Source organism: Notechis scutatus, chromosome 15, assembly GCF_049901735.1.
Source record: "Notechis scutatus isolate UNSWTSFEM ecotype Mainland chromosome 15, rNotScu1.2, whole genome shotgun sequence".
In the NCBI taxonomy this organism is placed as follows: domain Eukaryota; kingdom Metazoa; phylum Chordata; class Lepidosauria; order Squamata; family Elapidae; genus Notechis; species Notechis scutatus.
In genome coordinates, this window is record NC_142023.1 from 7,718,431 (window position 1) to 7,859,076 (window position 140,646).

At 45.3% G+C, this 140,646-nt stretch overlaps 4 protein-coding genes and 1 long non-coding RNA gene across 9 annotated transcripts in view; 4 read left to right on the forward strand and 1 right to left on the reverse strand.

Annotated features, from left to right (window-relative positions):
• Positions 1–5,513: 5,513 nt before the first annotated feature.
• GPR107 (G protein-coupled receptor 107) lies at positions 5,514–25,268 on the forward strand. 2 transcript variants are annotated; one of them, XM_026688764.2, is made up of 18 exons: positions 5,514–5,663; positions 9,759–9,878; positions 10,116–10,166; positions 10,505–10,593; positions 11,238–11,335; positions 12,121–12,161; positions 12,759–12,815; positions 13,961–14,062; positions 14,812–14,945; positions 15,306–15,381; positions 16,180–16,253; positions 16,890–17,007; positions 18,041–18,171; positions 18,396–18,439; positions 20,651–20,703; positions 22,028–22,111; positions 22,364–22,485; positions 24,352–25,268. In XM_026688764.2, exons 1-18 carry the CDS (start codon positions 5,535–5,537, stop codon positions 24,446–24,448), a joined length of 1,620 nt encoding a protein of 539 aa, XP_026544549.1. In that variant the 5' UTR covers positions 5,514–5,534; the 3' UTR covers positions 24,449–25,268. The 2 variants fall into 2 exon arrangements, with proteins under 2 accessions (XP_026544549.1, XP_026544550.1); XM_026688765.2 differs by having other exon boundaries at positions 20,654–20,703.
• A 1,141-nt stretch (positions 25,269–26,409) lies between these two features.
• Positions 26,410–28,930, reverse strand: LOC148129470 (uncharacterized). The gene is made up of 2 exons (XR_015745409.1): positions 26,845–28,930; positions 26,410–26,727 (listed from the first exon to the last, which is right to left on the reverse strand). It is a non-coding gene; the product is annotated as an uncharacterized LOC148129470 (long non-coding RNA).
• A 3,519-nt stretch (positions 28,931–32,449) lies between these two features.
• NCS1 (neuronal calcium sensor 1) lies at positions 32,450–53,605 on the forward strand. Of its 2 annotated transcripts, XM_026688766.2 has the most exons (9): positions 32,450–32,538; positions 37,566–37,690; positions 47,867–47,891; positions 48,213–48,351; positions 49,363–49,441; positions 49,704–49,792; positions 50,734–50,811; positions 51,981–52,098; positions 53,136–53,605. In XM_026688766.2, the coding sequence occupies exons 2-8, from the start codon at positions 37,627–37,629 to the stop codon at positions 52,077–52,079; spliced, it is 573 nt and encodes a 190-aa protein (XP_026544551.1). In that variant the 5' UTR covers positions 32,450–32,538; positions 37,566–37,626; the 3' UTR covers positions 52,080–52,098; positions 53,136–53,605. The 2 variants fall into 2 exon arrangements, with proteins under 2 accessions (XP_026544551.1, XP_026544552.1); XM_026688767.2 differs by lacking the exon at positions 32,450–32,538 and having other exon boundaries at positions 36,975–37,690.
• A 1,310-nt stretch (positions 53,606–54,915) lies between these two features.
• ASS1 (argininosuccinate synthase 1) lies at positions 54,916–98,249 on the forward strand. The gene is made up of 15 exons (XM_087944276.1): positions 54,916–55,242; positions 57,837–57,949; positions 59,312–59,380; positions 59,633–59,821; positions 62,629–62,685; positions 64,169–64,243; positions 67,384–67,454; positions 67,655–67,685; positions 76,117–76,207; positions 79,980–80,064; positions 80,874–80,938; positions 83,548–83,679; positions 92,387–92,543; positions 96,958–97,023; positions 97,999–98,249. The coding sequence occupies exons 2-15, from the start codon at positions 57,842–57,844 to the stop codon at positions 98,048–98,050; spliced, it is 1,248 nt and encodes a 415-aa protein (XP_087800402.1). The 5' UTR covers positions 54,916–55,242; positions 57,837–57,841; the 3' UTR covers positions 98,051–98,249.
• A 20,983-nt stretch (positions 98,250–119,232) lies between these two features.
• FUBP3 (far upstream element binding protein 3) overlaps positions 119,233–140,646 on the forward strand; it is a 33,911-nt gene continuing 12,497 nt past the window's right edge. Inside the window, exons 1-12 of one of the 3 annotated variants that reach the window (XM_087943864.1) lie at positions 119,233–119,330; positions 125,443–125,548; positions 129,867–129,925; positions 130,445–130,478; positions 131,975–132,024; positions 132,818–132,889; positions 133,567–133,624; positions 137,168–137,330; positions 138,395–138,493; positions 139,318–139,419; positions 139,832–139,934; positions 140,216–140,316. In XM_087943864.1, coding sequence (XP_087799990.1) covers positions 132,012–132,024; positions 132,818–132,889; positions 133,567–133,624; positions 137,168–137,330; positions 138,395–138,493; positions 139,318–139,419; positions 139,832–139,934; positions 140,216–140,316 — 711 coding nt within the window. In that variant the 5' untranslated portion in view covers positions 119,233–119,330; positions 125,443–125,548; positions 129,867–129,925; positions 130,445–130,478; positions 131,975–132,011. The remainder of the gene's footprint in view (positions 119,331–125,442; positions 125,549–129,866; positions 129,926–130,444; positions 130,479–131,974; positions 132,025–132,817; positions 132,890–133,566; positions 133,625–137,167; positions 137,331–138,394; positions 138,494–139,317; positions 139,420–139,831; positions 139,935–140,215; positions 140,317–140,646) is intronic. The other 2 variants (XM_087943862.1, XM_087943863.1) reach the window with 2 other exon arrangements.

Consider the following 140,646-nt stretch of genomic DNA (forward strand, 5'->3'; position numbering starts at 1 on the left):
TGATTAGTTTTCACCCCTTGCTTCTTGTCCTGCCTTCTGAAGGTGCTTTGGAGAATAGCTTGACTCCCTCTTCTTTGGGGCAGCCCTCAAATACTGGAATGCTGCTATCATGTCCCCCCTAGTCCTTTTTTTATCTAGACTTTAGAACAGCTGCTAAACTCTTCTGGTTGTAACCCAAGGACTCCCTGAACTTGGTAGGAAGGTAGCTGGGAACCTTGCGCTCTTGAAGGCTTTCCACCTCAACGGGTTGCACAGCCGCCATCCCAATTGGCAGAACAGAAGGGCTCTGGGAGATCATCTAACCCAGCCCCCCTGCAGGTCCACACAGTAGTCTTGTGTGAGGGTACGGTTTGGCCAATCCCACCAGGACAACAGCGAAGGAGAACAATGTGTGTGTGTGTGTTGTGCATGAAAACAACCATTGTTCTTTGTCAGAGCCACTGCGAGACCTCCGGTCAACAAGAATGCAGTGAAAACGCCCAAATGTCTTGCGGATGATCGCAGTTGTGAAGGTGCCGTAGGGCAGGATCGGAATTAAAATCTCTAAAATACATCTTATTCGGTATGTGTGTGTGTGTGTGTGTGTGTGTGTGTTACATCTGCGTTTTGGAGACCCAGTCAAAACACCAGACTAGAAGGTAAGAAAATGTGAGTTCTAGTCCCGCCTTAGCCATGAAAGCTGGCCAATCATCAGGAGTCAGGAAATTCTAGTCTCACCTTTAGCATGAAAGACAGCTGGGTGACTTTGGGCCAATCACCAGGAGACTGGGAGTTCTAGTCCCGCCTAAGGCATGAAAGCTGGTTGGGTAACCTTGCACCAATCATTAGGAGACTGGGAGTTCTAGTCCCGCCTTAGGCATGAAAGACAGCTGGGTGACTTTGGGCCAATCACCAGGATACAGTGAGTTCTAGTCCCCTCTTAGCCATGAAAGCTGGTTGGCTAATCTTGGGCCAATCACCAGGAGACTGAGAGTTCTAGTCCAGCTTTAGGCATGAAAGCTGGTTGGGTAACCTCTGGCCAATGATCAGACGATAATGAATTCAAGTCCCGCCTTTGATATGCAAAATCAGCTGGGTGACTTTGGGCCACTCCCTCTCTCTCAGTCCAACCCACCTCACAGGGTTGTTGTGGGGAAAATAGGAGGAAGGAGGAGTATTTGTGTGTGTGTGTGTTTGCCGCCTTGAGTTATTTGCAAAAAGCAATGAAAAGGCAGGATATGAATAAATAAATGACAATACCCATATTCCCCCTCTCTCCCGAAGAAAAAGCTGCCTTCTCATGGCAGAAACTCCCTACTGAGTAACCGTGGCGAAGGCCTGCCCCGAGTTCAAATCATGCACCCCCGAACCGAAGCATTTTTCCTTCTCCTTCCTGCCTCTTCCTCTTTGTCAATGTTTAGATGGCGAGCTGTTTGGGACCCAGTGTAAACAAGCCGTGGATTTTCATAAGAAGCCCTCAACTTAACAATGTAGTGACCATTCAAAGTGAACAATGGCCCTGAAAAGAAGGGACCCGCCACCGGTTCTCGCACTTATAACAGTCACAGCTTCTTCCTGATCGTGCAAGTCTCATTGCCCGTTTTTTTTTGGTCGAGAAACGGATAGTAAAAATAAAATGCAGCAAGTAAAGTTTTTTTTTTTTAAAAAAAAACAACAAAATTCGATGGATGTTAATTATGAGACAGCGGAAGGAACGAAATTTTTGCATATTTTGGCCTTGGTGGTCAAGGATCAGCCCGATTTTAGAAGACCTGAGTCATTTTTGCATAGAAACTATTTTAAATACACCGAGAAAAGCAGAATTTGCTTTTTAAAAGCACGAGAGAACAGACCATAAGAAAACTGGCTGCTGCATTTGACGTGAGCAAGGCGATCCAATTCCTAGTTTCAGCTTGCAGGTGGTCCCTGACATATAGCAATAGCACTTAGACTTATATACTGCTTCACGGTGCTTTACAGCCCTCTCTAAGTTGTTTACAGAGTCAGTCTCTTGCCCCCAACAACCATCTGGGCTCTCATTTTACCGACCATGGAACGATGAAAGGCTGAGTCAGTCTTGAGCTGGTCAGGATCGAACTGCTGGCAGTGGGCAGAGTCAGCCTGCAATACTGCATTCTAACCACTGCACCACCATGGAAGGGAGGAGAGGAGAGAGGACAGGAGAGGAAAGGAAAAGCACTTAGACTTATATACTGCTTTCCAGTGCTCCACAACCCTCTCTAAGTGGTTTACAGAGTCAGCCTCTTGCCCCCAACAATTTGGGTCCTCATTTTACCCACCTCGGAAGGACGGAAGGCTGAGTCAACCTTCAGCGTGGTGGGATTCGACCTGCCAAATAGCAGTAGGAGTAGCTTGCAGTATAACTGAGTCCCAAATTTCCACTGCTAAATGAGATAGCTCTTAAGGGAGTTTCACCCCATTCTATGACCTTTCTTGCCACAGTTATTAAGTGAATCACTGCAGTTGTTAAGTTAGTAACCTCGTTGTTCAGTGAATCTGGTTTCCGCATTGACTCTGCTTGTCAGAAGATCGCACAAGGGGATCTCGTGACTTGTCATAAATATGAATCAGATGCCAAACATCTGAATTTTGATCATGTGACCACAGGAATGCCACCAGGGCTGTGTGAACAATGGTCTAAGTCAAAAATTTTTCCAGCGCTATTGTAATTTTGAATGGTCACTAAATGAACCATTATAAATCAAGCACTTTAATCAAAAGACTTTGATTATTTAAACAGAAAGACTTCGATGCTGCTCGTCTTACACACAACACATCCCCAGCCATAATGAAGCACGAAAGAAACAATAATACCAACAGCTATCAAAACTCATCAAGGATCACTTGCCACATTCAAGCACGTTCAAAGGAAAAACAACAACAACTACACATCTTTTTATGTTTCACGAAACTTTTCAGGCGGCTTTACAGAGCAAAAAAAAAAAAAGTTGAATTATGATGATCAGCTCGGTGCATTATATTAATAAACTAAACCAAGGTTAAGCCAAGCATGATTTATCTTAACATTGAACAAGGTCAGTTTTTAGAGTCCTACATTAAGACAATTCATTTTTCAATTGGTTTGTAGAATCGTTTGAATAATTAAGCAAGCAGCTTAATCATTACAACAGGAAGTCAAAGTAATGATTCTTAAATTAAATGCGTACTGAAATCTGGCAAAGAAATGTATTCACGCAACATCTAGTGGTGAAAGGGAGAACACCAGTCAATTTCACCCTGTGAGACACACACACACACACACAGACACACATATACTTCATTGCTACATTAATCTGTCTGTTTATATTTATGTCTGCAGTGTTGTCAGGTTTCAACAGGATGTTCAAAGCAAAATATTTTCTGAATCTGGCCACGAGATTAGCAACAGCAGTTGGAAAAACAGATTTTAGCCATCAAATAGGCTGGTAAAAAAACAACCCCAAATTATAACATTGGCACCACCAGAGGAATATATTACAAATATAGATTCTGCCTAATTAAACTTTTCCCCCCCCTATCAGTTATCAACTCGGGACAATCTCATCCTGCTTAAAAAGAAGATTGTATAAGTTGCCAAATTAGACAGAATGTAGTACGAAAAAGGATTGTAAACCTTTTTGTAAATTTCAGGAGTCTTCGGGCTTGTTCAAACTACTTCCGGACTTAATCTTTAACTCCTGATAAGCAAAGATATCTCTGAATATGTAAGGATCCTCAACACTTACTGTTTATAGAAGCTGAAGTAAATCCCCCTCTCTGGTATGTGTGATATTATGCAGGAAATTCAAACATGGGGTGGATTTAATATGGTGAGCCAACCTTTCTTTCCTTACACCTTCACTGAATGTACACATATTGGCTGAGAGAAGAACCAAGAGAAACCAGAATAACAATTAAAACTAGATTCAAGTAAGAAAATGCAGGAAGAAATATGGATATTGTCCTTGAACATAAATGGGTTGAATTCACCTCAAAAAAGGAAAAAAACCTTTCAACAAACTTAATAAAATGAATGTGAATATAATAGGGCTCCAAGAAGTACACAAAACAGCACAAATATCTATTGAACTACCCCAAATTGGGGGATGTGTTTACATAATTAGTGCAAAATAAAACAAGAGATGGAGAGACTAACTTTAGAAATCAAAGATAAGGGTTAGACAGGATATTATGAAGTCTAGAGTAAAATGTATTAATGGCTGGAGTCAAGGAAAAAGAAGGAAAGGGTTGACGCTTTATAGAAATAAAAGTTAAAGTTTTGTATACCAAAGAGAATGGAATATAATGGACAAATATGAGATGATACGAATACATGAGTATAAAAGACAGTTGTAGATATGTATATAATTGTAGATAAATGTAAACAGAAATAATATGCAGCTAGCACTATACTAATAACATAAGGGAAAAAGGAAATTAATAGTTATGTGTATCTCTATACTTGTATGGCCAAAATGATGCCCAAGAAAGTCGCACTATGTTCGATTGTTTTTAATGTTTATTCAATAAAATTTATTTTTTTAAAAAACATGTTGGCTGGACTACCGAAGGGTTGGGTAGAGATGAAGGCAGGGGCAGGTGAGTCTATACCTCCTGCCTTTGCAGGTTGTCTTTGTGTGTATATATATATTTATTATGTATGAAGGCTTTGAGCCTGTTTTGTGGTAGCAGAATTATTGTGAGGCTGGGTTTTGTATCTGGGATGAACACAGAGACTAAGCCATGGCTTTATCAACCATATCTTTGGCGAGTGGGTTAATCCCTATCGTGGTGGTTTATGTTATGCTTGTGGGGAAGATAAGTAAGAATATCAAGTACACACACACCATGCATACACACAAACATATACAAAAAAAACCAAACACAAATACAAGTTGGCTATATACATTTGACTGCTGATACATGTGTGTGTGTGTGTGTGTGTGTATATGTATGTATATATATTAAGTTTGTGTGAGTAAATATAAATATACTGTATATTTAGAACATAGAACAATATATAGGACTCTGTGTGTGTGTGTATGAAGTTATATAAAATATATGAGTGTATGTTCACATATATACACATACTGTGTACTTGATATATATGCATAAAGTTGAATATATAAATGTAGTGTGCATGTATATACTTACAGCAGTGTGTGTATGTGGATAGATGATAGATGAGATAGATAAATTAGACTGATTAGATAGATACAGATGATAGATAGATAAGATAGATTAGATAGATAAAAACACTCATAACCAATGAAATGTGGCTTCAGGATGCGGTGTGACAGGGTGCAGCACCCTTGGGAGACAGCAGAGGGCGCCCTTTGAGACACCCGCCTTCCCTCCATGCGCGAAGAAAGCAGCGGCCGCTAGTTGAGACGTCACCCTTCTCTCTCCCGGCCTCTCTATGGTCCGCCCGCTTTCGCTTTCCCCTCACCGGAAGTCCCGCGACGCTCCTGCCGGCGCCGCCAGAGAGGGGGGGCGGCCGGTGACCTTTAACCCCGGAAGAGGGCGGGCGGGGCGATGTTGTTGCTGGAGTGAAGATGGCGTCGGGAGGGAGCGGCGGCGGCGGCGGCGGTTCCGGTTTCCCCTGCCGGCTCCTCCTGGCCTTCCTGGCCGGGCTGCTCTCCGGGGGCCCCGCGCAGGCCCGGCTCCACCATCTCACCCTCAGGGTAGGCGGCCGAGGAGGCGGACGGGGCGGACGGGCAGGCGCCGAGACACGCGGAGGGCCTTATCCCCGCCCCACCCGGAGCCTCCAGCCCTCAGATACTCCCCGTTCCTGCAGCCCCATCATCCCCAGCCTGGAACCCCATTAGGCTGGTACACCCCAGAACCATCGTCCTTGGCTGGGTTGCTTTAGGAGTTTTCTACCCCAAACACCATCATCCCCAGCCCCTTCTTACACCCCGTCCCCATCATCCCCAGCTGAGTACCATGAGGCTGGTACACCACAGTCCCATCATCCCTGGCTGGGTTGCTTTAGCACTTTCCTCCCCTAAAAGCCATCATCCCCAGCCTGGAATCCATTCAGTCCCATCGTACTTCGCTAGGTTCCTTTTTAGGACACTTGTATCCCAACAACCATCCTCCCCAGCTGAGTTCCTTCAGGATGGTACCTTCCAGTCCCATCATCTCCAGCTTGGAATCCTTTAGCGGTTTTGCACCCCAGTCCCATCGCTCTTGGCTGGATTCCTTTAAGACTGTTGTACCCCCCCAACACCCCCATCATCCCCAGCCTGGGATCTCTTAAGGCTATTACCCTCCACTCTCACTACCCCAGGCCCCATCTCTTTAGGCTGGTACATCCTAGACCCATCATCCTCATCTTGGATCCCTGTTCAACCTGCACGTGTTGAATCGGCCCGCTTTAAACGCATTCTTTAAAAGTCAGCTTTTTTGGCACGGGTCCACGGAAGGCGTCATGTCTTAAAATTACTACTTGGAGTGTCTTTCGAGTAAAATGTCTAGCAAGACTCTACAAGTGGTGGCAAATGCATAAGTGGAAATATTCAGGATGATCCTTTTGCTTGTTCATGCTACATTTTATCTATATCTGTCACCATCCTCCTCCTTCAACGACCCTGTAATCCCTTGCGTCGGGGTGGAGTCTGGGCAACTGAATAGAGCCAAGAGTTGACTGGCCAGATGCCTTTCCTGTCGCTGATGCAGAGTTATATTCAGCAGATGTATTCTCATTGTGCCCAGAGAAATATCTGCCTCTACCTCGGATCGAACTCACAGCCTCCTGATTGTGAACCGAGAGCTCCACCTCTAAGCGCACCGCACCACTCACATTTGTGTATATTTGTGACACTGCTTAATTTTAAGTGGGTTTTTAAAATTTCTAGCTCGGAATGACGTTGATCTGTTACTATTTTGATCTGTTACTACTAGGTTGTTTCATGTTGAACTGTTTTTGAAATCTTCGAATTGTAAGAAGTTTAACTAGGCAATGGCTTTCCTTTATCCTCGGATACAAGTTGCCTTCATAACTGCAATTCTCAGAAAATATATCTCATTTCCTGAAAGAACAGTAAGCACCGTATTAAGGTGGTTTATTTTAATGCACCAGTGACCGTGCTTACAATATAGCTTTCTTTTCAGCTACTGAGGCTTAACATTGCAATTGAAAATACAATTTATTCTCTTTAAATTTTTTTGTTCAGAACATCCAGTTAACATCAGCTAGAACTCTTAATCTCGTAATATATCACTTCAGCATTTGATATTGTTGCTGGGGGGGTGGGGGGTGGGGTGGGAGGAAATATGTTGGTGTGTCACCATATTTTATTGTGATGAGTTGACAGTATTGTGAAATGTTCCTTTGCTGAACCAAACCAACTACTACTACTTCTTTTGGCAGTAAACTAAAAAAAAAAAAAAGTTGGAATTTTGCAGATATCTTGTACTCTAATTTTGCAATGATTCTTGGTTTTGATAGGAATATAAAAGTTGATTTTGTTCCGTACGTTGTGAGAATTGGTCTGCCAGAAAGATCTTATGAATGCCCTAGAAAGCTGTCAGCCTTCCTAGATAAACCTGATGGAAAATGCAAGCAGAGCAACTAATTCTAATTTATTCTAAAGCTACCTTAACAAAATCTTGCAGGTCTGAAAGTACAAATCTCCCATTGTCTCTTTTACAGTCTGTTAGGGAGATCCCTTTCTGAGTTTCTTTCTTTGTCCTTTATGCAGCTCTGGGCTATTCCCTCTTCTCTGACGGTTCTCAAAAGCTATATTAATAGAATCTTGCAAGTCTGAAAGTACAAATCTCCCACCATCTCTTTTTCAGCCTGAAAAGCTAAGGAGATTCCTTTCTGAATTTCTTTCTCTGCCTGTTATGCAGCTCTGGGCTATTCCTTCTTTTATCTGATTATTCCCTAATTTATTTGATCATTTTCCTCCTCCCGCTTCCTAAGGTTGTTCCCATGTTCTACTGCCGAAGCAGTACTGCACCTAATTTACTCCGTGTTGCTTCCTCAGCATCTTCATCACAGACCTTTGTGAATAAATATGAAGAGAATCCGATTGCACTTCGGATAGTTAGGAATATATATATTCCGTGGGGAGCTTAGTCTGGATTCCCAGGAGGAAGGAGGGGCTGCCTTTCAGAAGGCCCAAGCGTCAGACAAACTTAGATGGCTTGGTTGGGAGGAAGAGAGTTCAGACAGCTCCCCCCTAGCAATTCTTAGAGAGTGTATTTATAGTGACGCAAATACTTGCTTTAGTTTGGCAAGATTTTTGCCTGGAGGTGAGGAACGAATGAAGGAAAACGCTCAGAAATCATTCTACATGTCCTCCTTGGTTCTTGCAGCCTGACATAACTGCAGTCATAAGCGAAAAAGATTCCTGCTGAATCAGGACAGCCATTCAGCGCCTCTTCGTATTACAGTTAATTGTCAGGTGCAAATTAACCAGGAACATTTTTTTGGCTTCAAAGCAACATTATTGTTGCAACCTAGATACTACAATTTAATCAACTAACGGTCAGGGCTAAATTGGCGCTAGATAAAGGTCAACGGGATTCATAGCCGTCCGGATCCTTGGGTCTCTTGTGCAGCGACTCCAAACTGATGACACATTTAACTCCACTGTCCAGTTCACCCTGCTCATTTCCTACAATACCAGTAGTGCTCGACTTAAAACAGTTTGTTAACAATTGTTCCGAGTTGCAACAGGCACGTCTTTTGAGGATCTCCCTTACGTGGACATTGTGTTTGAAGGACTCTGGAAGGCAACCTTGAGGCCATTCAGGTCGTTCTGGGTGTTCAACTAGCGTTGGCACTCATAAAGATGAGTGGAGGATTGTCGTAGCTCTGTCTCTGTGGTCTCTCTTCTCCGTAATCAGATCACTTGGAAGCCCCACCAGAATTTCGACTTTGTGGAATGCGTCTCTGGTGAGGGACCACGTTCTCCAAACCCTGCCAGATGGAGGCTCATCAGGGGTCTCATCCTCCTGGCAGATCTTAGGAGATTTGTGTCATTGTACGAGTAGGTGATTAGTGAGTCTAATTATAACACAGATGGTTAGAGGGCAGCCAAGCCAGTGACTTTCAACCGTGATTAGGAACCCTTTTTTTGTTTCTCTCCCCTGCGTACCGTAACCTCCATCTTTCGTGATCTTCTCAAAACAAACAAGCAAAAAACCAACTGACATTGCACCCAGGACAATAAAGGCACGAGTGTTTATTTGGCTTTGAATGCTACCGTAAATGTGGGCCAGTTGCCAGTCGCCCAAAATATAATCATGTGATCGGGGAGGGGGTGGGGGCAGCTGTCAGAAGTTCAAATCTGGGTTGTAAGTAAACCCTGGGAAGGTCCATTTGTAATTCTGAATTGTCACTAAGCGACTGGCCATAACTAGAGAACTACCTGCATTTGGCAATTAGCTACTGCTTCATAGGCTTCCCATAGTTCCACAAAGAAGAAGAAAGGGAAGGGGGGGAGAAGGAGAAAAAGAGGAGGAGGAAGAAGAGGAGGAGGAGGAGGAAAAGGAGAGGAGGAGGAGGTTACTGTGGGAGGTTCTTGGTGGTCTCTGAGCCTGGTGGTTTTCATGCAGACATTGCATTACCCAAATAGGTAATATCATCAAGCCCTCCTTCCTTCTAGCCCTGATGATGTTACCCAGCTTGGTAATGAAACGTCGGCAAGGAAACCTCCAAGCTCAGGGACCACCAAGGACTCCAAACATTCAATGGGGCTGTTTTGCTGACACCCGCTTCCATCTATGGCCCCCTATAAACAGAAATTCCGTTTCCTCTGCTCCAGGATGATCTGAGGCAGAAAGTCCACCTCAACACATTTGGCTTCTTCCGGAATGGGTTCATGAGAGTCACCGTCAACAGCCTCTCGGTCCAATCCGTGGGGGAGAGTGACAAAGACATTCAGGTAAGTCCCTTTTTGGCCCGACGTCCGTCACGCAACTGTGGTTGAGTGTAGAAGGAGGACATTCACATTTGAACTCACTCCCCCCAAGAGTGGCTGGTCTTCAGAAGAAATAGGCCTGCTTCCTTGGCACGTCGGATTTTAAATCAGTTCTATCCTTGCATCTGTCGCTTTTTTCAAAACCTGCAGGCAGCCTCGAATATTAACCCTTCGTTAAAAATATATATATGTTTTTTTCAGGTGGGCTTCAGCTTAGATCGAACACAGAACGATGGATTTCCCACTTACCTGGTAAGAAAGTCCTACCTGGATATTCAGCTGCTCTGAAACTCTTTGAATTGGGTAATGCCGTGCATTTTGGACAAATATTGTCAAATCTAGTTGTCACGCAAACTAAAACTTGTTCTCGGTTGCCTTGTGATTCGTTACCTTTTCCAGGCACAACAGAGGGCCACACATTAGTTACAAGGTAGTGGTTATAAGTCGAGGATCGTACCGAGACCAGCTGACTTTAAAAGCCGTTTGGATGCTGTTTAATTAAAGGGGTTCATCCTCATCCTATAAGTATCTCTTTGCTTCCCCCCCCACACCGCCTTTTTTTTTCTTTTTTCTTTTGTTTTTTTTGACAGAACGAAAAAGTGGATTACTGCATCTTGAATCAAAAGCCAAGCCATGAAGTCTTGGCCATCATTCTGCTCCTGGATTTCTCAGAGAAGCTGTAAGGAATCTTGGGGAACTGGGGATGGCTGGGGAATACTGGGAGTTGCAATCTACACATCTTTAAAGTTGCCAAGGTTGAGAAACATGTAGAAAGCTCTGTTTTTAATGTTTGCTGAGCCTCAAAAGCAATGCAGCCAAGACAGCTTAAAGTCGTCTTTTAAAAACTATCTATCTTATCTATCTATCTATCTATCTATCTATCTATCTATCTATTTCATCTATCTATCTCTATATCTAATAACTATATCTCATCTATCTCTATCTCATCTCTCTATTTCTTCTCTCTATTTCATCTCTCTCTCTGTCTCTGTTTCTTTCTCTCTATCTGAGGATAGAGAATATCCCAGTCATTTTAATGAGATGCCTAAAAGGAAAGATTTTGAAAGATTGCTCAAGTTAATTTGAGAATTAAAGCATGCCAGAGTCGTTTGTTCTCCTGGACGAATTGAATCTATTTAAGGAGTGTAATTAAAACAAAAAGATCAATAAGTCAACGTCTCATTTTGGTGCATGTAGACGCAAACTAAATTGGAAGAAATGACTCTGTGACATTGGGGTCATCCGATGCTCTTGTTCTTTTGTTCTTTTGTTTTGGCCTCTCAATCAGCATTCAACTCAAACTTTGTCCTTTCTCGCCTGCAGGGTCAAAGTCAAGTTCGAAAACAAAACTCCACAGTTGCCTGACATTATCTTCAGCGAATCCCAAGCAACTGGTCCTCCAGGAATTACCGAGAAATCTGGTAAGTTCTTTCCCAACATGGCACTTCCTTTGCGACATGAAATTTAAGAATTCTTATATAAGAAATAATTAAGAGAAGCCAAGAATTCACCCAGTGCTGGTATAGAGCTGTCTGTGGTTGATTCTCCGTCATTGTCCTGAAGGATCACAATATTGATTCAACCAACACAATAGACGTACACACTTTAAACCCCAAAATACACTAAGGCAGAAGGTTTTCCACCCCAAGGATAAAACATCCAGACACCCGATCTGTAGAGTTTCTCAGTCATCCAGGTCATAGTTGTCCCAAAGGTGCTTTTTGAATGGTGTGGGAGTAGGAATGGATTTCCAGAGGGAAAAAAAATTGCAGACTACAGGACTCAGGAGCACTACTCAGGTGACCCTGAGGACCTAGGTAAATCTCCCAAGTCCTTCAACAACCCTTTAAAAGGATGCAAAAGACCAGTTCTGTCTGCAAGGAATATAAATCCTTCCATTCCCCACTATCCTGTCAGAGCTGAAGAAGGAAAAAACAAGAAAGTCCAGTTGCCTCCTGAAAAAAAGTACTTTTAGGGTACCCAGACAAGTTGAGGGACGTGGTGTATATGCAGTACAACGCAGTGAGACATGTACAACTTCAGCCACGAAAGGAACTGTTGCCATTCGAGGGCTACCTGTAATTAAGTCTGAAGGTCATGTAGATGTGTCCTTCTGCATACAGGCCAGTTGGATGATCTAAAGTACCCATTTCCCGCCCTCCCTTGTTCGAATCGTGTTCTGATTTTGCTTGTCTTCACCTTTTAGAACCAAAGCAGGTGCCTAAGGACAACACGACGGAAGTCCAGGTAAGCAGCAGCTCGATTCTCAACGGAAGAGCTAATGTTCTTTCTCCATCCTGTTGCGTGCGATGCTCAGCCTGCTGGCTGGGGAATTCTGGGAGTTTGAAGTCCACGCGTCTTCAGGCTGCCAGCCTGGAGCAACACTGACATGGAGGCTGTCATCAGTTTGAAGAAAGCTTTTGAAAGCTTTTTTTTTTTTTTACTTCATTGCCTGCCTCTTACCAACCCCAATCTCTGGCAGTTTATTGTCGGGGAGTCACCAAGGATTAAACTAGGTTATCTATCCGTGTTCTGGTGCTTTGGAGAATAGCTTGACTCCCTCTTCTTCGGGGCAGCCCCTCAAATATTGGAAGATTGCTATCATGTCACCCCCTAGTCCTTCTTTTCATGAAACTAGACGTACCCAACTCCTGCGACCCATTCTTCGTAGGTTTTAGCCTCTGGTCCTTTAATCATCTTTGTTCTTCTTTTCTGCACTCTTTCCAGAACCTCAACACCTTTTTTTATAATATGGGTGACCAGAATTTATACCTGTTGCTTCCGATCTGATTTGGCATAGCCACAAAACTTCATATATAAATATATATATATTTTGTCCACCAGGTGCCTGCTGTGAGAACACACCCAATGCAAAGCGGGAACAATAGTTTTTCATTCCAGGTAGGTGCTTTTTGTCCTTACCATTCCTTATGAAACCTGAGCAGGCCTTGGCTTGGTTTGAAATGGCCAGGGTGTGTGTGTGTTGTGTTTTGTGTGTGTGCGTGCACATTTTTTATTAGTTTATTAGATTTGTATTGTTGCCTATTCGCCATGGCCATCCACTCATGCAAGGGGGCTGAACTGCCTACCATTTCCTCAAAGAGGAAAATGAAATAAATTTTTAAATTTGGCCCTGCCTGTTTGCAGGTTGAAAAACAACATCGGCTTCCTGCCAGCCAAAAGATTCCCTGACTTGTCTCTTAAATCCTGTTCTTCCGTTATTTGGCTCTGCTCATATAAGTTGTTGGATTCCTGTTTCTTTTTGCCTTTTATTTTGCTGTTCGGATGGTCCTTCGCTTACGACCGTTAATGGAGCCCGGAATTTCTGTCTTATGCCATGACGGTTGTAAGTTGAGGCTCCCACTGGACTGATTCCTTTTTCTGACTTTTGTTGTTGTTAAGGAATCCCTGCCACTGTTAAGCTAGTAACACAGGTTGTTACTAACTGTATTTGTTTTGTGTTGCTGTGCGTTTATTGTAGAGGGATTTTATTGGTTGCGTTCATCTGCCTTTGTGGCAGTTGCGAAGACACCAGGAGGGCAAGATAGTTTTTTTCAGTTAAACGAAATATTACAGCTGAAACGTTTTTCAGTGGTGTTTGCTGAGCCTTATAAAAAAAAAATGTCACCAATGAAATAATGAATAGAGATCAACTACGCTATCCAGGCGCATCCAGAATTCCTCTCATTTTGCTTTGAAAGCAGAATGGAGACAGCTTTGCAATAGAATAGATGAAAATATTTGAGAGGTAAATAATATCAGCAGAATGCCATCCTGGATATTTATTGGGTATGTAATTTCTAAAGCCACCCAGAGTCACTTGATTGAGTCGGGTGGCTGTAGAAAGTGAATGAATGAATGAATATATAAATTGTATATATTGCTGTGCACAGCCACCCCAAAGTTATCTGGTAAAGTAATTTGTAGTGAAACCTGCAACAAAGAAAAACAGTAAAAAAAAAAACATAGCCAATAAAGCACCTTAATTCGCAATCTGTGCAAAATCTGGCCAAAGTCATCCCTTCTTCTTTCGGTGTGCTTTTCAGTTCAGCATCAATTCAAAAGAACAAGAAGGACTTTATAGTCTTTATTTCCACAAGTGCATACTGGGAAACGTGCAGATTGAACAAGTCCCCTTCAGCTTGGACGTAAGTTGCTTTTCTTCTTTCTCTTTTCCTTCCAAGGGTCAGGAATTGAATTACTCGTGGGCGTTTCATTGTTCCCAGATGAAACTCCTTATCAAAAGTCTGTCTATCTATTTGCATCTATATCTCTCATTTCATTTGTCTGTCTGTCTATCCATATATATGTCTGTCTGTCTGTCTGTCTCTTATTCCATCCATCCGTTGATGGCTGACAGACATTATATAAAACGTCTTACAAAACATCAGAACGATAAATAAGGGTCTTAAATTAAAAAAAAAAAGAAGAATTAAAATGAAACCAAGCAGGATTGTGAGACAGAGAAATCTCGTTGACTTGCATTAACCCTAACCCGTTCACACAACCTCAGTGTTTCTACCAAGGAGCAAATTGGCTGCGAATTGCGTGGGAGGGAAACGGTCCCCAAGGTCCAGAAGATACAGAAGCAGATGAGAGACACAAACTGAAAAGCAGCCATTTGTCCAGGATGGCCTAGGGTCTCCTGCTTGAGCAGGGGGTTGGACTAGAAGACCTCCGAGGTCCCACCCAGCTCTATTCTTCTACGATATCTTCTTGAAAAAGGACCGTAGAGTTCCAGCCTGCTGCTCGGAGAAGGGCATTTTCCTGTCCTTGGAGGAATGGATCCTTACCTGAAGCAGCCTCCCAGCCAGGGTTCCATAAGATGCTTGTCGTCTTCTCCCCTTTGACCTTCAAACAGCTTCCAGCTTTCTGGTGACCCCTGTTCTGCTTGCAGATTGCCATCACCGAGCATAATCCAAACAGCTACCTCTCCGCCGGAGAAATCCCGCTTCCCAAACTCTACATTTCCATGGCGTTTTTCTTCTTTGTGGCCGGGGTCGTGTGGGTCCACACCCTTCGGAAGCTCAGGTAAAACATGTAGGATCTCCTGCTTGGGCGGGGGTGGGGAGGGTTGGACAAGATGACCTCCAAGGTGTCCCTTCCAACCGTGTTGTTCGGTCAATCTGTGTGAACCGGTTTCCCCAAGGGGGATTTTCAAAGAAAGCTTCACTTGGAGCCCATCGGTCAATCTCTCTTAGGAATCGCAGCCGAAGATTCCCAGGCAGATACTCCTCTCGCTGTAGGAGAAACAAGGGAGATCAGATTTCCTTTGCAAAGCAAGGCAGTCGTAAAGCCTGAATTTTGATCACGTGACCATGAAAATACTGCAATGGTTGTAATACCTAAACACGTTTATTGACTTTTCAGGTGTCCCGTTTTGTCTTGCAGGGCTGACGTTTTTAAGATCCATTGGTTAATGGCTTTGCTTCCTTTCACCAAATCCCTTTCTTTAGTCTTCCATGCGGTAAGTTGCTCCTGGATTCCCTTGTTCCTGTGCCGCAGGGAGAAAGAATCGTTTATAATCATTGGGCTGGAAGGGACTTTGGATGTCCGCCAGTCCAGCCCTCTGAAGAGTTTGCCTGTTCCAGAGATTGAGGCCAAACAAGACTGTTTTTCTACAGATAGTGCTTAACTTGCCAATGATTTGGACTGTCATCTCTTTCACCTCTGACAATCAGCCGGACTGACTTCCAGGAATTGCTGTAAAACATCTGCAGATTACTTGGCTGTCTTGCCTTACTTCGTTCCAGTTGCTTTACTTAGCCGCAGTATGTTTTACACTAAAACCTGGATTATTCTGACTTCCATTCCGTAGATTTTGAGTGGAAGAAGCAACATTTTGCTTCAGAATTCACCCTCTTCCCTCCCAAACAGTAATCCAAATTTAATTAAACAGTCTGGACCATTAACATCATTTGTATAATTACATACTTAACATTTTTATATCCTTTGGTCAGTTTACACAAATGACACTTAACAGCATACATTTGGATTTAGCGGACATTTGGATTTAGCAGACATTTGGATTTAGTGGACCTTTGGATTTAACAGACACCCCCTTTTTACCCAATTGTCAGCCAAATCGAAGCTTTATTTGTATTGGATTTTATTTACATGTTAATTTGTTTCTTCTTTTTAGAATCTTATTAGAATGGAAGGCTATTGTAACAAAACTTGATAGGAATACTTAAAAAGTTTAATGGCTGTATATCAACCTTTGCACTTACTCCTGCTCTCTCTCTCTATTTTTTTTTGCCCCCAGATCGATTACCACTATATCTCCACACAGGGCTACCCCATCGAGGGCTGGGCTGTGGTCTATTATATCACACACCTGTAAGTCTCTGGAGTTTGGTTGTAGATTTAAACCAATCTAGTATGGGTTAATGGCAGCTGTGATATCTTAGATGGCATGTGGCAAGACAAACCGTGTTGCAGTTTTAAAATGGTTTCGTCTTTGATGAGATTTCAGCATGAAGGTTACCAGAAACTTATGAGATTGTTATCAGTTGGAGAGGCAGCCTTGTGGACATCTGTTGTGAAGTTAGATTTGTATCTGTCATTAGATTGGCATTTCTGCTCTCTCTCCTCCTGGTTCTTTCACAACAATCCTTGAAGGTAGGCTGGGCCAAGAGAGAAAGAACAACTGGTAAAAGTCACCCAGGAAGCTTTGGACTTCTCCCTGTATTTTTAGCTCTCTTATAAATGTTTAAAAATCAGGATTTCCAAACCTGGAGTTGCAAAGCATTGTGCCACCGTTCCTGCCCCCAGAATAGTACCTAAGATTCCTTTAAAATATGATTTATTGTTATTATTTTGCATTTGAGCCATGTGCTCTGCTTTTAGGAGATGATTGTCACCGGAGTGTTATCTCTTGTCCTTTTTGAACTGTTTTTGCTTGAGGGCTGCTTGGGAATTGCCGGATGCGTCAGTCAACCTGTCGCCGTTTGTGTCTGTTGTGTTTTTAACCAGGTTAAAAGGAGCCCTGCTGTTCATCACCATAGCTCTCATTGGCACAGGCTGGGCTTTTATTAAGCACATCCTCTCCGATAAGGACAAGAAGATTTTCATGATTGTCATCCCGTTGCAGGTGAGACGGGCCAGGAAGTTCTCGGCTGGGTTTGTTGTAAACAGGTGTCATGCCTCTGGTGGAGACTGACTCTGAGGGAGAGGAGGAACAGCCGATAGGGGGTGGAAATGTGGCTCCGGAGGTTGTGGAGGAGGCTGGGGAAGGGCAGAGGCCAGCTGGGCAGTCAGGGGAGAACCCAGGCCCATCCCCTCTCCATCCTAGGGCATGCAGGGAGGAGAGGATAAGGGAGAGAAGTGGTCTACTGGGGAGGAGAGGGCCTTGATCCTCTTCATGGGCTGCAGCTGTGACAACTGGATAAGAGGATGGACATGCATACGGGCCAGTGCTGGAAACAAAGCGTGGAAATATCTCTAGTTTATTGTTCCTCTCTGAGTTTGGCGTCCTTCCCAGTGTGTGTTCTGTTATCTGTGGACGTCTTCAAGCCCTTATCTTGCCTGGTTTGTGTTGGTTTTTTACTCTTTATAATTCAAACGGCATTTCCTCCTTCTTGTAACTGCTTGTGTGGGAGTTTTTTTGTCTCCAGTCAAGGATATTTGGAGCTTGGAATCAAAGTGAAGGAATAAAAGGGGCTTCACCTGTTTTTTGTGACTGTGTTTAGTTTGTATCCCACCCTGGGTCATCACAGCAGCGTCCCAATTTGTGCATGACGTTGGTTGCAGGGTTGCCTATTCTCTTCTGCAACTCATACTGTGCAGCCAGCTCCCCGGAGGACCCGTGACTGGGAAGGCAGGAAATATAGATGGCCCTTGACTGAATGACCGCCCCCGAGCCCAAAACCTCCGTCGCTCAGCAAGGCGTTAAACTCGTTTAACTACTGAATCCCTTAGCGATGGATGTTCCAGTTCCAATTATGGTTGTAAATCCAAAGTGTGTGTGTGTGTGTGTTAGACAAAGTGTATCCACGGAGGATTTTGTCCTGGGATAAAGTGATTTCAAGTCTCATCTATGAAACAGCCCTAGACCTACCCAATGTTGCTTCCGGCCTTTTGTCTACAATCAGTTGTCAGATTCGCCCCGTTTCCCCCTTTCCCAGGTCTTGGCAAACGTGGCCTTCATCATCATGGAATCCACAGAAGAAGGCACCACGGAATACGGGCTGTGGCGAGAGATCCTGTTCTTGGTGGATCTCCTTTGCTGCGGGGCCATCCTGTTCCCCGTGGTATGGTGAGTTTGCAGGAACTAAGGCCACTGCTTTGGGGAAGAGCTAAAAAACCCGGCCAACTTCCCTCAGCGAGATACATTTATTTATGCCCCATCTCGATTAAACCCCAAAGAGGCGGCGGCGGGGGGCTTCTACGTAGATCCACCATCTTTTCTAGGCCTCAGTGGGCTCGAAGGATCCCGCCCAGGGATCTACCATTTAATTCGCTGGTCGTTCTCTCTCCTAGGTTGATCCGACACTTACAGGAAGCTTCTGCCACCGATGGGAAAGGCAAGTGATTGATCCCCCAATTGGGGGCTGTTTCAGGTATTGTCGAGGTTCCGCCAGATTTCTGCAGCCGGAGGTTCCAAGCAACTCCTTTCCTACCAGTATCGGTGAACTGGGTTTTTTCACCCCCAATTTATTGGAGCCACTCCCTATCCATGAGTTACTTTCTTGGCTCTGTAAGGGATCCCTCGTCATCTTGAGTGAGCCAAGGCCTCTTGCAAGGACCCAAATATTTGAATTGCTTTATTGATTTAGGCTCCAAGACACCCCCAAAATTAGCAGGTATTCACTTCACCTTTCCTTCCTTCTGTCCCTCCCTCTTTTTCCTTCCTTTTTTTTCTTCCCTTCCTCTTTCCTTCTTTTCACTTCTCCTTCCTTCTTTCCTCTTCACTTCTCCTTCCTCCTTCCTTCTCCCTCCCTCCCTCCCTTTCCTTTCCTTTCCTTCCTTCCTTTCTTTCATCTTCATTCCTTCCTTTCCTTTCCTTCCTTCCTTCCTTCCTTCCTTCCTTCCTTCCTTCCTTCCTTCCTTCCTTCCTTCCTTCCTTCCTTCCTTCCTTCCTTCCTTCCTTCCTTCCCTTCTCCCTTCCTCCCTCCCTCCCTTTTAATGACTAAGACCAACATCCTTCAGCTGGTTGATCTTTCTTTTGAAACAGCCGTCCAGTGCCATCTTAGTGGCCATCTCACTGAAATCTAAATCCTATTTTGATTTCAATTAAGCTTCAGCTGGGGAGGGATAAGACCGTTTTCTCCACTCCCTGATTCTCCAGATGCCTTGGCTATAATCATCACTCTATATTAATTGCAGGTAATTAAGACTCTTACAGGCAGCTTCACAGAGCCGGTTGCTCTGTTCCTAGAAACACCCAGGCATTCAGGTAGTCCTTGAGTTACAACCATTTGTTTAGTGACTGAAGCTACAACGGCACTGAAGTGAATGGCTGTTTTTCACACAACCGTTGCCGCATTCCCCATTCAACAGGCATCTGGCATGTACTTATGACTGTTGCAGTGTCCCTGGGGATCCCATGTTCCCTTTTTGCGACCATCTGTCAAGCCAATGGGGAAGCCCGATCCGCTTAACAACCATGGCCAAAGGGCCATCTAGTGGGGCACAACGCCTCAAGCAGCTTTCTGACTTAACAACGGAAGTGTTGCTCTTGATTGTGGCCGTAAGTCGAGGACTACCTGTTGTAGGGGGTTGACGACTGACCGAGTGATGGTCTTCAAAACTGGGGGAAAGTTAGCACGTCCCTTTCTGAGGATTTGAGCAAGGGAAGCCCAACCTCAGAGAAATCGTTCCATTTTTCCAACCTTCCCTTGCTTTGAGGAGATGCTGTGCAGGCTAGTTGTCCGTGTGTCAACTCATAAAATATTTCTAAGGTCTTTTTAGGTCTTTTGCCAACAGAAAGGAAGGGTGGGGGGGGGAAGCAGTGGGCAGCTTGCATTCCATAAATGTTTTTCAAAGATAGTTTCTAGGTGACTGAAGTTTCTGCCGTGCAAAATTCTAACTGGAGGGTATGATTGATGACTCTGAGCTATGGATGTGTCCCATTGGAGAATATGAATTAAACACCCAAGGGGTGAGGGGAAAACCAGGGTCCAGGGTGACAATGAATGATGTGTCTCAGAGTCGGCTACACCTAGGCAATGCTGGCATGTTTACTCCTAATAAATCTTTTAAGTTTTGGAAGTTGGGCTCGAGACTCATGATTTAAATGGGGGTAACTGCCAGAGCCCTGACACCGTGGATATTCTCAGCCTTCCCAAGTCGTGGTTGTCCCAAAGGTGCTTCTTCAAGGGGCCAGCTGGACTTCCTTCGCTTTTTCTGGTTGCTTTCTTGACCTTGATGGCTAAGAGATGTTGGCTGCCTCTCTTGTCACCCAGCCGAGTCCTAGAGACTCCGCCACCTTCGCCCTTGAAACTATCCAGGTGTGGATTTCTCAGGAGGAAAAAAAATAGGCAAACGTGAGCCAAAATCCATTCTTCCAGCTCTCCGAGACCTGGGAGAGAAACCAAGGTTATTTATAGATGCACAACAAAGCCTTGAATTTCAAACCGAGATGCCAGGTAAAGCGAGGCAGCTAAGGCCACCAGCCCTGAGCGCATAGGGTGCAAAGTTTTTGCTGCCTCGCCTTGCTCCAGTGCCCATTGGATAACAATGCAGGCAATCCTCGTCTGCCTCTTGATTCCCCTTATTTGTGTATTTTTTTCCAGCAGCTGCCATTAACTTAGCAAAATTGAAGCTCTTCAGACACTATTATGTCATGGTAAGGAGTTATGGGGGGGGAGCGTGGGATAGGAGGTGGAGGGGGGTGGTATCCCCCTTTTTTGGAGCAACCCAGATTCCTTCTTTAAATGGAAACCATCATTTCCTCCCCAGGGGATGATGGTTTTAAATGAAGGGTGTCCAACCTTGGCCACTGTCAAGCCTGTGGACTTCAACTCCCAGAATTCCGCAGCCGTCATTCCCCAGCCCCGTTGAGGAGACCCCTCATCCTAATCTAGCTCTCCTCTACTATATCCTGAAATGGCATGTAGCCCTTTCAGGTTGCCTATCCAGATGCTGCAGGAGGCTCATGCCTTAATGCTTACAACGATCCCCATATTTGCTTCCTGCCCCCCCTAAAAAGGAAGCAGCTCTAGAATTGGGGTCTCCTGATTGATTGAAGCAATGTTTTGTAGGCTTGATAACTTTCAGATGGTTGGACTGTTCTACTCTACTCTCTATTTTCTGTTCTTTCTATTCTATTCTATTCTATTCTATTCTATTCTATTCTATTCTATTCTATTCTACTTCTATTTCTCTATTCTCTCTATTCTATTTTCTATTCTTTTCTATTCTACTCTTCTCTCTCTCTATTCTCTACTCTTTATTGTCTCTATTTCTATTCTATTCTATTCTATTCTATTCTATTCTATTCTATTCTACTTCTATTTCTATCCTATTCTCTCTATTCTATTTTCTATTCTTTTCTATACTACTCTTCTCTCTATTCTCTATTCTACTCTACTCTTTATTGCCTCTATTTCTATTCTATTCTATATGCTATTCTATTCTCTATTATTCTCTACTATATTCTATTCTCTAGTCTATCCTCTATTCTACTCTATTTTCTATTCTAGTCAATACTGCTCTACTTTCTATTGTCTATTCTCCACTCCACTCACTCCTGTTTCGACACGACTTCAAACAAGAAAATCTTCTTTGAAGTCCACCTATCTGAAAGTTGGTAAGGTTGAGGGAGCCCCAGGTTGAAGAAGGGACCTTCCCAAAAGCGGTCCTCCTGCAGAAGTTGACGGGGTGGGTGGGTGGCATCTTCCCTTCCGTTTGGCCCGGCGAGAAGCGTCCTTTCACTTCCCGAGGAAGAAGGGTGAGGGATGATGGAAGAAGGCCCAAGGCCTTACTTCTCAACAGGTGGAATTTGAGATGGACCCACCTGACCACCAATGGACCTGGAAGTTTTGGGACAGGATAGTTCTAGGTCGACTTGCATTCTCTGGTGGGAACCAGAGTCTGTTCTGTCCTGTGCCACTGTCTGAGGACATATCTCCTCTTCTGGAACTAACTAACTATTCCCCCCCACCCTCCAGATCGTCTGTTACATTTACTTCACCCGCATCATCGCCATCCTCATCAAGATTGCAGTTCCATTCCAGTGGAAGTGGCTTTACCAGGTAGGTGGCCCCTTCCTCCTATATCCCTTTTAGCCTCCGTAGACATTTAGCTACGGTGGATCTATTGCAACAATTAATAGCTTTTGACCCCACCCTCTTTGCAAAACAGGTCAAAAAAAATTTTTTTTAACGGCAATTCATTTCGTGATCGTTTAATAAAAACGGCACCGAAAACGGGGACTTAACGATCGTCTCTCTCTCTCTCTCTCTCTCTTTCCCTCTGTCTCTGTCTCTGTCTCTCTGTTGTTGCAGCTGCTGCACGAAATGGCAACCCTGGTCTTCTTTGTCCTCACTGGCTATAAGTTCAGGCCGGCCTCCGACAACCCTTATCTGCAGCTTTCTCAGGAAGACGATAGTTTGGACATGGAATCTGTGTAAGTCACAGCCCTCTGGGATAGCCTTCCCTATCTGCAGTAATAAATTAGTTTGGCCGCACCTATCCTGGGGCGGTCGGAGCCCAAGGAGCCTGGGCCTGGGAGGTATGACCTGGGCAAAGTAGGGGTCAGTCCATACCATGCCTGATAACGCTGGATGATCAACAGAATTGCAGAATTGGGAGAAACTTGGGAGGTCTTTTAGTTCACCCCCCTGCTCAAATCAGGAGATCTTACACCATTCCAGTCAAGTGGTTGTCCAGTCTATTTTTGCAAAACCTCCAGGGATTTTAAATCATTTTTAAAATAGAGGTAAACTGGGTGCTATGAATTTGTCTGTTGGGAGAATAAAACCCTCAAGCTCTTAAAAAGGAAGCTGGAAATTCAAGGATTCCTCCATAGGACTCACCGTTCCTTTTCCCCAGAAACTGGGAAAAAAAAAGTGATCTTAAAAAGCAACTACACCACAAGGATAATCATTGGGAGCTCATAATGCAGTTTGTCTGAGGGTTTTATTTACATTTAAAGGATCTGAGTGGCATATTTCCCCCCTTTGAATATGCGCACCGCCTTAAAATGCTGCAGGCTACATTTTTAAAAAAAAAACCGTTTTGGCAGACACACAAAACAACTGATCATTTATATCAGAGTTGCAAATGAGGGTTGAGGCAGCCCAGTCTCCTGTTCAGGGCAGGAAGCCAAATGAAACAGCCAACCCCGAGAAATATCTGCGCAGACTTTTCTTGGAGATGTCCAAGAGAATCCAGGGAAGAGCTACGAAGATGACGAAGGATCCTGAGGCTAAATATTACGGAAGTAGGCAAGGAAGAGAGAAAAAATAAAGAGTGTCACATTCACGAACAAGCTCTCTGTCAAAATCAGCTGGCACCCCTGGCATTATTTTATTGGTATTATTTTATTTGGGATGGTGGTTCTCCTTTGAGCCCACCTTTGGATGCTTTACGACCAAGGAGATGTGAATTTTGTGGCAGCAGAGCTGAATTGCTGATGAGGAAGGGAGCAAGAAGGCGCTGAAGAGGTTAAGCCTCATGATGTGATGCTGAAAACTTAGCCAAAGGGGACTTCCTGATCGAAAATGCCAGACTGCAGACGTAATCATACCCTGGTTTGAACACCTTGGTTCACGGCAAACAGTTTGGGTTGCCATGAATGTAAAAAAGATGTTGAGACTCTGGAAAGAGTGCAGAGAGGAGCAGCAAAGACGATTAGGGGACTGGAGGATAAAACATACGAAGGACGGTTGCTGGAATTGGGTATTTTTAGTTTAATGAAAAGAAGGACTAGGGGAGACACGATAGCAGTGTTACAACCTCTCAGGGGCTGCCCCAAAGAAGAGGGAGTCAAGCTATTCTCCAAAGCGCCTGAGGGCAGGAAAAAGAAGCAACGGATGGAAATTAAGCAAGAAGAGAAGCGACCTAGAACTCAAGAGAAATTTCCTGACTGTGAAAAAAATCAATCAGTGGAATGGCTTCCCTGCAGAAGTTGTGAATACTCCCAACACTGGAAGTTTTCCAGAAGAGGCTGGACAGCCATTTGTCTGAAATGGTTATATCCGGCTTGAGCAGGGGGTTGGACTAGAAGACCTCCAAGGTCCCTCCCAACTCTGTGTTGTTCTATTCTCTCTTCATCATCTCTTTTCCTTCTCCTTGATCAAGCGCCACCGCTTCCTCCCCTCCCGCCATGCAGCCTGCAGCCACAGCTCACACACCGCTGCTAAGGCCTGAACTGATCTCTGTGCAGGCAGCTTCCGTCCCCCAGGCTCTGCTGGACAGCATGGCGGAAATATCCCCCTTGTCCCTGAGTAAATAAAACCCTTTTTTATTTTTATTTTTTTGTCCTTCCCAGGGTGACCACCTCGGGCGTGATGGAGGGTATGAAGAAAGTCAAGAAAACAGCCAACGGCTCAGCGGAGCCCCACGGCGAGAGAGAAAGTGCAGCGTGATGGACTTGGCCTCCTCCTCCTCCTCCTCCTCCTCTCCTTTCCTCCTCAGCACACACCTCTCTTCTTCTCCACACCCCACTTAGGACAAAGCAGCACTTTTTCCAGAGAACTGTAATTTATTGATCCTTGGCTTCCTTCCCTCGATGGCACAGAAGCAAAGAGACGACCTTCTCAGTGTAAAAAGAGGAAAAACACACACACACACGTTGGGCTTGGGCGGTGGTGGGTGGAGAGAAGGATAAAAATACAGCCAGGAAAAAAGAGAATCTAAAACACGGTTTTTGTTCCTCTGTCTTAAGGATTGGGCTTTTCTTCTGGTGCCTAAGAGAAAGGGGTTGAAGGACAGATAGTGGTGGCGGCTTTCTTTTTATTTTTTTTACTCCCCCTTCTCTCTTTCCTCCTCCCTTTCTTTCCTTCTCCTTCCCTCCCTCTCCCTCCTTCCCTCTCTCCATTTCAGTCTCCATCCTTCTCCCTCTCTCCCTCCCACTCCATGTCCCTGTCTCCCTCCCTCTCCTCCTTCCCACTGCATCCTCCTCTCTGCATTTCAGTCTCCGTCCTCTCCCTCTCTCCTCCCCTCTTTCTCCTCTCCCTCCCTCTCCCTGTCTCTCTCTCCCCCTCTTCCTCCTCTCTTTCCTCTCTGTCTCCATCCTCTCCCTCTTTCCTTCTCCCTCTCTCTCCCTCTTCCTCCTCTCCTCTGTCTCCAACCTCTCCCTCTTTCCTCCTCCCTCCTCCTCCCTCTCCCTTCCTCTTCCTCCTCTCCTCTCTGTCTCCATCCCCATTCCCCCTCCCTCTCTGTGTCCCTCCCTCTCCCCACCCCCCACCCCAAATCTCTCACGTGTGTTATTCGGAACATGAGCTCCGCTGGATTTCCGGATGGGGAGGTGGCGACTTTGAAACGCGATCAAGAGAGGTGCACATAGGAGGGTAGCGATCCGCTCCGCTTTCCAAACTGTAAAAATAGGGTGAACTGCTTGGGAAGTGACTGGAAAGCTTGTGTGTGTGTCCTTTTGGTGGCTGGCTTGGGTGCTCCGTGCTGCGTTGGATCCTTTTTCCCTTGGGTTTTTCTATCTTTTTTTATTTTCTTTTTCTTTTGGCTTCTTTCAGCTTTGATTGGAGCAGAGGGCGAGGGAGCCATTCCGGTTCTCATCCCGCCGAATCAGAAGCTGGTTTAATTTTTGAAATTGCTGCTTCTGTCCATTTCCGCAGCCCGGGTGAACACCTTCACTCGTTTGGCGGGGAATGTAGGCAAGAGCGCAAAAGTTTAAATAGTAAATTATTATTATTATTATTATTTCTTTCCATTTCTCTTTGTTACAAAGCAGGGAAGGGTTTGTAATCCGTGGGAAGAAAATGGCATTATAAAACTCTTAAAACAAGAGTTGCATAATTTACCAATCTCTGAAATTCCTGTCTTTATGCTCTGTAAAACTGTTGCATATTTTGGACTCTCAATTCCCAGTCTTGGAAAATGCACGAGAAACCCCCCCACACAAATCATGGTTTAAAAGCCGTCATGGTTAAGCCCAAACCGAATGCCTTCTCTCTTGGTTTGCTGTGTGAACCGAACTGTCAGCCATAAGGCATTTGGGAAGTCCCCTGGCCGTGTCTTCTGATAAATTAAGCAGAGCTGCTCAAGATGGCAAAATCTGAAGGTGTGTTGTGTTCTCTTTTTTTGTGGTGAGGGGGCGCTTCAGTTGATGGTTCCAACAGCCCACAGTGGAGATTTTGGATGGTTGGTTCTCCAAACCTAGATATTGCTGTGAGGTTGCAACTGCTTGGAGGTCACAGAAGATGAGGAGGAGCTACCCCAAGCTTAAGAGAGCCATTTTACTTTCTAGCGGAGATGAATGTTGGCTGGAAAGCAGGGTGGTTTTACAGCTCTTAGCAAGAAGGTAGACCTGAGTTGGATCTTTTCTGATCCCAGCAACTGAGTGAATCTACTGCTGACTGTGTATCTATCCCAGAGATCTAGGATCTAGCCATGGGGAAGGATATTATTTAAGATTTATTGCTAACCTTTCTTGTTAAGCTTTTGTTCCAAGTTAAGCTCTATTGCTCAACACATTAAGGTCTACTGCTAATCCTTTCTCTGTGTTAAATTCTATTGTTAAATTTTCTTGTTAAGCTCTATAGCTAAACCACTATGGCTAATGTTTCTTGTTCCATTTTATAGCTAACCATTCTCCTTAAGCACTATAGCTAATCCTCTTTTGTTAAGCGCTATAGCTAACTTGTTAAATCATGTGGCTTTTAGTTCTTAAGCTCTATAGCTAAGCCTTCTCCTTGTTAAACTCTATGACTGAGTCTTCTAAGCCCTATAGCTGAGCCTTCTCCTTGTTAAACTCTATGGCTGAGTCTTCTTCTAAGCCTTTCCTTTGTTAAGCTCTATAGCTAACTCCTCTTGTTAAGCTCTATAGCTAAATGTTCTTGTTAAGCTCTATAGCTAAATTTTCTTGCTAAGCTCTACAGCTAACTTTTCTCCTCCTTCAGATCTACGGCTAACTCTTCTTATTACTCTCCACTGCTGATCCTTCCCCTAGTTCTTGTTTCTCTCTTGGGCTGTGGCTGGAACTGGCACCTGGTAACGTCGTCTGTGGGGGACTAATAGACTCCTCAAACAACCACAACAGTCGGGAATAAATTTCAGGCGGCAGCCTTCTCTTTTGCGTAACTGTAAATCTGCAAGGCGCCCTCCCTGGCTCGCTGGCTCACGTAGCACACCCCGAGAAGTGTCTAGAATGCATACCTTGTATAGGACGTAATTATGCCACAAAATGTGCGTTGTTAAAAGCTGAAGGGAATCATGCGCCTTGGTCTGGATTTTGAACTGGATCTTGGCGGTATTACCTGCACGGCCAAAGTCCCAGTTCCTTTTGCACTGGGTGCACCGAAGTGGGTTTCAGACAACCTGTTAGCCCTCCATTAGTGACAATATTATTATTTTTTTTTGGGGGGAATTGGGGGGAATGTCTTTGCAGGCCGAGCAGCCCCCAAATGGTTTGCCCCGAGGAGGTAAAACTCCCGCTTAGCCTTTGAATAAATGTCCACCCGTCCTTCCAGCGGGCCTCTGGGAACCTCTAAATAGTAATTGTTCTCCGGCTCTTGTACCTGACACCCCTTTCCTCTCCTCCCCCCCCCAAAAAAGTTGCCTATTTGCTCCCTCTCAGCCCTTCCATTCCGCAATATCACCAACCTTCCCGGGGAGAACGTGCCTGCAAAAGAGGTTTGGTGCATTGCAGCATTTTCACGATGCAACCTGGTTTAAGGGAAGGAAATTGCTCCTCGCTCTATCTCTCCCCCACTCACCCACCCTCTTGCTTTCCCCCTAAGCAAGCAGGACAAAACTGAGATGGAAATCACTAACCAAGCCAGCGACTTTCCTGTCCCTGCCAAGACCAGCCCACAGGTGCCAGAGGTTTTTTTTGGGGTGTATTTCCCCCCCCCCCCCCCAATTTGGGCATTCCTTCATTTTGGAAACAGGCCAAAATATCCTGGAAGTCTCAGTGAGATGCGTGGATGTCAGGATGTGGGAAACTCTGGTTTGGGGTCTGGGAGAAGTCAAATCTTCCTCTCTGACTTTTTCATCGGCGATCCAAAATTCCAGAAAAAGAAGAGAGGGCTGTAAAGCACTATAAAGCGGTATATAAGTCTAAGTGCTGTTGCTATTACCTATAACCCATCGGCCTCTCCTAATCCGTTCCTCGCTGGAACAAGGCGGGTTCCAGGACTTTCCAAGCCAAAGTTTTGATTTATTATTGAGATGGGATCGAGAGTCACACCTGAACAGAGCCATGTTTTAATCAACTTGGGGGCAGTTTTACAATGGGTGGACTCCCAAGATTCCCCAACCAGAGGGGTGGAATTCTGGGAGTTGAAGTCCACTTGTGTCAGACTTTAAGATGGAGATTTTTTTTCCCTCCCCATTTTTCAAGTTTCCTTCCCACGGCAGGTTTCATATGCAGCGCCTCTTTTGCATTATTATTATTATTATTTTTCCTCCCAGTGGGTTCTTCATGCATTTTTTCTACTTCATTCCTGAAGATTTGCGTTATCGCACCTTAAAAAGTTTTAATCCAAGAAAACTCTTATTAAACAGCAAGAAGGACCCGTTCGGTCCTAGGGAAAACTTCCTGGTCCATCTGGGAATAAAGGTTTATTGTTTCTCTTCCTCTCTTGCCCGTTTCACTCCAAGGGAGGGTTAGGGTAAACACACACCACCCTCTTTTAAGACCTCAAAACCTCCCCATTTCTTTTCAAAGTACATTTGGTTTTTTTTAACGAGGACATTTAATTTAGGATCTCGGGGTGGGTGGGTTTGGTCCTTTTATAATTTCCCTTTTTTTAAAAAAAATAATATATATATATATATAAAATAACAGTATTTCTGTGATGGGGCTAATACCAATTGAGGGTTTTAATTTCTCTCTCTATAATGTGATTTTCCTGCTGTGGAACAGGTGTATAAATTAAAGAATTCATAACGAAGCATGTTTGGCCTCTTGATACTTGAATTCCCTCTTTTGCTTGGAGGTTGCGAAGTCTGTGGGTCCTTTTTCTTTCTTCCTAGGCAGAAATACTTAACTATTTCTGGTATTGTGGGTTATTCGAAAGAAGAGAAATGCGATGTGATCTCAGGAGGTTTGATTAAAATTGCATACAATTAGTTAACAACCGCAATTGACCCCCCCAAATTTAAATTATTATAAATTACTATATTAAGTGAGACATTTGTTAAGTAAATCACTGCTATTAAGTTACTAAGTTGTTTGGTGAATCTGGCTTCCTCCTTGACTTGATCACAAGGTTGCAAAAGGGGATCCCGGAACACGGCGACCGTTATAAGTACGAACCTAGTTGCCAAGCTTATGAATTTTGATCACATGGCTTTGGGGGAATGCTGCAGTGGTCATAAGGGTGAAACTTGGTCATAAGTCACTTTTCTCACTGATGTAACTTCGAATGGACACTGTGAAAGGAACCGTTGTACGTTTGATGACTGCATAACCGCCAAGAATAAAACAAAACAAAACTGGAGAGCAGGCTTAAGTTTTAGAAATAGGTTCAGGGGATTGGATGCTAAAACATAAAACGAACGGTTGGGTGAACTGGGTATATCTAGTATTAACAATGAGAAATGCTAGCGGTGACATGATTAGCTGCCTTATTGATTGATTTGATTTGTCAATTGCTTACAAGATAATGTTAACTTACTGCACCTCTGTATGGTTTGCCAATTGCACAGGGGCAGATGGGACAGCACTCCAGAGGGTTAATGTCATTGCCCAGAGGATCATTGGTTGCTCTGCCCTCTCTGGAAGAGCTTTATAGCTCCCACATCAGGGAGGTTGTGAAGAACCCACAAAGAAGTCCACACACCCCCTTCGCCATCAGCTGAGGTTAGGTGGCCATCTAGATGAGAAAAGTATTTCATCCTTCAACTGATGCAGGAAAAACTCTTTCCACTCACACCCACCCAAGTTGTGATGCTTCTGGATTGCCCACATCTTCCAAGTTCTCCCAAGCCAACCTGGCCCTTGCAAAAGTATCATCCGCCCCTTACAAGCAAGAGATCAGGAGATAAGAAATCCATCCATTATAGTCTTCTTCTCCTGAGAGAGAAGCCAGAACTGGTTAACTCAGCCCAAGGGTGAAGCATTGATTCCCTCCATTTGGATTCTTGCTATCCCTTCACGTCCTCCATTTCACATCACGCAAGGCCCACTGGAGACGAAGGCCACCGACGTCTCTTTCCTACAAGAACCCTTGCAAGAAAACCCCCTTGCAAGAAAACCCCCTTGCAGCGTTTCCCAAGCAGGCTCTCTCTTCCCTGCACATTTCATATCTTTTATTGATTTCATTCCCCTTCTTAAGTAACTCCAGGCGGAGAGCGAGCTAATACTCGAGTCACACCTGGCAGGGAAAGAACCCGCTAAACCCGCTATTCATTTAAAATAAAATAAAATAAATTTAAATTCATTTAAAATAAAAACCCACCGGGATGAGCCTAGCCCTGCTGCAGCGATCCAAGAACAGGGTGCCAAGGGGAATGCTGTCCCAATGGTGCTTTTTTCAAGAGGTCACTGGACTTTCGGTTTTCCCTGGAAGACCTTACGCTTCTCGTCCAAGAAGCTTCTTCTGTTCTGACTGGGGGAAGAATGGAAGGATTACTTATATGATCTGAGGAAGCTTCTTGGGATGAGAAGTGACGGGTGTTTTTTGGAAAAGCCAAAAAAACTCTTGGAAAAAAAATAAAAACCTTTGAGGCAACCATGACCTGGATGATTTGAGAATCCCCACGTTCACTAAAAGGATGCTGCCAATAGGCTTCCTGAACCCGGAGCCCGTTTGGCCATGGCTCATTCGGGAGGAATCTGATCCCAAGCGCCAGCCTGGCCTCGCCCACCCACCCACGCGCCCCTTTCAAGGAGCTGGCAGAGGGCGGGTCTCGTCCTTCCCTCCCTCCCTTCCCTCGCTTCTTCCCGGCGCCCGCCCCCATCACCTCCCCGGAGCCTATCCCGCCGCATCGGCTTCTGCAACTGGCGCCCGCAAGGTGACTAAGTAGCCAAAGCGCGTTTGGGGAGGTTCGGGACTCTCCCTTTGTTGGAGGTGGGAGCTAAGGGGGCCTTATCCTTGTGGGAGCCTGCGCGGATCGGCTCTTTAGGGTCCTCCTCCCCCCCGTCTCCAGCTCCACGTGGCCTCCTTTGCCCCCCCCCCCTCCTCCAGGCAAAATTAGGCTGCCTGCCTCTGCTCCCCACTCCCGCCGTCATCCGAGCGGCGCGTCTTCGCCTCGCCTTTGCCAAGAAGAATGACGCGCAAAAGCGCATCAACGGGAAATGGGGAAGGGAGGGAGGAGGGGAGTGGGGGGGAAGGGCTGGCTTTTTTAGCCTCCCCCCACGCCCCGAAGGGCAGCTGGATGAGTGCTGGGTGCTTGTTTCAACCGTGGTTGGTGGAATAAAGTCGTCTCAGGTCCAAGTGGGGGGTGGGAAAAGCTAGTTTGTGAGAAAAAGGAGGAGAGTGTCTCGTTTGGCTCCCGGCCGTGCCTTCGCATCCTCGGGACCCGGCCTCGGTTCAGCTTCTCCCGCGCAAGCTTGGTAGGATCGCCTTCGAGGCTGTTTTGGCCGTCTGGACGCGTGTTCAGAGGTCGTGGGAAGCCCTGGCGTGAAATCACTCCCGGAGTGAAAGCAAGGGGCGTTAGGCCTTGGGAACGCAGCCAGGTGGGTTGCAATTGAACGCAGCCAGGTCGGTTGCAATTGCCCTGAACCGAACCAGAGTCTGATCCAGGTTACAGAGACAAACTTGGCTAAATCCATAGCGGATCCCGTTTCTTGGCAGCTCTTAGGATTATTACTAGGATAAGGATAAAAATTGGAGGAGGAGGGAAAGTATTTTTTGGGAGGTAGTTCCAAACCCTCCTGGTTTCAGGAATCTGCCTCCGAAGTTTTCTCAGCAATACAGAAACGATTTGGATGGGTTTTCTTCTATTTTCTTTTTTTTATACATTGTCTAGTGGTCTCCTATTTGGGCATTAGCCAACTAAGTTTTTTTTTCTTCAGAATGAACCAAAGTTGACAAAAGTATTGTTATCTAACCAGAGGGTGAACAATAGGTTGTCCTTGACTTACAGCCGTTCATTTAGTCACCATTCGAACAGCACTAGGAAAAGTGACTTGGGACCCTTTGTAGTGTCGTCATGGTCACGTGATCAAAATTCAGAGGCTTGGCAACTGGCATGTACTTACGACAGTTGGGACGGGGGCAAGCCCTTCCACTGGCTTAATTGTTCTCCTTGTCAGGAAATTCGTTTTCTTCTCTCCTTGATGAGTTTCCACCCAAGTTTCTTGTCTTGCATTTAGGCGCTTTGGAAATAGTTTGAAACCCCCTCCCTTCTTCTTTATCCCCTTAGATAGAAGGACAGAATTCTAAATTCTATGCCTGGAGATTCAGAATGTAATGGTGGTAGTAATGGGTGACTGTAGTGTAAAAACTTCTGTTTTGTGTTGTCAGACTGCAGCGTCTCTCTGACCTTGGCCAGACTTGACAAAGCTAAACCAAGCTGTCTACTTCTTGGATGACAGACCAAGTGGAAATTGGTACGATATTTCTCCCTCCCCCTTTTTTTTTTTTTAGCCTCTTAAGAGGGTTAGAGATGAGAGTGATAAAATGTTTGCTCAGGCCTTGGAAAATGGGAAAAGGAGACCATCTTAACTCTGGTTGTGTTAAAAACAGACAGGAATGTTTGGGAGATGCTTTCACGGTTGCATTTCCTCCCTCTCTCCTCCTTTCTCTTTTGCCTTCCTTCCTTCCTACCCATCCACTTCCCTACCTACATGCAACTCTGGGGAAATTGGAATCATGAAGGCATCGTTGAATTCCCAGTCCATACAAACACAAAACCGTAGCTATGGGACACAGCTTCTACTTTCACATAATCATCCATTTCAAGGGCACCCCTTTCAAGATCAGATAAATAAATAGGCATGGCAGGGTTTCTGGAAATGCTACTGCACTATGTGTCACATGTTAAGATGGAAAGAAAAGAAAGAAAGATAACAGTTAACAGATAATCAGAGTTGGAAGGGACCTTATAGGTCATCTAGTCCAACCCCACACCCAAGTGGGAGACCCTACACCATTTCTGACAAATGGCAGTCCAATCTCTTCTTGAAAGTCTCAAATGATGAAGCTCCCACAACTTCCCAGGGCAACTTCTGTTCCACGGGTTGATTGTTCTCACTGTTAGAAAGTTTCTCCTTATTTCCAGGTTAAATCTCTCCTGGATCAGTTTCCATCCGTTGTTCCTTGTCTGGCCTTCGGGTGCTTTGGGAAATAGCTTGACCCCTTCCTCCTCTCTATGGCAGCCCCTCAAATACTGGAAGACTGCTATCCTGTCTCCCCTGGTCCTTCTCTCCACTAGACCAGCCAAGCCCAGTTCCTGCAACTGTTCATCGTATCTTTTAGCCTCCAGTCCCCTCATCATCCTGGTTGCTCTTCTCTGTACTTTTTCTAGAGTCTCAACATCCTTTTTATAGCGTGGTGACCAAAACTGGATGCAGTACTCTAGCTGTGGTCTTACTAAGGCTTTATGGAGTGGTATTAGTATCTCACTTGATCTCGATTGTATCCCTCTGTTACAATCAAGATCAAGTGAGGTACTAATACCACTCTATGAGATAGAAAAGGAAGGAATCAGGAAGGGTGGATGGGTGGAAGGAAGGAAGGAGAGGGAGGAAGGGAGGAGAGAAGGGAGGGAAGGACAATACTGAAGTGAAGGCAAGAAGGATGCTGAAATCAAGGAAGGAAGGGAAGGAGGAAAGGAAGGATCTCTCCAGCCATCTGCGACATCTCTTGCTGCCTCTTCCCCACTCCATTTAGCCCCGAGGAAAACCAGAGACAATCTACAGAAAAACAAACACTGCTATTTCCCTGGCCATCTTGCTACTAAATAAGTACAGAAACTTCACACTTCCTCCAGATGAATTTTACTGACACTCTCTCTTCCTTTGAAGGCATTTAAAAAGCAAACTCTTTTGAACAATCTGGTGGAAGAGTGGAGAGAAGCCTTTTGTTTCGTTTCATTATTTCATTTCATTTTTTCTTGGCATCCTTTCCTTACATAACATCTTGACCAAAATGTGGCCTCTTTCCTGGAGTCTTTACGGCCTCAACCCTGCTAATTTTGGACTAGAACCTGACATGCCATGGCAGAACAAGGATAATTTTAATCCATTGGGACAGGATTTGGCTTTTAAAGTCTTCATATTCGGAGGGCAGGATTGTCTCTTATCACATCCGTCATTCCTGGAAATGGATCAAAATAGGCAGAGGGCTTTTTAGTAGTCTAATCAGGTCTTCGGGCTCAAGGTCTCTGTGGCTCAGCCAACCTCCTTGGATTATTTTAATAGGCAAAATTAACCAAGTGGCTCTTGGCGGGACCTTCCCATGGCTGGAACGGTTGACCGGCCAAGGAGGCCGATCTCGGCTGCCCCTGAGGAGGTGGCGTCAAGCAGGGCACTGCTGCCTCTCTGCATTTCGGCAGTTCGATCCTCACCAGGTTCGAGGTTGACTTAGTCTTCCATCCTTCTGAGGTCGGTAAAGCGAGGACCCAGATTATGGGGGAGGGGCAAGAGGCTGATTCCGCAAACCGCTTAGAGAAGGCTGTGAAGTGGTATATATGTCTCAGTGCTATTGTCCAGAAGAACGGGAAACCAATATCTGAGGGGCTGCCCCCAAAGAAGAGGGAGTCAAGCTATTCTCCAAAGCACCTGAAGGCAGGACAAGAAGCAACGGATGGAAACTAACCAAGGAGAGAAGCAACCTAGAACTAAGGAGGAATTTCCTGACAGTGAAAAAAAATCAATTAGTGGAAGAACTTGCCTCCAGAAGTTGCGAATGCTCCAACACTGGAAGTTTTTAAGAAGAGATTAGACAACCATTTGTCTGAAGTGGTGTAGGGTTTCCTGCCTAAGCAGGGGGTTGGACTAGAAGACCTCCAAGGTCCCTTTCAACTCTTGTCATTCTAACTTTTTCTAACAAGGCTGATGCAGAGCTCTCCAAGGTCCTGATTTCGATAGGCTGTAACCCAGGGGTCTTCAAACTTGGCAGCTTTAGGACTTGTGGACTTCAGCTCCCAGAATCCTTCCTCCAGTCCATGTTAGTTCAGGAATTCTGGGAGTTGAAGTCCACAAGTTTAAATTTGCCAAGTTGGAAGACCCTTGATCTATCTATTCTATCTATCTATCTATCTATCTATCTATCTATCTATCTATCTATCTATCTATCTATCTATCTATCTATCTATCTATCTATCTATCTATCTTATCTATTCTACCTCTCTTTCTATCTATTCTTTCTCTCTTTATCTATTCTATCTATTCTATTCTATCTCTCACTCTTTCTATCTATTCTACCTCTCTTTATCGATTCCAGGGGCCTTCAAACTTGACAGCTTTAAGACTTGTGGACTTCCAACTCCCAGAATTCCTCCTCCAGTCCATGTTAGCTCAGGAATTCTGGGAGTTGAAGTCCACAAGTCTTAAAGCTGCCAAGTTTGAAGGCCCTTGCTGTAACCTCATGAGTTGAGATTTTAGTACAGGTAGTCCTTGACTTATAACCGTTCTAAGTTACGACGGCACTGAAAAAAGGGTCTTTTTCACACTTAACAACCGTTGTAATATCCCCAGGGTCACGTAATGAAAATTCAGTTGCTTGGCAACTGGCATGTACTTCTGACGGTTGCAGTGTTCCCCGGGGGTCACATGATCCCCTTTGGCGACCTTCTGACTGGCCGAGTCAATGGGGGGAGCCGGATTTGCTTCACAACCGTGCGACTAACAAACGGAGCGATTTGCTTAATGACCATGGCAAGGAAAATTGTCAACTGGGACAGAACTCAGTTTAAAAATGACTGTCTTGCTTAGCAACAGAAATTTGGGGCTCTGTTGTGGTCATAAGTGGAGGACTACCTGTATACCTTGCCATGCACTTATACCACAGTCTTTCCAGTTATGTACAATGACACAATCTTCTTGCCTCTAGGCAACCACATCAGTGCTTCCTGTGCTAGCACTGATGAGGTTCCCTAGCTGGGTCATGAAACGTCTGCAAGAAAACCACCAAGCTCAGAGAGCACCAAAAACTCCACAATCTTCCTCTTCTTCTTCCTCCTCCTCCTCTCCATAAACTCTTCCCTCCTAGCACTGATGACATTACCTAGGTGGGTCATGAAATGTCTGCAAGAAAACCACCAAGCTCAGAGAACACCAAGGACCCCACAATCTTCCTCCTTCTTTTCTTCTTCTTCTTCTTCTTCTTCTTCTTCTTCTTCTTCTTCTTCTTCTTCTTCTTCTTCTTCTTCTTCTTCTTCTTCTTCTTCTTCTTCTTCTTCTTCTTCTTCTTCTCCTTCTCTTTCTTCTTCTTCTTCTTCTCTTCTTCTTCTTCTTCTTCTTCTTCTTCTTCTTCTTCTCCTCCTCCTCCTCCTCCTCCTCCTCCTCCTCCTCCTCCTCCTCCTCCTCCTCCTCCAACCCTCTTCCCTCCTAGCATTGATGATGTTACCTAATTGGCCTCCAGCAAACAACCCAGCTTAGATTTCCTTTGATATTAAACAGGGAGCAAACCTTCCCTCGTCCTGAAGCTGTTACCTAGTTGGGCCACGCAACACCTGCAAGCTTCAGGGAGCCCCAAGCTTCAACCCCAAGGTGCAAAGACCCCTTTCCAAATCACTTGGCAAATCCTTTGCCGAGGGCTACCTGGCCAACCTTTTGTCATGCTCTCTCCCCTTTCCTCTCCCACCCCCCCCTTTCAAGGCCCGGATCGATCGAGGAGGGCACGGAAGAAACCCAGCCCGGAGAAGCAGACAAAAGGCAGCCAGCCCACCTACCCGCCCTCTTCTTGGGCTCCGTCCCTTATTGGTGCAAGATCCGAGCCGCGTCGTCGTGGACTACAGCAACCCAACGGCGGCAGCAGCAGCAGCGCCGCGGCTGAGCAGAGCCTGGGAGGGCAGGAAAGAGAGAGGAGGGCGTTTGTAACCAGGGACGACCGCAGCAACACTTGGCACGGCTCTGGGGAGGAGAGAGAAAGGGAAAGCTGAGCAGAGAGAGAGAGAGAGAGAGAGCAGGTTGGGGGGAAGAAAAAGGGAAGCAGAAAGAAATTCCATTCATTATTGGCCTCGTTGGCTTCTCCTTCCAGTCGTTGGGATTCTTCCTCTCTCTCTCTCTCTCTCTCTTCCTCCTCCTCCTGTTGTTTTCTTTTGGGGACGCAGAGAACGTCAGCTTTTCTTCTCCTCCTCCCAACCTCACCCAGCCCCGTTATGGAGCCGAGGGCTGCTTGTCATCTGCAGATGCTCCTCTGAAGACCCCCGAGAGACGCCCAAAGAAGGACTTGGTCGGGAAACCCACCCACCCACCTCCACTGGATTGCAGCTGGGGTCCCTCCCACCGTTTCCCCATCCTTTGCCCATCGCCCCCACCCCCCCCCCGCATTCCTCTCCTGCGGCTCGTAGGGGGGGGTTGCAGGGAGGCCGAGAGGGCCCCACTTGGAGGGCCAGGTTGGTCCCTCTCCCCCTGGACTTTGCTCCCCTCCATCCCCTCCCGGCAAGCTTCCTGTATGAGTCTTCCTCCAGCCCAGGAGAGTCGTGGGGTCCAGTTGATGCCTTGCTGAGCCCGGACGAGCCGTTCGCCACCATGGGCAAATCGAACAGCAAACTGAAGCCTGAAGTAGTGGAAGAGCTGACCAGGAAAACATACTGTAAGTTTCTTTCTTTCGCCTTCTCTTCTCCTGTTCCTCCTTCTTCTTCCCATGCCCATCCTTCCTTTTCCCCCTTTCCCTTTCTCTCTCCTCCTTCCTTCCTTCCTTCCTTCCTTCCTTCCTTCCTTCCTTCCTTCCTTCCTTCCTTCCTTCCTTCCTTCCTTCCTTCCTTCCTTCCTTCCTTCCCATAGCATATTATCCTTCCTTCCTTCCTTCCTTCCTCCTTCCTTCCTTCTCATACTATTATCTTCCTCCTTCCTTCTTTCTCACAGCATATTATCCTTCCTTTCTTCCTTCCTTCCTTCCTTCCTTCCTTCCTTCCTTCCTTCCTTCCTTCCTTCCTTCCTTCCCATAGCATATTATCCTTCCTTCCTTCCTTCCTTCCTCCTCCTTCCTTCTCATAGCATATTATCTTCCCTCCCTTCCTTCTTTCTCATAGCATATTATCCTTCCTTCCTTCCTTCCTTCCTTCCTTCCTTCCTTCCTTCCTTCCTTCCTTCCTTCCTTCCCTTCCTTCCTTCCTTCCTTCCTTCCTTCCTTCCCATTAGCATATTATCCTTCCTTCCTTCCTTCCTTCCTTCCTTCCTTCCTTCCTTCCTTCCTTCCTTCCTTCCTTCCTTCCTTCCTTCCTTCCTTCCTTCCTTCCTTCCTTCCTTCCCATAGCATATTATCCTTCCTTCCTTCCTTCCTTCTCATAGCATATTATCTTCCCTTCCTTCCTTCTCATAGCATTATCTTCCCTCCCTTCCTTCTTTCTCATAGCATATTATCCTTCCTTCCTTCCTTCCTTCCTTCCTTCCTTCCTTCCTTCCTTCCTTCCTTCCTTCCTTCCTTCCTTCCTTCCATACCATATTATCCTTCCTTCCCTTCCCTTTTCCTTCCCATCCTCACTGCCAAACCTTCCCATTCTGCAACTTTCTAGACCTGCCTCCTGATTAGAGACTTCTGGGCTCAAAAGACCTGGATTCCTTGCTCTCTTTTTATGGGGGTGGGGATGGAGATGCTCTGTGTGTGTGTGTGTGTGTGTGTGTGCGTGCATTGTGTTGTGCTGCACCTCGGAGCAATTCCGCTCTCGCAAGCCCAGGGCCGAGCAGGGAAAGGAGCAGCCGGGGAGGATGTGCTTGAGTTGCATGGTGCAGTGTGCTGCATTGCTTTATACAAGGGCGGGAGGGGGAGGCAGGCAGGCAGCTCCCATTGGGGTGTTATTATTGTCAGGGCTGCAGGAGGAGAAGGAACGAGGAGGGGGCCTTCTCTCTCTCTCTCTCCTCTCCCTCTCTCCCTCTTTCCCGGTGATTCATGCAGCTTCTCGCCACAAGCTGTTTCTCCAACAGCATCTGGCACCCCCTTTGGCTTCTCCTGGGGTGGGCGGAGGCTGGCCAGAACTGGAAAAGAGCTGCCCAGGAAGGGACATGCCAGCAAAGGAAGAGCAGGAGGATGAGAAATTGGGAGAGGAGGAGGAGGAAGAGGAGAGGCAGAAGGAAAAGAGGAGGGGAAGGAAGAGGGAAAGGGAGGAGAGGAGGGGAAGGAGAAGAGATATGGGGGGGAGGAGGAGAAGAAGGAAACGGAAGAAAAGGAGGAGGAACAGGAGGCAAAAGAGGAAGAAGAGGAGGAGTTAGAGAAGCAGAAGGAATAGGAGGAGGAGGAGAAGGTTAAGTGGAGGAGGAGGTGAAACAAGAGGAGGAAGAGGAATGAAAAAAGAGGAGGAGGAAGAGAAGGAGGAGCAGGTTCTCTACACAGCGGGTGGACCTGCTGATGGCTGCATTGAATTCTTAGACATTTTCAGTCCTGACAGGGCCATTCTTCCAATCTCTTGGCTTCCTCTCACCTCAGCTTTAAATGCTACTTGCAGTTTGCAAATGGGGGAAGGGCAGGGATCTGTCCAGAATTTGGCCGAGGGGAGGGGAAGAAACAGAAGAGGGGGGGGAGAGGTGCAGCCGAAATGCGTCTGATGCATTTATTTCATTATTTATTTGATTCAATAGCCTTTTACTCCTTTTGTAAATGACTCGATGCAAAATCCAGTCAAAGAATTCTGTTTCGTTTTTCTCGCTTTTCTCTTAATTTTTTTTTCTTTATTTTCTTTTCCTTCCCCCATTTTTTTTTTTTTTTTTGCAAGGAGAGTTCCCCCATTTTGGTCAGCAAATTTGTCTCCCCCTTCTGAGTGGTTTGCATCTAAAACTACACAATGTCTTTGTGGGTTTCCCAGCATTAAAGTACCCCTGGACTGAAAAACTTGGAATTTTGCATTTCGATTGCTGAGTTTCTGGATGGTTGCAGGGTCTTTCTCTCCTTCCCACAGGGATCAGTCACTCAAAGTTTGTGATAAGAACTGAGTTGTGTTCTTTGGGTCTGGTTTGCTCTTTGGCTCACTGGCTTGAGTTACCTGGAGCCATTTGGCATTACAGGAATGTTTTTTTTAAAGTGGCATGCCAACCTGTCTCTGCGCTGCTTCTGTTCTTTTTAAAGGAAGGGACAAGTTTCTAATTCTCATTGAGGTGCCCATTTATTTTCACTGGCTTCATAATTCTGTGAGGCTTCAGAACCAAGTTTGTTTTCCCCATCACATCTCCTTTTACACATGGCTGTAAAAAAGCAAACATTTATATATTATTCTCCTTCGCAGGACACTTTATCCGACAAACTTAATTTCCCTAAACCAGGTGAACAGAGATCTACTTTTCAGAGAGACAAAACACAGCTTCAAACATCAGTTTGTTCTCCCCCCGCAAAAAAGTCTGATCTCTAGTAGGAAAGTTATCCATGTTTGTATGGACCAACAGAGAAACTGCTCTCCTTCAAAAGGGGCTATTTTCCAAATTTTGCAATGAACTTATCCATCTGTTTTAAAAAGAGGTTTTGTAAAGAGGTTTTGGCTGTGATGCGAAAATAGCATTTGCCTGCTGGGTCTCTTCCCAGGTTTGTACCGCTGTTTGAGAGGGAATTCTTAAAATCTCAGGGAAAGACATAGCTGCTTTAAAGAGCTTTAGGTCGAGGTAGCTTTGCATATCTGCGCAGTCCAAAATAATCTGAAATGTGCAAGGTCTTGAAAATAACACACAAACGGTTTGCGATGGTGAGAATTGTGAGTAATGAGCCTCAAATATTTTTAACGGGGACTGTTAAATAAAAAGAATTTTTTAATTTGGCAAGCTGAATTTGACATATTTGCAAAAAAAAAAAAAAAAAAAAAAACTGGAAGAGACAGTGCGTGATGTCCTTCCAGAAATGAGAAGTGAGAAGAGACTCAAATTCACCCAAGCCAATTGCGTTGCTAACGTGACTATTTTAAAAAAGCTTTAAACACACACACAAACACACACACACACTTGAGGTCATCCATCCTGCTAGTGAGTTATTTTAAAACTTTTGCTTTGGCCCACTAGGTTGGGTTTACTACCTGGCCAGTCTAGCTGCTCACCAGCTGATATTAGATCTGTCAAATCTGGGGCAGGAAATTGATTTGTGGCTTAAACTTTTTTTATAAATGAGAATTATAGGAACTGGAGCCAAACTTTTGAATTATAAAATACTGATTATCACAACGTCCTTGCTCCTGTCTGAGCTTGGTTGTTTTCTTGAGACGTTTCATTACCCAACTAGGTACCATCATCAGTGCTAGAAGGGAGAGAGAGAGCAAACCTCATTCCCACCATTGATGATGTTTCCTCCTCCTCCTCCTCCTCCTCCTCCTCCTCCTCCTCCTCCTCCTCCTCCTCCTCCTCCTCCTCCTCCTCCTCCTCCTCCTCCTCCTCCTCCTCCTCCTCTTTCCTCCCCTCCCTCCCTTCTTCTCCTATATTCCACACACTATTTCCTCTTAGCACTGATGATGTTACTTAGTTCGGTCATGAGATGTCTGTAAGAAAACAGCCAAGCTCAGAGAGCCCCTTATTTCAACCTTGAGCTACAAGATATTCACCTTTATCGATAAAGATGATCATTGCTGTATGGCCAAGGAAGGGAAGTGTGATTTGTGGCTGCGAGAAGCAAATTGTCTTATTGATCACACAGATTGCTGGACTTACAATCACAACCGAGCCTCAAAACGTCTTTTGCTAACAAAAGACAAGTGAGCTTTTCCCAGTTTTAGGACCTTATTATTAAGTTTGCGACACGGTTGTTAAGTGAATCTGGCTTCTTCATTGACTACACACACACACACACACACACACACATAAAAGGCAGCACCAAATTCCATTTCTCAACACAGTTCTCACCACAGCCAAAGGAATAAAATCTTAGGAAAAACAGCAACAATACAAATCTACACTTGGTCATAAGTGCGAGGACCAATCCTATGTAACTTTTTAAAAAATGTCGTCTTAACTTCGAAACGAAGTTCACTCTCAATGCATGGTTGCAAGTCAAGGGCTACCTACCGAAGATGGCTAGCAAGGTTAGCTTTGACTTTTTCTGCCCTGCAAATTCTTGAAATTCTGAAACCCCTGAAACTCCTCTTCTTTTCAACAATTGCTTCATTTTGCCCTCCCACCTTACCCAAAAAACAAAAAACGAGCAAGCTTTCTGCCCCCAGAAAAGCTGTTCAGTTTTGGTGTCTCAACCTGGCTACGCGCCACTGCGAACTCGTGTGGGCTGGCTGGCTGTTTCCCTTGGAATCGTCAAGAAAAAACATGATACTAAAAGATTGTAAATACGATTTTGTTGGCGAAAAGGGCCCAGTAGGGAAGGTGAGAAAACAGGCTGTCGTTCAATTCCTCGAGGTTCATCAGCGCCAACCAACCGGCAGAAACTTCTCCCGAAGACCATCTGCTGAGATGGGAGCAAGCAAATTGGAGGGAGTCCTTGACGTACGACCGCAGTTCAGCCCAAGGCGGTTGTTAAGAGAGCTTTGCTCCATTTTGCAAGCTTTCCCGCCCCCTCCGCCCATCGATGTTAAGCAAATCATGCGGCCGTTAAGCAAACCGATTGACGTTACTTTGTCGGAAGCCGGCTGGGAAGGTTGCAAAGATCACATGACCGCAGGACAATGCAACAGGCATAAGTACATGCCAGTTGCCAAGCACCCAAACTTTGATCACGTGAGCACAGAGAGGCGGCAGGGGTCATAAATGTAAAAAAATCAGTGGTAATTCACTAATTCAGTGCCGTTGTAACGTCGAGCGTTCCCGCTAAATGAATGCTTGTAAGTTGAGGTCCACCTGTATTTTGGGGCAAATCAATACTGGAAGCCACGCAGAAATGTAAGTAAGCATTGACTATTTCACCAGCCCTCCAAAATAAGTCTATCAGCTGATTTTCTCCCATCTGGGGTTGGTGTTTTGAATGGCAACATTTGCCTCTTGAACTTCATCTAAACAACAACACAAAAGTACCCCCAGAATTGGTATAAAGGGGGCAGAGTAGCCCCCTTCCCCACCAGAGAATCCATCTAGCCCAGGGAACAGACAATTTGACAGACCAGGAAAGAGAGAGAGATATTTTCTTGTAACCACTCCAAGTTTATTTCCTGCAAGATATTAGCCATAAATTATAGCTTTTATTCAATCTTCTTGCTATTTTTATAACATCTAGGACATTGTTCCATTTGCCAAAGCAGCTGCATAATTCAGAGGTTCAGAATTATGCCAAAATGATGGTTATAACTGTGAACTCGCTCAATCCGTAAATGGTGGTTTGCTATTTTCTAAAAAAAACCTTCCCTTTGCTGTGCTAATAACACTTTGCTAGCTGTGGATTGATTTGGCGTCACCTCTGGGTGTGTTCACACAACAGCCTTACCTGAATCTGTTAACTGGTTCATTCACCTAGCAGGCAAGGCTCAGATAGCGGTTGGCATCTTGTGGGAATCCAGTGTGTTGGATTAGCGCATCTTTCCATAGCTAAGTGAAGTGTGTTCTGCAAAGGAATTGTCCCTTATGTACAGCTAGACTTTAAAGTTGGCCTAACTCATTTTATGTTACTTGAGTAGCTTCATCGCCTTCCTCTTCTTGGCCTGTCCAACCTGGAAATGAGTTTCTTGTGCATCAGATTGAGTTTGGGTGGAGAAAAATATTGATCATGAAACTTTCTGGCACAAAAAATTTCCAAGGTTTAAACCACCGTGGGGTATAGCTGGGAAAGAGGTTTTTTTGGAACATCTGGAGATCTTTATTGGAAGACGGTGAATGCCACGTGTGACTTGTAGAAGGGACCTTCCCAGGTCCTTTTTCCACCAGAGATCAGAAAGTTGTTGAGCCTTTAAATCGAGGGATTGAATTCGTTGGGTGGACAACCCATAACTCTGTAGATCAACGACTTTTGGTACCTGTTAACTCTTGATTATCCTATTTGGGATTCCACCATTTTGGAAGTTCCTCCATCCCAATCAGAGACGGACGATTTTGTTACCTTTCGCACGTCTTCTGTTGATTTGGGCGGATTCTCTTCTGTCAATTCCGTTCTCTAAAAGCCACCATGAACTGCTTCCATTAAATATTTAATTGCCTCTGAAGACACCTTAATTGCAATTAGCTCTTCACCTGGAGAGCCCTTTGCAACAGAATTGGCCACTGTAATGGATGGATTGGGGTGAGAAGTTGCAGATTTAGGAACCAAATTTTCCATATGGTGACGGAAAGAAATTGTGTTTTTTTTGTTTTTTTTCTGAGAGAGCTGGAAACTTTCAATCTAAGTTCCTTATCCCTGAGACATGCACGTTTTTGCCAGCCAAAAACCTTGTCAGCTGAGCACAGTCACACAAACTTATTCTCTGTTTACTCAGCAAGTTATATGCATTTAATACTGTACCTTCAGTTAATTAGCTGGACACGCTAACGTTAATTTAAAGCAATAAGCTGATTCTTAATGAAACTATTTTGGGGGAATCTCTTGATACACAAAAATCATAAGCTAAACAAATTGGCTGGTTTCCAGGTACACACTCACTGGCAAAAAGCCAACCACACGGAAGCTAACTATCCTTCTTGTGGCTTGGTGCACGTTCAGTATATCAGAAAATTGGACTTTTGAAATCTGTCTTGCGAATCCTCAAAAGACATTTTTGTTCCCTCTTGCAAAAGCAGCTTTTCATTTTTGATCTCAGCCTCAAGGTGCTCCCGGACATCTCATTAAGGCATGTTGGCAAAATTAATTATATGAAATGAGACCGTTGGAGTCTTCCTTTAACTAGATTTACAGAGATGGACGTGAGAGGGATATAAGAATTCCAGCAGCTCAATGATTCTCAATTTAAAACCATTTGATTCCTCCAGTTCATCAGACGGAAGGGGAACAATTTTATTTTATTTTTACTGACAACTGATTAAATTGCATTTTGGCTGTTGATGGCAGCACCTCCACACAGCAATCTTTTGGTTTTCCTTTGATGGCTTTGGAGTGGATTTTACTACTGGAAGTGAGGTGGAGGAGATTGCTACTATTGTGTTATGTCATTTCACTTTCTCCTTGGCTGCTCCCAAAGTAACATTTATTTGATTGATGTGGGTCCCTCAGGACTGTTGAGAGTAGGGCAGTATGCAAGTTTTAAAGCCAGATGTCCAGACTGGATTTGGCGTTCTTTGTCCACCTATTGAGTCCTTCCAAGGACCTGGGATAGGCAGATGTTGTGGTTTGATGGTGTTTAAAGGTATCTTTGCAGGATGTCAGCTGTTCTGAGTCAAGCTCCCAGTTGCAATTGACTGAGAGTGTTATTGTCAAATGCCAATGGTGTTGAAATGCTCAGATAATACATTACTATTATTAGGGTTCATCACACAGCCTGAAGTTTAGGCTGGATTTGGCATTTTGTCCATCTACATTATCTAATCCTGAGGATCTCAGGCAAATGTGGATGTTTGTTGGTGTTCAAGATACCATGGCAGAATATAAGCTGGTCCCAATTATCATCATAAGTCAAGGACTACCTGTATGTAGAATTTTTTTGGTTCTCTCTGAGGAATCACCCAGGACTTCATAGGAGTTAAAATCTGAAGCTGGAATGGGTGACTCATTTCTTGTTTCTCACCGTTGGCCCTTTTTAATGTTTAACTGGAACACTGGGAAGTTTTAAACCATTAAACCATTACAGCAGAGCCAAGGGGAAACCTGAATATAGTTGAAAATTCATCTGGAAAGGACAGGGCTGCTGTGTTCATATTAGCCTTCTGAATTATAAATTTGCAACTGGCCTTATTTGATTGCAAGTCTGCTTTGATTTTTTTGAGAAAGGCACCTATGCAATTGCCCCAGAGGTTTTTTGTGCCAGAGTGGATCACAGGCTAAATATTTAGTTCCCAGGCTGGTAACGTTTGACTGGAAAGCTTAAAATATTTATCTTTGATTTAGACCAGAGAGGAAAGAAGGAGGGAGGGAGAGGGGGAGAGAGACAGAGAGAGAAAGAGAAGACAAAGACACACACACACACAGAGAGAGAAACAGAGGGGGGGAGAGAAACAGACAGACAGACACAGAGAGAGACACACAGAGAGAAACAGAGAGAGAGAGAGAGAGAGAGAGAGAGAGAGAGAGAAGAGACAAAGAGAGACAAGAGGGGAGAGACAGAGACACAGAGAGAGAAAATAGGTATTTAGTGTGTCATATTTTTTTTTTTGAAATTCAAAAAAAGCATGCAAATTTGGCATCTTGCAAAAGTCATGCATTGATAATTAGCTTGTTCCTTTTCCAGCTTTGCAGCAAAATCTTGGCACGCTGGCCGTTGCCGTATTTTTGGGCTGCTGCCTCAGCTGCGGGAGACAGAGCCAGATTTTTCCCCCCCAAGCACAAAGTCCCACTTTGATAAACTTATTTAAAGTTTCCAAATCCCGATGAACATATTTCACTGAAGCAAAACAGTGAAGGTTGAGACCGGGCTAAGTTCACAAGGTGCGCAGTCCAAGCTATGGCATACTATATCTTTTTTTTCCCCCCCCACAATCCAGATAGTCTTCGATTTACAACAATTTGTTTAGGGGCCGTCCAAAGTTACAAGGACGCCGGGGGAAAAAAAGCGCGAATTATGTGCTTATGCCTGTTGTGGCATCCCCGCAGTCCTGCGATGAAAATGTGGGCACTTGTGTTTACGACAGTTTGCAGGGTCTTGGATTCAAGCGGTCCCCCCTTTGCGACTTTCTCAGCTGGCTTCCAAGCGAAAGGCAATGGGGCAAAGCCAGATTTGCTTCATGACCATGTGGTTCACTTAACAACGGAAGTGATTTGCTTCGCTGCAGCAGCAAAATAAAATAAAATAAAAGCTTATAAAATGGAATAAACTCATTTAACAACTGTGGGGCTCAACAATGGAAATTCTGCTCTCAGTTATGGTTGTAAACGCGAGGACTTTCTGCAGCCCTTCCCAATCCATACCTCTCTGTCCCCAAAATACTAAGTTGGCTCAGTTTTTTCAGAGCTGACATTCGATTAAAAAAAAAAAAAACTAACATAGTTAGTTCGTGCTAGCCACCTCGGGCCAAGGCTGGCTTAGAATCAGACTGCAAGCAGGGAAAGCATTGAAAATACTGTGACGTCTCTAAAACAGAACCAGAACAATGTAGAGTCTCTTTCTGTATCTTTTTTTTGTTTGTTTGTTTGTTTAATGGAAAGAAAATACATCCATTTTCTTTTTGCCAGCGAATCTTGCGATCGATTCCTTAATTCAATTTCTGTTCTCAAAAGAGCTGTGCCCATTTGCAAAATCACCCCAGATCAATCCAGACGTCTGGAACACTCTGTTGTTGGCTTCGGATAGCGGGAACCTCTGTAGGGTGACGCCGTTCACAGTCCTTGAATTACGACCACCGTGGAGCCCAAACTTTCCGTTGCTAACCCGGACAGTTGTTAAGTGAACCTTAATGCGAAGAAAGCCAAGCACACACCATTTCTTTTTTTCCATGTTGCAAGTCATGAATCCATATTGATTTACAGTATTTTGTGCTAATTAAAATCCCCCCCTGAAGCCTTGTACGGCTAGAGTCCCAATTTATATCCTTTGTGCTCAGAAATATTTAATATTCCCGCTGTACATTTATTAGGAATTGATAGCACCGAAGATGGAAAGATTTTGCTGTTCGCGAACGATCTTTGCTAATTGATGGAGTGAACAAGGGCTCCAAGGGAGAGCAATTATGTTTCTGATGAAATATGTGAATAAGAGAAGAGTTTAAGGCTTTGGAAAACTCAACTGAAGTGCATGAATGTACCAAGTCGTCCATAAATACTTCTTTTTTCTCTCTCTCTCTTTTTTAGTCACAGAGAAAGAAGTCCAGCAATGGTAAGTATTCAATGTTATTTCAGATTCTAAGAATTATTGAACATTTGTACTTATACAAACCAATGGGTTGGAACCACAATGCCCATAGTTCCTTCTGGAAATTGGATTCCCTGTGAAAAGCTACAGCAGCCCAATTGCAAGCAGACTTCGAAAGCTTGAAATCCACACACCTTCAGACTAATCTAGGTTGAGAAACACTGTCGAAAAGTCACAGAAAACAGCCGAACTGGGATTAAAAATGGTGCTGCTGGTTTTCTTGGAGTCTTAGGGTAAAAATAAAAATAAAAAATCAAGTGTACCCATTTATCTTTCTGACTGCAGGTATAAAGGCTTTATTAAGGACTGCCCAAGTGGACAGTTGGACGCAACTGGATTTCAGAAAATCTACAAGCAATTTTTCCCGTTTGGTGACCCAACCAAGTTTGCAACGTTTGTTTTTAATGTCTTTGATGAAAACAAAGTGAGTTTGCTTTGCTTCCCACCTTCCTTCCTTCCTCTCTCCCTCTCTTCCTTCCCATACCATATTATCTGATTCCTCCCTCCCTCCCTCCTTTCTTCGTCCCTCTCTCCTTCCCTCCCTCCTTCCTTCCTTCCCATACCATATTACCTGATTCATCCCTCCTTCCTTCCTCCCTCTCTCCTTCCTTCCCTCCCTTCTTCCCTCCTTCCCCAATTATATTATCTGATTCATCCCTCCTTCCTCCCTCCCTCCCTCCTTCCTTCCCATACCATATTATCTGATTCCTCCCTCCCTACTTCCCTCCCTCCCTCCTTCCTCCCTCCCTCTCTCCTTCCTCCTTCCTTCCTTCCCATACCATATTATCTGATTCATCCCTCCTCCCTCCCTCCCTCCTTCCTTCCTCCCTCTCTCCTTCCCTCCCTCCTTCCTTCCCATACCATATTATCTGATTCTTCCCTCCTCCCTCCTCCTTCCTCCCTCCTTCCTTCCTTCCTTCCTTCCTTCCTTCCTTCCTTCCTTCCTTCCTTCCTTCCTTCCTTCCTTCCTTCCTTCCTTCCTATAAATCTTAATTTCTTTGTGGCCAAAATATATTTCCCCCGAGCAATATTTTCACAGAAATAGGACCGAGGAAAAGGGAATATTAAGCGAGGTAGGCGTTATGCCCAATTCTCCAACATTTTTGCCATGAAATCATTAAGTGAATCACACGGTCATTAAATGAATGACCCCATTGACTTTGTTTGTTGCAAGCTGGCTGGGAAAGGTCCCACGTGGCAAGTGTCTAAATTACAACCACAGAACTGTGAGGACTCTGTGTTGGTCGTAACCACAAGGACTGAGTTACTGTGTTGGTCCTAACTGCGAGATCCGAGTTCCTTGTTTCTGTGCCATTGTAACTCCCAACATTCCCTAAACAAATGGTCATAAATAGAGGACCACTTGTAATTGCACTTTAAACAGCTTTTTCCCAAGTGGGATCTCAATATTGGCCTTTTTCTTTTCTCTTCTCAGGATGGAAGAATTGAGTTTTCCGAATTTATCCAGGCCCTTTCAGTCACTTCCCGAGGGACTCTGGATGAAAAACTGCGGTGTAAGCAAGCTGGTGTTAATTTATTTATTTGTATCCTGATTGGACAACCAGAGTTTGTCCAGAATGATATAGGATCTCCTGCTTGAGCCAGGGGTTGGACTAGAAGACCTCCAAGGTCCTTTCCAACTCTGTTATTCTATATTCTGCATAGCTGATAAATTGTGGGAGAGATTTTGGCTGGGCCTTTTCTGACAAGTCTCCATTCTTGAAGGCTTCTCTCTTTCCTTGCTGATCGCTTTCTCTTTCCCCCTCTGCGTTTCAGGGGCCTTTAAACTGTATGACCTGGATAATGATGGCTACATCACAAGAAATGAGATGCTGGACATTGTAGATGCTATTTACCAGATGGTGGTGAGTATATGTGATGACCCGAGGCGTGGCAAGAAATAACAAAGTCACAAAAGTAGATAAATTCCCTTTAATGCCTCCAACTTGGACCCCAGTGTCCAATTATCCTCGGCTGGAGATCAAGCTCTTCCAAAAACAGTCCGCGAAGGGAAGAAATGCAATCCGAACCCAAAGTAAAGATAATTAGAAATTTAAAAAAGCCCGACACAAACCACGCTGAAGTAATTAACACGACAGGCCAGGATGATAAATTGCAGACTTCCAAAAGATAAGGAAGCACTCACAGTTGGGAGGACACCAAGACCCAGATAAGCCTTGACAAAGAAAACGCACGCTTTGCTTCCAGCAAGGAGCTGTGTGCAAATGCCCCACTTATATCCTGTTCTCCCAGCTGCAACCAATGAAAGGGATCAGGGCCTTTTCCTCTCCCGGAAGCCATGTTGCTCCCTTCTCTGTTCCTCCCTGCATGCCCTAGGCTGAAGAGGGGGTGGGCCTGGGTCTTCCTCTGAATTCCCTCTCCCTTGCTCTACCTCTTCCCTGCTCTGCCCAGCTGGACAGTTTCTTCCCCAGTTTCTTCCACAGCCACCGGAGCCATACTCCCACTCCCTGTCAGCTGTTCAATCCCCCCCTCAGAATCAGACTCCAACAAGGGCATGACAGTATAGGACCACAGTTTGTTACCTCTGTAATGAGACCCAGTTGCAGGAAGTGCCAGGGTTCTCCCTTGCCTTCAGATGACCAGGGGTCTTGGCCTAACACAGAGAGGTCTCCAAACGTAGCAACTTTTAAGACTTACCATACCAAGCGCACCCCCAACCTGGTTTGTGTTGGGTAGGTTCTCTAGCATCTTCATAGGTTTTATTGAGTCCACCAGAGTCCGTGGGACTGCATGGAAGCGGGTTGGGTGTCTCCAGGGCTGTGCCATCTTCACTTTCTTTGACCAGGGTAACACGGTGGAGCTACCAGAAGAGGAAAACACCCCGGAGAAGAGAGTGGACAGGATTTTTGCCATGATGGACAAAGTGAGTCTTTTTCTCCCATCTTGATTTGGCTATTGGCAGAAGGAGACCAAGGGAGGCCCCATTTTGCTTCATTTGAAGCCCTATTCCTAAGAGGGAGAATTGAAGGCCAGCCGAGCTAGAAGTTTCCAAGGTTGAAAAACCTCAGGTGCTGAACCCAGAAAGCAGGTGGCTTTGAGTTCTAGTCCTTCCATTTGGCAGGAAATCTGGCTGGGTGATGTTGAGCCAGTCGCTCATTCTCCACCTAACCTACCTCACAGGGTTGTTGGGGTTTGGAAAGTAGGATGCAGATGTATATTAAATATATTTGCTGCCTTGAGTTGACCAAATATATCTGTCTGTTTATATGCACAGATAGATAGATAGATAGATAGATAGATAGATAGATAGATAGATAGATGGTAGATAGATAAATAGATGTATAATACATGAATGGATGGATGGATTGATGGGATGGATGGATGGATGAATGGATAGATAGATGATAGATAGATAGATAGATAGATAGATAGATAGATAGATAGATAGACAGACAGACAGACAGATAGATAGATGTATAATACATGAATGGATGGATGGATTGATGGGATGGATGAATGGATAGATAGATAGATGATAGATAGATAGATAGATAGATAGATAGATAGATAGATAGATAGATGATAGGTGATAGATATAGATGATAGATAGATGATATAAATGATAGATAGATGATAGATAGATAGATGATATAGATATGATATAGATAGATAGATGATAGATGATATAGATGATAGATAGATGATAGATAGATATAGATGATAGATATAGATGATAGATATAGATGATAGATATATGATATAGGTGATAGATATAGATTATAGATGATATAGATGATAGATAGATAGATGATAGATAGAAACACACACACATTAGATTGAGAGAGAAAGAGAGAGAAAGAAACAACTAGCTAGCTAGAGACACAGACAGATAGATGAGGGGGTGGAGAGACAGAGAGAAAGAAAGAAATATAGCAATATTAACACACACAAGTGATTTAATCTTGTGGGTTGACTCTTCTTTTCAGTCCTTGTTCATTGGTCTCATCACCTGATCAGTGGGTTACCTCACTAATTCAGCAGCTTATGAAGGCAACCTGCCTCCCCTAACCCCTGAGTCTCCTTTTTTTCCAGAACGCTGATGGGAAATTAACCTTGCAGGAGTTCCAGGAAGGTTCTAAAGCCGACCCCTCCATCGTCCAGGCACTTTCCCTCTACGACGGGCTGGTATAGTCCCACAATCCAGGCTTGGGTGAGCATCCAAGTCTCCAGCATGGGAGACCAAAATATGCTGGATTTTGCAATACGTTGCAGTATAACAAGATAAGAACAAGAGGAGGGGAAAACCCAGCAAATGCTGCATGTATTGAAACGAGAAGGGGAATAAATAATTGGTTGCGCCTGGCAGGGACGGACTCAATGTTCCCTTCCAAATTTGATTCTAACTTAGATTGCTTCATTCATTCATTCATTCATTCATTCATTCATTCATTCATTCATTCATTCATTCATTCTATATTTCCTTCTTTCCCTCCCTCCCATTCTCCTTCCTTCCTTCCATCCTCCTTCCCCTCCCTACCTCCCTCCTTTCCTTTTTTCCTCCCCCTCCCTTCCCATAGCCTATTATCTGATTCCTTCCTTCCTTCCATACAGCCTTCTTTCCCTCCCTCATTCATTCATTCATTTTATATTTCCTTCCCTCCTTCCCAATCTCCTTCCTTCCTTCCATTCATCCTTCTTCTGCTCCCTCCCTCCCCCTTCCTTCCCATAGCATATTATCTGATTCCTTCCTTCCTTCCTTCCTTCCTTCCTTCCTTCCTTCCTTCCTTCCTTCCTTCCTTCCTTCCTTCCTTCCTTCCTTCCTTCCTTCCTTCCTTCCTTCCTTCCTTCCTTCCTTCCTTCCTTCCTTCCTTCCTTCCTTCCTTCCTTCCTTCCTTCCTTCCTTCCTTCCTTCCTTCCTTCCTTCCTTCCTTCCTTCCTTCCTTCCTTCCTTCCTTCCTTCCTTCCTCCTCTCTCCCTCCCTCCCTCCTCCCTCCTTCCTTTTATACAGCCTTCTTCCCTCCCTCCCTCCCTCATTTGTTCATTCATTCATTCATCCGTTCATTCAATTTTTATGGCTGCCATCTCAAACCAGGTGAGTAAAAGACCAAATCGTAGAAACACATTTCTAAAATGATCCTAAAGCCAGGACATGAATTCTATAAACATATAAAAGGGTAACATCCATCAAATCAAAGAAGCTTCAGGCTTTTCATCTGCTTTTCCTTCCTTTCCTCTTCTCTTTTCCAGGCGCGCCGAGAAGCCCTCCTTCCAGTGACATCCAGCTGCCTACTCCAAAAAGACCCTCATCCGACAGTTACTCTTCCGTTACTCGCGAGCAAAGGGGCGCCTTCCAAGTCCGACCTCAGCCTCAAAACCCTTTTCTGCTTGGAATCGTCCCCATCAGCCGAGCAACTGCTTTGATTATCATTTCTTTTCTTTTTTAAAGAAAAAGAGAAAGACAGAGGAAAGAAGGGCAGGGGTGGGAATCCTTGATGGGATGGAGATGGTCCTCGCACACGTTTCCCCTTTCCCTCCTTTGCTTTTTGTCTGGAATGAACTTGAGATTTCCTATTTCTTCCCCGGGGGTGGGGGTGGGGTGTTGGTGGGATGGAAGAGACTCGAGAGGCGACTGATTAAATCAGATTGGAAAAGCAGCAAGGGGGGGGGGGAAGAAGTACAGGGGGAGGGTCAAGGGCTTCAGCAAAAAAAAAAAACAACGCATCAAAATCGGTTTGAAAACTTCATTTTCTCCATAACATCTGGATTTGCTGCAATTTTCATCGCTCGGGGTAGCGGGAGTGGGGCAGGTTTGCATCTACAAAGCCCCTTGTTACGTTCCGAGCGATGCTCCTTTGGATATGATTTGCTTTTGTGTGTGTGTGTGTGTGTGTGTTTCTCTTTGCCTATTTATTGGACCGCTTTCCTAAATGAGGTTGTCGGGCCTAAGGATCAAACACCGAAAATGGAGTGGAGAAATTGAAGCCCCCTGAACCTGGAATCACACACGCGCGCACACATACACGGCAGCCTGGCTGAAGTCGAAGGGGGTGAATTCTGCCCCCTCCCCTGTTTTTTTAAAGTGTCTCTTTGTCTTTTTTGTTGCTGTTGTTGTCGTCGTCTTTGTTTTGTCCATCACACCTGTTCTGTGATGCTTCACTTTGGGAGTGGGAGGTGGGTGGGTGAGAGGGTTGGGAGGTCCTTGCATCCTCGTCTTGCTTTTCAAGAGCTTCAGCGCTCCAATCTCACAAACTTCCATGCCTGCAACATTAAAAGAAAAAAAAAGGAGAAAAATAATAATAAAAAGGAACATTTATTTCTTATTTCTTTTCCTTTTTTTGAACACGCGGGAAACTCTTGCGAAAGAGAACTCGGACCTTTTCAATAGACAAGGCTTTTCGGAGGCGTTTCTAATTTTTTTTTTAGAAATAAAATTTTTCCCTATGGAAAAAAAATACAACACAGTGATTATTAAACCGAGTTCTCGATTTACGATTTGGACTGGAACATCCCATTGTTAAACAAGGTGGGCATTAAGGTGTCTTCTCTCTCTTTTTGGTATAAAAACAAAAGTGAAAGTTAAAAAAAAAAATACCTAACAAAAAGCTTCTAATTCATTTCTCCAAAACTGCTAACAATAATGGAATGCCCCTGTTGGAAATAGATAGCAAAAGGAGCTTCACATCAAGCACATGCTGCCCCCTTGTGGCTCAGCTGGGTCCTGCATCCCCATAGCCAATCATTCGTCGTACACTCCGCTTCCAAACCCAAACTCTGGTTTTGGCTAAAATCCTTTCTCGAAGCATCAAGTATTCCAACTGGGACCCTAGTTATGACCTGATAGGGCCAAATTCCAGCCAAAAAAACATGGACTGAGGCCTGACAGGTCTGGAAAAAAAAAAAAAAAGAACGTCCAGCGTGCTCAGACCTTTTCACCTCATGCAGGTGACCTGTCTGTTGCAATGAGACCTTTATCTCTTCCTGACAGGCCACAAGTTGTAGATCTGTCAAGAGGCCTGCCAAATTCTTCTCCTCACCTGGCTGCTGTGCCCGATGGTGCAAGAGTTAAAACAATAACTAGGGCAGGAGGGTTTCCCCCACCCTCCTTGGCGGTGGTTCAACTGGCTTAATTTGGCCCCAAAGCTATTGGCAAGGTTTGAATAACTCAAAACCAGCCAGGATGGTGACTAGAAGACTAGAAGAAGAGGTGCTTGCTGGAGTTGGACTCTGCCCATTCTGGCTCCTCCTTTGGAGAGGGTTATATATTCTGGGAAGGCTCGAAGCACTGAGATTTGGTGGGGAGATCCCTGGCTTTAACCTGCAGCCGATTTTTTGGTTTTTTTTGCAGGCGACAACGGTAAGTGACATTGCAAGAAAGGGGTGGGTGTGGGAGAATCTTAACAAAGTTTTGAAGTTTTGCAAAATAAAAAAAACTTCTAAAGAAGATCGGAAGAATTTTAAAGAGGATTTGGGAGAAAGAAGGAATGTCTGATTTAGGGAGCTTGATGATTAGAAGAGTAAGAGAAGAAGAAAGCCACACTATAAATAAAATATAAATGCATGCACGAAGGATGAAAAGAAACTTTATATATCTTTTTTGGAGATAAGATAGGTTAGAAAAAGAAGAGCATTCTGACGTAATTTTAGAAAGAGATTAAAATGTAATTATGAAGAAAAACAGCATCTACAACCTCGTATATTTGTTCCTTTTTTCCATTTTTCTTCCTCTTTTTTTTCTTTTCTTGCTCCTTTTTCCTTTCTTTTCCTTTGCTCTTCCTCACTTCGTAATAGTTTTTCCACTTTGAGTTTCAATTTGTATCCTTTTTTTCCCCTCTTCCTCTTTTTTTATTTCCTATGGCCTTACTTATCCCTTTCCCTCCCTTTACTTTTCTCCTTTTCTGCGCCTGTTGAATAAAACTCTTTTGGTGATTTGAAAGAGATTGAAACTGGTAGAACAAAAGGAAAGCCAAAAATTCTCTGTGCAGAGAGTTTTAAACAGGGGACCACAGCCAGCCCTTTGCCCAGAATAAATAAATAAATTGCTCTTTTGTACAAGGGGAACTGAAAGTACAAACTGGGATTGTTTAAAGGAGCCAGTGGACAAATCTTTATTTTGGATGGTGCCAGCCCTGCTCTGTGCAAGCTGGACATTTGAAAAAGCCTCTATGGGAAAAATATCACAACCTTTCCCCCCCTGAATTAGGTCAGGCTGTATAACAGGATCGATCTCTTCAGTCGATTCTATCGATCAGTTTAAACACCTGAAGGCAGGACAAGAAGCCATAGATGGGGAATTAATCAAAGAGAAAAGCAACTTAGAACTAAAGAGAAATTTCCTGACTTTTAGAACGATCAATCATTGGGATGGCTTGGCTCCAGAAATTGTGGGAGCTCCATCACTGGAGCTTTTCAAAAATATCCTGGATAACCATTTGACCAGGAGGGTATAGCGTCTCCTGCTTGCGTAAGGGGTTGGACTAGAAGACCTCCAAGGTCCCTTCCAACTCTTTTATTATTCTGTTAAAATGGGGGGGAAACTTGCTTAACAACTCTTTCGCTTAGCAATAGACATTTTGGGATCAATTGTCATAAGGAGAGGACAACCTGTATGTGCAGATTAACTGCACCTGGGTGGCGGTGTGGAAATTATACACAGGGTGCACAGGTTGATGAATTACAACTCCCATCAGCCCCAGCGAGGATGAGGGGTTCTGGAAGTTGGGTTAGAAGGAAGGAGCCCATTCCTGAAGCTGGGAAGGAAGCTCATGTTGAATCTTGTGGTGGGGAGTTCCGCGGGCTCAAGGCCTACGTTGGTGCCAATATTTAGTTCTCCAGTCTTTCCGATAGGGCTGTTACAGCTGCCTCACAAGCATTCAAACTGCCTGGATAAATTATTCTCTGAATAATGGTTGTCCTTGATTCATATCCACTATTGGAAGCAGAATTCCCATCGCTAAGCAAAGTGCTTGTTAAGTGAGTCGTGCTTATTATTATTATTATTATTATTATTATTATTATTATTATTATTATTATTATTATTATTATATATTATTATATATATTATTATATATATTATAATATATTATTATTATATATGCCAAATAATATATTATTATATATGCCAAATGTTAATAATAATAATAATAATCAATAATAATAATCAATAATAATAATAATAATAATAATAATGGAGTTCTCATATCGAATGGCCTAAGCGCCAGAGCTCACTGCAACAACATTGCAAAAAAAAGGCTTTAAGAGTTGTCAGTCTGATCTTACGAAGCTTCTCCTCTGGTAATACTGATTTGCAAACTAGGGCGTACACAACCTTTGCCAGAACAACACTTGAATACAGCTCCACTGTCTGGAATCCGCACTGCATATCAGACATCAATGCAATTGAGCGAGTCCAGAAGTGTTTTACCAGAAGAGTACTACACTCCTCTGTTCGCAACAGAATACCCTACACCACCAGGCTTGAGATTCTAGGCTTAGACAACCTTGAACTACACTGCCTACAGTTGGACTTAAGCATAGTACATAAAATCATATGTTTCAATGTCTTACCAGTTAATTAATATTTCAGCTTTAACCACAACAACACGAGAGCACACAACAGATACAAACTAAATGTAAACCGCTCCAAACTTGATTGCAGGAAGTACGATTTCAGCAATAGAGTGGTCAATGCCTGGAATGCACTACCTGACTCTGTTGTTACATCCTCTAACCCCCCACTCCTTTACCCTCAAACTAACCTCTATTGACCTCACCCCATTCTTAAGAGGTCTGTAAGGGGCGTGCATAAGCGCACCATTGTGTCTTACCGTCCCTGTCTTATTGTCCCCAATTAGTTTCTATTTCATGTGTTTAAACTTATGTTTATGCTTATTTCTATTATATTGTAAGCATTTGACAAAATAAATCAATAAATTATTATGATTATTATAGACTCAATGTCTCAGTCCAAAGGCCTTGTGATTCTGGCGTACAGTGGTGGCTTGGATACGTCCTGCATCCTGGTTTGGCTAAAAGAACAAGGTTATGATGTCATCGCTTACCTGGTAAGACAATTTTTCAAGGACTCCAAATCAGTGTTATTCAAACTTGGTAACTTTAAGACGGGTGGACTTCAACTCCCAGCATTCCCAACACGCTGGATGGGGCATTCTGGGAGTTGAAGTCCACCCATCTTAAAGTTGCCAAGTTTAAGAGATACGGCAATGGCTTGATTGTGAATGTTGCAAGGGACCACAGGTAGAAATTCAACCGGCGTAAGTCTTTCCTCACGAGCGTTAGACCCGTCAGCCGCAAACTGGAAGCAGGAATCTCCATTTCAGCCTCTCGGGGGTTCAAACGTGATCGGTTGGCACCTAATTAGCCAGCAGCATGGCTGGGAATGATGGGATTTGACATCCAATCCGGCTACAAGGTTTTGGGGGAAGCAAAAATAGTCTTTAATGAAATATAAATTTCATTTTCAAGACTTGGGATCCTTTTAATTGAACATACACACAGAAATCCAGGATCTGAGAATAAATATCCACGATTAAAAGAAGTTGCAAGCCAGAAAATTTCAAAGGAATTTCAAGAATGAAGAATCATCCCAAAAAAGAAAAAAAAAAAGGTCACTTTATTTATCGAGACAAGGTTCAGGCTGTCTTATGATGAGTCCTGCTTTACTCAGCAGATAACTTTACACCTTTGGACTTATTTTTTTTCCCCCTTATTTGTTATTTGGACTTATTTTTATTGCCACAGAAGGACAAATACTGCTACTTCCTCCCTTGCAGGAATATTGTCTAAATGGCTGAGCTGGTGGCCCTAAACACCTGCTTAGCCAGGGAATGGTTTCAGAGGAGGCATCTGGGTTGGCATTTTAAAAAATAGTGGGGCTAGAGGACCTCTGGGTGCCCTCCAGGGAAGTCAGTATTTTCCCCTTAGAAAGTGCAGAGGAAGCTGGAGGGGGGAGGCTTATAGGAAGAGCTGGGCATCTCCTCCCATTTACCCTTCCTTCCTTCCCTTCCTTCCTTCCTTCCTTCCTTCCTTCCTTCCTTCCTTCCTTCCTTCCTTCCTTCCTCCCTCATTCTCATCTTCTTCCATCCTTCCCTCCCTCTCTCTTTTTGCTTCCTTCCTTCTTTCTCTCACTCTTCCTCCCTCTCTCCTTCCCTTCCCTTCCTCCTCTTCGCTCCTCTCCTTCCCTTAGTCTCTTCCTTTACTTTTTACCCCACAGAGATGGCTCTGCCCTTCCAAAATTTAGCAATCATCTTTTCCACGATGTGCTCAGATACCCCCAAATTAGGGATAATGAGACCCCTTTATACAATTAAGGGTTTGGTGCCTTTGTTCCTTTGAAAAACACACAAAAAAGCAGATTTCCTTCCAGAAATTATTTTCTATTATTTTCCCCCTTAAATATTTTCCAGGCCAACATTGGACAAGATGAAAACTTTGAAAAGGCGAGAATGAAAGCTCTCTCTCTGGGTGCCAAGAAAGTGAGTTTTGCTTGCTACGCTTAGCCCCGGTTGGCTTAATCATGGTTTGCTGAAAGAATCATGGTTCATTAAAACATACATGAACATCAGTCCTTCTTCCAGGAGTTGTGGAGAGGTTTTTAAGAAGAGATTGGAGAGCCATTTTTGACTGGAACGGGACAGGGGCTCCTGCTTGAGCAAGGGGTTGGACTAGATGACCTCCAAGGTCCCTTTCCAACCCTGTTGTTGTGCGTTCCACCTTCTGGATTTCAGGTTTACATTGAAGACCTCTGCAGAGAATTTGTTGAAGAGTTTATTTGGCCATCTGTCCAAGCTGGGGCTCTCTACGAGGACCGGTATCTCCTTGGCACATCCTTGGCTCGTCCGTGTATCGCCCAGAAGCAGATGGAAATTGCCTTGAGAGAGGAGGCCCAATTCGTTTCTCATGGAGCTACAGGCAAGGTGGGATGAGCCGAGATGCTGGTTTAATGAGGGTTCCTTGGTGCTCCCTGAGCTGGGTTGTTTTCTTGCAGACGTTTCATGGCCCAAACTAGGGAACATCATCAGTGCTAGAAGGGAGTGGGATGGGAAGAGGAAGAGGAAGAGGAAGAGGAGGAGGAGGAGGAGGAGGACTGTGGGATCCATGATGCTCCCTGAGCTTGATTGTTTTTTTGCAGACGTTTCATGACCCAAACTAGGTAACATCATCAGTGCTAGAAAGAAGTGGGATGTAAGGAGGAGGAGGAGGAGGAGAAATAGAAGAAGGAGAATGAATGCGAGGTTGAGCGCTGATGATGTTACCTAGTTGGGTAATGAAACATCTGCAAGAAAACCACCAAGCTCAGAGGGCACCAAGGACTCCTCATTTCAACCCTGAGCTACAAAATATTCTCCTTTATTGGTGATGTTTTCAATTGTTCCTCTGTTAATCTTCTCCGTGGATTTTACTTCGATGACATTCATGACAAAACCACGCTGGAATCTGGACCGAGGGAAGAAGGTCTATCTTATGTTTATCGGAAGATAGAACCAAAATTTGCATGCAACACAAATTTGAGTTTCCAACTTGAGCAAACTTAGCCAAGGTCTTGGGATAAGGCCTTGTTGGATTTTGTCCTTCTGAGTAATTCTAAATAATTCCGGACAGCGCTTGTTAAAAATTAGCTAAAGTGAGTTTAGTAGATAGGATTTTCCTAAAGTAGCTGACAAGCTTAATTGCAGAGGGTTGAATTACTTTGAGTATCACAAATTCCTGATTGGGAACAAATATTTAAGTTCTCTTGATGCCTTACTCAACGGAGCAACAGGCTGAAGTCATAATTCTATATTTTATTTTTTTATTTTTTTAAATCATATTTTTATTAATTTTCCATTATTACAACATAAAATATCATGTTTTCAACAGCGCTTTTGACATTATACATGTTTTTAACTTACATATCTTAACACATTGTATTTACTTTTATCTAATATTGATTAATGACTTTTTCTATAATTATTATTCTTGTATATTTACAAGTTTAGTTTTTTAAGGCTTCTTACTATAACTATATTTTATTTCTTCTTCTATTTTCCTTTTTAGTATTATTTTTCCTTTGATTTTTTTTTTTAAAAATCTGATTCTAAAATTTTAATTAAAAACAAACCTGGCCATTGCAATAGTTACTCCTGTTGCTGTTGGAAAAACAGTAAATTTACACAGGCTTGTAGAAATGTATGGCACACATTGCACCACAAGAGGGCAGCAAAGACTTACTTTTATCAAGATTCCTGCCCTCTGCAGCATCTTTCGGATTTTTTAAAATTTTGCTTCTTTATAGCCCAGAAGGGGGGCAGAGAAAGATTGCAGAATCAGGCTTTCTAAAAAGAAAAGAGGTGATGGGAGGGCTGATTTTGCTCCTATACAGTTGCATGCACACACATGCACACACATATATTAAGTGATTTTGGTCATCAGCATGTGCTTCATTAATGTTAAATGTTTAAGGTACAGTCTAGTCTTCAGCCAAAAATTGACCCTAGCTGACATCAGCTGTAGTTCAATACTTCTCAATATTTCCTAGAAGCGAAAGGCATATTTCAAAACGTTTAAGCCAAGGCCACACTGAGTTGAATTCAACTCCACTCAGCCTTAAACATACTTAAAATACGCCTTTTGCCTTCGAAGAAATGTTCTCTTGGCTCTCTTTCCCAGAGCTCACCTTCTGAAAGCTGCAAGCCCTTGGAAACATTTATTTCCATTCAAGTAAGCTTGACTTGCAGGCAAATGGGTTGAGAGGCAATCACCCCTTCAACGTAATCTGAGCCCCCAAAGCTTCTTGGTCCCTGATCCGCACTGCCCATTTCTTAAATGCACCATCTGTGTGAGGCTCCCTGACTGAGAAGCAGATGGGAGAAGGAAACTGGGTTAGATGTTGGCTCCGGAGTCTTCCTCCATCGCCGCCTCTTGGGGGCTCCTGCAAGCCACGATCATCTCGGTTGCTCTCAGCGCTCACTTGAATCTGAAGAAAGAGTGAAGGAGCTGGTTACCACTGTTCAAAAAAAGTTGTTGAGAGTGCAGAGAAGAGCAACAAAGGGATTGGATGCTAAAACATACAAAGAACGGTTGCAGGAACTGGGTATGTCTAGTTTGATGAAAAGAAGGACTAAGGGGGACATGATAGCCGTGTTCCAGTATTTGAGGGGCTGCCCCCAAAGAAGAGGGGGAGTCAATCTATTCTCCAAAGCACCTGAAGGCAGGATAAGAAGCAACAGATGGAAACTTATAAAGGAGAGAAGCAACCTAGAACTAACTTTCAGCCTGTCTGGACTTCCCTCCCCCACCCCAATCTGAAAAAAAACAACAACAAACAAATCTGGAGCTGTGTGTAAATTTCAAAAAAATCCCCCAAGGCCACCTCAAAGTTCCCTTGTCAGATAGGATTCGAACCCAACTCCTCCTAAAATGTGGCGCCCCCCCAATGTGGTTAAAACGCAGAGCACACAGGTGGGCCCAAATCCTGATCATCTCACCCGGCGACAGCCATAAGTATGAGCAATCGGGTTGTCAGTTCCTTTCACACACCATGTTGTAAATCGAGGACTTCCCGTATTGGTTAGATGGGAGGCAACCAGGTGATTCCGGCAGGGAAAACAAAAACAAAACAAAAAACGACCTAGAGATTTTTTCCCAAACGGAAGGAATCATGAACCATTTTCATTGGGCAAAACTGATTTGCAAGTTTTGCAGAATCCTTTTATCATCGTCTTCTTCTTCTTCTCCCCTTTAGGGCAACGATCAGATTCGGTTTGAGCTGACCTACTTCGCTCTCTCTCCTCGGATCAAGGTAAAGCTCTTTTTTTTTTGTGTTGCACGACACACAACCCAAGTCCCCTTCGGTCCCACCAAGCCTCCCCCTTCCGAGTGGCAGCTTTGAGGCGGCTGCAACCAGCCCCTGGACTTCAAGTTACACGCAGACCCCTCTCCAATTTAAAAGCTTATTTTCTCTTCCTGGAATCGGTGCTTGGATTAAAGCAGGCAACATATCAAAGCAGGAGCCACCACAGGCCATTTAAATCTCCACTTTAATCTCTCTAAACAAAGGTGATTCCAAGGTGGGATTCCTTTTTTTTTTTTTCATCCTGCCCAGAGCAAAATTCAGCTTTAATTGACCTAAAAAGGGTCAATTAAAATAGCACAGTGACTTAGCAAAAGTTAGGGTTAATTTTTGAGAAGGAGGAAAGAGGAGGAGGAGGAGGAGGAGGAGGAGGAGGAGGAGGAGGAGGAGGAGGAGGAGGAGGAGGAGGAGAGGAGGAGAGGAGGAGGAGGAGGAGGAGGAGGAGGAGGAGGAAGAGAGAGAGAGAGAGGAGGGAGGAGGAGGAGGAGGAGGAGGAAGAGAGAGAGGAGAGGGAGGAGGAGGAGGAGGAGGAGGAGGGAGGAGGGAGAGAGAGAGAGAGGAGGAGGAGGAGGAGGAGGAAGAAGAAGGATAAGGAGGAAGAGGAGGAGAAGGAGGAGAAGGAGAAGGAGGTGGAGGAAGAGAGAGGAGGAGGAGGAAGGATAAGGAGGAAGAGGAGGAAGAGGTGGTGGTGGTAGTAGTAGTAGTAGTAGTAGTAGTAGTAGTAGTAGTAAACAAATACAAATACTCTCTTGTTTGGCCAGGGAGTTGGACTAGATGACCTACAAGGTCCCTTGCAGCCCAGTCTCTAAATTTTAATTTTTTTTTAAAGAATTTTTCCAGTGCTCTGCCATTGTTGAAAGTTTTTGAGCAACCTAGTAAAGAATATCTCTGAATCTACTACCCTAGAGTTCATCAGTTGTCTATTACTAATTCATAATAATACTATAGTTAATACATCCCAATAAAACAAAGTCACTACAATCTACTACACTTTCAATCCTCCCTCCCTCTGTCCCCCTTCCTTCCTTCTTCTTTGCCTAACTTCACCATCTTCCTTCCCTTCCTTCCTTCCTTCCTTCCTTCCTTCCTTCCTTCCTTCCTTCCTTCCTTCCTTCCTTCCTTCCTTCCTTCCCTTCCTTCCTTCCTTCCTTCCTTCCTTCCTTTCCAAGGTCCCTTGCAGCTCTATTCTGATTCCTTCCTTCCTTCCTTCCTTCCTTCCTTCCTTCCTTCCTTCCTTCCTTCCTTCCTTCCTTCCTTCCTTCCTTCCTTCCTTCCTTCCTTCTTTCGTCCCTGTCCAATGTTCAAAACCAGTCATAACCCTTAAAGAACAGAGCTGAGAGTTCCTTCCTTCCCGGCCTGATGCCTTCCCCACCTGCACCAAACTGGGTTTTGGTTACTGCCATAACAAACTTTATTTCCACGGTATCTGCAGATCCTTGCGCCATGGAGAATGCCCGAATTTTATACCCGCTTCCAAGGACGGAGTGACCTCATGGAGTATGCTAAGGTACCAGAATTGTAATCCTGTCCGTTTTTCATGCTTTCTGGTTCTTCTACCCTTTCTTCATAGACCACAAGCTGGTAGCAATCACAGCCTTCGCCTGAGCATCGTAACTATTTCCTAGAATCGTTCTTTGTAGTTGATGGTTGGCTTTTCAAGTAGTCCTTGACTTATGACTGGCCATTTAGCGACTGTTCAAAGTTACAACGGACATCCCTTCCTTCCTTCCTTCCTTCCTTCCTTCCTTCCTTCCTTCCTTCCTTCCTTCCTTCCTTCCTTCCTTCCTTCTTTCTCTCTCTCTCTCCCTCCCTCCCTCCCTTTCCTCCTCCTCCCCTTCCTTCCTTCTTTCATTCTTTCCTCTCATTCTCATCTCCTTCCTTCCTCTTTTCCTCCCTCCCTCCCTTCTTTCCTTCCTCCTTCCCTCCCTCCCTTCCTCTCTTTCTTTCCTCCTCCCTCCTTCCTTCCCTCCCTCCCTCCTTTCTCCTCCTCCTCCCTTCCTTCTTTCCTCCCTCCCCCTTCATTTCCTCCCTCCCTCCCTCCCTCCCTCCCTCCTTTCCTTCCTTCCTTCCTTCCTTCCTTCCTTCCTTCCTTCCTTCCTTCCTTCCTTCCTTCCTTCCTCCTCCTCCTCCTCCTCCTCCTCCTCCTCCTCCTCCTCCTCTCCAGAACAAGTCACAATAAAACAGATGAGGAGTTTTGCATCACTCCCTCACCAGGGGCCCTTTTCTTCTCCACAAACGTTTGACAACTGTGTTCAATCAATCAAAAAGAAAAGAACCGTTTTGTGTACAAACCAGAAAATTGCTTGAAGTCCCATGTATCTTTCTATCTATCTATATCTTTTTTCCTTGCTATCTAAAGCAGAGTAAATGATTTCCAAGGTCCCGAAATTGAAAGCTGGGCACAGGAGGGGGGAAAAAAAAAAGAAAAGGAAAAAAAAACCAAAACTCCACCTGACAGCCTTTTTATTTATTTATTTTGTATTTGCAAACATGCCCACCCATCCACCCTGAACTTGAAAAACACGTGTATTTCAGGGTTGCTGTCTTTATCCCCCTTTATTTTTCCTGCCATCTGTTATTTACTGCCTCGAGGGGAAATTTACAAGAGTCACCCATATGTTGCCAAACAAATTGTGAAGTAGGTGAGTTGTTAAGACAGCAGCCTACGCGTGTTTTTAATTAGGGGCGCTTATTATATGGAAAACTGAGCGTGGTCCGGTTTTCTTTCTTCCTTCCTTTCTTCTTCCCCGCCTCCTTTTATTCCTGGTTCTCCTTGTCTTTGCTTGAAAAAGCTTTAAGGAAGGAGTAAGGCAATTAAAAGAGGAGTTTTGGGGGACTTTTCAATGCTTGTGTTTGTGTGAGAGAGAAATGGGACGCTTAATGGGGAAAAACATGTTCGCCCTCCATTCAATGGCCAAATATTGTTCCTGGATTCTAAGGAGCACCTGAGGATTTTGCAGGGCTTCCTCTCTCTTTCTTTCAACCCCCGGATTCCCAACCTTGTGTTTGCAGACGTCGAGTTGCAACTTACAACAGTTGCAAGCAGAATTGTGTTCTCAAGACTCAGAGCCAATCGGACCCCAGATGTACATTTTCCCACCCTGTTGTGTGTTGGTGCATTTTTACCCAATTGTATTGTATTGTTATTTTATTTTTCTTACTTTATTTTCTCCAATGGCCTAGGAAGCAGCAGAACATCTTAAATGTGGACCCAATTTTTGGGACTTATCATTGAGTCTTTTCTCACACTAACAATTCCTTCTCCTTCTTCTTCCACTTCCTCATCTTCCTCCTCTTTTCTTCCCTCTTCCTTCTCTTCCTTCCTCTCCTCTCCTCCTCTTCCTCTGCTGGTTTGTTTCCTGCAATTAATATGCTTCCATGGTTTCCTGCTGACTAGTCCTAAACATTTCCTGCCAACTTTATACAGATGATCCTCACGATTGGAGTGAGAATTCTGCAATTGCAATCCCTAATCCTGTGTCAGAATGTGTCAACCATAGGCAACTTGAAAATGGGTGGACTTCAACTCCCAGAATTCCCCAGCCAGCATGCTGGGAATTATGGGAGTTGAAGTCCACCTCTCTTAAAGCCTGCTGGCTGGGGAATTCTGGGAGTTGAAGTCCACCCATGTTTAAGTAGTCCAGGTTGAGATACACCCAGCCAGAAGAATGCCTCCTTCTACAAACCAGAAGAAACTTGGTATGTGTTTCCAACGGAGTTTGTAAAGTGTATGTGTAGTCTCTAGGGTGGGCAAAGGGAAGGGATGGTGATCCCCATAGAGGAGATTTTGTTGTTGACGCCAGGGCAAGTCTCGAGGAATGGCAGCTTGCACAGGTGTGTGTGTGTGTGTGTGAGAGAGAGAGAGAGAGAGAGGGAGACCCCGAAATGAAATCTGGACGAAACACTTGAAGCGCTTTGACTTCCCTGAACGTCCTGCTGTTTTCCTTGCTTGACAAGCTTAGCATGGAGCGATTGCTGCTGTTACTCCGGCGCTTAGCTTTCACAGGCCATTTCCCTTGGAGAAACATCTCCAGCTAATTGACTGGTGGAGCGACCTTGTAACAGAGCTTGGGTTTAGGACTGTCTAGGGTGGGGGGGAGAGGAAGGAAGGGGAAGAGAGGACAAGAGGGGTGTGGGAAGTGTAGGATCACCAATGCACACGCTTGGAGGAAGCAGGCAGAGATGGAACCATAAGTATAGGTAGATCTTCTTCTCCTCCTTCTCCTTCTCCTCTCCTTCTCCTTCTTCTTCTTCCTCCTCCCCCTCTTTCTTCTTTCTTCTTCTTCTTCTTCTTCTTCTTCTTCTTCTTCTTCTTCTTCTTCTTCTTCTTCTTCTTCTTCTTCTTCTTCTTCTTCTTCTTCTTCTTCTTCTTCTTCTTCTTCTTCTTCTTCTTCTTCTTCTCCTCCTCCTCCTCCTCCTCCTCCTCCTCCTCTCCTTCTCCTTCTCCTTCTCCTTCTTCTCCCCCCTCCTCCTCCTTCTTCCTTCCCCCTCCTTCTCCCCCTCCCTTCTTTTTCTGCCTTTGGATACTTTCAACAGCTTGACCCCCCTCTTCTCTGTGGTAGCCCTCAAATATTGCAAGACTGCTATCATGTCAACCCTAGTCCTCCCTTTCGCTAAGTTTCATTAAATCCCTCCATGTCATTTCAGGATCATGGAATTCCAGTTCCTGCCACACCCTCTAATCCTTGGAGTATGGACGAAAACCTTATGCATATCAGGTGAGGGGCAGGGACAACACTTGTTGGATTGGGACCCCTTGTCTAATCTATTGGTGGGAGAGTTAGCGGCCTTGAGACTTTTCCAATTGAGAATGGTCTCCTCCACTCCCCCATCAAGTTTTCTCATCACGCTAATAGCTCAATTACATGTTGGTCTTTTTTCTTCTTCTTTTTTCTGCTTGGGTCTTCGTCCTCCAAAGCTATGAAGGTGGTATTTTGGAGAACCCCAAGGTAAGAGGACCATTGGTGGCTTGGAGAAACATCTGGGAATCTTCTCCAGTCCCATCATATTCCCCCTGTCCCAGGGTTGCCTTAACCATGGTTGAATAAACAAACCCCAGTAGGTCAATCTCGCATCATGCGAGAAGGCAAACCGGATGTTGACTTTGGTGTGAGGTGAGCCTAACCCTAACCCAAAACAAGAACATTAGTGAAGACAAACCAACCAGTTGGAGTAACGAAACATCAGGTTGTTAAAAGTCATCTTGCTAATAATCAACAAAGAGGCAGCCTCAAGATCACGAGAAGGGATAATGCCACTTTATGCAGGTAGTCCTCAACTTGTGACCACAATTAGCCCAAAACTTACATTGCTACGTGGTGACATTTGTTAAGTGAGTTTTCCCCCCACTTGACCATTTTTCTTGCCACTGTTGTTAAGTGAATCTGGCTTGTCTTGTCAGAAGGACGCAAAAGGGGATCGGGTGACTCTGGGGATGCTGAAACTGTCATAAATGTGAGTCTGTAAAGAAACTTATTCAGATGTTGCAGGGAACAGCTGGTCTTCAAACCAAAGTTGGGTCAAAAGTAGATTCCCCCCCCCCTCCCTTAGTATTGAAGACTAGAGCATGGAAGATCCATTCCTGTGGTCAATGATTATTGTCCTTGTAGATCAGGAGTCCGAAGAAGATGGACTTTCAAAACTGTGGAAATCCTTCTCAAAGTCAAGTTAGTAGAACGAAGAATGTCTATGCAGAATTTATTAACCCTTGGCCAACTTCTTCCTTGACTTCTTCCTCCTTCCCTCCTTTCCTTCTTTCCTTCCTCTTCTTCCCACCTCCTCCCTCCCTTCCTTCCTTCGTTCCTTCGTTCCTTTCTATTTGAATCTCCTTCCTTGCTTCTCTCATCTTTTTCTTCCTCCTTCCTCCCCTTCCTTCCTTCCTTCCTTCCTTCCTTCCTTCCTTCCTTCCTTCCTCCCTTCCTCCTCTCACGGTGAGCGTAGAATTGGCGCCGTTGCTTCCGGTGAAGAACCTGGGTTAATTGGGCAACCCAGGAAGCAACTGGTTGTGTCAAGGCTATCCAGGTGGTTCCAAGTCGAATAGAATAACAAGAGTTGGAAGGGACCTGGGAGGTCTTCTAGTCCAACCCCCCCTTGCTTAGCCAGGAGACCCTACACCATCTTGGGCCGAATGGATGATGGTGCCCCACCCGTTTTCTCATTGTGTGCCAACCTGGGCGCTGTTTTTGTGACGTCTTGAATGGGAAAAGAAAAGTTGTGTTGCCTGCTAGCCGCGCCTCTGCCTCTCCTTCCACTTCATGCTCCGATGGAGTCCCTCTGCCAAGAGAGCCACTTAAACCATCCATCAGGGCTAATTAGACAATCAGACATCGAGGTTGGGGGCTGGGGGGGTCAGGAGAAGCGAAACTCCAGAAATTTTTTCCCCCTCCTGCCTGTCTCTCCGGTGCCTTCCTGGGAGAGGTGGACGAGCCCAAAGTCACCCGTGAAAATTCTGAGCCCCAGAGTCAGGACTTCTGGGCCTGATCCATCAATCTGCTTCGGGTGCTTATGGCACCTCAGTTTGGGCCTTCTGGCTGAAACGTTATGAACTCCTGGTTTCCAACGGAGCGGACTTCTTAACCCTGGGTTGGGGCAGTTTGGTCTCCGAGGGGGGAGGCTGGTGGGGGAGGGGGACTGAATGGGGGGAGACCAACATCTTGTCATGTCCCAGAAGGAGACGCTCTTGACTTGGAGGTCCCAGTTGGTCTTCTCCTCAGTCAGATGGATTTGATGATTGGAGTATCTTGGGGCACAGAGAATATTCTTGGCCCAATATCATTCTCCTCCATATATGATATTAGATTAGAGGCTATATTGACTGTTCTTGCTCCATATCCTTCCTTCCTTCCTTCCTCCCTCCCTCCCTTCCTCCCTCCCTTCCCATTTGAATCTCCTTCCTTCCTTCTCTCATCTTTTTCTTCCTCTCTCCCTTCTTTCCTTCCTCTTCTTCCCATCTCCTTCCTCCATCCCTTCCCCAATTCCTTCCTTCCTTCCTCTTCGAATATCCTTGCTTCCTTCTCTCATCTTTTTCTTCTTCCCTCCCTCCCTCCTTTCCTTCCTCTTCTCCCCACCTCCTCCCTCCCTGCCTTCCTCTATTCCTTCCTTCTTTCCTTCCTGTTTGAATCTCCTTCCTTGCTTCTCTCATCTTTTCCTCCCTCCCTCCCTCCTTTCCTTCTTTCCTTCCTCTTCTCCCCACTTCCTCCCTCCCTCTCTTCCTCGTTTCCTTCCTTCCTTCCTCTTCGAATCTCCTTCCTTCCTTCTCTCATCTTTTTCTCCCTCCCGCCCTTTTTCCTTCTTTCCTTCCTCTTCTTCCCATCTCCTCCCTCCCTTTCCTCTATTCCTTCCTTCCTTCCTTCCTTCCTTCCTTCCTTCCTTCCTTCCTTCCTTCCTTCCTTACTTCCTTCCTTCCTCCCTCCCTCCCTCCCTCCCTCCTCCCTCCTTCCTTCCTTCCTTTCCTTCCTTCTTTCCCCTTTGAAAAGGCCCTTTCCTCTGCAATTTTTTCACCCTCCACCTCCGGCCCTGGGGAGCCCTGGATTTCTCCCAAGGTGGGAAAACTGTTTCCCCGGCTGCCCCAGGCCATCCCCCAAATCTCTCTTCCCCCCCTCCTCCCTCCCCTCCCCTCCTCCCTCGGCGCGCCCTCCCCACCAGAGTCCTGCCAGTCGAGGGATTTGAAAACAGATGGTTGAGCTATTTTCTGCCTCTGTGAGGCCTGATTGAGGAGCAATGAGGCAGCTAATGTCGAGAAAGACAGAAATTTACTTGCTTTAACTTCATCTGGGCACCCTGAAAAAGGCTTTCATTCAGTCTCAGCCACAACAATATCAACCTGGATGAATAAACCATTTGCGGCATTGATAGCTGTGCATCATAGTTTAATTCATGGACCATTTACTTCCAATTTCCCCCCTCCTCTTCGGCCCCTATTCTTTCGGCTTCCCTCCAGTCCCACCCCCTCATTCCTCTCCCCTTCTTCCATCGGCCCTTCAAAGATGCTTTTGCAATTCCGGTCGCCTGGGATAAATGGAAGGCATTGATACCCGATTGGAAAACCATTTGGATTCACCTTTATAAGGGGGGGTGGGGTGGATAAAAGAATAACCCCCGCCCCCAGTTAGCAACAGAGATTATTTTTATGTTTTAAAAGTTCTTTTAGTGGGCTGCTGGCTGGGACACCTGCAGATATACCCGGTTTTGCTTTTCGGGTGTTTTCTAACTTCCTGTCCCCACACTTTTCTCTCTCTGTTTACTTCTGGTCTTCCAAAGCATCCAACTTTCCATCCTTGATGTACGACCACAGTTGGAGCCCAACATTCCTGCTGCTCCTAAGTGAGACAGCCGTTAAGTGAGTTTTGCCCCCCGTTTTAGTGAATGGCTGTGGTTTGTGAAATAAAGTCCATCCGGATTGCCCCATTTGCATGTCCAAAGGTCGCAAAAGGGGGGAAAAAATAACAACTCCGGGAAGGTGCATCCGTCATAAATCTGAGCCCGTTTGCCGAAAGCACCTGAATGTTGATCGGTGAGAATGGTCGTTAAGTGTGAAAAAATGGCCATATAGCTCGCTTTTGTGAGTGCCCTTGTATAACCCCGGTCACTAAATGAACTGTTGTAAGTCAAGAAGTAGCTCTATTCCTAAATTCGAAACAGGGTGGTCTGCAGCCAAGAAAAATGAAAAGCAGGAGATGCAAAATTTGAAGTCCATGTTCCGTGTAATTCTTCCTCTCCTCCGTTGTGTTTTGAAGGTACCTGTGTGTTTGTGTGTTGTTAAACAATGGAAGCTGCCCCAAGACACTGCTTTTCCCCCCCTTTTTTCTTTCTTTTAACGTAAAAGATATAGTTAAGGAGATAGAAAAATGAAATGAGAAAAGGGGGAGAGGGAGAAAAAAAAAATCTAATCTCTTCTGGCTTGTATGAGGTCGTGCAACCTCTCGTCTCTAATTTTCTGAGTGGGTGCATCTAATATTCCGTATTTGTACATTCCCGTTTTGTACAGATTCACTCGGCGTGGCTAATGCCTTCGAGGTTGGATTCCTATGGAAATCAGCGGGCTGCACATTTAGCAACAGGCCTGAGTCATCATCTGGACCGGGCCGCGGTTCGTTTTGGCCCACCGCTTACAGGGTCGATGGGTCTTAAGCCACCAATCGTGGCTTTACAAGCCACGCATCCAAGGGCATGAGGGCTTAGGCTGCTCGGTGGATGGAGCTGGACGCGTGACAGTTTGTATTTCATGGAGCATCGAATAATAGAGTTGGGAGGGAGCTTGGAGGTCTTCTAGTCCAACCCTTGCTCACGGCCACACATCATCCCAGACAAACGATTGTCTAATCTTATCTTGAAGGCCTCCAATGATGGAGCATCCACAACCCCAGGAAGCAAGCTGTTCCATTGATTTAATGAAAAGGGCTCGGGGTGACATGAGAGCAATCTTCCAATATTTGAGGGGCTGCCACAAAGAAGAGGGAGGGGTCAACCTAATCTCCAGAGCCCCTGAAGGCAGGAGAAGAAGCAACAGATGGAAACTAAATCAAGGAGAGAAGCAACCTAGAACTAAGGAGACGTTTCCTCACAGTGAGAACAATTCACCAGTGGAACAACTGGCCTCCAGAAGCTGTGAATGCTCCAATGCTGGAAGTTTTTAAGAAGAGATTGGATAACCATTTGTCTGAAGTGGTGTAGGGTTTTCTGCCTAGGCAGGGGGCTGGACTAGAAGACCTCCAAGGTCCCCTTCCATTATTCTGTTCTTCCCGACAGCGAGAACAATAAACCAGTGGAATGACTTCGCTCCAGAAGTTGTTGGTGCTCCATCACGGGAAGTTTTCAAGAAGAGACTGGACAAACGTTTGTCTGAAATGGTGTAGGGTCTCCTGCTTGAGTAGGGGGTTGGACTAGAAGACCTCCAGGGTCCCTTCCAAACCCTGCTATTCTGTTACTCAGCGATGGGGTTGTGAAACAACTTGCACGAATCACGTGGTGATGTACGATGCAAGGAGAAGTTAGGAGAAGTTAGAAGCAAATGCTCCCCTCCCCTCAGCTCGTCTCCAATTTCCCAGACCCACCTTGTCTGCCATTTTGTGTGGGGGAGGACCAGGTGTTGGAACAGGAGGGACGGGGTCCTTCTGGGTTTGGTTAACGGCCGAGACGTTGCTTGCCCTCCTTCTCCTCCCGGTTGAGGGAAATTGATCTGCATGGTTTTAAATAATTAAGCTGCTGTCCCAGCACCGGGTTCTCCTGCCCTTCTCCCATCTGTTCTTGGGGTCTGTTTGGTGAGATAAATGCTTGAGTTGGACATCAGCCAGCAAGCTTCATAAGGGGAGCCTTCTTTTTCCTTCCTTCCTTCCTTCCTTCCTTCCTTCCTTCCTTCCTTCCTTCCTTCCTTCCTTCCTTCCTTCTTTTCCTTCCTTCCTTCCTTCCTTCCTTCCTTCCTTCCTGAAGGTCCGTCTTTCATTTTTTTTCTAGAGGCCAGTCAATCTTTTCCTTCCTTCAATTTCCTTGCCTTCCTTCCTTCTTCCTTCCTTCCTTCCTTCCTTCCTTCCTTCCTTCCTTCCTTCCTTCCTTCCTTCTCCCTTCCTCCTTCTTTTCCTTCCTTCCTTCCTTCCTTCCTTCCTTCCTTCCTTCTTCCTTCCTTCCTTCCTTCCTCCCTTCTTTTCCTTCCTTCCTTCCTTCCTTCCTCCCTTCCTTTTCCTTCCTTCCTTCCTTCCTTCCTTCCTTCTTTTCCTTCCTTCCTTCCTTCCTTCCTTCCTTCCTTCTTTTCCTTCCTTCCTTCTTTCTTTTCCTTCCTTCCTTCCTTCCTTCCTTCCTTCCTTCCTTCCTTCCTTCTTCTTTTCCTTCCTTCCTTCCTTCCTTCCTTCCTTCCTTCCTTCCTTCCCCTTCCTTGTTCTGGGCAATATAGTGCAGGTAGTCCTTGACTTACAACCATTCGTTCGGTGACATTTGAAGTTACCACAGCACCAAAAGTAGCAACGTGTGACCATTTTTCACACTTAGGACTGTTGTAGCCAGGTTCACTGAACAACCATGTTGCTAACTTAAACCGCTGCAGTGATCCACTTAACAACGGTGTCCAGAAAGTTCGTCAAAAGCAGGGGGGGGGGCAGAATTCACTTGAACCCCTGTCTCGCTTAGCGAGGGGAATCTTCAGCTCAGGGGTGGTCGTAAACACGAGGTCTATCCGTAATCCTAATTTATGCAGACGGGACAGAATCTTTGTTGGGCAACCTAGGGCTGTTTTTGATCCTAAAAGTTGGCTCTTCACTTCCAGCCGGATTCAAATGTAGACCTCCCCATGATCTGAGATAGACTGCCTTAGCCCCTGGAGGCTCGACTGTGCTTTTCCCAGGACCCGCCAGCTTGAAAAGAAGACCCCCCCCCACCATCACCTACCTGGCCAAGTGGTCTAAGTTGAATATGAGACGGTGCCATTCCTTTTTTGGGGGGGGGAGGGTTTTCTTCCCCTCCCCCTAGGAAAGAAATGGCTCGCTCAACTCCAACCTGCCCCTCCAAACGTGGAAATTTCTCCAAAGTCTTTGTAATTATGGGGAAAGAGGCAGGTTTATTTATTGTTTTCTTTTTTTGGTACCCCTGTGCTATAAAATCTGGGGGGTGGGGTGGGGAGGAAGAGAGGGTGGAAAAGAGAGAAGCAAATATATTTATACGTAAAGGTTCGGTGTGTTTTCAAAATGAGGTGGGTTTTTGGTTTTTTTTGCTTTCTTCTTCTATTCCCCCCCCCTCCCTCCCAGGGTGTATTAACTTCAGAGGCACGACCCGGGAAAACACCGTTTCCAAGATCACCTGCCGAGGTCAAAATAGCCATTAGTTTTTCGGTCAATGCAGAATGAACCCCATTTCTCTCTCTCTCTCTCTCTCTCTCTCTCTCTCTCTCTCTCTCTCTCTCTCTCTCTCTCTCTCTCTCTCTCTCTCTCGCTGTTCTTTGCCTCCTTGCAAAAAAAAAAAAAAAAGGGGGAAAAAAATCACATTTTTCTCCCCCCACCCCCACCCCTATTCCTGGCCTGACTTTTCCTTCCAGAGCTATCTGTCTCCAGCTGTGGGGGCATCGAAGAAGAAGATGAGATCAAGTTGAAGGGAAAATAGATGGACTGATTTTGCACTAGCCTTTTGTTTGTCGACTCTTTCGTTCCCCCCACCCCCTTTTTTTTTTTTTGCAAAGGAGGCAAAACTCGTGCAGAATCTTTCTTCTTCTTCTTCTTCTTCTTCTTCTTCTTCTTCTTCTTCTTCTTCTTCTTCTTCTTCTTCTTCTTCTTCTTCTTCTTCTTCTTCTTCTTCTTCTTCTTCTTCTTCTTCTTCTTCTTCTTCTTCTTCTTCTCTCTCCTCCTCCTCCTCCTCCTTCTCCTTCTCCTTCTTCTTCTTCTTCTCCTCCTCCCCCTCTTTCTTCTTCTTCTTCTTCTTCTTCTTCTTCTTCTTCTTCTTCTTCTTCTTCTTCTTCTTCTTCTTCTTCTTCTTCTTCTTCTTCTTCTTCTTCTTCTTCTTCTTCTTCTTCTTCTTCTTCTTCTTCTTCTTCTTCTTCTTCTTCTTCTTCTTCTTCTTCTTCTTCTTCTTCTTCTTCTTCTTCTTCTTCTCCTCCTCCTCCTCCTCCTCCTCCTCTTCTCTTTTCTTCTTCCTCCTCCCTCTTTCTTCTTCTTCTTCTTCTTCTTCTTCTTCTTCTTCTTTTCTTCTTCTTCTTCTTCTTCTTCTTCTTCTTCTTCTTCTTCTTCTTCTTCTTCTTCTTCTTCTTCTTCTTCTTCTTCTTCTTCTTCTTCTTCCCTCCTCCTCTTCCCTTCCTCCTCCTCCTCCTCCTCCTCCTCCTCCTCCTCCTCCTCTCCTCTCCTTCCCCTTCCTCCTTCTCCTTCTTCCTCCTCCTCTTATTCTCCTTCCTCCTCCTCCTCCTCCTCCTAAAAAAAAATCTCAGGTCGGTTCAAATTTGAAGGCTGTTCTGGGGGAAAAAGGGGGGGGGACTGAAAAAATGGGGGTCGAAAGGGGGAGTTTAGTTTGGTGAGGGTGTAAAAGAAAAGCACAGGTGGAGCCTCCAGAGACTAAGGCAGCCTATCTCAGTTAATGCTGGTCATGGACCACAGTAAAGGTAGCTGTTCCAATTAGAATGCTTTACAGGTAGTTGTTGACCTACAACCACTAAGTGACAGTCCGGAAGTTACAACGGCATCGAAAAAAGAGACTTGTGACCAAAATGACTGATTCATTTAACAACTGCGGCAAGTAAAGCTCGTGAAAGGGGACAGAACTCACTTCGGAAATGTCTCAGGTCGCGACCTAAGTCGTGCTCATATGTTGAAGATGATCGGTATTTGGCTAAGTGTGATTAGACACACAAAGAATTTGTCTCTGGATTTTTCTTTGGTTGTCGCAGATTTTTCTTTGGTTTTCCTCTTTTAGAATCACCCTCCTCCTTCCATCTACAAAAAGACCAGAGACGCGGCCTCAGCCCCAGATTGTCCGGATACCTTAGAGATCGAATTCAAGAAAGGTAAGGAGATCAGCATCTCAGCGGTAATATGGGGCATCCTTGACTTACAACCGTCCGTTTTACTGACCGTTTGAAGTGACAGCAGCACTGGGGAAAGTGACTTGGGACTGTTTTTCACACTTAACAACCGGGGCAGCATTCCCTGTGGGTCACGTGATCAAAAATTCACAGGCTTGGCAACTGACTCGTATTTGTGACAGGTCAGCACAGGTTGAGCCTTCAGAGGCTAAGGCAGTCTATCAGTTAATGTTGGTCATGGACCCCAGTGAAGGTAGCTGTTCCAATTAGAATACTTTACAGGTAGTCTTTGACCTACAACTACTTAGTGACCATTTGAAGTTACAACGGCACCGAAGAAAGTGACTTATGGCCATTTTTCACACTTGCGACCGTTGACAATAGTCATGTGATCAAAATTCAGCCAGTTGGCAGCCAACTCGTATTTATGACGGCCGCAGCGTCCCGGGGGTCACGAGATCTCCCTTTGGCGACCTTCTGACGAACAAAGTCAATGGAGAAGCCAGATTCATTTAACAACAGGGTTACTAACTTGACCACAACATTGATTCACTTAACGACCGTGGCAAGAAATGGGACAAAACTCACTTAACAACCATCTCACAGAAATGTTTAGGCTCAATTATGGTCCTGTAATACCTGTAATATATACCTGTACATATATATTACATTATATATTTATATGTATATTTTATATATATATATATATATATACACACACCTGTATAACTGGAAGATACACACACCTGTATAACCCCCTCTAGAGCAGGAAACTAGTATGTATGCGCAAGGGGAACCTTTACCTTTACCTTATACCTGTAATATACAACAAATTCAATAAATAACAAAACCCCAAATGAATAGATAACAAAATCCCAGCTCGATCACACTTCTGCTGCCTTCAAAACCCACCTGTTCATCCCCGAGAATGTTTGCTCGATGCATCCCCATCTAGTACTTTCAAACTCAATAAAGTCAGAAATAAATGGACTGAAGGCGAAAGCCCGAGTCTTCATTTCCCTCCAGGCTAGGATAACTCAGGGAGGTTGGTGGAATTGTTGACGGAGGGTATTTAGAGAACCAAAGACGTATAACTTGGTCGGCATGCGATCCGATCCCTTACGGACCTAGCAGAGGCTAAATTACATTAAGTGCTAAATTACATTATTTTCTGGGCGTGTGTTGTTTTAGCACACTACACAAACCGAGATTTGGGCACCTTTTACGACGCCAAGGTGGCTTAAGAAGTTTGTATCCACAAAGCCTTTCCTCCCGCTTCTCTTTCTCTCTTTTAGCCTGCGCTTCCATTCTCACTCCACCTCCTCTCTTAGTTAATTTATTTGAAGTCCTAATCTAATTATTAACTCTTCTCAAAGGGATAAGCAGCTTTGGCACACAATGCCCCGTTCTCCTCCGCCCGGGCCGGCCTGCGTCAAACGGCCCCAGGAAAGCTGGCAATTCCACACAAGCCAAGCAGATGAGCTAAGGAGGTTCGCCTTCTCCCCACCCCCAGACCCCAATCCATCCAAATGAGATTTAAGGCTCATTACTGTCGCGGGACACTTCTATTTAATCGTCATTTACAACCAAATTGATAAACTCTCACGCCTGGTAGCCCACTTTTCCTCTCCCTCCCTCCCTCCCTCTTTTCCTTCTTTGCAAAGTTAAATTTAAACCCCCTTCCCAGTTTTGGGGTTTTGAAGGGAGGAGGGGGTATTTTTTTTCTCTCCCCCTCCTCAAGACGCAGCGGGATTTGTCATGAGGACTAGAAAAGCAGCTATTGAGGGCCGATTAGCCTCAAGTAAAGCCCTCTATGGAAATAAGGAGGGCAGATGGAAGACAGATTAGCCGCAAAGGGCTCTCTTCCCCTTCGGCTTTTGTGGTGTTTCTACACACACACACACCACACACACACACCCAGCTGCCCATCGAGGCATCTACCCATGCCTTGTTTCCATATACATTTATTGCTCATTTCACCCTGCTTGGGAAGGGGGGAAAAAGGAGGCGGGGGCGTGTCTTTCTTTCTTTTTTTTTTGGCAGCCACCGTCCCGTGGGGGGGGGCACCCCTCTTTTCCCACCCACCACCCTGCTTGTCACCGAGAAAGAAAGGTGTGATAATTAATTCATGGAGCCATCCCTCATCCCCAAGTTACAATGGGACCAGGGAGACGGCCCCATTCAGCCCTGGCAGGCGAATAACCGGGAACATAGATAAGATTTGTCCGCCAAAGCCATTACAGGGGCTGTGGGTGGCAGGTCCGGGGAGGAGGGGGTGGAGAGGGAGAGAGGACACCCCCTTTTCCTCCTCCTCCTCCCCTTTTCAGCCGACCCAGGGCCTCCTCGACTGGTGGAACAGAAGGTGCCCCTTCGCCAAACAATGATCAAGCATGAAATTTAATTAGCCGGAGCCTTTGCTGCTGTTTCTATCTCTCTCTTTCTTACCCCCCAATCTTAAAAAAAAAAAAAGGCAGCGATACTAGGGTGTGTGAGAAGGATTGGTGGTAGATGGAAGTGAGGTGGGGGATATTGGGGCATTCCCCCCCCCAAAAAGCTCTTTTTTCTCTGGAGATTTATCCAGTTTCATAATGTACGAGGTCTCTCTCTCTTTTTTTTCTTTCTCTCTCTCTTTCTCTCTGTTTCTTTCTTTCTTTTGCTCTTTCTCCCTTTTTCTTTCTTTCTCTCTCTTCTTCCTTTTCTCTCTCTCTCTCTCTCTCTCTCTTTCTTTCTTTCTTTCTTTCTTTCTTTCTTTTCTTTCTTTCTTTCTTTCTTTCTTTCTTTCTTTCTTTCTTTCTTTCTTTCTTTCTTTCTTTCTCTCTGTCTGTCTCTTTCTCCACCCCCTTTTCTCTTTCTCTCTCTCTTTCTCTCTCTCCCTTTCTCTCTCTCTCTCTCTTTTTCTTTCTCTGTCTCCCTCCCCACTTTCTCTCTCTTCTCTTTTCTTTCTCTCCCCCTCTCTCTCCCTTTCTCTCTCTCTGTCTCTTTTTTCTTTCTCTGTCTCCCTCCCCACTTTCTCTCTCTCTCTCTTTTTCTTTCTCTCTCTCCCCCTCTTTTTCTTTCTTTCTCTCTCTTTCTCTCTCTTCCTCTCTCTCTCTCTCTCTCTTTTCCCCTTTCTCTCTCTCTCTGTCTCCCTGACTCTCCCCTATGTACCCCCAAATCTACTGAAATGCCTTTGGAGCAAATTCCTTAGCCACAGTTTTGTGAGAATTTGTTTGGAGTTCATATCTGTCACATCTATTTAACAGCTTCGGAGGGAGGTTTTCAAGAGGGGCTGGGATGCCTGCCTTACTGACATGCTAATTTGGGCCATGCTAATGTAGGTTTGCAAGCGCTACATCTGCAGCTTAGGGTCGAAGTGTGGGGATCCCTGGTGCTCTTTGGGCTTAATGGTTTTCTTGCAGATGTTTCATTAGCTAACTAGGTAACATCATCAGTGCTAGAAGAGAACGGGGTTTGCTTTGCTCTCTGTTTATATAGGGAGCAAACCCCCTATAACTGTATGGGTCCTATGTGGAAGGGCAAGCTACTGTATATATAAACAGAGAGCAAACCCATGACATTAGTTAGTTGGATCATGAAACATCTGCAAGAAAACAACCCACAGCTAGTGTATATAAACAGGGAGCAAGGCACACTCACTAGCATTGATGATGTTACCTAGCTGGGTCATGAAACGTCTGCAAGCAAACAGCCAAATTCAGAGTACCCAGGATCCCAGAATAATCTAGTTTTTTTTTTTCTCTTCCTGTCCTGGCAGGTGTCCCCGTGAAAGTCACCAATATGAAGGATGGGGTTGTTTACCATACGTCCCTGGAACTCTTCATTTACCTGAATGAAATTGCGTAAGCATTTCCCCCTCCCGTAGATTTGAGCAACATTTAGCTAGGCTGATTTTTGTGGACTAGGCTGAGATTGGACCGCAGGCGGCGCGGTTCCCGTTTGTCCAGGCCCAAAATTTTGAGCCTGGAGGCATCGGGAATTCTACGGTGAGTGGAGGAGTGGAGGACTCTTCTGGAGAAATACCTCTCAACCCACTCAATCGTGTTAATGTCCGATATACCGTGTGGGTTCCAGGCGGACGAGCTGTATGCCCTAGTTAACAATTCAATGTTGCCGGAGAAGAAGCTTTGCAAAACAAGGTTAACATTTTGCCATGGTCTGTGGGGGATATCCCTGTGAGACAAGAAGAGGAAGAGGGACAGCCGGGGCAACAGTTTGTCATGGAAGGAATGGAGGTGGAGAAAGCATCTCAGCGAGGGTTTCTCCCTAGTTCCTTGGAAAGTGAAGCAAAGCAGAAGAGATATGCTTTGGTCCTTGCAAGACTTTTATTGTAACCTTCCAGTAAGAGGTGATAGCTCAATGGTCAGAAACCTTCACTAGTTCCCAGAAGGCTCAGCCATGGTTATGTGACAGCTGGCAGAGGAATTTTGGGAGTTGTAGTCCACGCCTTCCAAGAATGGCTAGCTGCCTGGAGAAGACAATCTCATCCTTTTGAGTTTTGGCTCATGAATGTTGCTCACTTGTTATGCAGGTCCCAATATATCTAAATATATACATACATACATACATACATACATACATACATACATACATACATACATACTACATACATACATATAACCAACACCTCTTGTTTACTTTTTCCCTTCAGTGGCAAGCATGGTGTTGGGCGTATCGACATTGTGGAGAATCGGTTTATTGGGATGAAATCAAGAGGTAATTGCTTTCTTTTACGGACATTTCCAGTGGCTGTAATGCTGTATTTTTACATAATATGTAACTATTGCAAAGGTCTCCGTACTTGGCAACTTTGAGACTTGTGGACTTCAGCTCCCAGGTATTCTTTCTAGAAGGCTGGCTGGGGAATTCTGGGAGTTGACGTGCACAAATTTTAAAGTTGTCCAGCTTGGAAACCAGAGGTGGGTATTCAGCAGGTTCTGACCAGTTCTGGAGAACCGGTAGTGGAAATTTTGAATAGTTGGGAGAACCGGCAAATATCACCTCTGACGGGAGATTTATACAGTCATGCCCACCAAGCCATGCCCACAGAACTGGTAGTAAAAATTTTTTTAATCCCACCACTGTTGGAAACCCTCCGATCGATTTGGCTTCATCAATCAATCTCTTGTTCTTGTTGTGTAGGGTACATTAACTATAGATTAGCCACGTAGTTTGGGTTCCTACAACCTTCTAAGTGGATTTAATAGGATCATGAGAACCTTAACCAACCAATAATATTCTCTGACTGGAAAACAGGCTGTCTTTAAATTTGATGGCTCATATTCAAAACTGGACCACGGAAGTGCCAAGATCTCTGCAACTTAAGCGGACCAATTACCAATTAGAAAATTTTAAGTAGCCATCATTGTCTGGCACTGAATATTTCCATTCCCCATCTACTTCTTTCTCTCCCTCTCTCTTCAATCTTTCCTGGCGGCAATTACAGCCTGATTGAAGTATACTGAGCTTTGCCTCTTGACACCGCTGTCTTTTTTTCTCTATAAACACCCAGAAATGCAGTTGACACGGCAAGTGGCAGAGTGACACTTTTGAAGAGATCTTTCTGTCTTTTGCATAGTAACACAGGAAGGCCATCTATCATTTGCTTCTTTCCTCAGGCTGTGATTTGCACTTTGACTGTCTGGGAGTTTTAAAATATATATCTCTCCAAAATATTACTTTGGCTTTCAAACTGCCATCTTTGCAGCTTTGGGCTTCCTGTCACCGATCGAGCAAAAATATTTTGGAGTGGGAGGAAGATGGGAAAAGAGGCATCTTGTATTTTCATTAATTTTTTCTGAGTAAAATTACTGGTAGGGAGTGAGGGTGGGAGTTGGAGATGCATAAAGAAGAAGAAAAGCTGAAGGAATGCTTAGACACCGAGTTGACGCTAAAACATCAGCTTTTTATCAGTCTAAATTAGCTTTAACATCCCCAGAGGTGTAGATAGATAGATAGATAGATAGATAGATAGATAGATAGATAGATAGATAGATAGATAGATAGATAAAGATAGACAGACAGACAAGATAGATTAGATAGATAGATAAGATAGATATAGATAGATAGATAGATAGATAGATAGATGATAGAGAAAGAGAGAGATGGATAGATAGATAGATAGATATAGATATAAGATACATAAATAGAGATATAGATAGATATAGATATAAGATAGAGAAATAGATTAGATAGATAGATAGATAGATAGATAGATAGATAGATAGATAGATAGATAGATATAGATAGGTAGATAGATATAGATATAGATAGATATAGATATAGATAGATACATAAATAGAGATATAGATAGATATAGATATAAGATAGATAGAGAAATATAGATAGATAGATAGATACATAGATAGATATAGATAGATAGATACACAGATAGATAGAGATATAGAGAGATAGATATAGATATTAAATAGATATAGATATAGATATTTATATTTATATTAATATTTTTTCTGGCAGTGCAAATCTTGCCACTCTGCTCAGTTTCTTTAAAAATTCCCCTCTGAGGTTTCTCACTGCTATTGGAGGGTGGCAGAGAATACAGGTAGTCCTCGCTTAGCGACCGTTTGAAGTTATGACCAATCACCCAGAAAGGTAGCCGTAATAACCCGGATTCAAAGTTCTGAAGGATGCACCTTCCCCCCCCCCTCCTCCCAGCTGTCACGCAATCCCATTTTGGGTATTGATTTATTTAGCCTAGGACGAGAAGGCGATCGGACAAAATAAACACCCCCCCCCCCACGTAGTTAAAGGCAGCTTGTCCTTGACTCGCAACCGTTCCTTTAGCGATTCGGCTGGGTTTTTTTTGTTCCCCATTCTTGCTGCTTTTTCTTGTTTGTTGGAAGAGTTGGGTGGGGGGGAGAGAGAAAGACGAGAGGGGATTTCTTTCTTCCACCCCACCCCCCCCATCCTGAGACTCCCATGATTCTGCCCTGCGTGGTTGTTTAATTATAGGTTTTCAGGCCCAGATTGGTGGGCGACCATCGGTGGGAAATCGCCTTCCTCAACCCTGTCATTTCGCCTAGTCGGAGCATTTCTTCCCAAAGAGGAATCTAGAAATTTTCTCCGCGAGGTGCGGAGTGGACTGTCTCGGCCCCAGCGGGATTGTAATGACAGTCGCGTTTTATGGCAAGCTGAGACTGAATAGAGCCAGAGACGCCGTTTCCTTCTGTCAACCAGATCATTATTTTGTGTCATTTCATGACAGTTTAGGCCTCCTCACTCTCTCTTTTCTCCTCTCTCTCCCCTCTGGCTTTCTCTCGTCCTCCCCCGCCCCACAACAACCCTCCATCGGATGAAATGGCTAGGTATCTATGAGACTCCGGCGGGAACCATCCTCTACCATGCTCACTTAGACCTCGAGAACTTCACCACCGACCGGGAAGTGCGGAACGTCAAGCGAATATTGGCCACAAAGTTCGGCGAGCTGGTGTACAACGGTACGTAACGACTTCGGGTCGGCCTACCGCCGTCCCTGACGTGGTCCAGGCAATCCTCTATGTACAACAGTTCCATTGTAGTAACCATTCGAAGTTACAACAGCCCTGAAAAAGGGACTTAGGACCGTTTTTTGCACTGATCGTGCGGTCAAAATCCGGACATTTGGCAAGTGACTCATATTTATGACGGTCGCAACATCCCAGGGGTCAGTTGATCCCCTTTGACGACCTTCTGACCAGCCATGCCCATGGGGAAGCCGGTTTCACTTAACAACCATGTAGTCACTTAACAACTGCAGTCATTTCACTGAACAACTGTTGTAAAACTGGGGCAAAACTCACTTAACTCAATTACGGGCTCAGTTGTGGTTGTAAGTTGAGGACTACTTGTAGTTCAGACCAGAAGCTAATTCTATCTTTTGTCAACTCATAAAATAATGCTATGGTCTTTTCAGAGTTGCCAACAGAAAGAGAGGGGGAGCAGTGGGCAGCTTGCATTCCCTAAATGTTTTCAAAAATTGTAACTAGGTGACCGAACTTTCTGCCACGCAAAATTCTAACTGGAGAGCCTGATCGATGACTCTTGGCTATGGATGTGTCCCATTGGAGAATATGAATTATGATACACCCAGGGGGTGGGGGAAAACCTGGGTCAAGAGTGACAATGAATTATGTGCCTCAGAGTCAGCTACACCCAGGCAGAGTCGGCTACACCCAATAAATCCTTTGGAAGTTTGGCTTGAGACTCATGATTTAAATGGGGTTAAGTGCCAAAATCCTGACTATTGTAAGGTTATAGTAACAGAATCTTGTAAGGCTGAAATTATCTCTCTCCCCACTCACCTATACAGCCCAGGAAACTAGGGAGGGTTCTTCTGATGTGTTTGCCACATCCCTTTTCCTTCTTGGGGCTCAGCTGCCTTTTATCTGCCCACTGCTTAGTCTACAGCCCTTCCGCCTGACTGCCAATTTAATTTTCTTATCGTGTTGACCAGATAGGAAATACAACCAGATAAACAAATGCTTTATTGTAGTGCTACATTAACAGAACCTTTGACAGGCAGAGTGGGTGCTCCGTCGCTGGAGGTTTTCAAGAAGAGACTGGACAACAATCTGTCTGGAATGGTATAGGATCTCCTGCTTGAGCTAGGGGCTGGACTAGAAGACCTCCAAGTCCCCTTCCAACTCTGTTATTCTGATGTTCTGACCATATGGGCAAAGACCAACATGATTGCAAGCTCTCTCCGATTGCCTTCCTGACAAACAGTGTCAACTTTGGATGCTCTGTTCTGTGGGTTTTATAAGCTTGGGAAGGGTAGCCACTGCCCACCACTTATTTTACAGTCCAAGGGGATAGTCCTTAGGCCTCTTTGGCACGTTAAGGCATACCTTTACGCTAAGCTAGACTCCCGGGAAGTTCATGGATGGTTTTACGAATTTTCCTTGACGGCAATACCAAATTGGTTTGCCCTGGTTGTCTGCCCGGAAGGATGACATGGTGCTGAATGGCCAGCTGTGCTAGAGAGCATTTGCAGAAGAGAGAGATACAGGCAGTTGGATTGGAGCCACATCTGGATGGATGTTGGCTTAAGAGGAGTGGAGGGTGTTTTAATAATGTGACTTTTTTTTTTTAATTTCTTCCAGAAGGTTGCTAGCAAAATAGATCTGAGTTGATTGAACTGGGGCCATTTCTACCTTTGCGGGAGCTCTCCGGGGTGCTGAAATTCTCTTTTTCTCCAGCACTTCTCACTCCATAAAGTAGAACTAGTTTGTTAGGCAGATTTTTCCCCCCTTTAAAATTATTTCCATACCTGCTTTAATTCCTTACAGGTTCTGGAAAAATATACCCAATGCAGCCTAAAAAAACAATATAAGCATGCATAACCATTGCACAAAAGCTTATCTACTTTGGAAAAAGGAACATAAATAATTTTATCTTTGGAAAACTTATTTAGAGGGGGAAAGTCAGTTTGAATAGTTTTACTATTAAATCATATTAAGATTAATATTTTAATATATTATTATATATTAAAACATATTATATATGTTTTCCTGGTGGAGCAGGAAAAAGGCAAAAAGGAAACCCTTGAGAAAAGGAACCAAAATGAGAAGTCCGTGGTGGTCTTTGAGCTTGGTGGTTTTCTGGCAGATATTTCATTATCTAACTAGGTGACATGATCAGTGCTTGTAGTAGCACTGATGATGTTACCTAGTTTAAATAATGAAATGAAATAATGAAATGAAACCACAGGTTGTTGTTGTTGTTGTTGTTGTTGTTTCTTCTTCTTCTTCTTCTTCTTCTTCTTCTTCTTCTTCTTCTTCTTCTTCTTCTTCTTCTTCTTCTTCTTCTTCTTCTTCTTCTTCTTCTTCTCCTCCTCCTCCTCCTCCTCTTCCTCCTCTTCCTCCTCCCCCTCCTCCTTCCTCCTCTTCCTCTTCCTCCTCCTCCTCCTCCTCCTCCTCCTCCTCCTCCTCCCTCCTCCTCCCTCCTCCTCCTCCTCCTCCTCCTCCTCCTTCTTCTTTCCTCCTCCCCCCCCCTCCTTTTCTCCCTGCAAACCCCACTCCCTTCCAACACTGATGATGTTCCCTAGTTGGGTTATGAAATGTCTGCAAGAAAACAGCCAAGCTTACAACCTTAAGCTACAAACCTTCTCCTTTATTGAAAAATGTAACAAAGAAACAAAGTACAACTGAACAACTAAGCAAAACTTTTTTTAAAAAAAGGGCACACCTTTAATTGTGTTTCCAACACGTTGTCATGTGCTGTGCTCTGGAAATACTTTGGAGAGGAGAATTCAGAAACCAGATTGTCTAGCTGTGAGGGGGTTTAAGCATCCACTCCACCCATTTGGGGGCCAGTGCGTAGCTGTTAATTATCCCCTCTTAGGTTTCTTTCCAACGGGAATTTGCTATGTAGAGTCAGCCCACACTGAGGCACTGTGCAATTTATCTTGGGCTGAAAGACTGGAGTGATTTTGTGAGCGGCAATGCATGAAAATGGTAAATGAAATCCTGGCTTGTGTTTTGAAATACAAGTGCCAAGGAGGTTGTTAACCCTGGCCTTTTCAAGCAGGTGTGTGGTCAGCAGGTGAGCCATTCCTGGTTTGTGGCCAGTTGGGAAACTGGAAAAAAAAAAAGAGAGAGAACAAAAACTAGAGGTGCGTTGGAAGAAAACAGCAACGAGGAAGATCTTATTGCAAAGAGATTGGGAAAGGAGGCCCGTTTTAAATAGGATTTCGGGTTCTTTTCCCAATCGGACCCCCAAAACAACCAAATGGCCTTTCCTTTCCTTTTTTTTAAAAAAAAAGCATATTATAAATGCTAACACTGAGCTAGAATATTGTCAGACACAAGGAATCAGGGCTCTCCGTTAGGTTGTGGTATAGATTAGAAGGTTTATTCAAGCCTTTATGGATAATCCTCAACTTATGTCCACAACTGAGCCCGAAATTTCTGTTCTTAAGTGAGATGCTTGTTAAGTGAGTTTTGCCCCGTTTTACAACCTTCTGTGGCACAGTTGTGAAGTGAATTGCTGCCGTTGTTAAGTTAGCAGCACAACTGTCAACCGTTCGAACACTTGTCAGAAAGTGGCAACACTGCAACCGTTGTAAATACGAGTCAGTTGCCAGGCATCTGAATTTTGATCACATGACCATGGGGAAGAAGCAAAGGATGGAAATGCATCAAGGAGAGAAGCAACCTAAGAAGAAGGAATTTCTTGACAGTGAGAACAATGAATCAGTGGAACTCCTTGCCACCAGAAGTTGGGGCTGCTCCAACACTGGAGGCTTTTAAGAAGAGACAGGACAGTGATTTTGTTTGGAATGGTATAGGGCAGGGGTCACCAACCTTTTGGACCTCAGGGACCACCAAACTCAGCATTTTAAATCCCGTGCACCAGAGACCCTGGGAAAATCCCCCCAAAAGTCTGCAGGAAAATTCACCACCCCCTTTTCCTACCAATCGTTCTTTATTTGGGATCACAGGATACCGTCTCCAGCTCATTTCTCAGAGAGAGAGACAGAGAGACAGAGAGACACAGAGAGAGAGACTTTTGGCTTCGTGCAAAGAAAGCAGCAGAAGCAGCAGAAGTCTTTCTTTCTCTCCCCCAAACTCCACCAAAAATGAGCCTTTGCCGGCGCAGCCTCTTGGAGCAGGAGGCCTTGCAGAGTCCCAAAGACTCATTTCTGGCGGAGTTTCGGGGGAGAGAAAGGGAGACTTTGGCTGCTTTCCTTGCGTGCAGCCAAAAGCAGAAGAAAGAAGCAGAAAGAAGCAGCCCGGTGGCCAGGCCAGGCGCATGGGGCAAGTGGGGCAAGTTCCCCCCCTCCGTCCTTTCTCCCCTCACTACCTCGTATTGTTTGCAATGCAAGCGACGCGAGCCTTGAGTTTCCACGCAGCCTGGATTAATTGCTTTGGGGGTGACATTTCTCTGCGGACCACCAAAATTTTTCACGGACCACCAGTGGTCCCCAGCCCCCTGGTTGATGACCACTGGTATAGGGTCTCCTGCTGGAGCAGGGGTTTGGACTAGAAGACCTCCAAGCTCCCTTGCAACCCTATTATTCTATGTTCAGCCTAGACCCATGTCTCTTGGCCACCTATTTGCTCAGGAATCTATCCCAAAGTTATTCCTTCAATGGAAAGAGAACCTGGCAGCCTGGCTCGCGCATGTCTCCTTCGTTGCCCTTCTATTTTTATTCTCTTCCTGCTCTTCCCTTCCTCTTGCTGCCCAGCCAGGCCGCCGGCCAGGCGAGCAAGAGGTATTCGGTTGGAAGGAACATCGCGGGGAAACGTCTCTTCCTTAAAATGGCTGCGTTGAAGCCAGGCAGATCTTGAGTCAAATGCCTTTTTAGCCACCTCTCTTCCCGAAATCGACTGTCTGTAACGCGACAGGCGAGCTGCAGGGGTGCCGTTGGAAGGAACAGCGTGCAAAAGAGACAAAACAAAAAGGGCCCTTCCTCAAAACAACACCACCACCAACAACCAAAAAGCCGAATAACAATATTGCCGATGACAGGAGAGTTCCACTCAGCAGAGGTAGCCTGCTGGAGACGAAGTTTTTGTATCCCTGTCTTCCTTAAACACCTAATTACTGTAACTAGTCTCTGGATTTAAGGCAATTAGCAGCTGTCATTTCCCTTGTACCCCTGCAAGGACTCCTCCAACCCCGCGGTGGGTGGGGAAGGCAGCTCCCTGGTTTTGTTCGGGGGGGGCCCCCACTCTGCACCAGGTTTACACCAGGTGTGGCCACCCGCTTGTCTATTCCAAGGAGGGGCGCCGGGTTATCGTTGCAAAGCAGGGAGGGTCATTAAGGCAGAGGCGGGGGGGGGGGGGGAATGGAGGCAGAGAGAAAAAGAGTATCCGATTGGCTAATTTCCCACCCACCCCCATGAAAGGTGTAGTTTGTTAGGAGTTTCCTTCCCCCCCCCCCCAAAGACAAATTGAAAGAGGGAGGAAGGCGGGGAAAAAGGAGGGAGAAAGAAAGCAAGGAAGGAAGGGAAAGAAGGAAAGAGATGGAATAAAGGAAGGAGGGAAAAAGCAAGGAAGGAAGGGAAGGAAGAGAGAGAAGAGGAAGGGAAGGGAAGAAAGAAAGATAAGAGGGAAGGAGGGGGGAAGGAATGAAGGAAAAGAAAAGAAAAAGGGAGGAAGGTAAAGAGGGAGGAAGAGAGGAGGAAAGGAAGAAAGGAATCAGGGAAGAAAGGAAGGAGGGAGAGAGGATGGATGGATGGATCAGGGAAAGTGAGAGGAAGTATAGATCAGGGAGGAAGGAAAGAAGGGAGGAAGAAAGGGGAAAAAATGAAAAGAAACGTCTGACTTTCTTTTTAACAGATAATTACAATCTTCCTCCCTCTTAGATGATACCCAAGTCTTTTCATCCCCTCATTTCATCCACCTCTTTCTTCATCTTTGGGTCCACCAGCCACAATTTCTGGTCGCTCTACTTTCAGCAAAAAGTCCCCAGTTAATCTTTCAGAAAAGTTTGTGTGTGTGTGTGTGTGTGTGTGTTTTTTTTCTTCACACCAAGCACGTCAGTTTTGCCATTTCTGCAAATTTGACATTTTCACAGTCCAGCCCTCCACTGTGGCTATTTCATTATTCTTCCATCCTGGTGCATATAATCACTTTGCTTCAGTCACCATCTACAAAATCAGTCTAGCATGAGTTGGATCCCGTTGACTAGAGAGAACATTTCGAAGAGGGCAAATAGGAAAATGGAAGCAAAGTAGATCTCAACTGCTCCTTAACAAATGGGTCATTTGACAATTCCGAGACACCCATTTGCAAACATCTCCATAAATATTGGACTTAGCCAAGGCAGGGTCCCTTCTCTGAATGGAAAAACAAGTTCTACTCTCTTTTTTTTGTGCCAAAAAAAATTGGGTAGGAAATGCAAAACAGACACATTTCCATCCCAAATGAACCCAACGTAAGCAGCAGAATATACAGAATTACAGATTCAAGGGTCGAAGAGTCGGGATTAAGATCTGGAAGGCTTTGGTAGAACCCCATCCAGATGGATTTCAACTTCCCATCCTTGTGATGGCCAACGCCGATTCCTAACGGTGAGAAATACAGTTTCTGTTCCATCCCATTCAAGCTAATCACACGTTCCAAATCAAGGGTGTCCAATTTTGGACTGGTGGACTTCAACTCCCAGAGTTCCCCAGCCAGTACTCCTGGTCTTCCCATTTTGGTTGGACCAAACTGGCTTTCTAAAGCATGACAACTTATGATGGGTTTCTTGCTTGACGTGCGATGCCTTCAAAACTTGGTGTATCCACTTGGCTTCGTGTTAAAAAAAAAACCCACCGTAGAAGTCGAAGTACCTTGGTGACAGCTTCCACAAGAGGCTTTCAAGATTCCTAACGGGTTCCTTGGCCCCGAGGATGGGAAGACCCCTTCCCTCTAGAGGAAGCAATTAAGTCCCTGGCTTATCCATCCTCCAGATCTCCCAAGAACAAGGATGAAACCCGAGGAGGATCGAGGATTGGCGTAGTAGGGTATCTGACCTCCATTGTCCTCTCACAGCCGAAGCAACAAAGCTTGGCCTATGTGGTTCGGTGGAAATTGAGATCATGGGGGGGGTTTATTGAATGGGCGAGGGGGGGCAAGGTTACTTGAGAACTGAAAGGGACCCAGAGAGGAAGGGGAGGTTCCCCACCATATGGGTACAGATGTCCCAGGGTGATAGGGGCTCGTGCCTACCTTAGAGGAACCAAACAAGAGGAAGGCCAGTTGGAAGCAGAAAAGTGCCACTGTTTCTAATTTAGCTTCTTAATTACTGGGGGAAGAATGGGGAGGGGACGGAGGGGCCCCTGCGTGCTCCTAGCTCTCCTTTGAAAGGGCTGGCTTCTCACACACATACCTCTCCGTTCCTCTTCTTCCTCCTGGGGATTAGAAATGGCCATCCTGTTCTACCTTTGCATCGTGTAATCTTTCTAATAATCCAGGTGAGGCTCACCTGAAAGGGTCTCGTTTGCTCTTGGGCCACCTGGGTCTCACATGGTCCCCTCCAGATGGCCTTTGGTAATGTTACATGTGTAATAATAACGATGGTTATAATAATGCTCCTGGCTTTGGAGGGGTGGCAGCCTTGAGATGAGGTCCTGGGAAAGAGGACCAATAGAACGGAAGAGCTGCATGCGGGCCTCAAATTATGGCCACGGTGGAGACCAATGCTGAGCGAGACAGTGGTTCGGGGAGCTTTTGCCCCCTGTTTTTACGCTCTCTTTTGGCCCCGTTGCTAAGTGAATCTGGCTTCCACCATTGGGCTTCGCTGGGCAGAAGGTCATCAAAAGGGGACCACATGACTCCCAGGACGCTGAAATCGTCATAAATATGAGTCAGTTGGCAAGCATCGGAATGTAAATGAAGTGACGATGGGGTTGTTCCAATGATCGTGAGTGTGAAAAATGATCTCTTTTTTTCAGTGCCGTTGTAACTTTGAACGGTCACTAAACGAGTGATGGCAAGTCAGAGATTTACATGTATAGGACTGGTAGTTTTGATTTCTTTTTCCCCCTTGGAACCTTGTGCAGGTAGTCCTCAACATACGGCCAGAATTGCGACCGGTGTTTCTGTCACTAAGCAAAGTGGGCGCTAAAGTGAGTTGCACCCACTTTTACGACCGTTTTTGCCATGGTTATTAAGCGAATCATGGCAGAAGCATATTGCATGGTTCTTAAGTGAATCCAAATTTCCCCTTGTAATTTGAACCCACTACTTTAGACTCTGGAGGACAGGACTTAACTGTTGAGTAGCTACCTACAGATAGTCCTGGACTGACAATCAAGACTGGAATTTCAGGGGCAGTCCAGAGATGTGACGGTTAAGCAAGTTGTCACGTGACCAGACCCGACTTTACGTCCTTTTTCACCTGCCATCATTAAGTGAATCCAGCTCCCCTCATTGATTGTACAGGTTGGACTCTGGCTGGAAAGATCAGGGGAGATCAGGATCCTGCAACCATCATAAATGCAAGGTGGTTGCCAAGCCCCCAAGTCACCATCATGTGACCCTAAGGAGGCTGTTTTGGTCCTTTTCAGTGCCCTGGTGAACTTGGAATCGCCATTAAACAAATGGCTGTAAGTCAAGGACTACCTGTAAAGGATTGTGTGCTCTCTGTTTGAGTTGGAGTCCTACAGCTAATGAAGACTGGCCTTCTGAAACCTCAAGCTACTGCTCAGAGCAATCTTTGTCTTTATGGTAGGCTTCTGGTTCAGTCCCGAGGGCGAATTCATCCGCCATTGCATCGACCATTCCCAAGACCTAGTGGAAGGAAAAGTCCAGCTCTCTGTCTTGAAGGGTAACGTCTACATTTTGGGAAGGGAATCGCGCCAATCCCTGTACAATGAGGAACTCGTAAGGTAAGTCCCTTAAGTATAATTCCTAGATTGATAACGCTTCTGGAGAACTCTATGTCAACAAGTCATCCGTAGGAGTTGAACTGAAGTGGAGGGTGGCGTTAAATGTGCCATTAGTGTGGAATCGTGGTGCAGCCACAAAAGAGCCCAGCCCTCCTTGAATTCAATTGACCCTAACCCAAATCTGCGCTGCAGGATAAAACCTTCTAATAAAATTATTTTTCTCCCTAATTACACTGGACGCAACTTAAGAGTTGTCTTTTAAGGATATCCAAGAATCCCTGTTGAATTGGACCATGGCATGTGAAAGAGAGACTTCCATGGCTTAAATCTATGTTGAACAATGAAGTATTTTTTTAAAAAGTTGCCCTGAGATTTCTACACATCTGTGGTTTAAAATCCCCCCGAGATTTTAAAACTGAAAAATTTTCACCTCAACGTTTTTTTGTTTTTAACTTTGGCTTTTTCTTCCGTTTTGTCATCTTTACTGATTTTTAAGGGGCATGGAAAAGAAAACCCCCACACAATTAAGCAAAGGTCTTGTTTAAAGTTGAAAAGTATTTTTCATCATTAAGCTTTCATCATTAAGCTTTCAGGCTGAATACAGAATACAGAAGCCTGATGATGGCAGATGAAATTCTGCTGAAACGTTGCTACAACTTTAAAAGCACAACTATAATGACATGGGAAAATACCCGAACAAAGCTGAATACTATATATATATATATATATATATATATATATATATATATATATATATATATATATATATATATATATATACACACACACATACACACACACACACACACACACACACACACTCCTGTCTGCTTCTCTTTCTTATTTCTGTCTCTTCGTTTTCCCCTTTCAATCCTTCGAAATGCTTTATAAACCATAAATATACCCAAATCAGTTTAGATCAGTCAGAGTAAATGTCAAATTATGCCTTTCTCCTCTGGATCTTACTTTCCTCCCCCTTCAAATCAGCAGTTTCTAATAATTCCATCTCAACCTTTCATTATCGTTTGCATTCTCACGCAGCGAAATTAAATGAATAACGTTAAAAAGAGAGAGAGAGAGAGAGAACAGGGTGGGGAGAAGGAAGAAAGCGTGCAAAGGAAAAGGGAGAGAGAGAGAGGGGAAAAAAAAAAAAACCAGGGACATTTATTCTCACTGTGTCGCGAGCCATTTTTCTTTTCTTCCTGATTTCTACATCGTTGGGTTGAAAAGCATTTGAGTGACGGCATCACGGGAACTGAAGCGGCTGCCACAAGAGATGTAACACGGGAAAAATGTCTCAGCACAGTGGGTAGAAAGTAACATAATTACAGAGCAGGTCAGTACCACTCCGATGAGCAAAAATAAAAGCTCGGAGGTTTTTCTATAGCCCTTCAGGGGAGGTAAAGTCATTGTAAACTGTCTCTCTCTTTTTAATTTTTTCTTCTTCTCCCCTTTAAAAAAACAAAAAAATGAGGGTTGCAGTTTGCAGGAAAGGAGGACGGTTCTGTTTCATTTTGAATTTACTTTCTGGATGAGAAGTTGAATCTGGTTTGCAATCCGATTTGGGGTTGAACTAGCATGTGGGAGTTCTGGATGCTTTGCTGAATTGAGCCTAACCAGTGAGCATTGGCTGTGCGAAGGGCACCTCCGAATTTTGCAAGGCAGGGGTTTATTCGGTCGTCTTCCTGTTTGCAAACAGCGACTCTGTTTCTTGGTGATTGGCCCAAAGTCACCCAGTTGGCTTTCATGCCTAAGGTGGAACTAGAACTCTCTGTCTCCTGGTGATTGGCCCAAAGTCATCCAATTGACTTTCATACCCAAGGTGGAACTAGCCGGCTTTCATGCATAAGATGGGACTAGAACTCTCCATCTCCTGGTGATTGGCCCAAAATTACCCAGTTGGCTTTCATGCCTAAGGTGAAACTAGAACTCACCATCTCCTGGTGATTGGCCCAAAGTCATCCAGTTGGCTTTCATGCCTAAGGTAGAACTAGCCGGCTTTCATGCATAATGTGGGACTAGAACTCTCCGTCTCTAGTGATTGGCTCAAAGTCACCCAGCTAGGCTTTCATGCTTAAGGTGGAACTAGAACTCACCATCTTCTAGTGATTGGCTCACAGTCACCCAGCTGGCTTTCATGCCTAAGGTGAAACTAGAACTCACCATCTCCTGGTGATTGGCCCCAAATCACCCAGTTGGCTTTCATGCCTAAGGTGGGACTAGCCGGCTTTCATGCCTAAGGTGGGACTAGAACTCTCCGTCTTCTAGTGATTGGCTCAAAGTCATCCAGCTGACTTGAGCAGGGGGTTGGACTAGAAGACCTTCAAGATCCCTTCCAACTCTTGTCGTTCTTTGAAAAGTGCCCATCGTTAGAGATCACCAATTGGTTAGATAGAACGTGGACATCTGCTACAGGAGGGAGCTAAGGGTCGGAGACAACCTCTCTTTCGCCAAGTCAACCCCATTGGCGCTCTGGTCCTTTGAAAAATGGGGGGGGGAGGGAGAATTGAACCAGGGAGGGGGGGGGGAGAGTTTGGGAGTGAAATCAGAGGAAGGAGAAAAGAAAGAGGTGACATGCTTGTAAGAGACCTTGGGCGCATTGCACATTATACGGCCTGTTTTTATTGCCCCATAATTAATGGGCCAGTCGCTTCACTCAACAAAGGGGGCCTGTCTGCGGCTAACGTTTTCAAGTCAAAGGTTGTCGAAAGACATCACTTTTAAATTAGGTGATTGTGTGCCAGGAGTGAATTCTACACGGGTGAAGGTTGAGAGCCTTTGATGGGAGGGGAACACAGGCGGCTTTGTCAAGGCATCGGGACTCTTTCTTGGCAGGGAGGCGTTGACCGTCCAGGGTTGACCATCTCCAAATCCAATTTCTGAATGTTTAGACTTCCTTGCCTAATTCAGGTAGTCCTCAATGTACGACAGAGACCGTCCCAAGTGGCAACGGCCCTGAAAAATCAAAAAAAGTGACTTATGGCCATTTTTCATCCTTACGACTGTTGCAGCATTCTCACGGATACGTGATTTAATTTCGGACGGCTTGGCATCCGACTCATTTTTGTGATGGTTGTGGTATCCTAGGGTCAGGCGAGCAAAGTCATTGAGACAGGCAGATTCCACAAAGCTGGGAGAAAATTTCCAGGTCAGCCCTAAACCTGGTTAAAGCCAAATTCTGCAAACTGGCAAAGGAGGCTAAGAACTGTGATGACCCAAAGGGGCGTGGTACAAAAACAACAAAGTCACGAAAGTAGGTAAAGTCCCTTTAATACCTCCAACTTGGCCCCCCCAATGTCCAGTTATCATTGACTGGAGAAAAAACTCTCCCAAGAACAGTATTTAAAGGAAAGAAATTCAGTCTGAACCCAAAGTACATATAAATTATAAATAAAAACCAACACAAACCACGCTGCATCAATTAACGAGACAGGGCAGGATAAGGAATTGCAGACTTCAAAAGATAATGAAACACACACAGTTGGGAGGACACCAGCACCCAGATAGGACTTGACAAACCAAAATAATTCACGCTTTGCTTCCAGAAACTTTGCCATGCACAGTTTGCCCTTTTAAACAGTCCTCCCAGCTGCAATCCATGACGGGGATCAAGGCCCTTTCTTCCCCTGTAACCCACGTTGCTCCCTTATCCATTCCTCCCTGCATGCCCTAGGATGAAAAGGGGGTGGGCCTGGGTCTTCCTCTGAATGCCCAGCCGAACTGTGCCCTTCCCCAGTTTCCTCCACAACCACTGTAGCCACACTCCCACTCCCTGTCAGCTGCTCAACCTCCCCCTCAGGATCAGATTCCAACAGGAGAATGACAAGAACAGACTGGGGGAGTTATGTTATGCCAAACCAATGACAGATAATCCTTGACTTAACAGTCATTAAGTTCAGCCACCATTCAAAGCTACAACAGCACTGCAGGGGGAAAAACGTGATTTAAACCTTTCTTCACACTTATGACGGTCTCAGTGTCGTGGGGTCACACGAGCAAAATTCAGGCATGTGGTAGCTGGCATGTGTTCCCAATGGTTGTAGCATCCTTGGGTTACGTGACCACAATTTGCAACCATCCTGGTTAGCTTCCAACAAGCCAATTCGATGCCGGGAGCTGAATTCTCTTAATGATTGTGTGGTTCACTTAACAATCGCAGTGACTTGCTTAACAACCGTGACAAAGTGGGGGGGGAGGCTACTTAAACAACTGCCTTCTTTAGCAGTGGAAATTGTTTTCTCAGCTGTGATTCTCAATTGGGAACTAACCATACTCTAGCATGTATGGAGGTTTTCCTACTTCTGCCCTAACCTTGGCTTAAGATACTACGCAGAGGTCTCTGGAGTTAAATCGTGGTCTCTTTCTAAACCTGACATTGCAGTTCTGACTGGTCCTTTCTCTTTTTTTCATTCAGCATGGATGTCCAAGGGAGTTATGAGCCCTCGGATGCTACTGGATTCATCAACATCAATTCTCTTAGGTTTGTATTCGCTCTAAACACTGACTCCCATCTGCTAATTAATCAGTGGAACAGCTTGTCACTAGAAATTGTGGGTGCTCCATCACTGGAGGCCTTTAAGAAGAGCCTGGACAATCTCTTTGTCCTGGATGCTAATGTGATGGAGAGTAGAGGGAGAGAGATTAGAGAGGGAGGGAGGGAGGGATAGTTGGGTGGATGGAGTGATAGGATAGGATAGGATAGAAAGAGTGAGATAGATGGATTGATGGCTAGCCACAGAATGGATGGATGGATAGAAATAGAACAGATAGAAGATAGACAGACAGACAGATTGCTAGCCATAGAATGGATACATAGCTGGATTGATTGGTATATTTACCATATATAGAATAGATGGATTGACAGATACATATAAGTTGGATGGATAGATAAAAAGATAAATGAATATATAGACATACGATTGATGAGAAAGAGAGAGAAAGAGATGGGGTTAATATTGAATGGAAGATAGGTAGGTAGGTAGGTAAGTAGATACATTGATAGATAGATAGATAGATAGATAGATAGATAGATAGATAGATATATAATGATAGATAGATAGATAGATAGATAGATATAGTAGATAAGTACGTAGGTAGATAGATATAGATAGATAGATAGATAGATATATGCAGAATGAATAGATTGATAGAGAATGGATGAATAAATGGATGAACAGATAGATATAGAATGGATGGACGGACGGATGGACAGACAGGCAGAAAAGGCCGACAGATACAAAACAATTGTGTGTTTAGCAGCCGGGAGTCAAAGACAAAAAAACAACAACACAGGAACAAAATCCCTCTTAACAAATGCACCTTGTGTTTATTGTCATTTGAACGTCACATAATTGCCTCAAATCTTCCTGCCGTTTACATGTAAATTCATAATTCTATTTCTCTCCTTTTCTTTTCTCTCCCTCCCTCCCTCCCTCTCCCCTCGGTTGACATACAGGCTGAAAGAATATCATCGCCTTTTCAACAAGGTCAGCCTGGCTCAGAATTAATGGCAATCAAGAGGCCCCAAAAGCTCATCCTGCTAATTTCATCCCCGCTCTCACCATCCGGGCCACAACTGGTAATGTTATCCACCTTCCCGAGCCGTGTTTTGTTACGCTTCTCAATTGCCAGAGATGCCGAAAAGCAGGAGCGTCTTCCTACAAAACCAAGACCTTATTATTAAAATCTTTCCGTCATTGTTTCACAGTTCTAACGAGTGGCACCCTTTGTAATCTCCGTTCTTCACTTGGTTTGCGGCAGTTTTCTCTTCTCACCCGCCACCCATTGTTAAATTCCTGGGGCACCTGAAGAACACCCTATATTTTGCTCAGAATTGGCAATTGTGTGTGTGTGTGTGTGTGTGTGCAAAGAAAAAAAAATACACAATACCGCCGTGGTTGGATTTCACCCAAATGGAGCCTTTTTTCTACCTGTAAGAGCTTAGCAAAGGGGGGAAAATTGCATTTTCTATTTAATCACCAACCATTAGGAGGCCTTGCTTTGTCTTTGGCTTAATTGCTATGAAGTCTGGTGGAGTTTCTCCCGGTCTGCGTTTCTTTTTTTAAAATTTTTTTTTTCAAATCCTTTTATCCGATTTTTGTTGTCGTGGTTGTTGATATTTTGCTGCAGTGCTTTTGACCTCCCCTGTGGATTAAGTGCTGAAAATATGATTCAAGGTAAAGAGGATAAAAAGGATGGAAATGCTGCTTGAAGAAATGTTAAAATGCTTGCTGTCCAATGCTATTTTTAAAAAAATGGTCCAGGAGAAAAACAGAGAGGAAAAAAAACATCTATCTATCTATCTATCTATCTATCTATCTATCTATCTATCTATCTATCTATCTATCCCTATCTATCTATCTATCTATCTATCTATCTATCTATCTATCTATCTATCTATCTATCTCTACCTGACTATCTATCTATCTATCTATCTATCTATCTATCTATCTATCTATCTATCTATCTATCTATCTATCTATCTATCTATCTATCTATCTATCTATCTATCTATCTATCTATCTATCTATCTATCTATGGCTTGGTAGGATGAAAGACACTGGATGGGAAGGCCAACTTAAATCTCATTTCAGAGAGTTTCGGTTGGATGCCAACTTATTTTATTTATTAAGTTCGCTGGCCATCATCTTTTGATTCTATTTCCTTCCAGTTTACGTTAATCCAGTTCTGCATTTTGTATTTGAGAGCGGCGAGCAAAACCCATTGGAGATGGACTAGGAGACCTCCAAGGCCCCTTCCAATTCTGTTATTCTGTATATCGTCTTCCAATATTTGAGGGGTTGTCACAGAGAAGAAGAGAACCTATTTTCCAAAGTAAAACACATGAAGAACGGTTGTAGGAATTGGGCATGGCTAGTCTAGGGAAGAGAAGGACCGGGGGAGACAGGAGAGCAGCCTTCCAATATTTGAGGGGCTGCCCCAGAGAGGAGGAAGGGGTCAAGCTATTTTCCAAGGCACCCAAAGGCCAGACGAGGAATAATGGATGGAAAGTGACCAAGGAGAGATTCAACCTGGAAATAAGAAGAAACTTTCTGACAGGGAGAACAATCAACCCATGGAACAGAAGTTGCCCTCGGAAGTTGTGGGAGCTTCATCACTTCAGACTTTCAAGAAGAGATTGGACTGCCATTTGTCAGAAATGGTGTAGGGTCTCCTGCTTGGGCGGGGGGGTTGAACTAGATGACCTACAAGGTCCCTTCCAACTCTGATTATCTGTTAAAGTACCTGAAAGCAGGACCTGGTGGGTGACTTTGGGCCAATCACTGGGTGGCATTGAGTTCTAGTCCTGCCTTAGATAAGCTGCACTACTCTCCAATCCCCAGGAGACAGTGAATTGAAAGCCACCTGAGTGTCTTTGGGTCTCTCCCTCCCTCCCTCTCTCTCTCTCATTCCAACCCACTTCAAAGGGTTGTTGTGGGGAAAATAGCAGGAGGAAAGAATATTAAGTATGTTCACTGCCTTGAGTTATTTATAAAAGTAACCAATAGTCATAATCACGATCATCATCTAAGGAAACTTCCTCAAACCCCCAAATGAGTTACCCAGACCTAATCCTTTGATATGTGGCAACTTACTTGGGGGGGGGGGGGCTTTGAGGAAGTTTGCTAAGTCGATTCACTTAGGCTCAGCTCGACTGTCAATTATTGAATGGAGGCACCGATTCTCGGGCCCTTGAGGACTCTGCGAATATTTTAAGGCAAGAGGGAAACTGTGTAGAGAATGACATATATTTAGCTTTCAAGCGTCTCATGCGACTGTCCAGATTTCCTCCTGCGCCACACCGCAGGGTGGCCTAAAGCCAAGGAGGGTCCTGGTGCAAGTTTGGAGACCGTTGGCTTCTGGCCTTGGGCTCATCTGCACTCTTCTCAGGCTGCGGAGAAACAAAGGGGGGGCTTTGCCAGGGTCATTTCCAATCGATAACTCATCTTCCAGCTTTGCTAGCGGAAGTGATAGCATATTGGAAGAAGTTAATGGCTTTGGTCTGGTGGAAGAGGCTAATCTTCCCCAGCTGCAGAAGATCTCCACAGGTGGGCTTCATGCAGCATCTTCCAAGACAATGACGCTGGCCGTCCATCACGGGTGGGTGGGTGGGTGGGTGGGGGAACCAAACTCAGGGGCTTCCCCAAAGAAGAGGGGAGTCAAGCCATTCTCCAAAGCCCCTGAGAGGCGGGACAAGAAGCAACGGGTGGAAACTAATCAAGGAGAGAAGCAACTTAGAACTCAGGAGGAATTTCCTGACCGTGAGAACAATTAATCAGGGGAACAACTTCCCTCCAGAGGTTGTGGATGCTCCAACACTGGAGGTTTTTAAGAAAAGATTGGGCAACCATTTGTCTGAAAGTGGTGTAGGGTTCCCTGCCTAAGCAGGGGGTTGGACTAGAAGACCTCCAAGGTCCCTTCCAACTCTGTTGTTCTAAATTCTTTCTCCTTTGGGGAAAAAACTCTCTTAAGTTTCTTGCCTCCAGTCTGTGGCCTGTTAAAAGCTTGCTTGAACATTTCCCTCCCTGCACCAAGGTTTCATTTTTGTTCCCCGGAAGGCCAGCTGAGATTCTACAAGCTGAGCCCTCCGTGATTCATTGGGCAACATTACAGACAATCCTCAACGTGCAATGGTTCATTTAGTGACCGTTCAGAGTGGTGATGGTAACTGAGAAAAAAGGGGGCTTCCCAGGGGAGGGAGAATGACTCCTGATGTGCTTAGCAGCTGCAGTGATTTGCTTAACAACCGTGGCCAATAAAAAAAAAAAAAGGTCAGGGATCAGGTGCGACTAGCTGAACGACCACGATGGAAATGGTGGGCCTAAACTGAGGACTTCTCATCTTGAAAGCCGTTCGGAGTTTCTCCTTGCCATGTCTTAAAACGATCCCAAATCAAATGCTGCTGTCGCTTCTCTGAGTCCATCTTAACCTCGTTCCTGCCTTAGCTTTCCCGCTGCTGTACAACCCGGGGTTGGGATGGATGACCTCTAGGTTCCCTCCCCTCCCCACCCAAGAGAGGCCCTTTGGGTACTTTAGCCTGAAACTCTGGTCAGGCTCTCTTAACGCACGGGCCTGATGGCCACTTGCCCCTGGGCAACGCGAGCATAGGGGCCCCATACTAATCTGTGTAGGTTAATCCTTCCATGCACCTTGTACCCTATAAATACAGCAACGTATTTATTGCATTTGACTGTGTTTTTTTAAATGAATAGGTAAAGGTAAAGGTTTCCCCTCCTTGCATACCCATGCTAGTCGTTTCCAGCTTTAGGGCTGGTGGTGCTCATCTCCATTACAAAGCTGAAGAGCCAGCGTTGTCTGAAGATGTCTCCGTGGTCACGTGGCCAGCACGATTACCCACCGAAGGTGTACAGAACACTGTTCTCTTCCCACCAAAAGGTGGTCCCTATTTTTCTACTTGCATTTGTTTAATGTGCTTTCGAACTGCTAGGTTGGCAGAAGCTGGGACAAGGAACGGGAGCTCACTCTGTCATGCGGCGCTGGGGATTCGAACCGCCAATCTTTTTGATCGACAAGCTCGGCGTTTTAGCCACTGAGCCACCACGTCCCTCCTTTTTTTTTTTTTTTTTAATTAACACTAACATGCAAATAGAAGTTTTTAACTTTATCGACCATTTGCATTTTTATTCCTGGGAGTAGTTATCGTTGGGGAACCCGGTACGCTGCTTTTACCCGGGACCACGTAATGCTGTTAAGATGTGCGAAAAAGATCTATTCCATTTGGTTGGGAAAGAAAAGAAAAACTGCCCCAGAAGTTATTTTTTTTAAAAAAAGAAGAAGGACCCTCACAAAGCCAGTTTGTGAAATTCAGTCCTTTTGGAGGGGAGGGTGTGTATGTGTGGAGACCGTTTTGCCTGAAGCTTCCAGGGTTCTACGGCGGAGGCAAAATTCTCCTTTGAAAAAAAAACCCCTTAACAAGATGGCTTTGTGGAGGACCTGGCTAACATCCCCTTCTGTCGAAGCCGTCCCTGGGCCTCTTGAAAGCGGCTATTCTTTTCTCCCTCCTCCATCCTGGGAACCACCTGAGGGAGAGGCAGGACGGGGAACCCAAGCCATGGAGGGCAGAGAGGCCATCGCCCAGGGCCGTCCCCAGGGATCGTCCCACACCACGAAGAAAGCAGACCAAAAGAGGCCTACAGAAGGCACCCTCGGTGGCAGCTGGTCACTCCATCGCCGTGGTCAGTTGGCCGCCTATCTAGCCGACAGCCCGCCCCCCTTCCCCAGTCCTAATTGAGGACGGGCTTAAATATCCCGAGAGGCCCCCTGATCCGACAGGTAAAAGTTTGATCGGGTTCGGGTAACCGTAGCTCTCTCGGCGCCCTGCCGGCCTCTGTTTCCCCCTTCGGCGCATTTGCGGAAAGGTTACCAGGGAATGTCAGGGGGTTGACCTCTGAGGTTACGGGAGACCGCATGTCGTCAGCCTGTGGGGCTCTGATGGCTTCTGTGGGTCATGGGTTGAGGTGGGCCTAGGGAGATGGACAGTCCTGGCTGCCTTTCCTTTGATGGAGATCCATTGCCGGGCATTACGATGCGGTTAAACCATCCTAAGAGATCCAGAAATTTCCCACAGGCATCTACGTACAGAGCATGGGGCTGTTTGCAGCTAGTCCTTGACTTCTGGCCATTCCCATGGCGACTGAACGTTTGCCAACGGCACTGGAAAAAGATAGAAGTCACCACCCAAAAGCAGAGAGAGAAATTTTGGAGTCTTAGTGGACAACCAGCTAAATAGGAGCCAGCCGTGTGCAGCAGCAGCCAAAAAAGCCAACGCAACCCTAAATTGCATTAACAGATACAATTGAGATCAAGGGAGCTACTAATACCACTCTATAAAGCCTTAGTAAGACCACACGTAGAGTACTGCATCCAGTTTTGGTCACCACAATGTAAAAATGTTGAGACTCTAGAAAAAGTACAGAGAGGAGCAACCAGGATGATTACGGGACTAGAAACCAAAATATATGAAGAACAGTTGCAGGAACTGGGCATGGCCAGTCTAGGGAAGAGAAGGACCAGGGGAGACAGGAGAGCAGTCTGCCAATATTTGAGGGGCTGCCACAGAGAGGAGGAGGGGGGTCAGGCTCCAAGGCCCCCGAAGGCCAGACAAGGAATAATGGATGGAAACTGAACAAGGAAAGATTCAACCTGGAAATAAGGAGAAACTTTCTGACGGTGAGAACAATCAACCCATGGAATAGAAGTTGCCCTCGGAAGTTGTGGGAGCACCATCACTTGAGACTTTCAATAAGAGATTGGACTGCCATTTGTCAGAAATGGTGTAGGGTCTCCTGCTTAGGCGGGGGGTTGGACTAGATGATCTACAAGGTCCCTTCCAACTCTGATTATCTGTAAATCTGAAAGCTGCACAAAAAACACACACAGAGAGAGAGAAACACACACAGGTTAGGGACCGAATCGCTTGCACAACTCAGAAAAGGTTTCGAAGGGGGAAAAAAAAGGGGACAGCTACAAAAGAGCAATGGCTTTTTCTGACCATAAGAAGGGCGCAACCTGTTGGTTTCACACACTTTCTCAAGGACAGGAAATCCTTGACAGGAAGTCCTCGTTGCAAGTCGAGGACTACCATAGCTCTCTGGGTCACCCTCTTGAAAAAGTCAGTTCCGATCAACAGCTCTTTTGTAGCCGCAAAAGTCTGTTATCCTCCGTCCATATTTTGTTTTGCTTCAATAAAAAACATACATTTACAGCTCAAGGCCATCGCAGTAAATCCATCGCTCTTGATGAGTATCGGGCAAAAGTTAAAAACAAGGGATGGGGGACCCATCCTTCCCGGCGCTTAGCACCCTCTCCATCAAGGTCTCATGGGGAGAGCCGATGGTGCTCAGCAGCAGCTTAACCGTCCTCCGGGTTGTATCTCGGAAGGCAAACGAAAATAAGAAAAGACGCCATGGAGAAATCGGGGTGAGCAAGCCCCCTGGATTGAGCCAAGAAGTCAGTGGTTTTGTCTCGAATTGTTGGTGATGTGTTTTAAGTGGGCTTTCCAGGGGAAAATGTTAGGCACTTGAGAGACAGGCAGACAAAGGCAGGGAAATGCATTAGTTTTTTTTTTTTTTATTGGTCTGTTTTGTGCATATTTGACATTACTCGATTAAGGAAGTCTACCCTCAGCCTATTAAACGGGAGAAGAATGGGAAGCCAAGGAGGGGAGGCAGAGAAAGCAAAGAGCGGGGAATTGTTGAAACAGGCAAGCAGACGCATAATGGACCAGAGACATTGTAGCGCACTGTGCCAGCCAGATGGGACCCAAACGTTGGTGAGAATTAGCAAAGGGGGAAAAAAAAAGGACCCGGCATTGTTTGGCAAAGAAAGTAGGTGATTCTTCTCTTTAATAGCTCTCTCTATGCGCTATAATAATATCTCATTCACGGGCTGAGCATATCAAGGACAGAAGTCACCAGCAAAGAGAGCGCAAAGAGAGCTGCGCAAAAACACACACACACACACACCAAGAAAGACACACGGGTGAGTGACCGAGGTGCTTGCACAACTCAGAAAGGGTTTCAAAGAAAGAAAGAAAGAAAGAAAGAAAGAAAGAAAGAAAGAAAGAAGGAAGGAAGGAAGGAAGGAAGGAAGGAAGGAAGGAAGGAAGGAAGAAAGAAAGAAAGAAAGAAAGAAAGAAAGAAAGAAAGAAAGAAAGAAAGAAAGAAAGAAAGAAAGAAAGAAGAAAGAAAGAAAGAAAGAAAGAAAGAAAGAAAGAAAGAAAGAAAGAAAGAAAGAGAAAGAAATAGCTAGAAAGGAGCAATGATAATCAGTAGGAGTCCCTTTATTAGCTCCAACTTTGCCCCCAATGTCCTGATTACCTTCTGGCTGGAGAAAAACTCTCCCAGGAACAGCCATTGGCTGCAGAGAATCAAGTCCAAAACATGGTCAACAAAAACTGTAACTATAAGTCCAATCAAGGCAAAATGAGGTCATTAGTCCAGTAGGGCAAGAGAAGAAAGTCCAGAAGTGAAGGAACGGCAGTAATTCAACCCAGTTGGGAGGATGCCAGGAACGCAGATAACCAAAGTCAACACAAGATAAACTCATGTTTGTTCCCAGCAGACACCGTGCTCAGCTTGCATCTCTTTTAAACTCTCATTCCCGACTAGTTCAGGAGGTTGCAACCTGTTGATTTCACACACTTTCCCAACATCAGGTAGTCCTCAACATACGACATTTTCGCTTAGTTAGTTTGGAGTTAAACGGGGCTGGGGGAAAAAAAGTGACTTAGGACCGTTTTTTTTTCACACTTATGACCGTTGCAGCATCCACTGTGGTCACGTCATCGAAAATTCAGATGCTTGGCAAACCGACTCACATTTATGATGGTTGCGGTGTCCCAGGGTCATGTGTGTTTCCCCTTCAGGGAATCAATGAGGAAGCCAGATTCGCTGAACAACTGCAGGTGGCAGCCCTGAAGATACTCCACAAAATGGCTCCCGCATTTAAAAAAAAAAACTTAACAACTGCAGTGATACACTTAACCATTGTGGCCAAGAAAGTTTGTGAAATGGGATAAAACCCACGTAATAAATACCTTGTTTAGCCATAGAAATTTTGGGCTCAATTGTGGTCATAAGTTGAGGACTGCATGTACTTTGCCTCCCTGAGTTGGATTTTGATGGTAAAACCAGACAACCTATGACGAGCTAAGGTCATCATTGGTCAATAGCTATTTATCTACAGGGAGAAACAACATGATTGTGAATAGAAATGACTTTCGACTTCCCGCAGGTTTCCCCATTGACTTTGCTTGCTGGGCTCTGCAGGTGAGCTCCGGTTCCTCTGAAGCCCTATCGCTCAATGGCTCATCAATATCTGCTACTAATCGCAGTTCAAATAATAGTTCATATAGGTGGGAACGACCCTCCCTGAAGATGGAAACACAGATGGAGGCATGAACCTACGATGCGGTAAAGGCGAACCAATATAGGTATTCCTTTCATAGACTTTCAACAGTTACATGAGTTTTGCCCCATTTTATGTGTTAATTAGCCAAAATCGGAAGGAAACCCTCCATCTTTTCTTGAAGGTTACTAGGTCAGCAACACAGCTGGTGTTTTTTTCATGCTGGAAGCCAGGTTTTAACAACGATCAACCAGATCGTTCTCCATTAAGAAACGGAGAGACCGTTGGGTCAGGCAAAGGGTGCTGAAGACCATTTGACCGAGGCCAAGCTGTTTTCGCCTCGGGGGGCAAAATATTATCTTTTTCCCCCCCCTTCTTCTTCTTAGAGGGTAAAGAAAGACCTCCCAATCGATGGAGGCCCGGCTATGACATGTTGACCCCTGCTCAGCAACATGGGGCTAATAACGTGGGTTTTTTTAAAGGATGGGGCCGTAAATCCTGAGCCCCAAATTGAGCGAGGATGTGGGGAGAAAAAGAGGGTGGGAATGAGGATACTTGGATAACAGGGAAGGCCGTGGCAGATGGCAGGAGGGTGGGAGGGAGAGGACGGCGGAGATTTGCAAACATCATCAAAATCGCCCTGCGGAACCCCCTCAGGCCACCTACGGAGGGGAAGGGGACTGAGTGCCATCAATCCATCGATCAATCAGCCAGAATAGAGCTGAAAGGGACCTTAGAGGTCTTCTAGTCCACCCCCCTGCTCAAGCAGGAGACCCTATACCATTTCAGAGAGGTGGCTGTCTAGTCTCTTCTTAAAAACCTCCAGTGATGGAGCAGCCACAACTTCTGGTGGCAAGCAGTTCCCTTGGTTAATTGTCCTCCCTGTTTGGAGATTCCTCCTTAATGCCAGGTTGGTGAGTTTCCCACCCGTTGTTTCTGGTCTTGCCTTCTGGGCCAAGATGGTCTTCTTGGAGGGCTTGGCTTGGAGAAGATGCCAAGTGTGGGGAAATCCCAGCTGGTTTGGGTATCAGCCAGGACCCAGAGGGAGAAAAGTTGACTTGGAGAATCTGGTATTAGTTCCGACTTTCAGCTGGGAAATATGGGTAAATATGGGGAAGGAATGCCCAGGAGATCTGGAAGTGAGGAGGATGAGCTCTGGATGCAAAGGTTCCTTCCTTCCTTCCTTCCTTCCTTCCTTCCTTCCTTCCTTCCTTCCTTCCTTCCTTCCTTCTTTCCTCCCATTCTTCTCCTTCCTCCCTCTCTCCCTCCCTCCTGCCCATTCTTCTTCTTTCCTCCCTCCCTGACTACCTCCCATTCTTTTCCTTCCTTCCTTCCTTCCTTCCTTCCTTCCTTCCTTCCTTCCTTCCTTCCTCCCTCCCTCCCTCCCTCCCATTTTTCTTCTTCCTCCCTCCCTCCAGCCCATTCTTCTTCCTCCTCCCCCTCCCTCCCATTCTTCTCCCTCCCTCTCTCCCTCCCACCCATTCTCCTTCCTTCCTTCCTTCCTTCCTTCCTTCCTTCCTTCCTTCCTTCCTTCCTTCCTTCCTTCCTTCTTTCCTTCCTTCTTTCCTCCCATTCTTCTCCTTCCTCCTCTCTCCCTCCCTCCTGCCCATTCTTCTTCTTTCCTCCCTCCCTGACTACCTCCCATTCTTTTCCTTCCTTCCTTCCTTTCTTCCTTCCTTCCTTCCTCCCATTTTTCTCCTCCCTCCCTCCCTCCAGCCCATTCTTCTTCCTCCCTCCCTCCCTCCCATTCTTCTCCCTCCCCTCTCCCTCCCACCCATTCTCCTTCCTTCCTTCCTTCCTTCCTTCCTTCCTTCCTTCCTTCCTTCCTTCCTTCCTTCCTTCCTTCCTCCCTCCCTCCCTCCCTCCCTCCCTCCCTCCCATTTTTCTCCTTCCTCCCTCCCTCCAGCCCATTCTTCTTCCTTCCTCCCTCCCTCCCATTCTTCTCCCTCCTCTCTCCCTCCCACCCATTCTCCTTCCTTCCTTCCTTCCTTCCTTCCTTCCTTCCTTCCTTCCTTCCTTCCTTCCTTCCTTCCTCCCTCCCTCCCTCCCTCCCTCCCTTCCTTCCTTCCTTCCTTCCTTCCCCTCCCTAACCCTGATTCTCAGAGAGATTGTTTGTCCCTCGTTTCCAAAGAAGAAAAGTTAATCCCACTCAGCCCCAGGCAGAATCAAAGGATTTTTATGTTCAGGGGCTGGACAGGCCCATCTGTCAGGCCCTTTCAACCCTGGTGCTCTGCTGGTTAATTGTCAATGAAATGGCCACTACTTTGGAACTCCATTAGAACTCCATTAGGAGAAAACACCAACGGTCAAGAAAAGCCTCTCTCTCTCTCTCTCTTTCTTTCTCTCCCTGCATTAAGTGGGCAACATGTGAATTTCAAGGATGGAGCTAGCTTTAGTCAAAACATTCCCCTCAAATGTTAGCTTCTGAGCCTCTACCCTCTTTATTTCTCATGCTGCCCCTTCGAGCACCCTCCACAAAAACTATTTATTTTTTCCCCTCTCTGGCATCTCTGCTTCCTTTTTGTCTACAACCCACTGGAATTGCTTGACAGGTTCAAATGAACTTGTCCAAGGGATTTTCAGATAAAGCCGATATTGAATTTTGTTTTGGTCACTGAGCGAGCATAAAATCCAGAAGTAAATACATACAGCTTTGACAAAGTTAAGTTGAATGGAGGTTTGGAACGTCTGAACAGGTGGGTATATATACCCCTTGCCCCTCCCCTGCCCCCCAGCCTCCAAGATTAAGCCCTGCTCCATCCCAGTTTGGTCTAAGAGAAAGCCAGTTTGGTCTAGTGGTTAAGGCACAAAGTTAAGGTGAGTTCCAGTCCCACCATAAGCATAAAAAATGGTGCCTTTGGGCCAATCCCCAGGAGATTGTGAGTTCTAGTTCTAAACTAGGCAGGTGACTTTAATCCCCAGGAGACTTTTAGTGAGCCTCATTGTTCCAAAAAAAAAAAAAATGAGGACACTGAGATGGCAAAAGACTATCCCACTCATTACATAGAGTGACAAAAATAAATAAATAAATAAATACAAGAATCACCACAGTGATTGAATTTTTTTTTTGCTTACAGTTTGCAAACATCCTTCCGTAAATATCACTAATTAAAAGGCATTGGACTTCTCCTGCGCTTGCTGAGATGGTTGAAGTCCCTGCCTCTTGGATAAAACCTGAAACTTAGCAATATTTAAGTTGGTATTTTCCTCTAGATTGGATGATTTAAAAACAACAACAACAACAACAACTCAAATACATCAACCCAAGCTGGTATAGATAATCCTTGATTTACAGCAGTTCGTTTAGTGTTACGATGGTTTTGGGGAACAAGGTGAAACCAGATTAATTTAACAACTGGGTTACTCATTTAAAAGTTGCAGGGATTCACGTTAACAAACGCAACGAGAAAAGACATCGTTGAAACGCACTTAATAAAATGTCTCGCTTGGCAGCTTAAATTTTGGGCTCGGTTGTGGTCTTATTACCCGCATTCTGTTAGGAAAGGGAGCATCCAAAGGGAATCACAGTCCAGATAAGATTACAGGGTATTGTTTGAACTGTCCAAACATGAATACAGTACATTTGTGTGGCTTGCTTGGAAGACGGCCGAATAGAAGCACTGGATTGTAGTGGGGGGAAAAAAACAAAACATTCTTGTATGATATTTTGATTTGAGAGACTGGCTGGTCTTTGTAGACCTGGCTCTCTAAGCATTATCTCTCCTAGATTAATCAGATTTATTGGACCGATCAATGTCCACTTTGCTATGATCATACAGTCGTGGTAGTTACAGCCTCCAAAGAGGCTTTGGAGCGATTTCCTTCCCAAAAGATGCTCCCAAACGGAAAAGAATTGATCTTCCCAAAATCAGAGCGGCTTAAATCCCGTAGATAAGATGTTAATCACAGCCAAAAGAACCAACATTTCCTAACCTGTTGACTGGGACCCAACGCTGGTTAATCCCACATCAAGGTGGAGAGCTGCATTTAAGGCAGAGAAAAGGAGGCGGCTCTTAAAAGCTTTGATTGAACTGAGTCCAGATGGGTATTTATTATTATTATTATTTTAATATGGACCCAACTGTGCTTTGTATAGAATAGTTAAGCCACAAGGATTGGCCGAAGGAAACCTGAATTGCTCCAAACATAAATTGAACTCCCCTCTGTCCAAAGATTAGAGAGCTACAGTCGTCTCTTGACTATTTTGCACCATTAAGTTAAATGTGCATCACACGATGCCCAAGGCGGAAGGTAACGTTTCAGGATACTTGAGGCATTGAAGTGGGCTGGCCAAGTTCCCCTCTGGCACTTAGCAGCAACTAATACAGGTAGTCCTTGTTTGTTTTTTAAGAAGACTTTTTAAGAAGATGTTGGATAACCATTTGTCTGAAATGGTATAGGGTTTCCTGCCTAAGCAGGGGGTTGGACTAGAAGACCTCCAAGGTCCCTTCCAACTATTCTATTCTATTCTATTCTATTCTATTCTATTCTATTCTATTCCTATTCCTATTCCTATTCCTATTCCATTCTATTCTCTTTTTATTCTGTTCTATTTTCTTTCTATTCTATTTCATTCTATTCTATTCTACTCTATTCTATTTTCTTTCTATTCTCTTCCTTTTCATATTCTATTCCATGACTGTTCGAAGTTACAGCAGCACTGAAAAAAGTGACTTATGTTTGTTTTTTCACATTTAACGACCACTGCAGCATCTCCCTTCTTGCGACCAGCAAAGCCAACGGGGAAGCCAGGTTCACCAAACAACCACCTGACTTAACTTTAACAACTGCAGTGGTTCACTTAACCGGAGTGGCAAGAACGGTCGTAACATGGGGGCAAAACTCCCTTTTGAGCCACGGTGGCGCAGCAGTTAGAGCGCAGTACTGCAGGCTACTTCTGCTGACTGCCGGCTGCCTGCAGTTTGGCAGTTTGAATCTTACCAGGCTCAAGGTTGACTCAGCCTTCCATCCTTCCGAGGTGGGTCAAATGAGGACCCAAAATTGTTGGGGGCAAGAGGCTGGCTCTGTCAACCTCTTAGAGAAGGCTATAAAAGCACTGTGAAGTGGTATATAAGTCTAAGGGCTATTGCTATTCCTCTCTGCCTCTTTTCCTTCCTTCCTTCCTTCCTTCCTTCCTTCCTTCCTTCCTTCCTTCCTTCCTTCCTTCCTTCCTTCCTCCCTCCCTCCCTCCCTCCCTCCCTTCCCTTTTATTCCCTTTCTCCTTCATCTTCCTGGTGACACAATGGTTAGAATGCAGTATTGCAGGCCGACTCTGCCCACAGCCAGGCGTTCGATCCTGACCCGCTCAAGGTTGGCTCAGCCTTTCATCCTTCTGAGGTGGGTCAAATGAGGACCCACATTCTTGCGGGCAAGAGGCTGACTCCGTCGTAAAGCTTGGTAAAACACCGTGAAGCGGTATATCAGCCTAAGGGCGATGGCCATTCACTATCTTGTTTTAGCAAGGGAAAGTCGAGAGCTCAATTGTGGTGTCGTACGTCGAGGACTGCCTGCACGTATCCTTTCTTCGGGAAGTATATTTTCTCCCCTTTTAACGCCGCAGTGTTTTCTCGCGCTGAAGCGGCCCCACGGCCATCCGGACTCAGCATTTCCAAAGCCCGTCTTCCCCTTCTTCGCTTGGCTTTCCCCCTGTTGCTAATCAAAACAAACCCTTGGGTGGAGGGCAAAGTTACAGCAGGCACTCCAAACAAATAACTAATTATTCCCTGCGTGATCTCAAGGACCCGGAGAGGCGTCAATAGCCAGGCCCAGGCTTGGTCCATGCAACCCCACCACCACTACCCCACACCCCGGGTGGCGTAATTGGAAGAATGACAAACATAAACCAAAGCAAAATGCCGAGGGAAAAAAAATAGATGCTTCCTGTCGCCCTTTGCAAAGGAACGATTGCAGGGTTTGGAAGTCAAGAAGGCAAGGCAGGGTGGGTGGGTTTGGAGGGGAAAAAAAGGGGGGGATATTTTCTCATTGAGGCAAGAGTGAAGAGCAAAACCAGCTACTATTACAGTGGGTTGAAAAAAGGCAGAGAAGGAAACGTGGATGAGGTGCGGAGAAGATGGGGGAGTTGGTTGCAAGAAAGCTGGGGGGGGGGGGAATAAAAGCATCAAACCAATGCAGAAGGGAGACAGGATGTCCTTGGCATTCCCCCCCCAAAAAAAAGGTCTGGACTTTCCTGAATAATTCAAGATTTTTGTCTTTACAACTCTGGGGTCCTGCCTGCTTTGGAGTGATATATATGCACCTGTCAGCCTCCAAGTACATTTGTACATTTGAAAACACGCCTCGTTTGGAAGACCCATGGATAGCTGCCCCTTCTTGGGGGGGAAAAAGAGCCTCCCCACTACCCCCCGCACCTGCCCCAAAATCAGAAACCAAACAAAATACACACAGCGGAGACATGATGGAGAGAGAGAGAGAGAGAGAGAGAGAGAAAGAAGAAGGGAGGGGAAAAAAAAAAACAATAAAGCCTTCCATCGTAATTTTCTCTGTGGGACTTAGAGGTAATTGAGCCATTTAGATAAAAATAGGGCAAGCTGTCCCTTTAGGTAAGGAGAGTCTTAGAAACACAAGAAGGGTTGAATTATGCGTCTGGTATCACTTTAAATCCCTCCCACGGCCCTGCCAACCTCCCCCAGCGTTAAGCTGAGCTGCACCTCTCTTTTCCACGCTGTTTTCTCTCTCTCTCTCTCTCTCTCTCTCTTTTATTTGTAAAGTAGCTTGTCAAAGGCTGCCCTACGGATGGAGAATTTCAGCTGTCACAACTAATTTTGGCTGTCCGCAATGCGAGTGTGCCCACGGGGTATATGTGTGTGTGTGTGTGTGTGTGTGTGTGTGTGCGTGCACAAACCCATTGACAGCGCCTGAGAGCTCTTCAGAAGAAGGTTGTCAAATCCAGCGTTCATTTTTCTCTCTCTTTTCCCCCCTATAACTTTCAGAAGAAAGATTTACATCACAAATTTGTTTCGGGGAGTGTTTAAGGACTGTAATTTCCTCTCTTTCTTTCTTTCTTTTTTCTTTTTTCCTCTCTCCCAATGGCAGTTTGATGGGCTTTCATTTCCTAAGCTTCCCACTCACTGGTACCCCGCCTGGCTCCGTCTCTTGCCTCTCCATCAACCGTTGTCATGTTGCCCGCATGAGATCGGCCTAAGCTCCCTGGCGTTGCGGCGCGTTGGTGAATGTCAGATCGCTTTCTCTTCCCTGGCTTTGGATGAAAAGTTTGGCATGCACAGCGGGGCTTAGCAAGTTTCCCCCGAAGGCGGAGGTGGAAGTCTTGAGTGGAAGGCTATTTGAGCTGAGGGGGCTTTGGGTTGTTTTCTCGCAGACGTTTCGTGACCCGACTGGGTAACATCATCAGTACTAGCAGGGAGGGAGGTTTGTGGAATGGAGGAGAAAGGAGAAGGAGAAAGAGGACTGTGGGGGTCCTTGGTGCTCTCTGAGCTTGGTTGTTTTCTCGCAGACGTTTCATGACCCAACTAGGTAACATCATCCATGCTAGAAGGTAGTATGGGATAGAAGCAAGCTCCCTTCTAGAACGGATGATGTTATCTAGTTGGGTCATGAAACATCTGCAAGAAAATAATCCAGTTCAGAGAGAATTAAAGACCCTTCAGTCTTCCTCCTCCTCCTCGTCTCCACAAACCCCACTCCCTTTTAATACTGATGATGTTGCCTAGTTGGGTCATGAAACGTCTCCTAAGAAAACCATCAAGCTCAGAGAGCATCAAGGACCCCATATTACTTCCTCCTCCTCTTCCTCCTCCTCCTCCTCTCCACAAACCCCACTCCCTTTTAATGTTGATGATGTTGTCTAGTTGGTTCATGAAATGTCTGCAGGAAAACCACCCAGCTCAGAGAGCACCAAGAACCCCATAGCTCAACCCTGAGCTGCCAATATTCTCTCCTATTGCTACCCACTCATCTATGCAATCCTGAGCAAATCCTAGCTTCAAAGCAGACCAGATTTGAACATCAGAGTCATGAGTAGCGAACCTACTTTCCCGATGGGGTTACGGTAACAAAACCTTGCAAGTGTGAATGCGTCTCCCAATCCCTGCCTAACATCTTCTTGCTTAGAAGCAGTAATTCTTATTGCAGCTGTAAGGTGAGAACGACCTGTCCTTTGGCAGTTAACATAAAACATGTTATTACAGGAAAAGGTAATACAGCATGTACTATAAATGTAATTTCTTGCAGCAGCCACCATCTGTGTCTCTAATACATTTAAGAGCTTTTAATAAAGGCCATTTTCTCCGAAAAGCACGCCCACAGAATACTGCATATTTGCAACACAGGAAGGGCTGCAAATGACGTTTTTTTATATGGAAAAATGGCATGGGAGGAGCCCAAAATACTGGGAAAGAGTTGGATAAACCCAGCGAGTGACTCATTTCTTTTGACTTACAATGACTCACAAGAGCAATTTCCAATAACTCCTCTTTGCACGCAGGCAGACAAAGGCAAACTAGCTTTTTTTCCCCGATGACTTGAAAGCCACTTCGGGACTTCTTAGGAAATCTGACCTTTTCTCTCTTTTGAGAATTTGCAGGATGTGATTACAGATCGACCTTTGCTTACGACCATTGTTGAGCCCCAAATTTCTGTTGCTAAGCGGGTTTTGCCCCATTTTTTTCCAAACTTTCTTGCTACAAGGGGTTAAGTTAAATCCAGTGGTGGGATTGAAAAATTTGTTACTACCGGTTCTGTGGGCATGGGTAGGTGGGCGTGGCTAGGTAGGCGTGGTCATGCGATTGGGTGGGCGTGACCTTTTTTGCAGCACCACCCCACCCCATTTTTTGGCCCTTCCTGGCCTCAGGGGAGCCTCTTGGGCGAAGCAGTAAGAAGCGAGGGGAATCCCAACAACAGCTGTTTGTAGGAACAGCTGATTGTCGGGAGATTAAAAAAAATAACTTAAGGAGTGACTGGGCGGGCGAGCATTGAGCGGATGCATTGGGTGGGCGGGGCAAGCGAGCGAGTGGCGAATGGGTTGGGGGCGTGGCCAGCCAGAAGACACTACCATTTCAGTGATCCATGCCAAATCCTTGCTACCGGTTCGCCTGAACCGGTGCGAACCAGCTGAATACCACCACGGGTTAAATCCCTGCGGTTGCTAAATTAGCAACACGGTTGTTAAGTAAACTTGGCTTGGCTCTGCTTGTCAGACGGTCGCAAAAGGGGAATCACGTGACACCACCACCCCTTCTGGGATGCTACGACCGTCATAAATATGAACCTGTTGCCAAGTGTCTGAATTTGGATCACCTGGCCATGGGGAGGCTGCAACAGTTCTAAGTGTGAAAAAAGACACTTAAAAGGGACTTTTTTCAGTGCCCTTGTAGCTTTAAATGGTTACAAATTGCCATAAGTCAAGGACTACCTGTACCATGATGTTCAGGCTGGATATATTTGGGGAAATTAAAATAGCAACCCTTTTCCCCACTGCTGTGAATTAACTAAAGAGGTTTGAGAAGCATCCTTCACAAGTGTGCAGTCCATGGGGTGTTTGCAAACAACTCCTCTGCTCGCAATAGAATACCTTATGCCACCCAGGCTTGGAATTTCGGAACTGGACAATCTAGAACTACGCCGCCTACGATCCAACCTAAGCTTAGTGCACAAAATTGTCTGCTACAATGTCCTACCTGTCAATGACTACTTCAGCTTCAACCGCAACAACACACAGGCAAAACAATAGATACAAACTCAAAGTAAACCGCTCCAAACTCGATTGCAGAAAATACGACTTCAGCAAAAGAGTGGTCAATGCCTGGAACTCACTCCCTGACTTTGTTGTTATATCCTCAAACCCAGAGGTGGTATTCAGCCGGTTCTGACCAGTTCTACAGAACTGGTAGCGGAAATTTTGAGTAGTTCGGAATCCCACCTCTGACTGGCCCTGCCAACCCCATCTCTTCTCGGCCTCCCGAGTCCCAGCTGATCGGCTAGGTCTTCTTTTGTTCCCCTGCATAGGAGAATGGAGCTGGAAAGCAGGTTAGAGGGGTGGGGAGGGAATGGAGATTTTACAGTATCCTCCCCCTGCCACACCAAGCCACACCCACCAAGCCACACCCACAGAACCGGTAGGAATTTTTTTTGAATCCCACCACTATTCAACCCCCTAAACACTTTAACCTTAAACTGCCTACCGTGGACCTCACGCCATTCCTAAGAGGTCTGTAAGGGAGCATGCATAAGTCCATCACCGTCCCTGTCCTACTATTCCCATTTATCCATGTATTCATACTCCTTTATTAAGTATATACTTATAGCCGTTTATACTTATATGTTTATATGTTATGTTCATACTTCTACTTGTTTTCTCATACATGCTTGACAAACAAAATAAATAAATACATAAATCAATACATGTACGCGTTTCAAGGCTATCCCTTGTTACACTTTTGCAACGTAGAACAAATATTGGCTTGTTTCTTTAACTCTCAAGTCTTTTCTTAGATGTATGGAGTTATTCTCTTTGGGTTTTCATCTCGGGAGCCTCAGGCAGTTCCTTTTGGGCGTCCCTCTTCTTCTTGAACGACTAAATACCCTTTTTTTCCTACTAATTGCAGGTGTCCACGGCATCCTTGATGAGATAGCTGTGGTTCCGCTTCACGGATACGGAGCTAAAAGGACAGGGCTTCGCGCAGGAGAACCAAAAAGAATGGGAAGGAAGAGGAGAGGATGGACAAAGGCCACCCCTCATGGCTATTGACCAAGAAGACAGAGGAGGTGGAAGATCAATTCCTTTGTTCAAGCTGGTTTGTCTTGGTGAGGTTGACTGACAAGGGGGCTGGGGATTATGGAATGAACGGTTGCAAGGAACTGGGCTCGTCGAAAGAGAGGAATTAGGAGGAGTAACATGATAGCAGTCTTCCAAAATTTGATGGGCTGCCAGAACGGAGAAGGGGGTTAACCTAGCCTCCAAAGCCCAGAAGGGCAGGGCGAGAAGTAACAGCAGAAGATCTTAGGACTCTATGACCATTATTAAGTGTTGTTCCTGATGATTCTTGACTCTTGATGAATGTGTCTTTTATGTACACTGAAAGCATTTGCACCAAGACAAATTCCTTGTGTGTCCAATCACACTTGGCCAATAAAGAATTCTATTCTATTCTATTTTCTATTCCCTCTTCTATTCTACATTCTACATTCTATTCTATTCTATTCTATTCTATTCTATTCTGTTCTGTTTTATTCTATTCTATTCTATTCTATTCTATTTATTCTATTCTATTCTATTCTATTCTATTCTATTCTATTCTAAAGATCATCAGAGAGAGCCAACCTAGAATTAAATAGAAATTTCTTCAGAGAGAAAACAATTAATCAATGGAATGGTTTTCTTGAGTGCTCCATCACAGAAGGACGCTGGATACTGTCACTGTGGAAGACAAAAGCCCCAAGGGAAAATATGTAGCATTAATTTGACTTTCCATGAATAACATTAAGCAAGGAAGAATTTGGGATGGGGAACAGCATTTGGGTGGGCAGCATCTCCCACGAAAGATCTTTGGGTGAGGAACACCTCCATGAATCAATGTTCTTCATGGAAATTCCTTCATATATTCCTCTCCTGAAGCTTTTCCATGGAGATGCTGCCCACCCAAAGTGCTTCTATGTTCAGTGTTCTTCATGCGTACTTGTTCATGGAGATGTTCCTCACCCAAAGCTCTTGCATGAGAGATGCTGCTCACGAAAATGCTTTTGTGGTCAATATCCTTCATCTCCATGAAGAGCTTTGGCTGAGCATTCCATGAAGAAATTTGGCATGAGGAACATTGACCATAAAAGCATTTTGAGTGGGCACCATCTCCACGGAAGAACCTCAGCTGAGGAACATCTCTATGAATCAATATTATTCATGCAAATTCTTGGTCAATATTCTTCATCTCCATGGAAGAGCTTTGGCTGAGGTCTCCATGAAGGAGTCTGCATGAAGAACTAAGGAAGACTTTTGAATGGGCCCCATCTCCATGGAAGAACTTTGGCTGAGGAACATCTGCCCATGAAAGAGTTTGCACAAAGAACATTGACCATTCAAGCATTTTGAATGGGCACCAATTCCATGGAAGACTTTTGGCTCAGGAACATCTCTCATGAAGGAGTTTGCCTGAAGAACACTGACTAAGGAAGACTTTTGAGTGGGCACCATCTCCATGGAAGAACTTTGGTTGAGGAACATCTACCACAAATGAGTTTGAATGAAGAACATTGACGACTCAAGCATTTTGAATGGGCCCCATCTCCATGGAAGACGTTTGGCTGAGGAACATTTATCAGGAAGGAGTTTGCAGGAAGAACATTGACATAGGAAGCCTTTTGGGTGGGCCTCATCTCCATGGAAGAACTTCAGATGAGGAACATCTCCATGAATGAATATTCTTCATGCAAATTCTTGGTCAATATTCTTCATGTCCCATGGAAGGAAGACCTTTGGCTGAGGAACATCTGCCATGAAGGAGTTTGCATGAAGAACATTGACCATTTAAGCATTTTGAGAGGCCACCATCTCCATGGAAGACCTTTGGGTGCGTTTGTAGGACCTCGACGAGGAGGGGGGGACCCAAGGAGGTCTCCCCACCAGCTGTCCCGATCCTGCAAACCGGGGCGCCCAACAGAGCACAACGCGCACGCGCGACTTAACTCCCGCAGGGAGGGGCGCCTCCGCCCTCCCGCCACGCCCCCTTCCTTCTGGCCACGCCCCCCTGCGTCCTTCCCTTCCCTCCCTCGGCGGCAGGCGCCTTCGGCGCGTGACGTCACGCGTCCGCCACCGCCGCCGTCCTCCTCCTTCCGCTTTCCGGCGGAAGCCAGGGAGGGACTTCCTTTTCCGGGTACGGGTCCCCAGGCGGAGGGAGAGCGAGGCATCCGGAGCGCTTGAGCCCCCCGGGCGCCAGACGGAGAGGCCGAGTGAGTGGCGGCGGCGGGGGAGGCGGAGGGCGAGGACGGGGCGAGGGCCCCCGCGGGGGCCACGCGGAGACCCGGCCGAAGGGGGCCTCCGAGGGCCGCCGGGGCAGAGCGGGCAGCTGGAGGAGGCCGCAGGCCCGGCCTCGGCTTGACAGGAGGAGGTGGGCCGGGCCGCCCCGCAGGAGGCCGGGGATCGAGGGCGGGAGGGGCGCCCGAGGCATGCCGGCGAAGGAGAGGGCGCCCCTCCCCGCCTCTTATTGGGGGAGGGGCGCCTCCGCGCTTTGACAGCCCCCCCCCGCTCCCTTGGCCACCCCGGGAGGGGGGGCGGCTCCCCACGAGACCCTCCTTGGAGCCCCCGTAGCATCGGCCTTTCCTAGGCTTCGCTAGGCCGCTGGAATAGCGGCTGCCAGGTAGGCTGCTCCTGGATGGGGAGGCTCGACTGTCTTGGAAACTGTTAGGTAGTTAAGGCAGCCCCTCTGGTTAGTCCCAAGCGGGGCTGTTCGCTAAGGGGGTCTCTTGCCCCTCTATTGGGGAGGGGGTCTACTTGCTTCAATACCTGCCCAGAAGGACGGGGAGGGCCCCCAAAAGGAGACCCGACCCGGCAGCTCCTGTCCTTGGGCCTGGGGTGGTTTTTTTTTTTGGACTGGGTGATCCAGGAGAGATTCAACCTGGAAATAAGGAGGAATTTCCTGACAGGGAGAGCGATCAACCAAATGGAACAGAAGTTGCCTTCAGAAGTTGTGGGAGCTTCATCCCTGGAAGCTGTCAAGAAGAGACTGGACTGCCATCTGTCAGAAACGGTGTAGGGTCTCCTGCTCAGGCCGGGGGTGGGGTGGGGTTTAGGCTAGATGACCTCCAAGGTCCCTTCCAACTCTGGTATTCTATATTCAGTGGGACAGCTTGGCTTTGGAAGTTGTGGGAGCTCCCTCATCCCTGGAAGCTGTCAAGAAGAGACTGGACTGCCATCTGTCAGAAATGGTGCAGGGTCTCCTGTGTTGGTGGGAGGGTTGGACTAGATGATCTCCAAGGTCCCTTCCGACTCTGTTAATCTGTGTAAAGTCTTGCAATAGGTGCTAGCCAGCCTTGCGTCTTCCGTACCTGGCAACTTCATTCTTATTGATTAAACTTAAATGTAACTATGATTTATGACCTGTGACCTGCTGCTGTCTATATGTAGACTGTGAGTTTCTGCACAGGAGACAAATTCCTTGTGTGTCCAATCACATTTGGCCAAAAAAAAAAAAAGAAAAGAAAAGAAAAGAATTTATATTCTATTCTTCTAAAGCCAGCTGTCCTGGATTGACCCATGCAAACAGAGGAGAACTATTTGTAGCTCAGGGTTGAAATGAAGGGTCCTGGGTGCTCTCTGAGCTGGGTGGTTTTCTTGCAGACGTTTCATGACCCAACTAGGTAACGTCATCAGTGCTGGAAGGAAATGGGGTTTCTGGAGTAGGAGGACGACTGTGGGATCCTTCTCTGAATTTGGTGGTTTTCTTGCAGGCGTTTCATGACCCAACTAGGTAACATCGTCAGTGCTAGTGAGTGTGGGGTTTGCTCCCTGTTTATGATACAATAACTCTGAGCTAGAACCTCATCAGTGCTAGAAGAGAGGTGGGTTTGTGGAGGAGCAGGAGGAGGACTGTGGGGTCCTTGGTGCTCTCTGAACTGGGTTGTTTTCTTGCTGACATTTCATGACCCAACTGATCAGTGCTTAGTGAGTGTGGGGTTTCTCCCTGTTTATATACAGTACCTCTTACAGACATTTCATTACCCAGTCAGGTAACATCATCAGTACCAGAAGGGATGCCTTTTAGCATTGATGATATTACCTAGTTTTGGGCAATGAATCATCTGCAAAAAAACAGCACCAAGGAGCCCTCCTCTACAAATGCAGGAAGTCCAATCTCTTCTTGAAAGTTTCAAGTGATGGCGCTACCACAACTTCCGAGGGCAACTTCTGTTCCATGAGTTGATTGTTCTCACTGTCAGCAAGTTTCTCCTTGTTTCCAGGTTGAATTTCTCCTTGCTCAGTTTCCATCCATAATTCCTTGTCTGGCCTTCAGGTGCTTAAGAAAATAGCTTGACCCCCTCCTCCTCTCTGGGGCAGCCCCTCAAGTCCTTGACTTACAACCTTCCATTTAGTGACAGCTCGAAGTTACAGTGGCTCAATACAAATTGCTAAGTGTTCCATTTGGTCTCCTGCATTCTTTAGTTCCATCGTACATTCACTGGGAGTTCTCGAGTTATGACCACAATCGAGCCCAAAATGTATGTCGCTAACCCAGACATTGGTTCAGTGAGTTTTGCCCCGTTTTACGACCTTTCTCACCACCGTTGTTAAGTCAGTAACATGGTTGTTCGGTGAATCCGGCTTCCCCGCGGACTTTGCTTGGCAAAAGGTCGCAAAACACTGCGACTGTCATAACTGTGAGTCAGTTGTCAAGCATCCAAATGTAAATCACGTGACTATGGGGATGCTTGCAACGTCGTAAGTCTGAAAAATGGTCCCTTTTTTCAGTGCCATTGTTAGGGGGTCATTTGGCAACCTTCTGACAAGCAATAAGTCATCAGGGAAGCCCGATTCACATAACAACTGTGTGACTAAGTTAACAACTGCAGGCATTCACTTAATGAATGTGGCGAGAAATATGGCAAAACTCAGCAACATAAATCCTGGGCGCAATTGTGGTCACAAGTCAAGGACTAACTGTATTTCAAACTAACGGTACCGAACAGTTTTTATCCTTTTGTGAAACTTAGCATCTCTCTAGGGAGCTGTTGAAAACAGGTATAACGTGGATGTGTGTGAACATCACAACACACATCATGCTAGACACCCTTCATCCATTGTTATTGTGTGATTTTTTTCCCCCCCACAAGCACATTAAGGATCAGTTGGTCTCCCTTTCTCTTGTGCATTACCTATTTAATAGCCTCACTTTATCACTACTCTGTGTTTTCCTTCAAGGCTGAACCCAAACATCTTTGTGTGGTGGCTTTCTTAGCCCCTGTGACGTTGTCTTATGCTATGGGACCCCGCTGTTGTGTAGCCCACTTACTCTTAACAAGACAGTTAGTGAACTGGAGAGTCAGTTTGGTGTAATGGTTCAGGGGCTGGCCTAGAACCAAGAGACGGTGAGTTCTAGTTCCACTTTAGGCATGAAAGCTAGCTGGGTGACTTTGGGCCAATCACTAGGAGATAGTGAGTTCTAGTCCTGCATTAGATATGAAAGGTAACTCTGGGCCAAGGAGACAGTGAATTCTAATTCTTCCTTAGTCACGAAAGCCTAAGAGCATGTTGTAACTTCGAATAATCACAAAATGAACTGTTGTAAGTAGAGAATTATGCTTCTGCAATACTTCTGCCATTTATCTTTTTCTTCGGGATCCGACAATGCTGGCTGTTCGAACCAACCGTGTGCGTCTTGAATCCTGCCAAGTGTTGCCGTTGCATAGACAATTCTGTCTCTTGAGTTGTTTAGCATACTGTCCAGACCAGGGATTGCCTGGTTAGGCCAACATGCTAAGTAACCATGGTAAGAGCGGCACAGGGTTTATTCGTCAAAAAAAAGAGATTACATAACTGAGCAGCCTGTGTAATGATTTTGTTGGTAAGGCAGAATTTAATTGACCGCTTCATCCCAGCGCATTCATTGTTACCCAGTCTGCATTCAACTTCAGGAGCTTTTCTTGCTATGCAATTCTGGGCAGATAATTTTATGCAACATGCCCCTTCGATGGCATGCACAATTATGCTGTGTAATCTCTTTTCCTGACTCTTTCAGGCCTATAGATCTCATTTTTCTCCTCTCCCTTTTCCTCCAGAATGTAACTTGATGTTTATTCATTTCCTATTTATTTATTAAACTTACACGCTGCTCATCCAACCCAGAGGCGACTGGGAGGTTTACGATAAAAAAAAAAAAGCAACAAGTTCAAACATTAAAACAATAAATATTAACACTAAAACAATAAATATATATTTAATGTTATGGAAAATGTCCCTGAAGGATAATGTTTGGTCTACAAAAGATTGTAGGAAGATACTTGCTGCTTATACATAGTATAAACAAGTAGATTCTTTTGTATGTGTAAGTTGTAAGCGTGAAAAATGCTCATAAGTCACTTTTCAAGTGTCGTCGTAACTTTGTATAGTCACTAAACGAATGGCTGTAAGCCGACAACCACCTGTGGTGTATTACCCCAAAAGCTAGATAAGATTTTTTACCTCCTTAAACCACAAACCCAAGGCTTTGCAAGAAAACAGGTTTAGAGAGCGTTTTTGTGGTGTAAAATTGGTGAAGGACAGACAACAGCGATATGTTTTTATTCACCCATCTGGATATAAGGCCCTGAGTTAAGGAACCAAAGCTGCCAGTTGGATAAGTGAATGCTTGTGTCTCATTCCCACATTTGTATTGTGGTCATAATTCAAGGACTACCTACTGTATTCAAACCACCTAACTTCAATTTTCCCCTTACTTAGGGGCTGGAAATGAAAAAACATTCAAAAAATTGTTTGTATCATTCCCACTAAGTCTAGCTGTGGCATTCACACCCTTTCAGCTACTCTTTCGAGCCATAATTTGTTGAGAAACTGCCACATCATCAATGTCAGATTTTGACTTGACCTGGCCGGGAGTGGGCTGTAAGCCAACCTTTGTTCAAATAACTAAAAAAAAAAAAAAAGGGATTCAATGTGACTTCAAGTCAAACAGAAAGCTCCCAAATTAAACCGAGACCTTTCATTTATACTCTCGTACTCGCCGTGAATAACTGACCTGCTAGCAAATACACTTAGTTGTGTTTATTCTTATTGCACTGTGGGGGTTTGTTTGTTTTTAAAGCACATAGAATCCTAGGGCTGGAAAGGGACTTTGAGGTCATGTAGTCCAACCTGCTTGCCCAAGCCAGAGAACCTATATCTTTTCAGATACAATTGCTGTCCGATCCCTTCTTGAAAACTCTAGCGACAAAGCGCCCTTAACTTCTGGAGTCAAGCCTGGTTGTTTCCAATGCCATGTGAATTCCTCCTTAATTCTTCTCTCCTTGGTTGGGCAGGACTGGAACTCATGGTCTCCCGCTTCCTAGCCTGGCGCCTTAACCACTAGCCCAAACTGACCCTCTTGTCTCTCTATCCTTGCCCCTTTTTTCGCAACGGAGCGGGCACCACCAAAGTTGTAACACAGGACCGCCTTCTCTCTCTTTCAATGCTTCCTTAAGGAACGTCCTTTAATGGGGGCTGTTGGGAGGATTGTTTTGGAGGTGCCAGTTTTGAGTCCTCCACTTAACGGTCACAATGGAGCCTGAAATTTCTGTTGCTAAGCGGGAGAACGCTGGTTCAGGAAGCTTCGCACCCCCTCCCCCATATTACGACCCATTTTTTTCTGGCCACGGTCGTTCAGTTGAATAGTTGCACGGGTTAAACTAGTAACGACGGCCGTTAAGCGAATCTGGATTTCTACTACAGACTTTGCTTGTCAGAAGGTGGCACGAGAGGGGTGGGTGGGACACGTGACCTCAGGATGCTGCAACCCGTCGTAAATGTGAACCAGGTTGCGAAGCCTCTGAATTTTGATCACATGACACACACACACACACACCCGGGATGCTGTAAGGGCTGTGAAAAGCGGTCCTGAGTCACTAAACGAATGGTTGTAAGTCAAGGACCACCTGTATGTAGACTGAGACACAATAACACCGCCATTTTTGTTGTTCTTCTGTTGACTGATTGATCAAGTCATTGCTGACTAGTGATCAAATTGTTTAGAATTGAATTGAATTGAATTGAATTCTTTGTTGGCCAAATGTGGTTGGACACACAAGGAATTTGTCTTGGTATCTCCTGCTCAAGCAGAGGGCTGGACTAGAAGACCTCCAAAGTCCCCTTTAGCTCTGTCTCTAACCTGGTTTTTAAGGTCTTCCTTCATTGTTGCTGCCATCCTTGTCTCCCCATCCGCCTTGCCACTGCCTGCCCTGCACTCTTTCCTTGCACTTTTCCCAGGGTTACGGACGTACCTGGGGATTGTATGGCTTACCTGCAGTGATATTGATGGGCTAGCCAACCTAGCTAATGCCTTCTTCTTCTTTTTGTTTTTAATTTCTCTTCCCACAGCAAATGGCTGCTAAACTTGGAGAAATTTCTCACGTGAATAATTCTGCTCCCCTCGTGGACCCCTCGGTGTACGGTTACGGAGTAAAGCGGGCTTTGGAAGACGGGAGTAAGTATTTTTTTTCCAAATTTTTGAAATCCCTTTTACTTTAAAGGAAAGAAGGTTTAGCAATGGCTGGCATGAGGAGGAATGTCTGTCTGTCTGTCTGTCACTATCTTCGACCTTTCTATAATCTCTCCATATGTCTTATCTTCTGTATAATCTATAGTCAGTCTGTGTCTGTCTGTCTATCATCTATTTTCTACCTTTCTATTATCATCTCTATAGTTTGTCTATATCTCTCTCTATCATATATTTTCTACCTTTCTATCACCTCTATAGTCTGTCTCTCTCTCTCTCTCTCTCTCTCTCTCTCTCTCTCTCTCTCTCTCTCTCTCTCATCTATTTCTACCTTTCTTGCTATAATCTCTCTCTAGTCTGTCTGTCTGTCTATCAAATGTATTGGCTGCCCATCTTACCATAGGGTAACTCCAAGCAGCTTACAGTTCTGTCTAAGTTAAAATGTAAAAAGTTAAAATCAAACATTTAAAATCTTAAGAAAACACACGGGGAGGGCCGGGGCAGAGTGGGAGGGGAGGCGGGGTCTGTTATTACTCTTATCAACCCCCTCCATTGCACTCTTTTCCCCCACTGGCGGTCCCAAGCCGACTGGCACAGCCAGGTCTGTTAGGCCCTTACGAAAGGATAGGAAGGCTGGGGCCAACCTCACATCGGTGTGTGTGTGTGTGTGTGTGTGTGTGTGTGTGTGCCACAGCACATGAAGGCCCTCTCCCCTGGACCCCACCAGCTGGAGTAATCGGCCCGACGGGACCCTTCAACCCCATGGCTCCTCTGCCGGCCCGAGTGGGCAGGGCCAATCCCAGTGGGATGAGACAGCCTCTCAGCCATGAATTGGGGTTTGTCCTCAATCAGCGACCAGCAGGCAAGAACAGAATAACGCAAAGCTGTTGGGCGTGGTTAGAAGATTAATTTTATCAGCAGTAATAATGCTTCAGCGGGTTGCTCAGTCTTTCCCTTGATAAGACCGGGGCATAAGTTCCAAGGAAGGTTGATTTCCACCCCCCCCCCCTTTGCAAGGGCGGGGGGGGAGAGAAACTCCTCAATTTATAACCATTTCCTTAGTGACTGTTCATAGTGCAAAGTGACCGAGGAGGAGGGTTTTTCACAGTTATGACCATCCCTGTTTCAAATGGTTTGCTCTTTGCAACGTTCAAAGGGAATAGGATTCGCTGAACGGCCATGCAGGTTTTAACCACCACCTTGCTTGGCAGTGTGAATTCTGCCCCCCCCCCCCACTTTCGGTCGTAAGTCGAGGACTCGCCTACAGAGCCGAGCCTTGCTTCGTTGTTGGTCTCCGCCAAATTTGCCCCATCTCTCCAGTGCAAGGAAGTTGTGTTGCCTGTTGCTGTGCCCACAGAGCGTGTGCTTTTGGTGCCGCGTGGTGCGTTAATTTCACTCGGATTCCGAGCATCTTTGGATTGCAGGTGGTCCCCGACTTACGACCGCAACTCAGCCCCCAAATTTCCGTGGTGGAGTGAACCATTCGTTAAGGGACCCATTTGCCTCGTTTACACCACCTTTCTTGCCCCAGCTATTGAGGCGAATCATTTCAGTCGTTAAAGTGAGCCACGCGGTTGTGAAGCAAACCCCGTTGGCTTTGCTTGTCAGGAGGTCGCACAAACGTGACCTCGGGACGCTACGACCGTCGTAACTTTGAACCAGTTGCCGATTGCCTGGATTTTGATCACGCGGCCATGAGAATGCTGCAGTGGTCATAAGTGTGAAAAACGGTCATTGTGTGTCATTTCCAGCAAGAAGTCTAAAATATCCTAGCAACTATTACCCTATATAGAGCTGACTTCATATATTTTGATATCAAGCTTGATAATGCTTAATAGAAAAAACAGCTGGGGAGAAATCTGATTTTCAGACCTTTGTTTCAATCTATAAGGAATCATCTTCCAGAGTTGTTGAGCTTTAATGCATTAAATCAAAACTAATTAATTAATGCATTAAAGCTGAACAACTCTTGACATACAACTGCGATTTTAAAAAATGGCCGTAAAACGGAGCCTGTAAAAATGCCTTGGCCAATTTGGAGCTGATGGAGAGAGATTTGATAAGGATTTAAGGGAATGTGGGAAATGCAGAATAATATTTTAACGTGGCGTCCTTTTCATCGTTTTAACTTTCTTTATTTTCACTTGTTTTATTACCTGTAAACCTCCCAGAGTTACCTTATAGGAGAGATGGGTGGCACAAAAAAAGAGAGAGGGGGGGAGGGAGAGAAGGGAAAGGGAGGAAGGAAACAGGGAGGAAGGAAAGAAAGAGGGAAGGAAGGAAAGAGAGGATAGGAAGGAAGGAAGGAAAGAGGAAGGAAGGAAAGAAAAAAGGAAAGGAAGGAAGGAAGGAAAGAGAGAAGTTAGGAAGGAAGGAAAATTTGTCTCGAGTTGTCTAAAAAGCTTTCCTTTCCTGCTTCTGCTCATTTCACTCTCTCTAACCCTCGTGCATTCTCTACATTTTACTTTTCCAACAGGCAAGACATAACCTCAGCAGCGAGAAAGGCCTGTGAGAGTTGTACCTATCCCATTTCAGAAAAAATAAGACAACGGATTGATAAGAGCATTATGAAATAGAGGTGTCCTGGCAGGGCATTGATTGTCACAAGTTCCCTGCACTTTTCTAAAGGAGTGTGTGTGTGTTTGTGTGTGGAGGGGGTTGGATGTCATTCCTAAGAAGCTGCCCGATATCTCTTGGCTTAAAATAGACTTAATCTCTGCCTCTCGCCGCTGAAAATGACTGAGCTGACCTGGGAAATGGGCATGAAATGGAGCTTGAAATGCAGAATTCATTCTCCACGCTCCCTTTTCAAATTATTTCCTGCAAAGGGTGCTCTACTTTCTTAAAACAAGCAGTTGAAAACCCAGAGTAATTGGGTTGCTCGGTGCAAAGAAGAAGCGGGCTGTGATTTCCTTTAAGCGCTTTCCATCAGCCAAGCAAATTCCCTTCAACTCAAGCGTTTTAAGACAGCAAGTTGTCACTTTTTTTAAAGAAGAGTCGATTAAATACGGTTCCGTCCCTTCGTTCCAGCAAAATGACTGAGAATAATTCCCAACAAAAACCTTTTCCGATCAATCCACTTAGCTGAAAGAAGGAAGCGTTTGAAAGCATCTAGGTTTCTCCCTTGTAAATCCAAGGCTGGTTATGGTTGACTTCTGGTACCCTAATCTATGTTTTGGCACCAGAGAATGATGTCCTTGGAGCAGTTGCTTTCAACAAGTTGTAGAGGTGGCTTTCTCGCAAGAGGAGTGCCGTTTCGTTTCTAACTAAGCTGATAAAAGATGCAGTAGAAATCTCCAGTGCAGGTAGTCCTTGACTTAACTACCACCAGATTTCTGTTCCAAAGCGAGACCTTTGCTTTGCCCCATTTTTGCCAGCTTTCTTGCCGCAGTTGTTAAGTTACTAACTCCATCACTTTCCCCTTCGCTCGTCAGAAGGTCGCAAAAGGGGATCGCGAAACCCCCTGGGACACTGCAACCGTCATAGATATGAGTCAGTTGCCAGTCTCGTCCTCACTTTGATCGCGTGACCATGGAGATGCTGCCATCATAAGGGTGGGGAAAACGGTCATAAGTCACTTTTTTCTCGGTGCCGTTGTAACTTTGAACGGTTGCTAAATGAACCGTTGTAAGTCGAGGACTACCTGTAGAAGCTTCCAGGCAAGCTGAGGACAGGTCAGATGGACTACCTTGAGTAGAAACCGGACAATAACTTCAATGGGATGACGGGAAGTTCTTTGACCGCAAGCTTCAGTAGAAGCTTCCAGGCCATCTTAGGTGGACATCTTGAGCAGAAATTTGACCATAATTTTAATATGATAACGGGAAGTTCTTTGACCAGAAGCTTCCAGGCCATCTTAGGTGGACATCTTGAGCAGAAATTTGACCATAACTTTAATGTGATGACGGGAAGTTCTTTGACCGGAAGTTTCAGTAGAAGCTTCCAGGCCATCTTAGGTGGACATCTTGAGCAGAAATTTGACCATAATTTTAATATGATAACGGGAAGTTCTTTGACCAGAAGCTTCCAGGCCATCTTAGGTGGACATCTTGAGCAGAAATTTGACCATAACTTTAATGTGATGACGGGAAGTTCTTTGACCAGAAGCTTCAGTAGAAGCTTCCAGGCCATCTTAGGTGGACATCTTGAGCAGAAATTTGACCATAACTTCAACATAATGACAGAAAGTTATTTGACCAAAAGCTTCAGTAGAAGCTTCCAGGCCATTTTAGGTGGACAGAAATTTGACCATATCTTCTTCAATTTGACGATGGATCGTCCTTTGACCGCCCTCTCTCTTTAACAGGTCTCCGTGTAAACTGGCTTCATGGATCGCAGATAAGAGACAACCCCAGAAGTATGTTTGTATGTCTCTCTCTTTCTCTCCAAATACTTTTAATTTTGATTTGACTTAAAACTCTCCAAGTCTCCTTTTTTTGTTGTTTTATTGTTTTTTAACGCCCACCACTTGATCTTTTTAATATCGGCTTTCCTTTTTTGGGGGGGGGGGAGGGCTGGGGGAAGTGGGGCAGAAATCCCAAAGGCACAAGGAAGAACCTTTCTAGGGATTTGTGCAGCGGGGTAGAAGGAGGGGTGAGTCTTTCTCCCATGCGTCACAGCATGGAAGAGAGGTAGATCAATTTCCTATCCTGTGTTCAGCTGGACGCTTTCTGCCCCGGCTGTTTTTCCATCCCGCGGCAGGCATTCATTTCAGTCACTGAACCCAAATTGCTGGGGGGGTGGGGTGGGGGGGGTGTTTCCTTACCCCCGCTCTGCTTTTCTCTTCTCCCCGATGAAAAGGGCCGGATGAAGTTAGTTTATCCATGCTAATGCTTTGATTTATTTTTTTCCTCTCTCCCCTTTTCTCTCTCTTCTCTGCCACAGTAGGTAACCAGTTAGGAGCCCTGGTACATCAAAGGTAAGCCGTGGGTTACGTTTTATTATTTATCGATCACACGTAATTGTTTATTGATCTGCCATCTGTACCGGAGTCTTTACAGAGTCAGGAGGTTGTGAGCGCAGCGAAACAGCGGAGCGGTTTCCATCTCCAAAACCCTTGTTGCTTCAGAATATTGTATTTTTGTTTTTTTTTATTTTGGGGGGGAGAGAGCTATAGGAGGGGAAAAAGGGAGATTTGGGGTGTATTCACACAGAAGAGGCTCACGGTTCATAAATATTTACGTGATGCTGCTGAGTGATGAAGTGGGGGGGGGGGAAAAACCAGAGGCTTGGGTGAGATTTGAAGAAGGGGAAGACAATATTAGATAGATTAAAAGGAGACAGAGAAGTCCTCGCTTAATGACCGGAGTTATGACAGATACCCCTCCCCCTCCAAAAGGGTATTTATGACCTGGTTCTGGAGTTCTGGCAGCAATACACATAGAAACAATTTGGGACGCTTGGCAATTGGCTCATTTTTATGTGATTTATGGCATTTTTGCCAGTTTCCCACAAAAAAATAAATAAATTCATAGGAAGGAATGGAGCCCGTTTGGTCTGTCGGTTAAGGCACCATGCCTAAAAATCACAGTAGAAAAGTCACCCCCTATCTATTTTTAAATGTTATTTAGTTGGCTATTCATTTATTTATTTCTGAGCGATGAATTGTGTCACCAGAAGAAGAAAAAATGTCCAGGAAAAATTAAATTAAAAACTCAAAAATCAATTAAAAAACTAAAACATCACTTAAGTGATACATAGCCCACTCTGACCCAAGGCCTGGGGACAAAGCCAGGTTTTTAAAGGGAGGTTTTTAAGGAGAGACTGGACATCCATTTGTGTGGAATGGTATAAGCAGGTGGTTGGACTAGAAGACCTCCAAGGCCCCTTCTAACTCTTGTTATTCTTTTAAGAGGAGATGGGCTAGATTAGGCCCAGATAGGTCCATTAGTAGGTGCTAAAAATTGGCACTTGATAACAGTTAACAGAATTCAGGAGAGGCTGGACCGTTTGTGACAACATAAAGATTCCAGGATAATTCATTCCTCTCTGGGCTCCACCTCTTCTGTAGCTAATGATATATAGATAAAAATGAGTTAACTGGGCCGAGTTTTAAACCCGTGTTGGGAATTACGATGGAAGTTTCAACTGAAAACAGCTTCATAAGCAGGGGTTTTAATTTACCTATTTTCATCACTTCTGCGCCATAGCTTGGGCAAGTCCTCTAGTTATGTCGAGGTGCTAGAAACCCTAACCAGCTTGATCCAGACCCCAGGTCCCCTCCCCAAACCAAGAACGATCACAATGATAACCAAACCTGTTCCTTCTGTTTGCATCGGTGTGTGTGTGTGTGTGTTTTTGTATGGTTTCCCAGGTGCTTGAGCTGATCCCCATCATAATTCCTGGAGTCTAAATCTGATTTACCCCCTCCCTTAAACAGAAAAGATGATGAATTTTCTTTCCTGTTCTCTTCAGGGCAGTAATAACCGAAGATTTCAAAGTGCCTGACAAAATGGTTGGATTCAGTAAGTATTTGCTGAGGAGGGGGCATTCAACACTCTTTTTTTTTCACAGGTGTGATTCGGTTTGCATTTCCAGTAGAGACCCCAGCCTCATTTGGTCGGAGCCATTAACCTCTCGCTGAGGTTGCAATTGCGGGGTGAAAACCGTGGGGCGAAAAAAGTCTCAAATCTCTTGAGAATAAGCTTTCTGTCGGTTGCAGAAATCTGACAGTTCACTTAACGACTCTGAAAAAAAACAACCCGACTTATGACCGTTTTTTCACACTTGGGACTATTTCAGCCATCCCCATGGTCACACGATCAAAATTCAGACTCTCCAGAGACACGTACAAAACGAATGGTTGAGGGAACTGAGTATGTCTAACCTGACGAGGAGGAAGACTAAGGGTGACATGAGAGCTGTCTTCCAATATTTGAGAGGAAAAGGGGGTCAAACTCAGGGGCTGCCCCAAAGAAGAGGGGGGCGGGTCAGGCTATTCTCCAAAGCCCCTGAAGGCAGAGCAAGAAGCAAAGGGTGGAAACTAATCAAGGAGAGTTGACCTAGAACTAAGGAGAGATTTTCTGACAGAACTATTAATCGGTGGAACAACTTGCCTACAGAAGTTGTGGATGTTCTATCACTGGAGGGGTTTTCAAAAAGAGATTGGATAACCTTTTGACTGGGGTGGTGTAAGATCTGCCTCGAGCAAGGGGATTGGATAGAAGACCTCTGAGGTGCCCCTTCCAGCCCTCCATTCTTAAGGTTTCCGTTCTATGAGTAGACACCTCCTGATGTTGGTTTTATTTTTTTTTGCAGTTATCGGCAGGGGCGGTGAGCAAATCTCCCGGATTCAGGCAGAATCAGGGTGCAAAATTCAGATAGCATCAGGTAAGGAGTTCTGGAGAAGCGGGGGTAAACCGTCATTTGTTTATTTTTTTTGCTCCAATCCGTTCCCTTATTTAGAGAAAGTCACTCGCATGATTGTAGGGCTTCTGGTTGAGTTTGTAGGGCGTGGAGCCAGGCATTGGGGTTTATAAACCATGTTCTGTGGCTTACCATGGCGCTTCCCTCACCTGAGCACCTGCTGGCTAAGAATATCTAAGCATTTCCATTCTTTCTGTGGACCTTTTAACTGACCAGTTCGCACAGAGTCTAGTCTCAGGTGCGTTGCAAGGCAGTGGGCATTAAACGGGGGAGGCCCTGAAAGTTGAATTTGGCCACATAATTTGAATTTGCCGTTAGGAAAGAGGTGTCCTTTAGCCTGAGAGATCCAGCCTAGTACTAAGGAGAAATGTCCTGACAAGCGAGAGAACATTTAACCAGTGGAACGACTTGCCACCAGAACTTGTCGGTGCTCCTACACTGGAGGTTTCCAAGAAGAGATTGGACAAGCATTTGTCTGAAATGGATATAGGGTATCTCCTGCTTGAGCAGGGGGCTGGACTAGAAGACCTCCAAGGTCCCTTCCAGCCCTAGAGGCCACGGTTTACGTTTCTAAACAGAAAGCACTGCAGGAGGACGGACAGGATCCACTGACGTTTTTTTCTTCCTTATTGTCTTGGCAGACAGCGGTGGGATGGCAGAAAGGCCTTGCATGCTGACCGGATCGCCAGAGAGCATCGAGTAAGCGATTAGTAAAGCCAATCTCTGTGATTTCTTTTCAACCCCTTCCCCCCTCACCTCTGTCCTCTGTCCTTTCTTCTTTTTGGTTCTCCCCTGATCTGCTTTTTATTCCTTTTCTCCGCACCGCCTCGAGACAAGCTATTGCCTGCTTGCCAGCCTTCCAACCTTTTTCTTACAGCTAAAAGCAGTTTTGCCCGTCGAGAATTTCCTCTTAGTCCCTTTTTCCGTCCCGCAACCTCCTTCGAGTCCTGTATATATATATATATATAAATGTATCCCTGAGCTCACTTTGTGCTGAGGGTGGTTTGATGCGAAGAACTGAAAAAAAAAAAAAAAGGTTTAATCCCTCCAAGCCATCAGATTTGCAAAAATAGGCCACAAGGATAATCAACCGTTCGTGTTTTTTTGTTTTTGTTTTAATCTCAGGGAATATTTATGCCCCGTAGGACGCCTGGAGAATAAATCTGCTTCCTTCCTTTGTCTATAAACCAAATTTTACACTGCCCTGATTTAGTTGTTTGGAGAAGATCACCAGAGTGAGAAAGGTGGCTTTTGTGAGAGAGTCCTGTTCTAAGGCCCACCCTCTTACCACCACCCATTTTTTTGTTTTGTTTTTAATTGCCCCCAATCCCCTCCTTCAATCTCTCCACGAAGCCTCCATCCTTTGCACGAGAACCTGGTAGGATAAGGGTCAGGAAGAAGCTCCAGATCTTGAAGGACGTAGTTCTCATGAAGGTAGAGCTCGCCAGTCGTCTTCCATTGACGCCTAGAAGGAATAAAAGGCCGCCGAAGGGAAAGTCCGTGAAGTCCGTTCTCTCCCGAGCGTTTCGTGATTTCTCCATCCCTTTTTTGTGAAAAGCGCCACGCCCTGTTGGGGAGACCGTGCTAAGAGCTGCTACAAAAGGAGTGGTGGGCCTTGTGGGAAGCCACCCGAGATGAGGGTGGGCAGGAACCCTTCCCAATCGGATAGCCCATCGGAGATTAAAGGGGTGGCTTTCCAATTCTTGAGGGTCCTCAACTCCCTCTTTCCTTCCTTCCTTCCTTCCTTGAAAGGGAGTCTGGAGAAAGTCATCTTCGGCAGCAGAGGTGATCCGGCCATTTCTCCTGCATCCCAACCTTTTTTTTTTTTTTTCTCCCCCCCTTGCGTTTAACTGATGCATGCCAATCAATTTTCCCAACCAGTCGTTTGGGGAGGGAGTGAACCCTGACCGACTGCAGAGTTGCGCGGCTGCCCTCTTCCTCGTCCTTCCCTGCACCCCTTCCCCTTGGCAGCCCAGCAAGGGAGGGTGTGTGTGTGTGTGTGTGGGAAAATCTCTGTTCTCTCACGCCCTCCTAGAAACTTTAGGGACAGTATTTCCTCCCTCCCCCCTTCTCAGGAGCTGAGTCCCAAGGAGCTCTTCCCGCTGGAACCACGGGCCTCAGGCTTACAGGAGCCCACTTAACAATATGGACCTGCTCTCCCACTCCCCCAGCCTTTGGGTAGGTGGGTTTTTTCCAAATCCATCTGTGGGAATCTTTTTTTAATTTGAAATTAAATTACATTGGGTGATTAACAAATGTTAAATAAACCCTGGACATTTTGAGAAGTAGAGTCTTTTCTTTTCTTTTTCTTTCTCTCTCTCTCTCTCTTTCTTTCTTTTCTTTTCTTTCTTTTTTTTCTTTCTTTCTTTCTTCCTCTTTCTTTCAATCTTTCTTCCTCTTTCTTTCAATTGACATTGATCTGGTTCCATTTTTTTTTTGAAGTTCAGCCTTAGGGTGGGGAAATCTATACACACCAAGGCACAATAAATATAACAGCTTGGTGCCATCTTAGAGGAACTTTGGATTGAGGTTTTGTCCTGGCTGGGTTCTCCTCAACTCTTGACTTCATCTTCTGATAAGTGGATGGGGTTCCCCCCCCCCCCAAAGCTGCATGATTTGAAGACTGGGGTGGATGTGTGCATGCATTTGAATTGGGCCCTGCCTCTTACCTGTTTAAAACTTTCTTCGCATCTAAGTGAGTGGGTTTTATTTGCTTTGGCCATTATTCACCCGAATTGGCAGGAAAAAGAAGAGAGTATTTGTTGAACGGTGGGGTCCTTGGTGTTCCCTTTTCTTGCAGATGTTTCATGACCCAAGTAGGTAACATCATCAGTTCTGGAAGGTAGCACTAGGTAGAAAAGAGGTCCCTTCCTGCACCGACGATGTTACATGACTGGATTTATGAAACGTCTACAAGAAAGCAACCAAGCTCTTAGCAGTCAAACAGAGAGAGCATCAAGGACCCTACAAAAGTTGGCTTGTTGAGGTGCTGTATCATCAGTAGCTTGCCGGTTGGACAACTGGTGTAGCCAGGGCTTCCAGCCATCACCATGGTTTCGACACTCTAGAAGAGGAGGCTGTGAAGATTGTGGTTGAAGACACTTTTGAATCAGTGGCGTCTTTTGTCCTGAGTCCCCAACTGACTAATAGAGGCCACCAGAGGGGATTTGTATGACTTTGTGGCCTTTGAGTGAGAGTCCCGGTGAGGTGATCAAAGCTCCAGATGTTCAGAAAAAGAGTCTGAGAAGACATCAGGAAGAGTTTCAACTTCGTACGAAGCTGGAATATCTCAAGATTGCCAGCCAGCCTAGATGGAGGATTGTTTGTCCCTTTCTAAATGCTTTGAAGGTGTGCTGTGAATGTCCCACATGGCTCAGGAATCCTGGGAGTTGGAGTCCACAAGCCCTAAAAGGCCCATAGTTTCCCACCTCTGGTCTAGAGGGTGAACTTGACACTTTTCTTGGGGGGGGACAGGGGGTTGGGTGGAGTGGAGAAAAGCCACTTTCCAAGCAGTGAAAAGCAGACCTTGTTAACGGCTGGTTTAACACAACGGTCACCTTGACAACAACACCCAGAAGCGGTTATTTCCCACCCCAAAATCCAGGATTGTTGCAACAGGTCAAAGCCACAGGTAGTCCTCGACTTAACGACCGCAATCGTTTCAGTTGGCAAGCGAGACATTTAAGCGAGTTCTGCCGCATTTTGCTACCTTTTCTGGCCACGGTTCATTAAGCCAATCGCTGCAATGGATAAGTTACTCGCCCGGTTGTTAAGCGAAACCGGCTCCCCCCCATGGGCTTTGCTTTGTCAGATGGTCGCCAAAAGGAGGAGTCGGTGCGACCGTCACAACTAGGAGTCGGTTTGCCAAGCCTCTTGAGTTTTAATCACGTGACCAGGGGGATGCTGACCGCAACGGTCATAAGTGTGAAAAAACTGGTCCCAGGTCACTTTTTTTTTTCCAATGCCGTTGCGACTTTGGTCGTTAAACGAACCGTTATAAGTCAAGGACTGCCTGCCCTTCCATTTCTCTTTCTTTTTTTCTTTTTCTCCCCGCCAAAAAGAAACGTCCTGCGTTCCCTTTTAGACCCAGACAAGGTGGGAAGTGGGTGCAATTTGCTAGCTGATTTCCTTGAGGATTTTTTTTTCTCTCTCTCTCTCTCTTTTTATCCCCCCTTCCCTCCTTCCCTTCGTCTCTGTTTGTGTCCGTCGTTCCCACCCACCCCCCTCCTCCTCCTCCCAAAGACAAGCGAAACGACTCCTGGGCCACATCGTAGATCGTTGTAGGAATGGGTCCGGCTTTCACAACGACGTGGACGGCAACAACACAGTACAAGAAGTCCTCATTCCAGCCTCCAAAGTGGGCCTGGTCATCGGGAAAGGCGGCGAAACGATAAAACAATTGCAGGTGCGCACGGCGGTTGACCCCCCTGCCTCCCCTTCTCTCTCCACCTACTTCCCTCCCTCCCCTGCCGTCTGAAGGGTCACAGTCCTTGAGTTACAGCCTCAGGGGAGCCCTGTCGCTGAGCCAGACAGCTGTGAAGTGAATTTTGCCCCTCTTACGACCTTTCTCGCCACGCTTGATTAAGTGAAATCACAAAAAAGAGGAGCCCGTTGCCAAAGGTCTGGATTTTTGACCGCAGGGGTTGCGCTACAGCGGTCGTAAGTGTGAAAAACGCTCATGCTGTCTCTCATTTTTCAAAGCCGTCGTATCTTCCAACGGTCACTAAATGAATGCTGTATATAATAAGCAGCATAGATGATCGAACTGTTGTTGTTATTTTTTAAAATGAATATATAAAGAAATAGATTCTTTTTTGCTTGGGGGGAGGTTCAAGTGGGTCATTTTTCTGAAATTTTTGACCGACTGAGAGAAGGTCTCCTTCCCAGTACAGTCAGTCCTCGACCTACGACCACAATGGAGCTCCATAATTGAGGTTGAGAAATGACCTTAAGCGAGCTCTGCCCCATTTTACAGCGTTGCTTGCCGCGTTTCTTGCGCGAGTCGCCCGGTTGTTAAGCAAATCTGGCTCCCCCCCGCCAATGGACTTGGCTGGTCAGAAGGTCGCAAAAGGGGATCACAACTGTCATAAATGCGGAGTCGATTGTCAAGGGTCCGAATATAAATCACGCGGCCCTGGGGATGATGCAGCGGCCCTGAAGTGTGAAAAAGTCCCCCCTTTTTTTCCCAGTGCTGTTGTGACTTCGATCGGTCAGTCCATCAACTGTCGTAAGTCAAGGACTACCTGTTTATTAAAATGACACTTTTTCTCAGTTCCTTCCATCGCAGTTCCTCCCCTCCCCTTCCTCCTCCCCTTGTCTTATCTTCATAGCCTTCAAGCAGGTTTTGCAGGTGGAGTGGGTTTGTTTGTTTTTTGTTTTTGTTTTGCATGTTTCATTTTTGTAGTTTTCTCTCTCTCTCTCTCTCTCTCTCTCTCCCTCTCTCCCGTTATCTGTGCGTCACATATGTAGGAACGAACCGGTGTGAAAATGATCATGATCCAAGATGGCCCTTTACCGACCGGAGCAGATAAACCTCTTCGGATTACGGGAGATGCTTTTAAAGTACAGGTGTGTATTGGAGAGGATTCGTCAGTCTGTGCTGATTAAAAAAAAGAGAGACAGTTGGGTGAGAATTTGGAATAATAACCCAGAGAGAGAGAGAGAGAAAGAGAGAGAGAAAGAGAAGTGTGTGTGTGTCTATGTCTGTGTAGGTATTTCTGTGTTAGCTTGATATTATTTTTCTGGTGTGGTTTTTCCCCCCCCCCCTCCCTCTTCTTTCTTTTTACATTAATAACTTTCTACCTTCTGACCAAATTGAGAGTTGTTAGAATAGAATAGAATAGAAATAGAATAGAATAGAATAGAATAGAATAGAATAGAATAGAATAGAATAGAATAGAATAGAATAGAAAAAAAGAAAAAAGAAAAGAAAAGAAGAAAAGAAAAGAAAATGGAATGGAATGGAATGGAATGGAATGGAATAGTAGAATAAGGAATACAAGAGAAGAGAAGAGAAGAGAAGAGAATTCTTTTATTGGCCAAGTGTGATTGGTCTTTGGTGCAAATGCTCTCAGTGTACATAAAAGAAAAGAGACATTCGTCAAGAGTCAAGAATAGAAGACAAATTAAGAATCTGTTAAGATACAGACCAAGCCACGCGTTTCTACAAACGCCACATTTTTGCAAGCTTTCACTCAAAATCCTAGCAATTCAGGAGCCCGTTTGGTGAAGGGGCCGGGCTAGAAAGTGGGAGGCCGTGAGTTGTAGCGCCGAAGAGCCTCATCCTGCTTTCCAGGCCCTCGTCCTGGGAGACCCAAACCCAGGTGTGTTAACCCCCTTCCCCAACCCTTTCATTAACACGGATCTCTTTTTCTCCCTTCGGAACCCTCTAGCAAGCCCAGGAGATGGTATTGGAGATTATCCGAGAAAAAGACCAGGCCGACTTCCGGGGCCTACGCAACGATTTTACATCCCGAATGGGACGGAGCATAGAGGTACGTGGTTGTGTGAATCTTCTCGCTTCGTAGCAGGAAAACGAGAAATTTTTTTCCCTCCCCCTTTTGGCTACATCAAACGCATTTTAGAACCTAGAATGACAGGGTCTGAAGGGACCTTGGAGATCTTCTAGTCCAACCCCTCTTGCTCAGGCAGGAGACCCTCTTCCATTCCAGACAAACGGCCGTTCCTAAACCCAGTTCTAAAACCTTCGCCTCTCTGGCCACAAGCCCCCGTGTTCAGCTCCCTTTCCTGGTCTCCACGCAAAGCGCAACGAGGGGATGAAAAGGTGACCTCCGGCCTTGGCCTGAGACAAAATCCCCACCTTGGTTTCTGGGACTCGGTTCAAATTTGAGTGGTGGTTTGTGTCCAGAGCCCCCCTCCTCACTAGAATACCCTTCCTCTCTGCAGGTCTCTGTGCCCAGATTCGCCGTGGGGATCGTAATAGGAAGAAACGGCGAAATGATCAAGAAGATTCAGAACGACGCCGGGGTTAGGATTCAGTTTAAACCAGGTTTGTTTTCTTTCGGCGGTCTGACCCAGGTTTCTGGTGGGGGACCCCTAGACCTGTGCCCCCCCCAACCTGCCTCCATGGGAAATTTGTTTCCCTGGTGCCCAAGAGATGTTCTAAACCAGGTATGGGGAACTGTGGTCTCTCTCTCTCTCTCTCTCTCTCTCTCTCTCTCTCTCTCTCTCTCTCTCTCCCTCTCTCCCTCCCTCTCTATCTCTCTATCTCTCTCTCTGCCTTCCTTCTGTTGTTGCTTCACTGGGCTCTTCCCTCGCTTTCTCCTCCAGATGACGGTATCAGCCCAGAAAGAATTGCCCAGGTCATGGGCCTCCCTGACCGATGCCAGCACGCAGGTCACATCATCACCGAGCTCATCCTCACGGCACAGGTGAGTCAGGCTGAGCGCCGGCAAGCTGAGGGAGACCCGAATAACAGGGTCAGAAGGGACCTTGGGTGTCTTCTAGTCCAACCCCCCCCTGCTCACACGGGAGACCCTGGGCCATCCTGCTGGCTTTTGAGCGGGGTTGGATTGCTCTTCAAAGTGGGTGGAGGGGAGAGAGGGGTGGGCGCAACGCCTAGCGACTTACGACTACGATCAGGACTAGAATCGCTGCTGCTGCTGCTGGTGCCGTGGTTAGAATGCAGGATTGCAGGCTGACTCCGCCCACAGTCTGGAGTTTGAGTCTCACCAGCTCAAGGTTGACTCGGCCTTCCATCC

Excerpts from the sequence above, each read along its gene's own strand:
- GPR107 (XM_026688764.2), top strand. The coding sequence starts at position 5,535 with ATGGCGTCGGGAGGGAGCGGCGGCGGCGGCGGCGGTTCCGGTTTCCCC. Across the intron at positions 10,167-10,504 it reads ATGGATTTCCCACTTACCTG|AACGAAAAAGTGGATTACTG; the intron begins GTAAGAAAGTCC and ends TTTTTTTGACAG. Across the intron at positions 16,254-16,889 it reads GTCTATTATATCACACACCT|GTTAAAAGGAGCCCTGCTGT; the intron begins GTAAGTCTCTGG and ends GTTTTTAACCAG.
- ASS1 (XM_087944276.1), top strand. The coding sequence starts at position 57,842 with ATGTCTCAGTCCAAAGGCCTTGTGATTCTGGCGTACAGTGGTGGCTTG. Across the intron at positions 57,950-59,311 it reads ATGATGTCATCGCTTACCTG|GCCAACATTGGACAAGATGA; the intron begins GTAAGACAATTT and ends AATATTTTCCAG. Across the intron at positions 83,680-92,386 it reads CGGCGAGCTGGTGTACAACG|GCTTCTGGTTCAGTCCCGAG; the intron begins GTACGTAACGAC and ends TCTTTATGGTAG.
- NCS1 (XM_026688766.2), top strand. The coding sequence starts at position 37,627 with ATGGGCAAATCGAACAGCAAACTGAAGCCTGAAGTAGTGGAAGAGCTG. Across the intron at positions 47,892-48,212 it reads GAGAAAGAAGTCCAGCAATG|GTATAAAGGCTTTATTAAGG; the intron begins GTAAGTATTCAA and ends TTCTGACTGCAG. Across the intron at positions 50,812-51,980 it reads TTTTTGCCATGATGGACAAA|AACGCTGATGGGAAATTAAC; the intron begins GTGAGTCTTTTT and ends CTTTTTTTCCAG.